General features: G+C 34.9%; 3 protein-coding genes across 3 annotated transcripts in view; all 3 read left to right on the top strand.

The window, feature by feature from the left end:
* Positions 1-13,532: 13,532 nt before the first annotated feature.
* alpha-Man-IIb (alpha-Mannosidase class II b) lies at positions 13,533-95,293 on the top strand. Its single transcript, XM_018548690.1, has 6 exons — positions 13,533-13,817; positions 59,900-59,992; positions 72,791-72,963; positions 75,851-75,984; positions 91,794-92,262; positions 92,759-95,293. The coding sequence occupies exons 1-6, from the start codon at positions 13,533-13,535 to the stop codon at positions 94,902-94,904; spliced, it is 3,300 nt and encodes a 1,099-aa protein (XP_018404192.1). The 3' UTR covers positions 94,905-95,293.
* Positions 95,294-113,596: 18,303 nt separating this feature from the next.
* SCAP (SREBP cleavage activating protein) lies at positions 113,597-119,993 on the top strand. The gene is made up of 12 exons (XM_018548711.1): positions 113,597-113,727; positions 113,834-114,067; positions 114,814-114,994; positions 115,170-115,315; positions 115,395-116,490; positions 116,569-116,839; positions 117,079-118,145; positions 118,228-118,387; positions 118,517-118,700; positions 119,292-119,431; positions 119,505-119,716; positions 119,804-119,993. Exons 1-12 carry the CDS (start codon positions 113,612-113,614, stop codon positions 119,981-119,983), a joined length of 3,987 nt encoding a protein of 1,328 aa, XP_018404213.1. The 5' UTR covers positions 113,597-113,611; the 3' UTR covers positions 119,984-119,993.
* An 8,810-nt stretch (positions 119,994-128,803) lies between these two features.
* Positions 128,804-129,192, top strand: part of LOC108780896 (facilitated trehalose transporter Tret1) — an 18,121-nt gene continuing 17,732 nt past the window's right edge. The window contains exon 1 of the mRNA XM_018548728.1: positions 128,804-128,871. The gene's annotated coding sequence lies outside the window, so the exon portion shown is untranslated. The remainder of the gene's footprint in view (positions 128,872-129,192) is intronic.

Here is a 129,192-nt window from a genome sequence, read left to right on the forward strand (position 1 = left end):
GAGAGAGAGAGAGAGAGAGAGAGAGCAGCCATCTTCCACTTTTATCTCCGTCCATTAACGGTGGTGTTGTCATCGCGTTTTCCGCGTTTTTTCGCATCCCAGCCGACGCGCCGCTGCTTTTCAGATTTTGCTTTCTTGCTCTGTGAGGGGCTTCGTCCCTCGTTTCTCTCCCCATCTCCTTGAAATTCGCAAGTCGCCACGGTAGTAAACCAGCGCACACCACTTTTCGAGAGTGGTCTATTCCCAAACTTCGAAGTGTCTCGCTCTACGAGCGTCGAATCGTGGCCGCACGAGAGAGTAACTCCGCGAACAAGTTTGATAGGTGGTTCCCCTACACGGTATCGGGATTATCCGAAGGGCCGCGTGTGCAGGTTCGTGCTTACAGCGATCGCGGAAATCGAGCGTTAATTTTGTTCGCAAACTACTTCACCTAGCGATTTCAAGCGAAAACTTCATCACAACGGCCCTTACATAGACTGTTATTAGCATATCCGTTATCATACAGTTTCATTATAGTCTCTACTAAATATTGTTTAAAATTGTGAAACTATTTGATTAACTACGATTGAAAAAAAAATAAGATTGACTTTTTATTGTATACAGAGTACGAAAAGAAATGACAGAAGAAGAAGAAATATGCTTACATGTAAAAGGATGATTTTGTTTAAGTATCTAACAATTACTATACACAAATCTAAAAATAATTTTGTCGGACCGTCAAAATAATTGTGTAGGTACGTTATTAGAATGTCAAAATTTTTTGCTGCATTGTTTGTCGAGCGTTCTATAATTATTTCGATAGTTTAAAATTATTTTCAAATCTGTGTATCACATGTTTATATACTCAGCAAAGTTCTTTCTGTATATATGATTTTGATCATTAAATTAAAATGCATTGTTGGACAATGTGCTTTTCTGATAATTCTTTAATCTTATCGTAAAAATTTTCTCAGGAAAATTGCGTTTATTCGCGCTTTCGTTAATCGTCGAAGTTCGCCCGGCAAAGCCGATTTTCTGTTTCGCCGAGGATGAAAGACAGACGATGGACGGGAACGAGGGATTTTCGCGTCAGACATCGGATATTAGCCCCGTCGTAAGCGGCGCGACGCCCTGAAAGACTCGTGGGTGGGTGGGCGCCGAAAAAAATACTCCGACGCAAATAGCGTTGGAACTTCAAACGAATTATACTCGGCCGCTCCCTCGCTCTCTGTCACCGCGCGACTGAAAACCGAATCAGGCTCCCTCTCCCGATATCGCACGGTACGTTGCTCTGAAGGGTGGAAGAGCGAGGACTGAGACGGGTGGGTTGACTGGGGTTTGAAAGATCCATATCCGTTTCCACGAACAGTTTCACATAAAGGACGATAAATTTACTGTGTTTCGAATATACATTAAATATGTCGAATATGAATTTGTAATTCTCGCTAGATTAAATATTCATTTATGCATAGATATTTTCATTTATAAAATTATTCGATAATTCTCTCACATATTTATATTAGTATAAAAATAATATGCGGTGGAACGTTGATTATTTCATATAATCAATATCTAAACATAAGTAGAAATTCTTGGAAATAAAATTCTTGAAACGTTTTGAAAGAATTTGCCATAACTTTGTTAGAAGACGATAAGAGAGAAGTTCGATAACACGAACGACTGAATGAGACTTCATACTTCAATACGCGAAATCGATCAGGTTCGATTGAGCCTGATCGTTTTTGCTCGAACAAGGCTCGCCGTCTATCTCTTTGCGAGATAACAGGTGATCCGGAACGCTGAATTTGCCATCAATTAAAGGCACGACATATCTTCCATTCGTTACTGTCGAACGTGTTCTCGAACAAGTATTACCATCGTGAGAACTTGACCTTTCTCGCGAAGTGCATAATTCACCTCGCAATTGTGTCACTATGCCGCATTGATTGTACGCGCATTTATATCGAAATGAAGATGAAAATATGATAATTTTGATTGGATATATTATCATAATTTATGTACATTATAATTATGTACATTATGCGTATTATTTGAAATAAAAAAAGACTTGAAGATGATTGAAAAAAGAGTTACGAGATTTTAAATGAAGCATCTAAGAATGCTACAATGAATTTAAAGTCTGTTCTATATTAACGAAAGCATTATCGAAGATCTTCATTTATCGCAAGTTTACTGTTAGACGCATTTAGATAATTGTTAAAATCTCTTAAATTAAATTTACGTTAGGATGAAATCCGATTAAATGGAAGTGTGATTTTATTGTCTATCTATGTTTAATTCAATTTTTTAATTTAAACTTTTAAATTTAATTTATTTCTTCAACTCAAACTTTACTTTCGATTCTATAATAAATTATTTTTTATTGTCATCATCCCTTTACTTTTAAAATAACTGTTGGTGTTTGGACTACGTTTGTTATATATCATATTTAAAAAAACTCTCAGTTATCTTATGAAATTATAACTTAATTCTTATAAGTTAAGGATTACCCTTAAGGATATCTTATGTACAGATTTATATTCTCTGATTATTCCTCGCTATATTTTCAGAATGGTTTGTTCTGTCAATAATTCGCGGTGATAGCACGATCGGAAGATACTGAAGACAGTACCGATACAAATTAAGTAATAACACTTTGAAACGACAGATTCAATGTAATTCCGCGCATAAACATCTCTCAGCCATCCAATTACTTGGAAATACAATTTCCGCAGTAGCGAAGGCAACGGCGTTCCCTTCTTCTTACTCCATCGTATTCCTTTTTCCCGCACATTTCGAACCTTTGAACCGTGCAGCTAAATCTATTAATATGATCGGATGTAAATGATTCTGCGTTTCCAGAATAATAATAAGTGAGTCCTAATATCGCAACAAATTGTGAATATTTATTTTTCCTTATTCAAATCACTTTGACATAATTAATATTGCTAACTGTAAAAATCGAAAAGAGACTTTTATCAACTTTAATACTTAAAAAAATATATATATTTATTCAAGTAATTTCTGCGATAACATTTAATTGTTATATATAATGAATTTATAATAATATAAAATTTCATTGACCGTGTCAATATCTATTTAATTAATCGTAAAATTCCTTGACGGTATCAATCTTTGTCGAAAATTCTCCCGAAATATATTACGCGACGCCTTTTTGCTTCACGGCTACGACGATGTTTGATCGAGAAAATAACAAGATTTCGAAATGTCGCTGGTAAATATTTTGATAAATGTGTTTTCGTTCATTTCTTCGACTAGTAAGAGCACCGAGGGTGTGTTCGATGAACAACTGGAGCCGGGAATCTTCGCTTCTCCGTGTACGCAGGCGACACTCGTGTTGGCCTTTCAATCAACGTAATTGCCGTTCGATCAAGTTCGAACCTGTGCCAATCCTGTCCAACGACAATGCCCTCTGCGCACTCGTGTTCCACGAGATTGAAAAGTTCCTGAGCTTATGCGCTGTAATACCGAGCTCGATCATGGAGTATTCGCCCAGAGAGGACGGACATTCGATGTTTGTAGCTTAAAATTAATTGAACTGACGTTCTCTCTTCGTGAAAAATTATTTTTCTGCGGTAAATACCTTGTCATCACATTGTCATAAAATATCCTTGTTACATGAACAAACTAACAGATTGTATTAAAAACATAATTCTCGATTATCGTTAAAGATACATACATTAGATATATATAGTTTTTGCAAAAAATGATTAAAATTAGAAGTTTATGCATTTCCGTATAAAAATAAATGTTATATGAAACGATTCATTAAGGCTAATATTTAATAATACAATTTTATAGTTTAAATGAAAATTTGCTCGTTTGATTTTAATTACCTTTTAAAAACATACTCTACTTTTCTTATTGAAATAGTTTTAGATCTAAGTTCTCTCTCTCTCTCTAAATCGTCAAACTTTTTGTATTATTTTCAAATACAATAATATAATCTGTCATTTTTCATAATTTTTTAATTTTGTTAAAAAGTATGTGTAATCGTTAATAAATATGTAGATTCTGACAATAAATATAATAGTTGTGTTTATTTTCTAAGAGATAATTGACTCTGAATTATTTTGCTCGCACATTTAATATTTATGGCTTATGTGGTTTAATGTGATATATTAATTAATAAATTGAATGTGTGGAGTTTCTTCTACCGTTTATTGTTAATTAATATTTTATGATTCGCAATACATACATTGTTTCATGTATACGTGCAACTTTTTACGACTGAAACATACGTTTAATCGTTGCTATACATAAATATTAAAATAGAGATGTGCTAATCATACAGTTTAACCGATCGTCAATGATTAGTTCTCTGATGCATTAAACACGCAGCTGCTTCCGTCAGATGTGATAGTCCTAGTATTATTCAGATTATTTCATTACCGACAACCCGAATTTAATAACATGAGTAGCTACACAAGTCACCTGCTGCATAATTATATTTTTTTTGCTTATTATGCGCACTGAGCAATCTTTTTATATTATGTGATTTTGAATATTTTTGGCAAAGTCAAATTGTTATCCAAAAATTTGTTTGTTGTAAGTTAACAACTAATTTATCCTGACACTCAAAAGCATTATATTTTACTATAACAAACACTATCAGGCAACTGAAGCATATATTTCTCAATTTATATGACGTTTATAAAAAATTCGCAGGGTCTTTTTAGTCAGAAAAGTCCTAAATTTAGAATATAAATTTTTTACTTTAAAACAACAAAAAGATTTTAGCTGCGTAACATAAAAAATTGTAATATATATTTCAGAAAAAGCTAGAAGAAAGAGAGAGAGAGAGAGAGAGAGAGAAAGAGGAAATATACAGTGAACGATTGTAAAGGAAGATTCCATGTCACTTGGAACCCTTGACCGAACATCGGTAGTCTTCGCGGTGACCCTTCTAGCCCTCCCTCGTTTCTTCTTCTTTGAGTCGAAACACCCTACGGGCGTGGAAAGTTCTCTCGGACTGCGTGTTCTCCATCTCGTCGCTTTTCACCTCCCTTCTTGCAGCCGGTTGCATGTGCAGCGACTTCAGGGTGTGTGCGTGCGTACCGTACGTAGGTATGTGTTTCGTGTGTGTGGGTGAACGTACGCCGGCACAAGCGTGGATTATATCGGCACATGCGCTCCTCGCGACTGTCGCGTCGGCGGAAAAGCGGATATAGCCGGCGGCGTGTCAAAACCATTCCGCCGCCCGTGCCGCGAGTTTAGTACGGCGTGGTTCTCGGTTGCGGTTGGACGATCCGTGCACCCCTGTCCCGTGCGTGTGCGTAGTTGATAGTACACGAGCACGAAGGGTTACGAATCGCGGGGTGTGCGCGTGTTACATTCGAGTCGCGAAAATCCACCCAGCCGTCGCGACGACAGTTTTTCACGGAGATTCGTCCGCTCTTAGCATCCAGTTTCAGTGTTACGCGCCGGTGGCGTAAGACAGGCGTGCCCGAAATTCATTTCAGTAAGAAACGATTGCAGCATTTTTCAAATCTTCAGTCCCTTTTCCGAAATCTTCAACTACATTCCTATTTTATTTAGCAGCTATTATCGTAGTAATTATTCATTCACTTCTACGTTGAAATAAAATTTGGAATTCAAATTATTATTTTTCCATTCTTTCTGCCTCCAGGCTACTTTATGATTTGTGTTTCTCGCGTTCGGGAGTGATCGAATTCGTGTCGTTCTTATAGGAACGTATGAGTTCTAATCAGTAACATGATAACGAAATATTAATCAGTTTTCCCGGGGATCTTTTAATGATAATCTTATCTAATCGAATTGGTGTACATTTCACAGATATTTGCGAAAAACGCAGTGATATCCAGCGCTCGTGATGTATACATTTCTCAGAAATGTGTTTAGAGAAGGTGACTTGGTTCTCTGTTAAGCACGACTTTGCGTCTGCGGTAGTGAAAAAGTTCTCTCGTATATTACTTCGTTCGCCCACCGAACGAATAAAGCCGGCAACGTGTCAAAACTATTTCGCTCGGGCAGTGAATTCAGCACGCCGCGATTTCTTTTCGCGGCTGGCCGTCTGCTGTCACACAGCTGAAACAAGAGCTTCGAGCACGGATCAACTTTGCATAATCGCTATCAAGGTACGAATCCGCTTTCCATTATCTCGCAGCTATAATGAAGTTATCAAGTTCAATTGATGAATAAATTACGGAATTACAAGATCGGGAAGCGAAATTAATAAATGCATTACGATGTTACAAGATGAATGAATTTTATCATGCGAAGCTTCCCTTCGTTGCACATCACTTTTTTTGAGAGAGGATTTTTCATTAATTCTCTGCAATCCGTAATTAGTACATATGCTCGGTTTTGTAGTACGCGAATAATTATAATATGCTACTTTCAATATATTGTTGTACATCTCGCTTTTTTTTAAAGGAAAAGAATTTTTCGTGAAAATACCTTTGCAATTCGTAATTAGTATTCGTATTAGGATACGTTTATTATTGTAATACGCGATTCATTGTAATATGCTACTTGCAGTATATATTTGATAAAAGAAAAGCATTTTATAGTAATATGCATACTTATAGTAGTAACTTTATCTCGTCAAAAATTGATATACGGCGTTCTTTGAGGAACGGACCGGTTTTTGCTGCGAGCCACTCGCAGACTGGAATTAAAATGGATATATTTACATGAATCAACATTGAGAAAAAGCTTTGTATAACAACTAGCCAGCATCTACAGTGCTGTTTTTTGCGCGACTTTTATTTACATGCTGACACATAGCAACGCGGCTTTTAAACACAGTCTTTTGTTTTACGCACATTTTTTGAAATTTATTTTACGTGCGTCGTGCTTTACGAAGTAAAAGTTCTTTGTAAAACACACAGCTGAATCGTATTATAAAACGCGAACAATAGTTTGAATTTCTGCCACAGCGATGTTTTGTAACCGTCCGGATTACCGTCAATTTACAACGAATGTTCGCCGCTGATTGCCGAGCCGTGGAGAAGCAACCGCGACATTCGTGCAAAATACGATAATTTTGTTTAAATCGCACCGCATATTTAATGCTAATCATTTGATTTTAATTACGTATTTACATCAATATGGACACACATGTTCAGTAAATAAAATTCAAATTCGGCAGCGGGTATTTGTAGTCTTGGCACGCCGTGTAAATTAATAATTGTGAAGTTGAATGCAGTAACAATGTGCGTTGAAAAATTGAGTTTAAAAAATTACGTCTTCATAATTTTGATAAACGCTGAAATGAATGTAATAACACGTGAATAAAAATCACATGCCGTTAAGAATATTAAAAATAAATTAGAGAGAGCATGTTTTTGCGAAATAAAATAAATAGGGAAAGGGCTAATATAGTTGAGACTAGATCTTGGGATGTCTAATAATATTTTTGAATATAAATTCTAAATATATCTTTTTTTCAGTTAAAACTACTATGTATTATATTTCCTAAGAGAATTAAAATAAAAACGTTATAGTTTTACTATATTATTTTTTATTGACGCAAGTTTAAATTTTAATTTGTTAAGTTTATTTATAGATATATTTATTTTTTATTTAATTTAATCATATAACGATTTTGATTAAGTTATTATTGAAAAAGAGTTAATTATTGCGAATAGTAATGAAGGATGAAGGAGACACGTTCGCTCTCTCTGGACATACGGAGGATCAACGGAGAACGAGTTAATACCTTATAGATAATCATAATGTACCGTCGACGGCGCGACATTTTTCTCAGCTCGCGCTCGTAACACGAGTCACGTAACACGCGCGAGAAGCGAGATAACAAACGGCGGAGGCGTAACGCGGAGCGTTGAATAATTCTCACGTTTTAAAGGGCGTCCAATTTAAAGCGCGTCCGAACATGCGAAATGCGGCACGCGACGAAAGCAAACCAGAAGAGGATCGAGAAAGAACGAGAAAACAGAGAAAGACGAAGGGTGTAAGGGAGGACTAGTAAGAGAGAGAGAGAGAGAGAGAGAGATAGAGAGAGAGAGAGAGAGAGATATATATAGACACGAGACAGATAGAAATGAGAGAGTTCGTTTCTTTCGTTGTATGTGGGTTCCGAGTGCTTTGCCACTTTTGCGCTTAGTTCGAAAAATCGGCTTTACCTCGTTCGCGATTGCTGCGAGCGTTCTCTCGTCAAAGTTTCCCTGCGTTGCAGCGTATAAAAAGCCACCCTTTCTTCGCTCGACGATTCGCGACGATCTTTATTACGATTACAGCCTCTTCCTTCTCGTATCTTCCCCAGAAAAGAAGTTCACGAACTCTTCACTACGAACACGTTTGACCGACGACTTTTTCAACTGCCGCATATCGTCTCACGTAGACAGGCTTTAATTTAACGCTTTCTTAATTCGTCTCCATGGTTCTTGACAAAAGAATCTAATCGAGTGCCACGATAACATTTTCTGGCGTCTCGAAAATTAACTTGAATATGCAATAACAAACTTTCATGTACAGAAAAATATCTTTCTACTGTTGAAAAAAGTTATTCTCATTGTCAGTTTACTTTTTTCTTCTAAATAACGGTTAGCTTTAATAAAAATATTAATATCTTGGTAATCATTTTAAAATATACTTAAAATGAATTTTTGAAAAACTCATTATTATCATGTATTTTATAAACAAGAATTTTTCTTTTGGAGAAATTTTATCGAAGAAGTGATTTAATAATCTTAATTATTAAATTAAAACAAATTTCAATTTAAGTACAATATTATAGGAATAAAGTTATTACAGGATTCATAATATACTTTGAATAAATTTATTATTTATGAAAGATTTACAGAGATATATAAGTTTTCAAATACTCTGTTAAAATAAAGTACTTAATTAGTATTTGATTAAAATATATATTTTTCTGTGTGTGTGTGTGTGTGTGTGTGTGTGTAATCCATTATTTATTTCATTTTGGTGAAGTATCAATTACAAAACTCATAATTTTTATCCTTTAGTAGTTTGAAATTTATTTTTTTCTGCAAATTAATAAAAATAAAATACTCTTAATAAAATTAGTCAACAAAATTTTACTTTTTTATGTTAAATTAATAGTATGATTTTTATAATATCTTTCACTAATTTTTAAATATGTTTGCCATTTATAAGGAGAGTTGTAATTGTCTATATTTATTGTAATGGCTACAAACAAAAAATTAATCATTTTAATTGAGAAAAAAGAGTCATACTGTTAACAAATTTATCTTTTTTTTTTGCGTTATAGCTCAGGTCTACAGTTTCTGTTTTAATGTCATGCCTTTGCATGTAATTCTAGTTGTGAAAATTCGCGTATTGACTCCGTTACACTGCAATCCGCAGTTGTTCATCGTAGGACTCTTGTTCGCTGTGACGGAATAGCCTAGAAACCAATAGTACCTACTCATTGTCAGTTGACTCGGGTCGATAGTCGTTGGCAGTAGCGACGATGTGAATTTTTAAGCTTAGTAATCATCTTAAAATTACTGTGAAAAGGCGAATTTTGTGTGGCGATTTTGTCCAAAGCCTCTTTCAAGAAAATACTTAAATTAGAGTTTGGCCAATAGCCCATTTCAAGTCAATATCAGTCTAATTAACTCGACTTGCGCCAAGAATACCTATTTGGTCATTTACCCGGAACTATTAAAACCGTAGAAATTTTTTATAATGTACGATGAGAAATACACAGTTAATGGAAATGAGCACTCGTATATCACAAAAGAAATATGTTTCGTGTAATGTAAAACCAATCGCAATAAGGAAATAGATCGCGTGCCTGAATACCGGCTGAATTTTGATTAAGATATTTTTTACACTTTTCTCAATGTGCCATTCGATCGTGAGCACATCGAACGAGTCTCGATAACGCATCCTCGACACGTTTCATCGTCCTCGTTGTGGACGGACAAAGGGATTACGTTCGGGGTGTTGGTTGAATGACTGGAGGACCGGCACCTGACGAGCATCCAGCCATGCTCGCGTCCTTCTCGTTTGTCTTCTCAATCTCCTTGCGTTTTTATTAGGGTCCTCGGGGAGAAAATTGAAGCCCGACATGGAACTTCTGGATCTTCATCACGAATGAAAGTGATGATGAGCGAGGGGACACTTATAAGCTCGTGGCGCGCTTGAGTCCGCAAACTCCGTATTCGAAAGTTGATAGCTCTACTTGCGGCTCGTATATTAATTATTACTTCGATAGTACCGAGATTGCGGCGGGAGAATATTGAATTTATGGTATTCATATCGGGTAATTGGATTTATAGTAATATGGATTGTTTCCAACAATGATGTGCGCGCGTATGTAAATCGCTTCCATCGATTCCATCGCTTTTGTGGCTCTGCAAACATTTAGAACGCTTATTAATTTGGCGGATAGCACACATCATATATATTTAGTATTTATTTTATAATTTTGTTGGTCACGAGAACAACTAATTAATTTTAATTTATTGATATGTGAACGACTCTGCTTTATTTGTTATAGATAAATACAACACGACCACTATACATATATTCCACTTTCGTAATCGGCACGGAATAATAATACAAACGATATTTCTCTTGTATATAATAAATAGAAATGTACGAATCTGCTTAGGAAAATCAGCCGTACAATTAATTTTGTGATTCTACAAAAAAAAAACTATATATTTAAAGAAATGTTTTGTGACGACATAATTATTATAAATGAGAAATGTTAATTTTTCAAACGATAATAAGAACAATCACATTTTAATTGCAATTATATAAAAAAATGAAAAATGACGGACTTACAATACGAATTATCTCTCAATTTACTGACTTGCTCTGTTATTCCGTCTCAGTCGGGTTAATTAACGGTAGATTTACTCTTGGATTTCCATCGCTTTCCGTGACTGTCCATTTTCCTACGAACCGTTTCGTTATGCCCTCATATACGCGCTTCAATAATGTTGACGTGGCTAGCTGGTTTAATCTCTCCGTGAACTTTCGGACGAACAGTTTCTATCACGTTGCGCTTGAACGAGGTCCTTGCTGTTCCTTCTCCATCGTGCGTATACATCGTCTGTCTCGTACGCGTCGAGTTAATACCGAATTAAACTCTAATCTCGCTTCCCTTTTAACTAACTCTTCACCCTCTTCGCTTTCTTCTCTCTTTATGCCATATCTATTTATCTATATATCTATCTAGCTTTCGTTCTCGCGTCTTATATTCTGGCCTCTGTCAGCATTGAGCGAGGAGTTATATGACAGAAACGATCGATTATCGCGTGAGAAGCGACCTTACGTATCGTGATGGAAGTTTTAGCGAGCGAAAGGTTCCGACGAAATATACACTGTGTCTCTGGTTCACGAGGCTTATCGTACGATGACCGAATTAAATTGCAGCACGATTACAGTAACTCGTTCTCTCTCTTTCTCTCCCTGTTGCTTTCTCGATTTTGGAAAATGTTCGTTGGTATCCACGGGAACAATCTCGATTTGCAATTCATCGGGAAATCCATCGATGTTTATGAAAGCCATCGATTAACTCTATCTCACGATGGAATACAGGTTGGTCCATTATTTGCGGTATAATCGGGACAGCGACGATTCCATCGTGATGTAAAAAAAATTCTGTAAAATCGTTCTGCATTTTAAACTATCTTTTTATAAATCGTCCGGAAATATATATATATTCGGACGATATATATATATATATATATATACCCACATATGATATGTGTATTGCTATTTGTGTCAATATCAGACTACCTAATTAACTCAATTTATTGATTATCGATTTATTTGCTGTTAAAACAAAAAGCTTTGCAATGCAGATATCCCTAAACGATCACTGTCTTTTTAATGTCAATTCAATACGTGTATGGCACTGAGAGAAACATTTTTAATATTTATAATTATAATAATATTATATATTACTGTAATTTGCTGTAATGTTAGTAATACCTACATGTATAATGTGTGAGGTCTGAGCACAAGAATTGTCGTAGCACTTACTTAAACAAGATGCAACGCACAAGCTATGACGTGTAACTTATTATCATGTCTCCAAGAAGACACGGCAATAAGTCGTATGTCGTACGACTTAAGTCTAAGTAAGTATTACATCAATTCTTGTGCTCAGACCCTTATAATAATTACATGTATAGTTCTATCAACAAATTATGTGTGACTGGCATTCAAAAATTATTATAGCTGTTATTATTAATATTATAGCAGTATTAATATGATAATAATTATAGTAATATGTAATCATATAAAGACCAAAAACTTTTCTTTCAATATATATGTGCCCTTTCTACCTGTGGGACAATAAAAGTGTGCGGAGGCTCTTTATCATGAAGATAGATGACCATTTGTCGTAAATGATGTAGAAAAGTAGAGAAGAAAATTGTTAGCAAAGAGTTGATCGATCGCGTTTCGACCGACCTTGGTTATTCGTGAGTAAAGATACATATTTCGCGTGGAAAAACACAGGTGCATGTATTATTTCGATCTTCATACAAAGCGTGTGTGTCGAGTCGTAATTCTGTATCCCGTCAGTCTGAATAAGCGATAACTGAGCCGCCATGTCGCTACGTTCGCGTGTACGACGTTAAATGTCAGCAACAAGACAGCAACGGTTCTTTAAATTCGATTCGGTTTCCGTATATATACAGGTATAGCGCAAATAATCAAGTCAGTGACAGTTTCTAATGCCCCCGCGTAATAATCTGGATGATTGCTAAACATAAAGTATTATATCATACGTATTCCCGTTTCGAATAATTAAATTAATTGAAATTAATTAATTCGATGCAAATCTCTCTTGTACTCTCATCTCGACGAGATTAAAACGTCTGCATATTTTCGATCAGTCAATGGCAAATAGCTCGGTATATATATGTATATTATAATTAATTATCATTTATGATCATAGCATACCTGCTGTACAAAATGATTTCGATTCAATGCGTTTGCGTGTTTCGACACGAAGCTTATTCTACGTATCATTGTTATAAGCTTATGAATTTATATGTTCAATCACAATTATATCGACAAAAATATATCTGCAATAATATTAATAATGTATACAAAGTTTTTAAAAATTATTGAGAATTAGGATAGTAATTATTTTATATATACATATGTATATATATATATGGTTTTACTGAAAGCATGCTGAGTGATCCTGCAAAGAGTTTTGGTACTTTATGATAGTAACCAGGTTGAGAATGTCCTACATAATTATTTTGATGTGGTGTGGTCCAAAATTATTTTCAGAACTGCATTTAGCTAAATTTTTAAATATTTTTGAAAAATTATTTTTTTCATATATATATATACTAAAGATTGTATTCAGGGCTAAGTAATTTTATTTCTAAAATATTTAGACTAAAATTTCTTTTTCCTTTTCCAGGTCGTTCTTCTGCCACGACGTTCCATGAAGTCGACGAAGGACGGAGCCGAGGCCGAAGATCGATCGTCGATCGTCGCCGTTGACTCGGAACGCTGTCGCATGATTCGCTCAATCTCTAGATGAATCACCGTGATCTACTGTGTAATCTACAAGCAACAATAGTCGCGCTGAACGAATCATGTACAAAATATTGCGTCGCGGCTCCGGCCGCGTCTTCGTCCTCTGCATCGTGGTTCTGTCGCTCCTACTATGCTTGTACTACGTCAGCCAGGTCCAGGCGCCGTCATCGGGTCACCCTGCCATTTTGAACGAGGAGCTCAGATACGACCGCAGTTTGACCTCCGCCACTCCGGATTACAGCGAGTCGCCAGATGCACAGGTGTCGCTCGCCACCTGTCCCATAATCGTACCGCGAAACACCGACATCGACGCCCAACAGGAGTTTGGCAAGTTCGACTTTCAGGTAAGTACACTGCGCATTTCCGTGACTCGAAAAGCGGTCGTGTACGAGGCAATTTCCATGGTATTTTCACTTCTCTCGTTTTCCTCTCGTGTACGTGCTACTTGTTCCAAAGTATTCCTTTTCCTCTTTCGCGTCGTGCACACTTAAGTCTCGGTTCCTATACGGTGTCCTTCTTGTGTCACAATTTTACTTTTAGAAACGTGATGAAAAACTTCTCAGACAGATATGTAGAATAATAAATTGTGTCTTCCATGTATATGCTCGCACACATGGAAAGAATTTAACGATTTTGCTGAAATATTTAAAAATCTAGGCAGATACAGCTCTGAAAATAATTTGGTCAGACCAAAATAATTATGTAGAAAATTTAAGCATGATTGAAGCAATGCTGTATAAAGTTTTGATAGCAACCAGTTTAAACGTCCTACATAATTATTTTGATAACTGAACAAAATTATTTTTAGATCTCCATTTAGCTAAATTTTTAAATACTTCAGCAAACTTTTTTTTTGTAAAAAGAGACAGAAAAATTTTATTTATCGTACAAAGAAAACCTATTTAAGAAAATTTAAGAAAATCTATTTATATTGAGACTTTATTATATCTAAGATTATATTTCTTAATTAATAAATTAAATTCTGTATGGGTTTTTATTTGATAAAAATGATATGTACGAAGGAGTATAAGTGAAAATTACGTTACGTTAAGAAGGCTAATAATGCAACAAATGAGTCCTTCGTTTCTCTTTTCGAAATTAAACAAAAGCTGAGCTTAGGAAGCTTTTCGTAGTCGTACATCTGTGATTTATAAAGTTAAGAGTAAAAGTGGATTGAGAATCAAGCGTCGCTGGTTTCTTTTATCCCCAAGATTATCTTTGGCGTACCCTTGGCACGGAGTATTTATGTTCGCCAAAGTTTCCGCGGAATATACGAGCGACTAAATTTTATATCAATACCTCATGGACGCGCTGAGTCCGGTCGTTTTAAAAGTACCGCGTCATTAGCCGCGAAAACTTTCTTCGTCCCCCTTGCGAGTGTCTGTGAACTTCACTGATTTAATGGCTAGCCATTGTAATAAGAGGATACTTCCATTTACGTACGACGTAATAAAAAAGTCATTTTCATATCGTATATTTTATCTTTAGAAATTTTTTGACGAAACAAGAAATTAATTTTCATTAAATGGAAAAATAAAAATCCGGCTCATGTTTCTCATAAAAGTATATATTCTCATGCTTTTATTTCGGACATTCAAGTCTTTGTGAGTGAAGATTTAACTACGAGTTCGCAATTTTTGGATGTAAAATATATTCAATATTCTATTCTACCGCTTTTGATAAACGCCATGTTCTCTATCGCATTATACCGTCCCTGACGCGCCTGACAAGCGGAAGCAGAGTCTACAATTCAAATCTTCTCATGTTCGCCTAATTACAAAGCAACCGACTGCTATTCTCCGGTGCTTAGCTGCTCGCAGTAGTAATTTCCGACATTGTATACTTGCAGCGGTTTATAATCAAAATGCAAAGGAGCATTGATTTTGGTACTTAGCGAGATTTGCTTCGTTAGAGAATATCACAGGAAATCTCTTTAATAGAACAACGCACAATAGTTCGTCAAGAATAATTATTTTTCCTATTTTCGCATCTCTCGGCGAGATAAAGCATATATGTATTTTTACACATGATTTAAATTAAATGTTTCAAAAATAAATCACGAGACGTTCTAATATCTAATTAATAAAAGTCAATTCAAATTTAGAATGAAATATTGTAAAATTGCTATTTTACTTGGTTAAAATAAAAAAAATATCTTGAAATACAAAAAATATGGAATTACTAAAAATTTAAATGTTATATTTTAAAAGTATATTAAATGTCTCATTTTTCCATTTAATCAACCGAGTAAGAAAAATATTTAATTTTATACGTTAATTAATTATTTCACATGAAATTACATTTTATTTTTTTAATTTTTAAATTCACTTTTTTAAAATCACCTCGCTTTGAACTTAGTTTCTATTGAACCCCGTAGCCTACATATATACAAAAAAAAAATTCAAAACCACGTATTAGTTACATGGATTTGGCGTTTATATTTATCACACAGCTCAATACGTGTATACGACAAAATGCTGCATCGAGCTCTCATCCCGTGCTAATTTAATTAACCGGCATTGCCACGCGCAGAAAAAAATTCGCGTGTTAACGTATAGCCGCAGTCGGAAATAGAATCGGGAAAAACTGCCGAATCGAAATCTTTCTGACTGTAGTGCGTTCGTTCACGATCTCGTTCATCGATTATTTATGATTTTTTGCGTGATGGATCTCCACGCCGAAATTCCTATCGAAATTTACACGCGCCGCTGCACGCGGTTTCGCGGACAGCGAGAGTTGGCCTCGCGTTTTATGAACGGACCGTCTCTCCGCGGCGCAACTTGTCACAACCAAACGGCGAATCGCCGTTTCTGATAATATGGCTGAACTTTCGCGTAACGGTAATAAAGTGTTGCGCTTAATTTTTATTTTTTTTTTTTCCATACCTTTTTTCACTCGGATGTTTTACGATCTATGTCGCACTTTCCGCTGCCGACCCGGCGTATACCCGTTGTTTTTAATTTTCTACATACAAAATGCATTAAAATTTTTTCGAGCTTATTTCCACGACATTCGTTACACCTGTGAAAAAAAGTCGAACTCGCAATTCACTGTCGCGATTTTTAATCCGACCCTCTTTCTCTTTTACATCACTCTCTTCTTCCATCGCATTTCTCTCCGTAGCACTTTTTTAAATCTGGACGCACATTTAGAAGATAATCTGTAACATTAGCTCAATCCATTGTTGCGTTTTTTCAGCCAATCCTTCATCGAGTATCGGTTGAAATATTTCACGAAGAGCGCACGCAACACAATATCAATATTTCATAACCGAGCGCACAACAACGAGGTTTAAAAAACCGTGTTGTCAGTCCGGAAAGACTAATCGAACGTAAATTAATACGTCACGCAATAATCTCGAATCGACGACCCCGATACGTCAGTTACACGCGATGAAAGGCAAATCGAGTTACGTTGCAATGAGCAGCGGCGGCAGCTAACGATGTTTCGAATTCGAGTTGCAAATCGAATTTGGCGTTATCGCGCCCGCGCTGAAAACCGTGTTCCGTACAATCCTGACGCGTACGTTTGCCTAATCTCCCGTCTCCGTCGTAGCGACGGATTAGCCGTATGCGACATAGGCCAATTGCGCTTAATTGCTAGTCAAGGACGCTCGTTAATTTGCTTTAATTCCGTACCACGGACGCCGTCGTTAAGTATGGAATTCTGATAATGCCTATTGTTCGGCGCTTCTAGAGGGAAGCAGTTACTTCCGAAGCTACGAAAACTTCCTTTAAGATGTTTCGTTGTATATTCCAACTCTGATGGATACAAAGTTGCTCATCCATCCGGGCGTTTATTACGTAAGGAAAGTGAAGTTTTCCTTTGCAGTTATGGCGGTATGTTGATTTCAATGTGTAAATAATCTAAACTATTTTAAGAGAGAGTGAGTGAAAGGAAGAGAAAGGGGGAGATGGATAAAGCAAATTTGTTAACATTCTCTAAGAACAAAGGTAAAAAGAAAAACAAGATAGAAAGCAGCAATAGTTATACTAAAAACATAAGAAAATAAAAAATATAAAGAAAATAATACATAACAAAGAAAAGAAAATATAATGTAATAAATAATATAATAAAATGAGAAAAATCGAAATAAAAGAAGAAAGAAGGAGAGAATGGAAAATTTAGTATGTACGCGAATATAAATTCTAATATAAATATCGTATATTCTATAATTTTTAGTCCTCTATTTGATTACGGTTAATATCTTTAGTCTATACACAAACCAGTTAATACCAAAGCGCCATTAGATCATAGATATGTACCATATATCCGACGAATGAATTGGTTTTCATCTCGAAAATGGTTCGCTAGCGCCATAATCAGGAGTATAACGTAATCTCGTGCGAGCGGTGCAGTTCGCAGTGAGTGAGTTGCATATTGATGATCGTATTGACGGCTGAGCACTCAAAGAGCAAAGGGTTGCATTTATGATTGCCATGCGGCTGTGTATCATGCTATAGTCAACGGCGCATGCAGAGAAATTTACATCGATTACGATGTATTTATTTCGACGCTCGTTACCCGCGAACGAGTGTATTCCGTTTATAATTCATCGCAGATCGCGAGTAACATCAAACATGAGTATCACTTTAGTAAGTTACTAGTGCATTTAGAAAATTGCATCGACGACCATGTTTTACTCGAATTCGCTGGAACAATCGTTCTGCGTAAGTGACCATTCGTTTATGAGAATAACATTATTGGCAACGAACACATATATCTCGCATATTCAGCCAGTAATTTATTTTGCGTTTGGCTTGTTTCGAACAGAGATTGCGAGTGACTTTCATCATGAAGAGGACTTTACCGAGAAGTAAATGTATATTTCTGTTAAATTTATGATGGAAGTTTCGAATCGCGTGGAAATAAATCATTGCGAGATATTAATTAAATGAAATCCCGCCTGAATACGAGCTCAAATAAATGTGAACAGTCATCCTTTTAAAGTTAGATTTTGTTTTATTACAATAGTATACGCGCAATAATAGAAAGAGTTGCTAGATTTAGAGTTGTTTTCTACAGAAGAAAATTTTCGAAGCTTGAAAAATATCCTCCGGTGGTTGGGAAGCTAATCACGATTCTGAACAAACAGCACACGTTCAACCGGACGGTAATATTTCACGCGGCCGACATTCCCGCCAAAATTCGTTTTGCTCTCGTCACCGACCGGAACTTTTCCTCTCGAGTGCGAAAGCATCGGTAAGAGAGCATGGTCCGAGTATCTGCGAAGCGAAGGTACGCAATTCAGGATCTCTCTCTCTCTCTCTCTCTCTCTCTCTGTCTATCCGTTAGCAAGCTGCATTTCGCAATTTGCTTAAGCAAACCTTTCTAGAAATTCATATCCATCCCCCCTTGCTCCGAACCTCTCTTTTCACACGAAGCGTTGTTGCAACTTCTCGGGGTGGAATAGGTGCTCTGTGCATCTGACGTTTTTAAGACATAATTCTGACGTGACGTTTTCTCTTGCGTCTTCCGAGAGCCAAATCGATTTGCGAGGAAACGAAAACAAGGTAGCTCGGAATTGAAGCGTTATTGATCTGCTTTTACAGTTCATACAAAGCATCTTGTGATACATTTTTACATTTCTAAACATTCATGTCTAAATATGTTTGCGCGATTTACAATAACACGTATATGTATTTAATGAAAGAAGTTTAAATATCGCGTTTTTACTTATGTGGTATAATTCATGAACAACACAGATTGTTATATGGAAGTTTGTTCTGAATGGCTTTTGTATACTGAAAAAATTGGTGGAATAAATTTGAAATACTATATGCTTGGAACATAAACGATCCTTTTGATTAAAATAACCAGACAAATTTGGCATATTATTTTGGTAACCAAAGTTACAAGATTTCTGGTGAAAATGATAGAATTATTAGTTGAAATAATAACTAGAAAGTCTGTTTAATTCCAATACTTCTTTAACACAAATTGCGTTAATCCAAACAGTCTTTTTTCCCTTAAAATCGTAATAATCAGATACTTCGATACTATTACTATATAACGTATGTCCTAATCAAATTCTAACCGATATTATACCTCAATATTTTGATTGCGTACCAAAATATTTGATATAATAACCAGAAATTCTATTTACTTTAATTACAATTTGCTAAATCAAATATACATTGTTAAATACATCTTGTCATTTATGATATACCAACTTGTGATATTCTTCGCAATCTTATTTTTCACAGATAGATTTATCTTTACTTCAACATTACATCGTTAAAATTTAATATATGTCTTTCAACATATTATCCAACCAACGGTTTGCAAGATACAGCAACATTTGTCAGAAAATCAACAATTTTTAGAATATATCTCGGAAACCATTGGTCCAATCGCTTTGAGCCCTGATACTTTTCGTTGGTCCAATCGTTTTTTCACCTGACAGTTTTCGATAGAACTCGTCGAGAACTATAAGAAACGCTACTCAGAACTACTCGGTACTTTCAAAAAATTATCCGACGTGGGACTTGAAAAAAATTTGAAGTCAAAATTTTTTGGGAGTACCCAGTAGTTCTGATCGGAGTTCTGCACAGTTCTCGGCGAGTTCTGTCGAAAAATATCAGGGCTCAAAGCGATTGGACCAACGGTTTCCGAGATATACTCCAAAAATTGTTGATCTTCTGACAAATGTTGCTGTATCTTGCGAACCGTTGGTCCAATCGCTTTTTCACCTTACAGTTTTCGATAGAACTCGTCGAGTACTATAAGAAACGCTACTCAGAACTACTCGGTACTCTTAAAAATATATTTTCAAAAATTTCTACTATTTTTTTAAAACTTTATTATTCTTCAAAAATGTTTTTTATGTCAAGAACTCTAAGTATTCACAAAATACTTCTGTTAAGCTGATCAGAACTATGCGACCTTGAATTTCGTTAAAAAGTTAGCACCCCATTCTTAAAAAATTATTAAAAAATGATTATTAAGCGCATATGTCATTAAAAATCATAGAGAACTCTTCGTATCGTCAAAAGAAGCAGGAATTATCATCAGAACTATTGTATCTAAAAATTAATTTTTCAAAAATTTTTAATTTTTTTTTTATTATTTGAAAATTTTTTTTACATATCAGGAACTCTAGGCAATCGCAAATTGAAGCTATTAAGCTGCTCAGAACTATTCCACCTCGAAATTCGATAAAAAGTTAGCACCTCATTTTTAAAAAATGTAAAAAAAATGTTTATTGAGCGGAACTCTTGTTATTAACTATAGGGAACTCTTCGTCTCGTCAAAAGGAAGTGGAAACTCTAATCAGAACTCCTGAGTACTATAGTTGGGGTGCTAACTTAACATACCCTATCAATTGTACGGTCTTAAAAATAATCTAGTATTTGTCATTTATGATTGTTTCCATCTACATGTATGTATATTATTTGAACAAATTTATTCTCTTTCCTTGTAACTTTAGCTATTCTTAAAGACTTAAATCCGTTTTTTAAGTTTTTGAGATTTTGTGTCAAGTAGAGAGACTTCAGATACATATATTTTATAAACTTACACGCCTTTATTCTGTTAAATGTTGGATTGTAAGCGATTAATAAATAAGTTGCGTATGAAAAAGACTTACGATCAAATTAATAAAGTATACTGCAGCGAGGCAAGTGTCGGAAATTAAATAAAATATTTTCGGTGCGATCGCCTTCTACGCTAATTACGTTTTTATGTTCTTTTATATGAGAATACCATATACCTGTAAGAAAGCTTTCGGTATACATTTTATATTCTGCGTTGGTAGCGATACATTTTTTACAAGTCTCGAAAATCCTAGCTCTTCTCAATGCAAGCTCTCTAGACAGATCGTGTCTCGTGCGCTTGACATTTTAAGACATAATTCAAACGTGATACCTTCTTCTTCGTAGGGTACGAGAGCAGACTTCAAGAGTTGAAAGTCGCGTCGAGTAGCGCGTCTCAAAAAGTCGAGACGACTTACTTCGAAATTGGGTCATGATTTCTTTTCCATCCTTGTTACTCAAGTACCTCCATGTTTCCTTTGATAGGATTAGAGCGTTAAAGCATTACTTTGAGAACTAATTATATATATTTATGTTGTTTTTCAAATAAAGTATCAGGACTTTCTTAAGTTAAGTCCGGACGCGTTGCCTAAAAATTATTTATTTTACACCGTATATAAATATTTATACGTATATTCTGTACAATTAGTAATTTTATATGTACGTGTGTTTCACGATCTCTAATGTTGCATCTCTCTCTAATGTTCAGGCAATTATTCGTAGTGTTGCTCATGTGTACAAAATTCAATACAGTCGGTTTATCGAGCACCAATATTTTCGGCATTTGTGGGCGTTATTTTTTTTTTAAGCATTTTTTTTATATAATTACGTCGCGATTTTCGTGCGACTATGCAAGCGTACGTGCTCAAAAGGACCGTACGTGCTTCACTAACAACGCGAAAAAACTCTTTTTGTTGCGTAAAGTGGCTAAGATAGACCAGGAAACACGCGTGGATCTTTCGGAGCGCGTGTGCCGTTGTAATTTTCACGGAATTTACAGACTGAGTCCCGCTTTACGAAACACACGTATTCTGCCTTACGCGAAAATCCTCATTAATAATTTAATGGCGCGCGTCGCCGCTTATAATCCTGCTTCAAACAATGTCTATTCGCTTTGTCGCGGTAGGCACCCTCCATTTAATTTAATATCACCGCCGTTTGCGTCGTCGCTACGGTGCTCGATGTTACGGAATAATTCTCAAAGAATATTATTTTCAGTAGTACCGATCACACAAGTGAGACCCTGCTGTGCGCGCGCGCGAGCGCGAGCTCCTCTTTTTCGTTCATCGGCAATCGATAAACGGCCACTTGAACCTGATGAAAACGTAATTCGCAAACCGAGACGTGAAAGGAAGGAAGATTCATCGACTGTAAGGAATAAGTAAACCCATAGCCATACGACGGTGGAGTCTCTTTTACTCGCCGTTCCATCTTCTCGCGGTTGTAACTCTCTTCTTTCCTTTTGCTACACAAAGAGCACCGAGGCGTATCCGCGTAATCCACGAAGAAACGACTTCGTTACTGGATTTTCTGTACCGTAACCAGTCGACGACGATAGCGTCGTTGACGAATGGGTGTGGTGGTCGACGTATCTGCCGTGGTTGTGGACGATAAGGCACTTTAACGCGTTTTATTGATTACAGCACTAAACAAAATAGGTATTCGCCATTTAACGCAGTTTGCTGCTATTCGTCTTTTTGATACGTTCTACGTGAAAACCTTCTACTTTTAAACAGATCTTTTTTAGCACAAATATCAAATTAATTATCGAATTAAGTAGATTTCTGCTTCAAGTAGAACAACGGATTTAAATTTGTACAATATTTTGAACGAATATATACGCTATTTCAACTATAACTTATAATTAATTTAGATTTATTATTTATAACGTCAAGGTAAAAGTTTTCGGATAAATTATACTTCCGTAAAATACATATTCGCATAAAATGTAGAGAATATTTTGTGCGTCATTATAAATGACATTTAAACTCTTTTGAAAATATTGAACGTGAAGTAAAATTTTGTTTTAAACGCTAATTATTTTATAGGTTTTGATATATGATCATTTTTTAATATCGCGTTCTCATTTATTTTATATTTTGTGAACGATACACAGATTGTTAGGCATATCAAAACTATATAGATCTATTCTGAATAGGTTTTTGCCTTATATGGATTTATATTGTATCATTCGGACAAATTTGTTCCCCTTCCTTCCTTATACTAGCTATTATTAAGGACTCTTAAATCTTCTTTTATAGTGGTATATGCGTTCAAACAGGAAATCCTGCCGCGAAATTACGATGGATCCTTCACAAAAGACCATTTCTTATTTCGAATGAGTTTGCGAGAGACAGTAAACCATACATATTCATCGCGAGGAGAAAATTAGAAAAAAAGCACGTGAGACTCGTAATTAAATAAAATTTGAAAATCAATCTCTCACGCTCCACTGCTTTATCCGCAGCCTTGTGCATTTTCATATATAACGAGTACTTTCGGAATCTCTTGACTCTGTCGAATACATCCCTCCCCCTCTTTCACCCTCCTTTTTACACGTATATCTTACACGCCCTGTTTTGCAAGTAGTATCGTGCTGTGCAAGGACCGAAGATGTTTCTCAAAGGATTTTCCCGCGTTACCATGTTTTCCTCCCGTCCCTCTACGTTTTCCCCATCTTTCTTTTTCCTGCCAGACGCGACTCGACGTCGACGACGGGATTGTACAGTCTCGAGAAGAGGAAACGTGGGGCGCGGGTACCGCGTGGAGGAGGACCAAACAAACGTGGAGGAGGTAGATGAGAAAAAAGAGATAGGAGGTAGTAGAAGGAAGCGCGGGATGGGTAGATAGGAGGGAAAGACGGTTCTTTTGAACTGATGCGCGCACCGGGCGAGCTGCTCTGATTTGCAAAGGCATTTCCGGGATTGCCCTCCTCTATGTAGAGCGTCGCATTTATTCTCTCACCCCTCGCCTCCGTCTCTCGCCCTCGTTCCGGTGACGAGGCTACTTTCGAGGGGAGCGTTTCTCTCACGTTTCGCGGGATGTTCCTTCTAATCCTTGCCGATTGTTCCGATACGGCGCCGGCGATCAATATTGTCGTAATGGCAACAATGAGTCCATTAAGTATACATTTGGATTATTTATTCAGCGAAAATGACTTAATCGAAAACCTTACCGTAAACGGGAAAATCTGTCTACTTCAAGCGATATTTATTATACCAACGTTTAATAACTTTTTACGTTAATAAAGATGGGAACTCATTAAAGTTATATCCATTTGGAAAGGATGATTTTACTGAAATATCTAAAAATTGAAGTAGAAAATAATTCTCTTTTACCATAAAAATAATTATGTAGAAAACTAAAATGTGATGAGTATGCAAAAAATTTCGATGATCTAGCAATCATTTTGTGCCTCCTGTAATTATTTTCAAATACGATATGTGTCTAGCGCAATTTTTAGAAGAAAATTTATTAAATTTTAATAAATATTTGATTATTAGTGCCAATTGAACACTTATTTGTATCACATAAATATTTACTCAATAAAAATGATTGTTAAATCAAATTAATGATTTGCTCCAGTAAATACAGTGAGTGTAAACAGTATTTGTACAAAAACATTTTTTTTTATAAAAACGCTTTATTTGAAGAAATTAAACATTAATTAAATATTAATTTTATACAATAAATAAATTCTGTTTCAACATAAACAAACTTCGTGTATATTGCTGATTTTAGAAGCTTTTCTCGACTATACGAATATTTTTTGAACGTTCGTTTCGAACAATGTTACAATTTTCTATTTTCGCTTATTTTTAAGATGACATTTTTTTTTTTATAATTAATACACATTTTGTAATATATATAATTTTAAGAAACATACAGTTTATTTTATTTTTTATAATTCGAATATCGAATTGATGTCTAAATCATTGTAACGATATCGCTTCGATGTCAATTCGATAAATCATTTCTTACTGTGGATAACGTTTACTCGTACTTTTCAATAATGTTTTTTTAAGAATATTTTCTTTGTATAAATACTCTTTGCGTTCATTGTGTATCTTTACATTTAGTAAATATTCAGTTTGTACAAACAAATGATTTATTATTTAAAACTTAGAATATTTTTTTCAGTGTAGATACTTCAGTAAAACTATTTTTTCCATACGTAATCAACTTCATTCAGAAATGAGATTTGTTTTTTTGAATATATAAATCTAGTGTCTATCAATGCGAGAATTTTTGATAGTATAAAAAATTGCTTTTAACAGGTGAACACGTGCTGTTCTCGATAATTGATCGATATAATTAATTTACGTTAATGAGACATGATTACCATCAGAACCGTATTGTTCGACGTGACGCGTCGCCGTGTATAATCGCAATTACCTCGGCGTTTTCAGAGAAACTGCAGTAATGGAAAACGTGAAAGTTGGTATCACAAAGTATCTGATTATTTTGATATTTTCGCGCTTTTATCGTTAAAATACGCCACGATGTCGACCCGTTTGCTCTAGTAAATTCGCAATAAATCAAGTTTCCTTGTTGCGAATCCCAAAACGGTGTAGCTCGTGCGATCGGCGCGATGAAGTAGCTCATGCGAGCGTCAATTTTCCGCGACGTGACAAACGTCAATTAAACGACGCCCGCGGACTCACGGTGTAAACAATACGAAATTCAATAAACTTCGCTGTTCCCGGTGCACGCGAAAGTCCAATATTTGACTCGGCCGTAGATTAAGCTCGAAAGCCTGGCGCGCGTCGAACTTTCGAGATTGCTCCTCCCGCCGCCTACGTCGTCGCCATTAATCGAATATGACAACTTTGACTACCGGATCAATGATCATTCGGAGTTTCGATTGGTTTCAGTAACTATCCGCATTTCTTTTGCTCGGCTTATTAGAATGCCAAAACGATGTAAAGGAGTTACTTTTTCAATTACTCGAAATCTGTGAGAAAATTGTATGAAAATGAAGAAACTATCGAAGAGAGCTAAGAACGTAATTTAAAATGAGAAAAAATTTTTCTGACTTGTCTCCACGGTTTATTAAAATTTAATACAGAATCAATTTTTTTCAATTGACAATATTTATCGATATTTCAAACATGGAACAACAGTTTAGTTTTAATTTTATAATAAAAAGAAATAGAAGTATATGGCAAGTATCAAAATAATTTGTTTCACTCACTCGATTTTTACTCCTCTTGTAAGCAATATATATCGTTATACTTCAAACTTCGGTTCACGGGCGGATCAAAAATAAAGTTTGCGGAAAAAAAGAAAAGTTTGGGCAGAGAAACTTTGTTGTTGGTATCCTGTCTTTTATTTTATCTTCGCAATATCCCGAAAGTCATTACGGGAAAATATTTTATTTGCGGTGCGAACGCCCAACGCCTCTGTTCTCAAGATATTCTCAGTTTCATTGTGACCAGTCGGCAGAGTCGTGTAATTACACCAGGCGATGTACTAATTCACGACGGACCGCCGGCGCCTTGGGTTTGGTTTTCGCCTCCTCTGCGCCCACGTGTAACAAGCCGAACCCTCTAATTGAACCCCCGCCGGAATGCTTCTGCAGGAGGCTCTCCATCAGAGAGGATTACAATACGCGGGTAACCGTGGACGAGCGGCGTTGGCGACAGGTAAACGCAGGCCGCATGCCTCTGGTCAGACAGGCCGGCAAATATCAATTAGCCTCACTAACGAGAAATCTCACCGGGCGTCAATGTTAGTTACAGAAGTGTGCGGCACTTATCCTTTGTGTCATTGAGTAAAAAAAAAACGGACTTACATTCTCTTGTTATTTACTTAATGTAGAGAGAGATCTAAATTTCCTTGTACAATTAAATTTTTTGACTTGTGGCAGTACAGAACAAATTATTTCTCTAAAATGTCTAAAAATTTAGCTGCATCTGAAAATAATTTTAGTCCATCTCAAAATTATTATTAAAACGTTTATGCATAGTGAACAATGTTTCTCAAAAAGTTTTGACATTTTAGCGACTAACTTGAGCGTCCTAAATACTTATTAGTCTAGCAAACTTATTTTTTCAGGTCTACACATTTAGCTCTATTTTTAGATACTTCAGCAGAACTGTTTTTGTACGTAGTAATCGATAGGTTCGAAGAAACGTTAGAGTTGAATATCTTTAACTAAAATTTTGGACTAACGCGGGATATTATTTTTAAAAATATTGAAAAAATAAGAGAAAAACGATCAATACTCGAAACATAAAGGCTTAAAAGATTAGGAATAATTAGGAAATGAGATTTTGACATATAATCTGAGACCAGTTGTCTTCTAATCGAAAAAATACACTTCGCGAAGAGAAGGACAACTTCGAATTATGTCGATGTTGAAACGTAATCTCCGCTTTCGGATCGAATAGAAATTCATTTCAAGCCAAGATATACGCGGGGCCTTCCACAAAATCTATTGCGGACAAGAAACTCCATCAGAGCCACAGCAGCAACTTCCTCTATTCAAGAATAGTCGCGTGACACCGCGACAATGAGGCAAACGCGATGCCGTTCTTTTGAGTCTGCTTGCCTGTGCACCCGGCATTGTTCTCCGACTTCGCATTGTGCTGTAAACTTTCGAGTGTAATAATAATAAGAAACGTGTATCAAAACGCACGACATTGCGCATAGAGAAAACGCGTAAAGCGCGAAAGCGTGTTGGAAATATTTCTTATTTTATACACAATCGGCGTAAATCTATTAGTTTTATTTAGCACAAAAGTCTCACATGTGTTATACTACTCGTATTTTGCTAACCCTTATTAATATTATATTAATACTATCTTCATCCCGATAAGAAAAGGAATATTAATTCTGTGAAACGAAGTATATCTACCTATCTCATAACAAAATGTTATTTTTGTCCTTTAATATCGCGCGATTGAAAAAAAATTATAATTTATTCATTTTTATGAAAGTTATAAATGATCGAATTGGATTAGGCATATCCAAGTGTGTCGTTCTCGTAGTGTGGCACTGAAGGGTTAAATTATAACTAAGCTTACTTATTCATCGATAAGTTATTGATTTTCATTATACATATAATTCATTAATGGCACTTTTTCGATCACTTATAATTCTAATTTAGATTATTTTTTAATTTGTATCCGAAGATCAATTCACAAGTTACACTGTCCGTTTTGGCTTTTAATTTACTTACCAACGACTAATACTCGATAATAATGAAAGACACGACCTTATTCGACCGTTCATCTCGTATCGCGAATAGAGTTGCCCGGTCCTTGCATCGAGTACTTGGCCAAAGTGCTGTCGCCAATGACGCTCGAGGCAAGCCGTTCGATCAGTCGCCGAGCGTTACTACTTAACTTGTTTCCCGAGCGGTTCCCGGCTAACTCGGGGTCCTGGTTTTCGAGTTTACTCCCGTCTCGGTTTTACCTTCCAGCTAGGTGCGAATGGCTCTCTCGATTTTGACGCGCGATGCACCAAATTTACCGATAACTTCGACGACTTCGACGGAGAGCTTTCGTGAAAGGCAAGCTTCGTCGCAGAACTCGTGTCTCACGATACAATCGAACTTCGATTACCCCCCTCCGAGAAGCCGTGTCTGTTCATGAACTTTGTACGTGTCGCTCCGGTCTTGGCAACCATCCTGACCTTGGACGACTTCAATATTTTAGTTTGTGAGAAGTATATACGTATACTTTTCTGTCTGGCTGAAGCAGTTGAAATAGCGATCTCTCGTAAAGCAGTTCTGAAATAACTATGAAATGAGATGATGAATCGCAGCAGGTTTTGCATGGATAAAAAAGTTCTCGAATCATTGAATGATTCCAAACAATTTTTCATTTTTGTGTATATATTTTTTATAAAATGATTTGACAAATTAATCAAATTAATTTGCAAAATTATAAAATATATTAAGATTAACAGACTGCGAAAGGATAACAATGGAATATATTTTTTCAATTTATTAATTAAATTAAAAGAGTTATATAGAAACAACGGAAATAAACATAGACATACCAGTACTAAGAAACAAAGGAGGAAAAGTAATTAATATAATAACTTCTTTCTCGGAATTTTACATTTAGTAGTTTTCTGTAGAAGCTGCTTTCGTTTGAATTTAGCACGAATAATTCACACATGCTACACAGAGGATGGTTTTGTGATGTGTGAAAGTATTTAAAAATTTAACTTAAAAATAATTTGTTGGACCATTAAAATAATTATGTAGGACGCTTAAACTGATTGCTAGAATGTCAAAATTTTTTGTAGCATTGTTCATCATGCTTGAGATTTCTACGTAATTATTTTAATGAATTCCAACAAAATTTGCAGATTTGCATTTAGCTAATATTTCTGCAAAATAGATTCCGCGCATATTTTATCTTCAAGCCTCGGTTTTATTAATTCTTTAAAGTATCACGTGATCGATTCTTAATGTTAATGGATTTACAAGATTCTAAAATCTGCGATGCCGTTTCAGTCCGCCCCTCCCTTTTTCTTTCTCTGATTCTCTGTGAACTTTTGACGACATTCTCTGCGCAAATTCAACCCTCTCTCGCTTCTTCGCCTTTACCACGCTTTTTCTTCGAGTCGAAAGTTTAAAGAAGTTTGCTTATGCCGCAATCAAGAGAAAGAATAAGAAGGATCTGTCTTATTTATCTTTCCTCTCGGCGGAAAACTTGATAGCCTGGCTTGGCTTGGCTTCGATATAATCTCTCCTTGGCGAATCGAGGAAGCGTAAAATGATAGGTAAATTTTAGACTTCGACAAAAAAAGAATAACATATACTCTGCGCCAATAATATCTCATGCATGCGAATTTTGCAAACCGTTCTTGAACATTGACGGTATAACTATAATTAGTTTTAAATTAATTCTAAAATTAGTGGCATTTCACATCAAAATGTTGAATAATATATTTTAATAAAATGATTTTATCTGTTACATTTTCGTAATGAACGACCCGTGCGTACTGAGCGTAGCCCGTGCAATCTAATTCCTAGCTTATGTATACTCGACATACCAAAGTTCGTAGATCGCAGACAGAATGACGTCATTGACTATCTTCCTTTGAATAGGAATGCAATGCGGCAGAAACGAGATCGATACTGCACGAAGAGAACTCGGGACGTTGGGTCAACACATCTATCGTTTACACAACTCTTTACGTGAGATTTACATTGAATCGTGTAATTACAAAAAATCTATCCGCAGATCGGCGTCGAAAGAGAGAGTGAGAAGGAGGAAGAAAGAGTCGCAAATGCACTTAGCATCTTTGAATGTCGCACCATTGTATGTCGCACTTTGCTCATATATATATGTATATAAGCCTGTGACAAGTATATACTGTGTTGAAAAGCATGAGGGGACTTCTTTGATTCGAGAACCACTTTTGCGAACCCTTTTTCCTTCCTTTTTTTTCTCCTCTTTTATTTTATTCCCCGCCTCATCTGTACGTCGACATCTCGTCGCTGACGTTCGCAAGTTCCCCCAACCTTCCTTTGCTTGGGGCTTCGTCTCCCCTTTTCATGACCGCAGTCAAAAGTTCGCAACAGCGCATTGTGACGGGAATTGACTGCGTTACCAGAGAGTGAGAGACAACCTTTTTTTTTTTTTTTTTTGATCGGCATTCGCATAAAACCGTACTGAACGTTGGTCGAACTCGGAGTCGATGAAAAGATATAAAAATATAAATAGACGGTGCATTTATTTCACTTATTGTTAGCGCGAAACGTTCTGAACGAATATTTAATTGGAAATACGCGTAAATTGTTTGGCGTGTATTTCTTCTTATCAAGAGCTATTATCATATTTCACAATTTATTTTGTATAACTTCTGTGCAACAAAAGGGATAGAAAAAAGAATGATATATACATACATCACAATATTACACATGCCAGAAATATTTATATATCATAAAAAGTTGAAGTTAAATGAACGGTATTGAACATGTAAAAAATGCCACTTTTACTTTTAGCAAAAGAATTATTTTCATGATTTATAATATTGCTGCAAAATAAATTAAGAAATTTTTCGTTAAATTATTACGAAAGCGAATGACGCTTCATCGAACGTGCCAGAAGAGAAGGAAGAGATTGAGCACAGCGTAACAAATTTGAATAAATTAGCACACGTTTTGCACGCAACTGACTTTAATGTTTAAAAACGTCGCGAAACGATCATGTGTTGCAAAATGTTATGCGTCTCTTTTTATATAATACTTATTAATTATTTTGACATTAGGATTTCCAAAATATAGAATAATAACAATAAAGATGTACATTTACTTATTACTTCGAGATATCACAATTAATTTTAAAAAACGTATAACATTTTAATAAATATGCATATAAATCTAAGGTTTCGATCAAATTAAATTTCAACAAACTAATAAAGAATATGAGCTATTCTATCTTCGCTAATTGTCTTTCACGATATATTAATTTATGTTAATATAATATGTATAACTAAAAACACCTTCATAAATAAATTCAAATCGACTTTTACTGCGGTTTTTTTTCAGTTTATATAACCTAATTATAATTTATATTTTATATAAATTATGACCATATTTAGTTATTTCTTTGCGTATCTCGCGAAAATATGACTTGTTGTGATTTCGTAGAGCGGGAAAATTGCTCATCTTTGATTAACGGTGTTATTTGCGACAATCCGATTATTAGGAGCGGTATTAATCGCCGCTGGAATTGAAATCTAAGGGGGCGGAATGTGCGTGCATCACGCACCGGTGCATCGTCCGTACACCATGTTAATCCTCCTATGGAATTATCTACGTACGACTGCTCGCTGATTATTCCCTGTAGACAAGCTGCCGGCTTGATTCGCGCGATACTATTAAATAATCTGTAGAAGTGAATTGGTTTGCCTGCTAAAATATTTACTCTTAATTCGTACGGTCAGATTCTCGAAAATCATGGAGTACGTACGTTGGTGTTATCTTGCTAAATCGATATTGTTTGAAAGCTCGCTTATCTATTTCGCAAATGCAATTGATAATTCAATTATTAGAATTATCTAATTGCAACTTAACGGATAACTTCTTAGACAAAGCGTGTTGAAAAATTAAGTGGAATTACTTCTTGTCTAACTTCATAAATATACATTGTGCCATTTCATGGAATAAGTAATGTAATCAGTACAAGTATCAGGAGATTAACATATTTGCTGTCTCATGAAGTTCAGCCGCTTGGCAAATCAATTTAAATAATGGCATTATTATTAGATCTTCACGTTTCTGTACGTTACCTGCTATACTATCACGATTATTTGCTTAAACTCTCTGTTCTGAATAATATAACTATCGCTCGCGACAGGCTGATCGATATTCGTGCGTTACACAATCTGCATGTTAATTTTTAATACCGTCCTTCTGGCAATATTCAGCGCTGCATATGCATATCGGTGATCTCGAAAGGAATAACTGTTTTACGGTATATCGCGCTGGCCGTGTAATTTTTCCGTTTCGTTACGCGCCGCTCGGGGAGAATCCTCTCGGCTGCGGATTGAACCCACGCGCGCGCGTGTTATGGATTTTTAGACGCGATTGCGTGCTCGTGCGCGCTCTCGCCTCGCCTCGCATGAATTTTGCAATAAAAGCCACGTCGGAGGCGCCCACTTATTTTCTCTTCCCAGCGCACTCTCAACATATTCTCTCTCCCGGCTCTCCCTTTTCAACCCTTCTTCTACCTCTCCCCCCCACCGTCCGGATCCAACCCCCTTGTCTACTCTCGTGGAATTTCCCTTCCGCATAGTTCCTCGGCACTTCTCACGTCAGCTGCGATCGCTCGTTCGTGAAATTCCACGGCGCTCGATATCGGTCTTTCTTTCCCTTTTATTATTATTTTTTTTCTTTTTCGTTCTTACTTCCTTTCTCTCCTACCTCCTCTGCCTGTCTTCCGCTCTTTTCTTCGGCCCGTGCGCGCAATGGAGCTTAGAAATAATACTCGCGTGCATGGGTTATAAAACCTTCCGGTCTTTCGTATTCCAAAATTCGCGCGAAGGCTTTGCGCGAATACCTCGCGCAAATTTCCGCTTCTGCTATACGTAAAATCTGATCTCCTTTAACTCTTCAATCTTCTCTCTCACCCTCGTGAAATCGACGTCGGGTTTTGTATCCGGGAGAAGCAATAATAGTTTTTTTTTTTTTTTTCCGGAATACGAACGTTTTCCTCTCTTGCTTTACTAATTAATTTAACGTTAATGTAATCAGGATGAGAAAATCCATTTGAATACGCATAATTTTGACTGCACGCACGCATAACTTTGATCAGTGAGTTTTCCGTAAAAATTCCAGACTCTGCAAACTTCACTAATTTACTTCGAAAAAATAACATTTTACGCTCCGCTGTAGCGCTTGAACTTCTCAATTATCTAGCGTACGTATCGCGCGCGTGCCGCAGGCGAGTTAAATCGCGATTACGCGATTAGATCTGATTGCAGCGCTAATACGTCGCTCTAGATTACCCCGCGGAGACTTACGAAACTCGGTTGCATTTTAACCCACTGAATCGTTCATACGAGAGATCGTAGTTCAAGAGGTAATCGGATAAAAGTACGATTATCCTCCTACGCAATGACCACTGGACCGTCCATTGTTCCATTAATCGCTTAATTGGATATTTATGATGACGAAAAAACGGAGAGCATAAATAATTCATCGGCCGAAAATTGGATACGCCGCCGCATCCATCCGACCTACGAAATGCAAAAACGTTGATTACGAAATATTCAATCCTACCCGGATTTGTGTATAGGTGGATTAGACGTGCGCTCGCAACTCGTTTGCCGATTTAATATGGGATTTATAGGCGAATTGAAAATAACACGCATCGAAACGTATCGGATGCGACAAAACGCTGTGTTTCCGTACGACATGATGTGGAAAGCATATATTATACGGTTACGGTAATTTTGCGGTGGATCAAAAGAGATAGTTCAGTGAAACGAGAGGATTCTCTCGACTGAAGTTTCAAAACTTATTTAATTACTTTGGTCGCGGACTGGAATCGACATATCGCGAGATTTGCGGGCAACGAAGGAAATTAATTAAGAAACGTTGGCCGGTATTTTACGGCCTCGTTCACGTCGCGGTCATCGTATGAATTTTTCTTAAACCACCTGGGCGCCCTATGTCAGACTTTTACTACTTATGTTTAAGTAGTTCCCAGTGTTTGACTGTTACTACTTATGAGTGTCTTACGAGTGTCGGACTTTTACTACTTGGAAGTACCTTAAGACTCTGACTTTTATTTGCCCTCGCGTGAGTTTTATGGTATTCTAACATGATTTATCGGTCATTACGTTTGCTTATACTATTACGTTAAGACCGAATCGATGTATAACGATTACGATGATAAATCGGTATGTTTAATTTTTGTGAAATTGATTGAAATCGTTTCATCACTGTTATTTAATCTTTTTATAGCCACTTTTTAATAATAATAAATGAGAATAATATAATTTGAGTAATAATGACAAATTTTAATTATATAGTTGAAGATGTGTAGTGTTAGAAGAAAAAGATAACAAGATATTAAATACTTATAAAATTGTTAATGTAGAATTTATTGTCTAAATAACGATTAGAATCTATAATTCATTAATTTGAAATTGTTGAAATAACAAGTCATACTAGCTATTATGTGTTTCATAAATTAAAGAATATTTAAAGATTATGAATGCTTGAGTAATTAAATAAACAATTTAGATTGACGAATAATTAATCCGAGATTTATGAAACTGATCATTTTTGTCAAATAATAATCAATATATTAGAGTTGAAATATGTATTATCACTATTAATTATCTCTCTCTTTCATAAAACATTATATTTTCTTTTCCTATCTTAATTAGCTATATCGTTGTCTTTGCAATTTGCTTTCTGCAGAAACGGTTTTATATAAATACAGACTTCAAGTTTCAAGTAGGTACTTTTTACTCACCGATGAATGCGCAAGAGTTAATTGCCTCGTACTGTTCGTCGCGCGCTTTTTACGACTTCCGGTCAGATTAACGGAAGTGCTTCAAAAGGCTTCCCCCTCGAGATCTGCCAGGCCCTCGATGAAAATTGCTGTCGTCGGCCGGATCGTCTCCCTCAGTCTTCCCGCGTGTGTATCGTGTACATGTGCGTGTATGGCAGGTTAAAAGGGGTGCCTGGAAGGATTTTGACCCGCGTTCGCGATTCATCCTGACAACAACGACACAGGCCGACGCCGTGCCGGCGGCGTTGCATTCTTGGAGGTAAAGTGAGGTCCGAGACCGCGGTAGACTGTGGTAATGGATTTCGTTCGGCGGCTCTTTGTGCTCGCGATTAATCTATCAGCCTCCGCGCATGCTGGAGTTCTTCTCCATTTGGTAGCCCTCAGCTCTCTGCCCTTGATCGCGGCAGGTTTTCCAGACGGCGACAGCGAAGTAATTATATCCTTCCCCTCTCGTTCTTCCTCGCGTGACACGCGATCGAGATATCGTTCGTCGTGCTTTCCTATTACTACTTTTATCGTTTATTTGGTGTCGTATGGGACAACTTTATATTACGTAAATTCAAAAGTTAAGCCCAAGAACGAATAATTATGAAAGATAATTACTTTCCTGATTTTTATGGTAGTCGAATTGTTAAGAAACATTTTACGTTTCATTTTATGAATGAAACGTGTAAAATATTGTAAACGAATCGTTCTCGCATGCAGTACGCACACAATTATACACCCGCATTAAAGCTGTTTCCTTTTTCACGAATGATGGTCCCGATTTTTTTTGAATCGACGAACAAGAGCACCGAAAATAAAATACGTACTCATTTATTTTAACGTTCTCTCTGACCCGCTAGTAGCTTTTTTAAAACGTTCAGGAATTGTATAGATAGTAGCGATTGAAAAATTAAACTGCTGTTTTTTTCGAAAGAAAAAATGGAAATTATTTTTTGTCTCTTTTGTATAAAAGAATCATAGATTTTATTGGTAAGTTCTCACATGCATTAAAAATAATGCTGCATTGAACAATCACATTGAATTTTAGATAAGTTGGAATGATAATTTTTGAAATATTTTATCCATGTCATGTTTCTAAATATTTTTTTAATACCCTTATGCGCAGATGTTTTATTTTGTCATTAATTAGTTTCTTGACAACATAAAACTAAGCAGAGTCCTACACAAACTTAAAAGTTCACGATATAATCCCGTAACCTACATTTCGAGTAACTGTAAGGTTCGTAAAAAATTAATTACCAAGATACTTAGACATCGAATAAAAGTTGAATAAAAAGATGTAGGATGGAGAAACTTTCGCGGTAAATGACGCCACTAATGACAACGCTCGTCACTCGATGTGGTACACGAACGTAGACGACGAATCGATTTTACGTGCCAGATGACGTTTCGCAATTCTGGAAATTTACGAGACTATTTTTTCGTCGTCGCCACATTCTGGCAAGGCAAAACCCGTGGCGTTATTAAAGAGTAGAAGTATAACGCCAGTCAGAGCAATAAATGCAATAAAACGGTGTTCTAAATTACATCAACAGTGAAATCCAGAAAAATACATACTGTATATAAGTAATTTATAATAAACACTTGTTTCATATATTTCAATGGTTTATGTATTTGCAAATCTGTCATACGTTCATCACAAGAATTTCAAACACGAAATTTTTTAAAAATATATATTTTGAATCTTCCTCTAGTATATACATTTAATACTTCAATCAAGATTATTAAATTAATACAAATTCGATTTGCTTATTATATAAAATCACTTCTTTGATCAATTTTATATTCTTTCAAAGAAAATAAATTTTTTAGTACATAATAATATGAGCTCTTCTACAATTTATAATAAGTATATTTTAAGATTATTATCAAGAAAATATTCTTTCCTAAAGATATTAAAAATCATTAAAAGAGAAGAAATATATATAGTAATCATTTTTCTTAGCAATAAATAATATTTTTCTGTGTGCTTTATACATATTTGCGGAAATATATTGACTAATTTTATATCTTAATTCCTTTATATACAATCCTAGAATAAATTACCATTAATGTTAATTACATACCGAAAGGATGGTTTTGTTGGACCGTCAAAATAATTATGTGGAACACTCAAACTGATTGTTAGAATGTTTGCGGTATTCTTTATCATACTTGAGATACCTAATTATTTGATCCAATAAAATTATTTTCAGATTTGTATCTTGCTAAATTTGTAGACAATTCAGCATAATTGTTCTTTTCGCAATATCTTAAAATAATATCTGCGATACCGAAATGTATTGAAGAAGAGCTTTCTGGAATATTCTCTGCTCTTCAGTTTGTATTAATTCCGTGATTTAATTCGAAAACTTGCGTAATTAGCAATTTTACTCGATATTCCGGTATAATGAGACACATTACTCTTTGAACGGCTTACGCGAAAATAAATATACAATCCGGGCACTTAAATAGCTGCAAGTCAAAGATTCCTAAACCAAGATCATGCTCGTCGAAACTTCGCAGCATCGCGCTTCTCTCTCGCGTCACATTTCGCGAAATTAGTTCTCCTCCGCGGAAGTACGCCATTCTCATTAATTATGTAATCGCGTTTCGTTACGCTCGCGATTCTCCCGTCCCGTTCTCTCCTCTATCTTCCTTACACGACCTTGTTGAACTCGCGTTCTTATTCTTTGGATGTCGGCGACATCTTTCAGAAGAAGTCAAATAGGCCACGGAAGTTTTTCGTTCTGCGGCGTCTTCGAGATAAAAGTACCGGATTTTTCCCACCGATTTTTCCCAACCACATCTGCATTTACACATTGAATTTCTCACAGCGGAAAAAATACGCGCGTAGTCGAAAATGTTTTCTGGCAGTCGGCTTTTTTTTTTTTTTTACAAATTTCCCCGTCAAATTTCCGGAAATCTGTACAATACGTCGAGGTTGGCATTCGTGAAAATATGCATCCGCGAAAAAACACATTCTTCGGATATTGTTTTTGTAGTTTATCCATACACGAAATTAAGAAAAAATTTGCGCGATTAATTTCAGTTATTAGTTTCATTTTTCTAAACAATTATTTCTCTATAAACGGTGCGATAAATTTATTTTTTCTTAAAAAAAGGGACAAGAAAAGAAGGGGGAGTGGCAGAGAGTAACCGACATGTAATATTCTCCAAATTTACAGATATGTTTAAAATGAATCGTTTGTCCTCGCGCATAATAACGCTCTCTATATTGGCAACGTGGATATCATGGCTATTCAGGGGAAAACGAATTTTCGTAATATCGCTTTTACGCTCGTGAGTATTACGGCTCACAATGCCGGCATTATAAGATCTCATTCTCTTTTCTCTCCATCGGAGTGGATCACTAAATAGAACGCGCTGACAGCACCACTTTTTTAATCACGGTTAAGTCCGAAAAGATTCAACTTCTTTTATCGCGCTGGATTATAATGAACTATTTTTTTAGAAATATATACTGACCGTTTTTTCTCGGCAAAAAAAACTCTTTGTCAGTCTTCACTCTTTTTAAATCATTTTGAAATTAAAAATGATAATTATTATATATTATATATGAAAATATTACAGCTGCGCGAGTGTCATTTCCATAATTAATTTTATGCATACTCTTCTAATCAAATGGTGTAAAAAGTAAAAAAAATGCTAATTTATGAGAAATTTAATATAACGCTCTACATCGAATTAGAAAAAATCAAGATATCTGAAAATATCTTACAGAAAAAATGTGTAATGCATGAATTTTTTTAGCCTTAATAAAAAATACTATTAAGGGAAAAAGAAAATACCGCGGATTTTCCAAAAATTTTTATCTTTTAATTAATCTAAGGCTTGTTTTCACAATATATGATTTCCTAAAAATAAATTAAAGATTGCCATGAGATTCATCAATGAAATTAATTGATGAATTTAACAGTCTTAAGATAATACTATGAAAACGGGTCTGATGTTTCCAAATATCAAACATTTTATGTGTGTTGGTTCAACACTCTTTAAACAAATAGATGACATGGCACATACAAGTCAATCGATATTTAATTAGACGTCTCGCACGGCAGCTTGCCTGTTCTTCGCTCGTAACGCTTATTACTGTGTACTGCTACTCGCAGTTAAGGACGAATTAATTAAGCTTGCCGTTAGACGAGCATGCACGTACGTATGTGCGCGTATTTCAATCCGTTGTTGCCGCGTCGTTTTATACCCACCGCGCCAGTCGGAAACAACAATTCGCTATTGATTTAGCCGATAAATGGAATTAAATACTCACGCGTAGCTCTAAACCAAACGGGCGGGCGGGCTGGCGCGCTTTTGTGCTTAATCGCGTTGCTGCCGCTGCATTTCCGTTTCCTGCGGCAACAAACGCCGGTCGTTTTAGCGGCGCACTAGCGCTTTTCACCGACATTACGGCTTAACACGAGTGCCTTCGATCACGATACCGTTTTAGAATCGCAACGTCATAATCATAAACCCATGCCACTAACCGTAAATCGGAGTATCGTTAAACGAAACCCCCATTTCTCGAATACAAGCATCGATTTTATTTGCCATTTATTTCGTGGTTATTTTTTTACATACGTTTGTTCCTATAATTCAAAATTTTATTTGACGGACTGAATTTTCATTAATTATATATTAATTAATCTATGACTGCAGTACAGACACGGATAAATGAACAGAATGTCTATAAACTTCATTTATCATGACAAATTGTGATAATCGATTTTATCTCGACTTGCTGTCAATGCGTTTAAAAAAGGAGATATTAAATTATTGCAACCCTCTTGTTCTCTCTCACGCTCTCTTTCTCTCGAAAAGTTCATAAGCGTGTCAGTGTTACGTCGCGTGAAAGATTATCGAGTTGATTTACCGTCCCGCACCAGCCGGTGTTTAGCCGTGGTTTCGTGTGAGTTTGAAAAATGAGGAGCTTAATTTCAATTTGCCATTGACCAGAGTGGTAAGCCTCGCGTGCTCCTCGTACGGTGCTCGCGCACCGATAGTCCTTTCTGATTATCGCAACGACGATTATCGATTAGGACGGCTCGCTTAACAAACTCTCAAGCCGTGTGATCACACTAGCGATCGTGATTAGTGTTTGGCAATTACTTTTCAACCAGTCAGAGCAAAGCAGTCACCGATTATTTCGCTCGAAATAGTTGAAAAGTAATAGTCAATCGCCAATCACAATTGCACAATCGCTGGTTCGTACGACTTAATTTCTGGTTCCCTCACGTCGCATAACTGCTTAGCTTTTTCATATTCAGTATCCATTACAACGGGTCTTCATCTGCATCGAGAATAATGCTCGCGTCGCGTCGTTTAGAAAATTCTATGTTAAAAAAAAAACACCATGTATATGTCTCGGTTTTATTACGCATAAATATTTTAACGACGCAATTGGTGCACGGGGGGGCGACGAAATGTATCGCGATAGCGTATAATCGCAGCGAAATTTTTCATTTGCTATGTGTGTACGTATGTATATAGCGATTAACGCGCACTTTACACACGAGCGAGTTTCGGTCGGAGCGATATATTCGGTGTCGATCGAACGAATTAAACGACGGCGAATCGTGGTTAATCGCACGAAAACACGAGGAAAACGGCCCTAGGGCGATAAAAAATACGCTGATACTGGTAAATGTACAAATCGAAAGGAGGGGATTAGTGCGAAATGTACGGGCACCGATTATTCGAAAGAAAATCGAAAAACAGTTTCCCAATTTTATTTTTATAAAAATTAATCCAAAAATACAATTGCTGAAAATGCATTACAGGTATAACATTTATATTTATATAAATATGTATATAATTTAATACATACAGTATATCATTATTAAATATTAAATTTAACGTTAAATAATAATTGTGCAGCTGCTCTCTTCCTGCCATAAACATTTACGCCTACATAATAATTTATAATATTTTGTTTAAATAATTTAATTTATATTTGGAAAATATAAATAATGATACATTTGATTCTTTAATTAAAACAAAAAAATAAAATAAAAATGTACCAAAATATGTTCGGAAATACAGTTTTTTACGTCATGATTTTATTTTCCACGAATACTTCTAGAGTCTTTCTATCTAATTGTAAGTAAATTGTTGAAAAATAAAATACGAAGAAGAAAATGTATTTTTTGCAGTAGATTTTAGTGGTATCTTTTCTCTGAAAATTACCAAGCGGCGGGCAGGTTAATCCACCGAGTTCCTCAGTGGGAAGTGGACTCTTGTCGGAAAAGAAACGAAGCGTTCGCCCGTGAACGCAAATCGGGAAATCGAATTCCGTGCGCCGCTTCAGGTTAGGCATTTATCGGCTTTTAATCAAGTTCGTTCCTTTTTCGTCCACTCCTTCCCTTCTCATCTTCTGACGTGCCTCTTTGCTTTTGTGAGAGCCGCTCTTCATTCGCATGCTCGAGCTGCGCTGCAGTTAGTTAATCAAAGTCTTGCTTGCGAGTTTGCACTGTTGGAGAAAGACAGAAAAACTGTTAAAAAATCTTTTTAAGAGCTCTGATATCATACTTAAAAATAAATCGAATTTTATCAGAAGATTCAACATAATATAAATTTCAAATGAAATTAATGATTTAATTTAGCGATTTGTAGTGAGTGTTAATTTAAATTAAACGTGATAATTACGCAATGCTAAAAACGACTTTGTGATAACTGAAAAAGAGAAAATAAATACTTTCTCTTCCTTTTACCGATCTTGTAATAATTTAATTTTAACTTGAAAAAATTATTACATATTCTGTATATTTTTCAGTTTTAATTATCATCTTCATAATTTTATATTAATATTACATTAACGTTCTTCTCTATTCTCATTTTAATTTCTTTTGATTCTACAACTCGTCGCTCGTTTTATGTTCGTTTCGCTCGTTCCAGTCGCGTCGACCATCAGGTAGGGGAAAAAAGCGCATCGTTCGTCCAGGGGAGACCGCTATTATTCGATGTCGCCGTATTTGCAGGCGGAAATTTGGAAACGCGCGAGTCCACCGAATAAATATCAGCGTCGCGATTCGTGCGACGTACCGACTAATGGAAATCCCAGAGCCGACTGCAACGGAAAGTTTTTGGACTCTGCCCAACCATCAATTTTCCGACCCTCTGTTGCTGCGGAATCCGCGCGCATCTCCTCCTAGTGTCACCCCCGCTTTTCCGTACCCTCTGTTGTTCCCCTTTTTTTCCGTCAGTCTTTCGCGATCGATTGACACATTTTTGCGGTTTTCGTCGTCACAAATAGAATACTCCGCGAAAACGTTCGTGTCCGGCGAAAGTTTTTACGGAGAAGGCCGTGTTGTTTTTTTAATTTTTGTATGTACTTCAAGGGAGAGGAAAATTACATACACTTTCATATATGTTTCATAAATGAAAAAAGTATCGATAATAATGTAACATCAACGGATGCCACGCAGACGCGACGACGACGTTTCCCTTCCGGCCATAATACGAATGAGAAAACTTTTTCTATTACCTTCACGAAGGAAACTTCGAAGGAAGCTATTGAGTTATTCGGAATGCGTATGGGGTACCTCCATAACGTTTTTTTACTACCCATGCTTTGCGAAACTATTTCGACTAGGAAACGGCATACAAAAGTAACGCTATATACCTATCTATGCAATGAAACAAAGTATAGAAATGTCATCACTCCAAAATTTACGAATTATCGTGAAGTAGATATCTATTTTAATTATGAAAAAATAATACTTATGTATTAGCATTTTTTGTAATAAAATATTAAACGTTTTATGTAAAGCTTTTTGTTTCTATGTTATATTATTGAATGAATTCATTTGTCTCGTTTTAATTAGAATTTTTGAGAAATGTTTTCGCGATAATGTGGAGTCAAATTTTGCCTGGCTTTGAATTTGGTAAAATTAATATTGCTGTTAAAAATATCGACGACATAATTGCGTTCGTCAAGATTTCAATTAAGGTAGGAAGGTTTAACTGTTTCTTAAGCACCGGGAAAACGTCGACAACGGCACGACACGTGTCGCCTTTACTGAAACGCCAACCGTCCTATTAAATTGTCATTAAGAACATAAGAGGAGTCATGTCCTTCTTACTGACCTATAACACAGGAAGTGAAAAGCTTCCTGTTATTCAAATCTATATGTAAGACATAACATGCTAAAATTTATAGTTGTAGTATCCTTATATATAGACATCTCTACTTATTCTTTATTTTCTCACAAGAAATATTCATGAAACTATATAAGGCCACTCGTTAATCTTCGTTCAAGCAATGAAGGCAAGTATTATGAGAACAATACTTTTCTTTTTTAATTGCTTTTTAAGGAATTTTTTATTAATAAGAAAGTATTTATTAATTTTAATTTTCTGTGAATTAATTGTACAATATATAATAGAAACATAATAAAATATTATTTTTGGAGAATACTTAAATAAGTTACATATGTAATTAAGCGGTAGAAAGAGTATTACACATTTTTGATTCAATATTATCTATTTCATTCGATATTATCACAACCATAGGTTTGTTTTTTATTCCTGCACTGGAACCTTTATTCTCGCTTTTGTCACGTATCAAATGTATATCTATTTTAGTTTTAAATTTCAAAATGTATACTACATGGAAAAAATGGTTTTGTCGAAGTGTCTAAAAATTAGCTAAATATAGAGAGAAAATAAATTTTAGATTGTCAAAATAATTATGTGGACCATTCAATCTAATTTTTAGAATATTAAAACTTTGTGTAGCATTGCTGATCATGCTTAAATTTCCTGTATACGTAATTATTTGGATAGTCCAACAAAATTATATATTTTCTGATCTTTGTTTACTTAAATTTTTAGATATTTCAACAAAACAGTTCTTTTTGTTCAGCAAAAACGGATCTGTTATCAACAAAACATTTTTCTCTGATTGAATGAATTGTTGTTCGCGCGTCCTCGTTCGCGAGCACGCTCAAAAATAGGGCCACGCATTGAACGGAAATCCGGCGCGAGTTTGGTAACTTCTGCGTTAGCCTTTGCGTTATTTCGGTCACCAAGGGTGACGTATCGAAACATGTCAGCCCTGCACGCCCTCTCTCCCCGTTTCGTTTCGCACAGCGTGATGTCGTACCTACCCTGGTTCACTGCTCGAATGAATAATGCGGCATGCGCGCACACAATCTCGCACATACGTATATACGAGGTAGACAGGTCGACTCTCAGCCCGGTCTCTCGTAACCTGCTTTAGTCGGTACGCGTGCGTATCCACTTGCCATCAATGTGAGGACTGTCGCGGTCCTGCCACACATTTTCTAGGAACACATTTCCGCTCGCTGACCCGATCCGCCCTCTTCCACTTTGCCGTTTAGACTCCGGCACCTGTAAATTCTTTCGGTGGGTTTCCATGCGACTTGATTCTGTACGCAAAATAGTGTGACTCGCTGGTTCCTTCGAAAATGTTTCGTGCAATAAATCTTGCCCCAACCGTTTCCGAAAATGTAGAAAATTTTTTGTTCAGCTAATCAATTAAGATAAATTTTAAATGTTTTTTCTTGCGCCCCACGTTGAATTATTTAAATAGAAATTTTAATAACTTATGTGCGTAATATTCTTTTTTAAATCTTATAATTCGTACGGAATACTTACTTTTGTTCTTATGTTATACAAACATATCGTACTTGGAAGAATTAAAAAGTTCTCGAGAGGACGTCTATTTTCTCATTTGTTACCGTATTTTTAATTTTCATTGAAACGTCGTCCCATTAAAACGATTTTTCTTTGCACTGTCCTTACGGTCATACATGCTTCCACATTACTCCATTTCTACATATAGGGTGATCTAAAGTTATTAGCTGTTATTTTTAATTTCTTAACTTAATATTTCTGTTATTTTCAGAATTATATATTGAAGGAGTTTTTAATTAAGGGAAGAATACTGCCGCTAGTTGCTTCATGTGTCATTGTTGACTCGACATGTTTAGTTCAATTATGTAATTGCATATACATATATAAAACTCGTAAACGAATATTATCTTACCCTATACTTAGTGCAGCGCAAATGTAAAATCGATATATACGTGACCTAATTGAAAAGTCAATACTTTAGAATTTAACAGAAGAAAACTATACTGTCTCCGTTTCCTTTCGTCCCCTCTGTTTCACCTCGTTGCTGTCATCGAACATAGATCCCGTAAAAGGTGGGTCTTCCGATCGGAGATCCTATTTCGACTTGAGTTACCATCGCCGCCGGTTGCGGTGTGCACAGTGCAGAGAAAAAAGTACGTACGTTAAAACGGACGTATGTAGCGAAACATAACGTACGTGCCGGGCTTATGGAGCGACGCATTCCAGATGATAAATAAACGGCGGAAAATGGAGGTTTATTTTTCATAATCATTCGTCTGGTTTCTAAATTCGATACTCGTTCAATGAAGATGCGTCATGTCAGTTTTCTATTAATGATGAATTGAAGCGATATATCGTAAGTTAATTTTTTTAATAAACAAATGCAGAAAATTAAAAAAGAGCCACTCATCAAATTTGAAAGTACTTAATAACCGAAACATTTTGTTCACAAATTTTGTAAAAAAAGATCTAATGATAAACAATTGCAAATGCTTTTGCTTATTTGTAAACAATTTTTCTGTATTTCTGAAATAATAGAAAATATTTTTGAAGTGTTAAGACTTGTCCTCATTAAAGCTGATCGACATACTAGCTTCTTTTTCTTTTTTTTTTTTATATAAAGAAGAGGCTTCCTTTTATAAAAAAAAGAAGAAAGAAGAAACGTCAGTATACCAATTACCATCGACACGATGGGCTTTAATAGGGACGAGGCTTTATATAAAAAAAAGAGAACTTTTGTATACAGTAATCTGTATCGATCATTTTTGTATACAATGATGCGCAATGCTGAATGTAAACCGGTATCTAAAGAATCTCGACCCTTTTACGAAATTGCACAGCAACATAAAAGACGATCAGATTTCAATCGATTATTGTTACGTTGATGGATTGCTCTTGTTTGTGTATTACTCAATAAAATCTGATTACATCGCGTACTTTGCTCCGCGCGACTCTTTGTTCATTTCGCAATTTTTCTTCCTTTTTCCGCGGATGTCGATAAAGTGTCAACGATTACGTGCCCTCTATGAATTATGAAGCGATATCTCATGGGGTAAAAACGACGGTTTTATTAAATTTGCCAATAGGAAGGCGTATTTTAACAATTACATGTCCAACGATTCAGTTCAGAATTGCAAATGCAGACTCGATATCGACCGGAAAAGCGATATATCGAATGATTAATAACTAAAATTGTATATTCCTCGAAATATTGCAATACAGACTACAATACATATTAGCTATAACTTCTATAAATAAATTGCTAATGGATTGTTTAGGAAATAATGTGGCCAATATTAGCTTGTATTGGTTCAATCGTTTACCAAATAAATGCTTCTTTGTGTTGTGGTATTCATTTTTCATAAACTTGATTTATTACAATTTTCTAAAAAATATAAACAACCAAGTAATAAAATATTAAAATCAGCTGTGACGTATTTTTCAAATAGCTATTATTATAAGTAACTATTTTAGTTATATTATTGCTACTAGAATTATAGAATTTTAGTAAAGAATTGTGATTGCTTTTCTTATGAAATATTCAGTTTACATATCGCCGATATGTTTGCGTTTATTTCATTGTTTAGCGCACTAACCCAGTTTCATATCATTGCAATATTTGTTTTATCTTTCACCCATTTTCTCTCGGGCAAATATAATGAAGCCACAAACACAGGTACTGTACAAACATACGCACTTGTAAACTTGGTAATATCGTCATTGATTTGCACGAATAAAAGTTCGTTTCCACAATTTTGCTGTTCATCCGCGCATTACATGATAATTTCACATCTATGTATCATATGTTTTTGCCACACACGAGTGATCTATTACATATTTTTCTTTAAACATTATTTTTATGAAATTCTATCATTTCATAGCAATAAATAGGTATAAAAAAATTTTTAATTTAACAAAAAATATTTAACTATTATATCTGCAGTATGAATGTTTTTTTATCTCTCTCGTTAGTCAATATAAATGTTTAGATCATCTGTGGCTAGAAAATGTTGTTAAATACTTACTAAGAAGGCTAATTGCAATTTGTCAGGATTTAGTGAAAGTGTTCACGAAAGGTTTCTAATATTATCGATCGATCCTGTTTATATGCAGTTTTAATCATTAAATTAATCTTGTGTAAGAATTCCGAACTAGAGCAAGGTAAAAATGCAAGAGGAAGACATTTAAACGCATTACGTCGCGTTGTGGACACCTTGACCGTACCTTCCTTAAGCAAAAGAACTCTTATAATATCAAGGTGAGGTCACGTTTATTCGACTATAATACAATTCTAATAGGAAAATGTTATTATATATGAAAAATGATTGTTACGAAGAGTCAAGCACATTTTTTTTCAAAATATTTTCTATATATTTTTGTAAATCTATAATATTCTCTTAATTTTACTAGAAATCGATAATATATCTGTAATATTTTATATAATTCATAATTCGTTTTTCAAAAGAAATTTTGTAAAATACAACAAATTCTTTTATGTTCTGATCTCATTAATAAAGTAAATTTAATACTTTAATTTTATACAGTCGTACAAATTTGTGATCGATGAATTATATTTATCTAGCAAACGATATATTTTCAACAAACAAAGCTAATCTAACTATATGGACGATAATCTCCAGCTGTATAATAGAAGACATGTAGACTGCAGAAGCTATGAAACATTACTGCTCGGTTGTGTGCTCAGATATTATACACTAAATTCCCTCGACCAAAATTCCGTCCTCGGTTATCGGCTATCAGGTGTTTCCTCTCCATTGATCGATTTCGGTAATGTCCTGACACGATAATGACCACGAAAGCCAAAAATGCAAATAACTAAACCTATAATCTTGCCCTCAATCAACGTTAAGTGAATTCCCATAAAAATACAAAACCTGAATATGTGGTCCCATATCAACTTATTGATAGTAAATTTTAACAGTTTAACTTATTAGTTGCAAAAATTTCATATTATCTTTTTTAATTACATTTTAAATTTACCTTTACTGAAATGGTTTTTTTTAAATAAAAATTTATAATTCTTCGTAAATTTTGTGCTAAGAATATATTACTGTGAAATTAATAGAATTATTATTCATCAATCATATAAAAGTGATTCTTTACTTTATACGTATTGGGAATAAAAAATCGTAGTGCTGCTTTATTTGTGTCACATGTCTACACGTTTTTAAAACTATTTGGCCATTATACTGTTCGATAGAGTAACGTATCAATTTAAAAAAATTGTTTTTTTTTAATTGTGCGATACGAAGATTTTTAACAAAATTATGAGCAATCCAAGTTAGAATGCTTCTTTTATTTAATCCGCGATAACTTAATAACAAAAAAACTTAAGAACATTAAAAAAAAAACGCTTTTGTAGAGAAAACTTCAAGCTTTCACGTTGGAGAGTCGATAATTTTCGCAAGTTTTTTTTGCGCACGTGACAGGATCACAAAGTGAAAAGAAAATTTGCTATTTTGTCCTGTGCTCGCAGTTTTCTATATGTAAAAATTACCAAACTCACAAAAAAGGATTTTAAGCTTTAAAACTTTTTTTTTTAATAGTTACTTGTGGTTTGAAGTTCGTAGCACTGCGAACTTTTGTTTCAAATATTATTTATTACATGCTTCTGTTCTTCCAATAAACGTTATCCTGAGAATCGCCAATAGATATAGTTAATGGACTAATACATCAATGACATGCATTTTCGAAGGTTTCTATCGCTCGCGTTATTACACACTAAACGCATTATATTGTGCATGCGTTACCGACGTACCTGCGTGCAATCTGTGCATCATATTGTTAAACAGCCTAAAGCACTATCGGAGCGACGCGTCGAATTGAACTAACTTTGTTCGATGCATTATCATCTTCATACAATATACGTGAAAATCGATAATATCTCTACATTTTTAACGTCGTAAATATATATATATATATATATATGTGTATGTATGTATATAATATACATATATTTATTTATGTAAATATCTTATGGCATTTTAATATATTTAAACTGTACAGTCATCAATCATGTCAAACCGATTGACATGTCGAGGTGCATCTGTAATATGAATTGTTATGCACTTTGGTCATTTTTAATGGGATTTTTAATATTAAGTATTTATGTCATGTATACTGTAACTAGCACACGGAATTTTATATTAATAATATAATTTCCAATAATACAACAACATTAAATTATTAAAGCACTCGGAATAATTTTAAGCCGCTACCTTGCAGCGCCTGCATTAACGCAACTGGTTTTATAAACCGATTTGTTTTAAGTAAAATTATTTGTCAAAATCCGATATTTTTATCCACGATATTTTCGGATCTTTTTTTTTCTATCACTCCGCAGGATTATTATTGAATTTGCAATCACTCTCAACGATTGTCTATCTAAACAGTATTGTCTATTCAATACATTTGTTGAATATTCTACATGCCTGATTGATTCAGCAATTTCAGTCAGTTAAAGAGTGAAATTCGGCGCGTTCGAAACAAATCCTACTCCGAATCAGATTCCAAAATCTCAGTTTAAAACAAGATTAGCACACCAATCGAATCATAGCATATCAACTAAGAATATATTCTAATTATAATCGCGAGACACTTTATTAATAATTCTTTTTTAACTTACACGTATTTACGTATCTTATTTAGATACATTTTATTAATTATATCATTATCACATTATCTATTATGTATTACAATATATGTGCATTTTTAAAAATTACAATCTTACATTAAATTCAAATCTCTCTCCGTACAGGAACAATCTACAATATTAGAGAATACAATTTTCCTATCATTCTACACTGAAAAAAAATATATCTTAATTTCAGAGAAATATTTCTTTACTCATATTTAAAAAAATTGTTTTTCTGGATCAATGAAAATTTCTTTGAAATGTTATTTTTTGGCGTGCCATTACATGGCAGAACTGTGCGATTTATTTTATGCGCGTATGTTTCTTAATTTTTTTCCAGTAGAACGTTTCGGGTATGTTAAGTTAGCACCCCAACTATAGTACTCAGGAGTTCTGATTACAGTTCCCACTTCCTTTGGAGAGACGTCCTTTGGAAGAGTTCCCTATAGTTAATAACAAGAGTTCCGCTCAATAAACATTTTTTTTTACATTTTTTAAAAATGGGGTGCTAACTTTTTAACGAAATTCAAGGTCGCATAGTTCTAATCATCTTAACAGAACTATTTTGTGAATACCTAGAGTTCTTGATACATAAAAAACATTTTTGAAATATAATAAAGTTTAAAAAAATAGTGGAAATTTTTGAAAATTTTTTTGAAAGTACCGAGTATAGTTCTGAGTAGCGTTTCTTATAGTACTCGACGAGTTCTATCAAAAACTGTAAGGTGAAAAATCGATTGGACCAACGGTTTGCAAGATACAGCGACATTTGTCGGAAGATCAACAATTTTTAGAGTGAGTTATCTCGGAAACCGTTGGTCCAATCACTTTGAGTCCTGATACTTTTCGACAGAACTCGCCGAGAACTGTCCAGAACTCCGATCAGAACTACTCGGTACTCCTAAAAAATTTTGACTTCAAATTTTTTTCTAGTCCCAAGTCGGAAAATTTTTTGAGAGTACCGAGTAGTTCTGAGTAACGTTTCTTATAGTTCTCGACGAGTTCAGGGCTCAAAGCGATTGGACCAACCGTTTCCGAGATATACTCTAAAAATTGTTGATCTTCTGACAAATGTCGCTGTATCTTGCAAATCGTTGGTCCAATCGCTTTTTCACCTTACAGTTTTCGATAGAACTCGTCGAGTACTATAAGAAACGCAACTCAGAACTACTCGGTACTCACAAAAAAATTTTCAAAGATTTCTACTATTTTTTTTTTAAAACTTTATTATTCTTCAAAAATGTTTTTTATGTATCAAAAACTCTAGGTATTCACAAAATACTTCTGTTAAGATGATCAGAACTATGCGACCTTGAATTTCGTTAAAAAGTTAGCACCCCATTTCTAAAAAATTATTAAAAAATGATTATTAAGCGCATATGTCATTAAAAATCATAGAAAACTCTTCGTATCGTCAAAAAGAAGCAGAAATTATCATCAGAACTACTGTATCTAAAAATTAATTTTTCAAAAATTTTTTATTTTTTTTTAATATTCGAAAATTTTTTTACATATCAGGAACTCTAAGCAATCGCAAATTGAAGCTATTAAGCCGCTCAGAACTATTCCACCTCGAAATTCGATAAAAAGTTAGCACCCCATTTTTAAAAAATGTAAAAAAAATGTTTATTGAGCGGAACTCTTGTTATTAACTATAGGGAACTCTTCGTCTCGTCAAAAGGAAGTGGGAACTCTAATCAGAACTCCTGAGTACTATAGTTGGGGTGCTAACTTAACATACCCGAACGTTTCGTTATTCGCATCGACATGAAACGTGACGTTCCAGTATGACTTCTCCGCACGTGCGCGTAAAAATGATCGAGGCTCGGTAGGCTGATCTTTCCGGTAAATTTCCAGGCGCCATGGTACGAACAATTAGGGCGACGCGACGCCATCGGGACGCCATCACGGCCGGACGTTTCCGGGAAATGCAATTTATCGCGGACTCGTTGAACAAAATGCATCCGATGCCGTCATCGTTACATCGCGCCGGCAACGTGTTGCGCATCGTCGACGGCGCATTACACGCATTACACGTCGTAAATTTTGTTTCGCTCGCGACCGACGCGATCGCGCGATAATGCGACGAGAGAGTAATTTTATTCGCGTCTCGTATAGAATAATTTGTCCGCGCTCCGACATTGCACTGCACGTGACAATCGCGCGCAGACACGAAAGCTCCAATCGTTATTTTAATAGATGAATTCTCCGATCTATTTTAAATTAATCTTTCTAAAATGTCCAGGTCAATAAATTTCGAGTTACAAATAATAGAGAATTGTTCGTTGCATTTCTGTGAATCAAAATTCTGACACCAAAATTTGTAACATAATTATTGACGCTGTGTCTGACAGATCTATTTAATTTATGATAATTACAGGGCATTGATTAATTTCAAGGAACCAAAATAACGCATTATAAAATGAATAGCATATGTATTACAAAGAAGATTGAATTGCTTAACATATCTGACAAAGAGATGTATAATTGAGTAAATCGAATAGTCGCCAGCTCCAGAAGGTTGCATAAAAAGTGATGCAACCCCCTACCCTTCTCCTATATAAAACAATAAATGTTAGTTCGCGAGCGACGTGAATGGAAATGACTGTGGAACATAACCCTGCGCAAATTGGCAGCGATAAACGCGCCAACGAGGTCAGGAGTGCATCTTTGCCGATGCATCGCACCACGTCGCGCCGAGTGCATCGTCCCCCGATGCGTTCGACGGTAATCTCTTCTCCCCTGCGTCGCGGAGGGAAACCGTGAACCACTCTCCGTCAATCACGTGTCGGGAACAAAGGAGCGCTTTAGTCGCTGGATGCACCCATTTGCCTTCGCTTCGTCGGCCCCATCATTGCCGTCGTTTACGTGTCTCCTTTGACGCGCTATTAGACGACGACGAGGAGGAAAATAAACCTGGGAGCGGCACCCTCGGCCCCTTCCAACTGTATCCTCCACCCTGCGCTCGATATCGAATTTCTCTCATGGAATTGTCGTTTCTCCGGGGTATTGTAAACTACCGTCGAGCAGATCTCTGTTCAAGAGAGCCCTGTTCGTCGTCAATTTATTTTTCGCGCCGAGAAGTACTTCGCCGCGTATAATTACCTCTTTTAACGTCTTTTTCGTTTGTTTGTAAAAAAAAAACGCTTTGCTTTCAATAGCGAATCAGGTTTGTTCGGCAGTATAACTGTCGCGCGCGTATTTAAGAACATTGATTTCTTTCGGGAGTTTCTTTTTTTACTAAACTTTGAAGAAAAATTAATTAATTCTTTTAATTTATTGTATTAAATCATTGGATAAGTAAATATCATACTGCGCATTATTCTGTTTTCATACGTATAATTGAATAGGTATAATTTGAATGTGGAAGAAAAATTAGAGTGGGACACGAGGTCGAATTTGTACAGCGCGTAGGAAAATACAGAATATAAATATTTGAGTTAAATTTAAAGTCTGGTCTCTCAGTGAATTAACATTTCACAGATATTCTCTTCACATTAATATCAGACGTCCCTCGGAGCAAGAGAATCGTAATAAAGATTATTATTATTATCGTTCCGCACGTCACGTATGTATGAAAATTCAATTAATAAAAGGGGAATTAAATTAGTAAAAAGTACTCTCGATTTATATCAAAATACCAGACAGCGACTTTAATGAGTCAACCTGTTTCCCTCCCTCCCTCCCTCCCCCTCATGTACAATAATTAAAGTTCGCACGTAATTCAATTTGAAGCAATTAATTTGACGTATTTCACGCGCTGTTACGTCACTTTGTTACAGTTCCATATCCAACAAGTTCGGTTTCTCTCCGCATCATTTGTGACAAATGAGAACATCTTCCTCCGTTCTCTCTCAGCTCTCCACCTTTCTCTTTTTTGTTGAAACGAGATTAAATCGCTGGTATAGTTTCATACTCGGACATTGCAGCTGAACGCAAGAATAAGTATCAATAAATGAGAAACGCATTTAATTCCGAAATTTTATATCTTGGAAATTGCTCCTTGACTATGAATATCGTGTATTATTAAAGCTCAGTGTGTATATTGGATGCGTTATCAATCTACTTATGATATATTATATTTAGTCTGATATATAAGTCATTTTATATATGTATAATTCAGTAACTAAATGTGTAAACTTTCATGTCAATTTAAAACTTTATTCTGAGTTTTAAGTTCTATTTTCTGCTCCCCTTATCTACCTTTTCCCTCCATAACAATTTTAACCTTCAGAAGACGAGGGTCTATTTTTAAAATCTTACAGCTTTTCTCTGCGTAAGATTTGGTATAATTCATTATTTTTTACTGTATTTTTTGCCTCTTCTTAATTTGCAATTAAATTTACGCGCGTTGCAGGGTCTATTTTTATCCATAGCCAGGGATCTTTCTTTAATCGAGAGTATAACTTTGAGCGCATCTTACCGCTTAAAATCACGCCGTATTTTTCGTGCCACAAATAGGATTATCGTTCGGCAACCGTGACGATGATATTCTGTGGTCAAAGCGCAAAAGGAAAGCGAGATTAATGGACGAACAGACTGGGGCTGCAGGCCGTGCAGCGTACAGTTAGTGCCGTTTTTAAGGATAGAAACGCTTTTAGCGCGTCGCGTCGGTCGTCTTTTAACTATGGCACTTGCCATAATCTACTCTTGCAAAAATGCAGTACGTCGAGGTTAAAGCTGCGTGCCAGTTATGCTCGCTTTGGCTTTACGAACGAATAACATTTTGGTGAAACGACATCGAGGTACTCTTCCATAAATTACGTGAAGAAATTCTTATACACTCATCAAAGTAGCACCAAACGCTACCAAAGTAGCACCAAATGGTGCAACGCTATTGAAGACCCGTCGGAAAGGATGTGACAGACATAAGGTGCGCAATAGGAAGACGCTATTAGCGCTATTTGTGTTGTTCTATCTTCATCGTTTATTAAACGTAAAAGAAGGTTATAATAGCATCTTCCTGAACACAGAGATTGCACACATACACACGGATTATTTCTAGAATCAATTTATTGAAATCTTTATAAGATACAAAACTAATTTGGTATCTTTTATCAGATTTTCTTTTAGTTACCCTTTAACCTTTAAACACTGAGAAAGAGAAAGAGGGTTTACATCTAAAACAAGAATTTTCCGCTTTGGAGAGTTTTAGAATCTCAGCTGACAGCATCATATGCCTATTAATCCACCGCTGCATGCATTGCACGGATCCTATCCATCGCTTCAACTTTGAGTAGACTGTCGACGATGCGCGCGGATCGATCGTCGAGTATCTGCGGGACGTCAATCTACCCGCCGTTCGCAAACTTATTCCAGGCTTCCATCCGTGGCCTGTGGAGTGCAGTAGATTTCGCGTGAAACGCGCAGATCGACGCGGCGGTATTTCGGTACGCTCGTTTGACCCGATCGATTCGACGATCCCGCCGAATCGCACATCGCCCATGCAGCTATTAACTACCGCACCACGCCGTACACGTCCACGTACACATTAGCACGTGCATCGTCGCTAATGTGGATGAAAATTAATGAAACTTCTGCAGGTACGGAACTACATATCAATGGAAACTATCAGAATAATGCTCTTCGGAAATATTTGTTATTTTTTAAACGCTATTGCTATATGTTGACAATGTCTAAGAAGAGTATTTATCATTGTAAAACGTTTATTTGATAATATTATTGCTTATGTTCGCGCGCATTATTAAAATTAGAAGATAATAAACACTCAGAAAAAACATAATGATAGCGATTATTTCTTTCTATGTCAGTTTATTACACTTCAACGCTACTATTAGGTATTATTATTATTATTATTATTATTATTATATATACGAAACGAAATTTTGTTATTATAAAATTTTTTTAAATTTGATTAGATACTGATGTAAAAATCATTTTGTTTAAATATTAAAATAATTATGTAGGACGCTCAAACTGGTTGCTAGAATGTCAGACTTTTTTACAGCATTGTTCATCATGCTTGAAATTCCTACGTAATTATTTAGATATGGGCCAACAAAATTATTTTAAAATTTGTATCTAACTAAATTTTTAAATACTTCAACAAAATTGTTCTTTCTGTGTATAACAATTTTATATGTAGAATTAATGTACATAGTTATATTTCTGATTAATTACAACGATTCTTTACAGTATTAAGTAACAAATCGGAAGTAACTTGCACTTAGGAAAGGTGAGGGGTGATTTACAAATGTTAAAAGGAGGTAATATTCTGATCTACATTTGTCTAGACTCGATATTACTCGAGGAAATTCAGGAAATGCTATTGTCGAGATTCAAATGAGTCGCGTAGAAAAAGAAAGTACCAATCGGAGCCTTCAAGGTGAATAACGAGTTTTCGCTAAAACGGTTAAAGTGGTTCTTGTAAAACCATACGCAGTTGCTTGGGAGTCTCCTGCGGGACTTGTGTCGATAAGATAGCGTTACTTCGATATCCCTTTAAGACCCGTCCGTTCGTTCTCATCCCTCGGCATCTTCCTAAGATCGCTATCCTCTGAGGAAATATCCTCTCCTTCCGGGATACCCGCTTCCGTAAAACGTTTCATCTTCATTCGCTCCCGTGTACCGGAAAAGAGTCGAACGGACGGGATAGTTAGCAATTGGAGCAAAAGAATATTTTCTCCCGCGATCGATGTCGTTGTAGTTAAAAATTGGCGTTTGAAATTAAAAGTGATCTGAAAATAACGATCTTAAAATTCTAATCTATGTAAGATTTGGTCAATTTATAAGATAATGGAGCATGAAATTTTACGCTTTAACTTAAATTGTTTGCGAAGAATTGTTTTTTTTTATAATTTATAAAAAATTTTCACAGTTATTAATCGGCATTTATTGAATTCGCAGTAAATATTGATTTATTTAGAAAAATATTATTTAATGCTTATTAAATACTTAATTTGCATTGAACAATTTTTTATCACTGATAAGTAAGAGAAAAGCATCTAATCTGAAGTAAGAAAAAGCAGATGAAGGGAGATCCGAAAATATCTTCTCTTTCTCGGCTAAATAATCCCGGGTGAAAGAAGCTACCTCGGTCGATGGATTAGGGAGCGAAGCTTTTCGATGTTTAATTAACGTCGACGGGATAAGCTCCGTTACAAGAAAGCTCGACCGATCGCCGGATAATCGGAAAGCCTCGTGGAAGAAGACCTTTCTGGGGGATATATCTCGATGGTGAGTCCGTTGGGCTCAATAGACGAGCTCTTCATTTGGGATTTAATTTTGATTCGGCTTTATCTCCGCCATCGATCCAGGATTTATGGTGATTAATTTGCTTGGCTTACTGTTGATAGAAATTAAAATAGGAAGGTCCTCAGTTGGCTGCTCTCAGTTTATATATGCAACAATTATGTCATTGCCATATTTCTTTTAGGGATTATTTTTCGAATGATAAAGACAATTCAAAAATATTGTCCACTGTTTTCGTAATAATTGGGAATTTCATCTTTCCGATTAATGTATAAACACACAATTACGTGTTATTGCATTATTAATACTCGCGATAATTCTATATCTTTTGTAAATTATATAATTTATAGAAGTGTAGTAATAAATTTCAACGTATTTCAAATAACTTGTTTTAAAATCGTTTTAAAAAATTCTGCAAGTAAATTTTTAATCAGGAGATAAAAGGATGCCATTACATGGAAAGAAATTTTGCTAAAGTATTGAAAAATTTAGCTAAATAGAAATCTGAACATACATTTGTTGAACTATCAAAAAATATTTATATGTAAGGAACTCAAGCATGATGAGCAATGCTGCAAAAAAATTTGGATGTTTTAGCCACCAGCTTGAACATCTTGTTATAATTATTTTGATAGTTTAACAAAATTATTTTCAGATTTGTATGTAGCTAAATTTTTAAATACTTCAAAACCGTTTTTTTTTCGTGTAAAATTTAATATTTTAATCGATATTTTAATTGATAAAATATAATAATAATTTAATAGTCATTTAGTAATAAATATATTCGCTTTTTTTTTTCGCGGAAAATTTCCTGTTTACTTTATCTCTTACGTTTTACAAAAATACATATTTCATGATAATGCATATTTTACAATGTAAATTGGATAATCTACAGTGAGATCTCTGTGCCTCGAACACGAGTTATATCAATTACCTTAATTTCATCGTTTAACGTAATTTGCGATATTCAGTTCGCAACAACATCAATTTATGAGTCTCGTATTTCACGTATCACAGTCGCTCTATCGAGAGAGAGAAAGAGAAAGAGAGAGAGAGAGATGCACGGATGATTAATTATCAGCGTAGGACCCGACTCCACGGTATTGCGCTCACTCGAGCGTCTGCGGTCACTTCAGCAATAGCGTTCCGGCTGTTAAAACGTTATCTTGATTGGCAGGCACGAAGTAGGGTAGCACCAATGAAATTTAATGGCCCAATGATATTATATTATATCCTTCATGCCGCTACGGTCGCTCAGGATTTTCTGCGGTTACAAGGTGCGCCGAAACTGGGGATCTTCGAATTTTGTGGTATCTATGCCGATGCGCAGCGTAGCGCGTTTGGACTTGCGTAATCGATGTTTAGAACCGCTCGGATCAGATTCCTCGCGAATTCCAATTTCGCTCTACTTCATTACTTCCCATCCTCGAGCTCATTCGCGCCATAGACGATATTCAGGTGGTATTATTGCCGCTTCTATAGTGTTCTGGAAGCCACCAAATCCGTACACATTCCGCGACAAATCAAGCTTTTCTGATGAACAATTTTCACTTATCATTACGAGTTTATACTTTTCGAGTTAGTATAAACTCGTGATGATGAGTGAAAATTGTTCGCTAAATGTATCTAAGTCCGTTAAAATCATGTAATATATTTCTTTTAAATTGAGGTTTGTACTTATTAAAATCTTTATCTTAATTCTTCAAAATATATGTTATAAACATCTGTTAAGAATGTATTACACGTATTTTTTAATAAAATTGAAAAATTATAAATATTACACGTTTTACAAATTAATATATAGATTAATTACAAATTTATATGTAGTATTTAAAAGTAATACAACAAAAAAATTTGGCAGCAATTTAAAATCTGGAATAAAATTATTTCAATAAGTTTCAAAAATACATAATTAAGATAAAATAAGAAAATTTTCATTTAAACTATAAAATTGTATTGTTAAATATATTGTTCCATATGTATAATATATAACACTCATTTTTGTATTGAAAGTATATATTTTCAATCACTTTTTGTAGAGATTATGTATTTGATATTTTTACTTATTGTATATCTCTAAAATTTTCGAAGTATCGCAATTAAAACAAACGCAATTTTTTTCATTTTATCTTTTCATATTTGTAATTGAAAAGACTTCCAAGATTTTAGCACATTTTATTACATAGCATATACAATTTTTAAACACAAAGTCGTGGCACATCGCCTTTGTTATCTACGTTATGCCACGCTTGTCGCAAGATCAGCGTGAGGGACTCTCAATGGAAAGCAAAGCTTTCGTGTAAAGTCAACGTCATCGTGATTTCATTACGTGCGTTTACCTTATCGACAAGGTATCGCGTCAAAACTGTTACCACGATAAAGCCGTTATTAACACGAGGTAATAAAAAGAAGCAATGCACGCGAAGTCACGGAAAGAAGAAAAAACTGAAGTCCTTTGAATAGATTTAAATATATTTAATTATTATGTAACTTGAAAAGAACGTTAACTTTAATAAAGTTAATGTCTGTGAAACCTGCAAAATGACAGATGTAAAAGTCAGATTGAATTTTGAAAGAGTACACATAAAATTGTGTACTCGTGAAATTAGCAGGTTTATTAAGTTTGATGAAAAATATATACACAGCAATTTTGCAGCAAACGTTCAAGCAATAAACACGAAATACAATTGAAAGCGAATGAGATCGATTAATCTTTCTTCGCGAAATTACTAACATCCGTCAAGTCTGTCCTGACTTTTCCGTATGAAAGTATAACAAAATACGTAAATTATAGTTATTGCCTCATTCTGCTGTGTGCCAGCAAGTGCGCGGATGCTCATGAAATTTACGTCTTTGCGGCGTTTTCGTTTTATTAACCACGAAGCAATATACGTTGAGCCACGAAATTTCTAACAGTTGTTTACCTTCTCTTACAGCCCTCATGGATGCGGAGTCGAGAATACTGGGACGACAGTTTCGAAGCACGTTTCGCGGAACTACGGAAAGATCCGACGAGACCACCCTTGAAGGTAAGTTAATTAATCGTTAAAATATTTACGCGGACACGTGGATGGCTCGCGTGTACGTGGTAATCCTGAAATTGGATAGTCCAATAAAGAAGACTTCATTTGACGATTACCATGTTAAAAACATGCAACCATATATATAATACACTTGTTATAAATTTTCCGAGAATGACAACGTTCGATCTATAATTACAATAAAAGTTTATGATCAATCAAAATCAATAATTACGACGCAAATCAAACATATGACGTGTAATAATGAATTAAATAATATTATTAAATTAAATTAATTAAATTTGTTAATAAAAGCTCATGATTATTTATATCGCAAAATTATTAAGATTTGACAAATATATATATTGTTACGAAGCTTTTGATTTAATTCACGTATATCATGCTATTTTTCTATTTGCATATTCTTTTAATGGCAACGTGTTTTAAATATGCCGCGGTAAAAAATTTAGGATAATATAGCGCAGCTGCAGGCGGTTGCAGGTGTTTGGGGAGTAAAGGATTAATGGATTATTGTATAAAATTATTAGGTATGAGAGAAAAGCGTAAAGCGATATAAACAGTGAAAACGTCTAGGGCGAATACGAGATATCCGCGTTCGCTCGTGCGAAAGCTCTTCTCAGTGCTTTCACGTTGCCGTTAATGCGAGAGCGAAGATTTACGACGCCGTGGGAGTGTAAAAAGCTCGTCTGACGCGCCCTGGGAGAAATCGTGAAATCGGGAAGGCTTTGTTTACGATGTTATAAAGCATTTCGATCTTCTCTCGAGTTACCCTCGCGATTTGCTTTTCTCGCGGCCTCCTGCTTGAATTTATGATATCCGCATTTCCTATCATATGGGTTTTCCACAATCTTTTTTTTTACTTACCATGACGAACGTATTTGAATATCAATTTACCAATTTATAGCGAAATTGATGATTTATCTAATTGTTTGTTCAGACACGGAAAGAATGATTTTAAAATAAGAAAAATAAAAAAGATAGATCTGAAAATAATTATTCTAAGAGACTCAAACATAATGAACAATAGTGGTCATTATTGCAAAAAGTTTTGACATTTTAGCGTTGCCGCTTGAATGTTTTATATAACTACTTTCATAGTCTAATAAAATTATTTTTCAATCTGTATCTAAGTAATAATTTGTAGATCCTTCAGTAAAACCGTTCTTTTTATATATTTATAAAAAAAAGATTGATAAATATTTAGTATAACGGATTACCCTCCAATGACTCTGACCTTGATATATGTTGTCATGACTACGAAGAGTAATGTTCTGATTACTATTGCACGTGGGTTTTGACTTTCCACGCGAAACGAGAGCTCACATCAAAAAATGGGTTGGGTTAGGTTTTTTTCAGTAGTGAAGCCCCCCCGGAGGGGGGGACAGAACTTACTGCCTCTACACATACACTTTTCAAGAGTTTGTTTAAATGGCAACGCGTTTTTTGTTAATAACTTTTTAACGAAAGACGGCCGCGGGCTAAAATCTTCTGAAGGTTACTCGGGGTCATAACCTTGACAACATATGTCAAAGTCAAGGTCATCGGAGGTCCATTATACTAAATATTTACCAAAAAATTCTTATTACAATTATATGGTATTATCAAGAAAATAATGGTATCGAATAATTACTGATAAAATCGATTTTCAATAAAATTAAATAACAAATGTACTCTTAATTAGTTTTATATTATGATGATAATAGTTAGTGTATATTATGTGGTGAAAAAGATAAAAGAGACATTTAGGAATTTTTTACGATACTTGGAGCGAAGAACGAGTACCGTGTTAGTAGTAAAAGTAAATCTCTGCTCAGGCGAACGCGATTTCCAGTAGTGAAACGAGCTCTTCCTTGGTTCTAATGTTTCTTAGAGCTGTCTTCTTTTGTTTGTAAAATTCATTGGATGAATAATTACAGTTCGTATAAAACAAAGTGCTAATTAACTTTTGGCTATAATTAAAAACAGTATTCGCAAACGTTAGTTCATCTTTCATATGAGGTCAAATGAGATAATATTGAAAACACATTGAATTATAAATGTAACGCAATAAGTTTTCTAGTGTAATAACAATGAATATTTAAAACAAAGCCGTGAATATTTAATAATCGCGGTAAAATTCGTAAACAATTGTTATCGTGCTTATACCAAAAGTTATCAATTATTAAAATATTGTGGTATATAAAATTATCATTCAATGTTGTCCTTCTATGACGTACAATAAATTATAAGTTACACATTTTTTATACTACGCATATCTGTGAAAACTTACTTAGTGTAAAAATTCATCCTATTTGCTTATTCACTGACGAGAAACGCATCGACGCGTACTCGGAAAAATGTTCTCGTATACGTTCGTACTCCCACATGTTGCGGTTTTCGGGCAAACCTTTGTACGACTCCCATTAACCATCGACCCTAGTCTCATGGCGGTTTGCTCTTGACGAGACAACTAACAGAATCGTTTGATCAAAGCTCGAAACAACTCCATTATAACCCAACGATTGCAATTTTCTACATCCGTACGCTTTCACAAATTCCGCATCGTCTGCTTCTCTGGTCATGATAATGTTTACAGTTGTTATGAAACTTATGATTATGCATTTCAACGTTTAGTTTAGTTGGTTGTTTACTGAGAGAAAAATGTTTGGTATTTGTAACACTAGTTATTACTATAAAAATGCAATTAATATAATTTAATTATAATTCATAGTCATTTTAAGTGCCAACTATGTATTGTTTGTTGATAAAACCATGTACACATATATTATTATTACTAAACATTATAAAAGTAATAATAAGTGTAAGAACTCTTGATAATTCAAAAAATAAGATGAAAATAAAGCAGGCAAATGAAAGTCAAACTCTCATTTATCCGCTTTATTTTCTTATTATAGCAAAAATAACCATAATTATGATAATATGTAATTCTAATTATAATCATAAATGCCAAAAATTTTTCTCTCAGTATAGATTGCTGACAAAAAACTAGATTACAGAACAATTTTAAAGCAATGAATAAATTATCGTAACTCTTATATCACATATAGTTTGATGAAAATAGTATTGCGAATATTTGGCATGTACATCTCCGTGTTTAAAAAATGATGAAAAGAAAACTACAATTATTAAATTTAATATTTTATCTAAAGATACGCAACATACGTAGCGTGGACCCAAGTTACTATTACACAAGCGACATTATCACAAAGCGCATTAATATTATTATGCATTTTTGTAATTTGCTTTTGATATAATCTTTTATTTTACAACTCTCCTGTCACTTCAGAGAGACGGCCGCGTGATATGATAAATTAGCGCTTCTTGCATATGCGGCTTTGTTATTTCTCCGTTGTAAAATTACGAGCGCCGCGCGTTAACGTGGCATCGCGCCAGGTAACACAGCGTGGGTAATTACGCGTAGAAAGAAGGAATTCTCCGTCGTCCGTGCGAGGTAATCGCTCGGAAAATCCGGAATATGTAAAATTTATTCACGGGAGAAGCGTTTCGCCCCCATGGCGACCCTTCGATCCGTTTCGAAGGAAATAAGACGTCCCCGCGAATGAATTCCGAATGATGCCGCGCGGTTCAAGTAGTCTCGCAGGCATTTTAAACGAAGTTCGATGCAGGATCAAAACTTGTTAATTCGCACATTTTAGTAAACAAAATTTGCGACAACGAAAAGTATCTATGTAATAAAGTTAAATAATTTTTCGAAGGAAAGTGGACGTAGACTACTATGCTTCGACGTAACTTGAAATCGTCTGTTCTCGTTTCCACGTACTCTTCTCCAGAGCGCCAGGAGTTGCAGTACGTAATTACGAGTTCTTGTTTTTCTCCAGATGTTGTCACGAGCCGCTACAATGGTTCGCGCGTTTCCTAGTAAAAGTCATTGCGCGCTGGTATAATTGCTTTCTCGCGAAGTATATACAATCTCTTTCTTTTTCTCCCCCTCCCCCCCCCCCCCCCCCCTCTCTCTCTCTCTCCCCGCTTTATTGGTAGAGATCCTTCACTCTGTGTTCCTGGGAGAAAATTGCGAAGGTATCTCATGCGTTTCTCGCGTCGTCCGTCGTTTGCAACATTCAGAGTTGCGAGCCAAGGAAATCTCGATTCTCCTTGCGTCAAGAAAATACTTGTTCGGTCTTGAGTTAATCCTTTGGGATTACGGAGTTGGATGCTGTGGATGTTAGATCCGCCGAGGCGAGTTTGTTTGGATAAACGTATGAGACTACTCGAGTCGACCCATCGTCGAAAAAAACAGAACGATTCTCGATTTTTGGATAGATGCATTGCCTCACAAACTGGAATCTCTCTCTCTCTCTCTCTCTCTCTCTCTCTCTCACTCTTTCTCGCCGCGTCGCTCCTATCCGGTGCAAACAGAGTTCGACGAGTTCGACAATACCGGCTCATCAGTCCATTGTCGTCAAGACTACAATAGCACGAGCGGTAGCGGCCCTTTGGAAAACGTACCCGACAATGGTGGGAAATGGGCGCGATTTCGGTGATCGGGATGCATCGAATGTGCCTGCAAGTCCAGGGACTTGCTATCCTCTCGGATCTGGATTCGTTCGTCCGTATTGATACGGGGATTTAGGAGGCTGTGATGTCGAGCTTCAGGAAGGAAGCGTTCTGTCAAGTCGCATAGTAATCGCTATCGGTTTATAGAAAGTCGAGTGTACTGATAACTGATATAGTAACAGGATTTATAGCAACTTTTTACTATTTTTTAAAGATATTAATAATAATGCAATGATGAATGACTGCAGCTAATAATAATAATAGAGTAATAACAAATGATGACAAGTAATTAAAATACAAATAAACAGATAGATATAATCATCTTTTTATTAATTCATGGAGAACGGTAGGGGAGAATGGGAAACTGTAAACATGGGCTAAACGTGAACGATATTATTTTCTAATTGTGTATTATATTATATGTATTAGAGTAGTGATGTATAATATATTAGAGTAGAATAAACTTTCATTTCTGACACCTATAACAATAGTTCGATTTACGCCCAGTATCACACTATAATACGTGATCGAAAGCACACACTGCTTAAGGCCGTGTTTACAATGAGATTTTAAAGGAGTAAAACTTGAACTTTAAACTGTAATCCGTAAAAAATTGACCAACCATAGTTAATGTTCTCCACACATTCGACTATGATTAATCAATTTCTTACAACTTAAGGCTTAAAACTTAAGATAAATATAACATATTTTTTATTTTTTTTTTGAAATCTTGATGAAATCTTGATTAAAAAGTTATTCGTCTTTAAATTGTAATAGTTAATATTCATATATGTGTTAGTTAAGCAAAAATCTATTCGACACATTGTCCTTGCGATAAGTATTGAATTGCAAAGGTTGTTTTGTTTTTGTTTAAAATTATAGTTTACTAATATATGATTGTATTATAATTTAAAATCAAATAACTAGATATTTTCTTTGAATAAAGTCTTCTAAAAATTGATAAATAATTGTCGGTTTTATTTGACATTTTTTATGATTCAAATAGAGTTTTAGAGTTACACAATACATATAATGTCGATTTAGATAAATTGTAAGCTATCGTGACATCTTGGATAGCATTGGTCCACAGAATTTTCAAGGCCAGGGATAAAAAGTCAGTGTCTTGCGTCAACAAACCAATTATGCTGATGTATCATCTCAGGCATTCGAAAGATTCGTTTATTAACGAGGTTTCCCTCCCGTGCGCTTTTCTCTCATAGTGCGACAGTGTTACGGTTCCTCAAAGAACGTGCACATTCCCGCTTGTACGCGCATACCACTCTTCCTCTTTGCCCTCCTTTCCTTGACATTCCTTGCAGGCGTACAAAAGGACACGACACGAGCACCTCGTGATAAATGCAAGGGTGTGTAAGATACTGCGAACTATGAATATGCGGATTTAGCATCTGATATTATTATATAATGTCGAAGCTCTTTAATCTTGCAACAGTGAGTCACGGTCTCGCAGATAGATATCAACGTCTTTCTAAACTATATTTTTCTTTAAGATTTGAGAAGAATTGAACATATTTAGAGCGTATATTTCCGATTTATATGTATCACTAGCGAATGGATAGGATTGAGAAATATTGTATTGTAATCGCATTCTCTCTTTGGATACTTTTAATTATAATCTTTTTCCAATCAGTTTATCAATGAATTCAAGAAAAATAATGATATGAAATGTAACACATGAAAAAATTGAGGGAGACTTAAATAATTCTCCTTAAACAATGCATTTTTTAAATCATGATATATTTTATTGATGTACTGTCAATATATTTAATCATGTAATTCCAGATGCTGGCATTCACATCACTATTGCGGGGTATACTTATTGTTGGTCTTTGTCTCGTAAAGAGTAAAAAGTGGAAACATACATTTTTGAAATGTTGCATCCTGTTTATTACCTACTTTACAGTGGAATACTAAGACGATGAAAACTTTAACGTGCGTTCCACTTTTGCGTATTCGTACTTGTTCCTTTGGTCGCGTTGTTTACTCCTTCGACGACACTATTTCATTCTCGGTCGATATATAAATAGCACAATTCAGAGATATATATATTCAAAGTCCTCGAACAAAGTGGCGAATCGCACCCAAGAAAATAATCGGAATTATTTGCATTCTACGGAGAAATAGGAGAGATGAGCCAATTTTATGTCACATTCCTTCTTTTCAGACCAATCAGAATTGTGGTGTGCGAATATTTATATCATCCGTTAAATAAAAGATAGGATCACAATTTGGAAAGAACTACTATTTAAACCAATCTTTTGTAATGAACATTATAATATTTCAAAAGCTCTGAAAAAAGATCTGAAAATGGTTTTATTGGATTATCAATATAATTAGGGTAGAACGATCAAGCTGATTGTTAAAACACTGAAACTTTTCTTGCAGCATTATATTTGATTTCCGAAATAATTATTGTATAATAAATAATAATCAACATTGAAAAAATGTTATTGTAAGGGTCAATAAATTATTATTTTAAATTTTGATGGTCCAACAAATTTACTTTCAAATCCATTTTTAAATATTTCAACAAAATTCTTTTCATATAATAGAACTTTACAGCAAAATTGATGATGAAGTGATTTTGAATAGACGCTTATATTATATAGGATTAAAATTTTTAACAAGAAATTGCTTCAAATAACTGTTATTATTACTTATAGGAGATAAAGTCTGCGCAAAGCGTGATTATACTTAACAATTTTTTTCATCGCGTATGTAATGTTGCGAACTTCTTAAGAGAGTTATTTATACGTTACCGCGAAACTGCATAGAAGTTGTAGTTAGTATAGCTACATATTCCCAAAGTTTAGTCTTTACCGTTGGGGGATTTGAAAAGTTCGGTGGTTTGTTACAGTGTTAATGGTCCCTTGACTAAATTTTTTAATCTTAATAATGAGATCAACGAGAAAACATATAAACCTGTGTGTTCGCGACACATTTTTTGCATCTCGTTTTACACACACGCACACGCACAGAGAGAGAGAGAGAGAGAGAGAGAGAGAGAGAGAGAGAGAATAAAACAAAAATAAAATTTTACACCAGGCTTTTTTTGATAACGTCGTGGTAAAAAAGAAGACAGAAATCGCAGAAGTAAATGAAAAATACATATTTATCTATACGTAATCATCATATATTTTAATTAGTAAAAAAATTTTCTTTTTATAACGTATTTTTTTTTTTTAGTCATATCTACTTAAAAAGTTAAGCTACACTAAAAAAAAAGTTCTGGATATCAATAAACAGAACGAATTCTGATCATATAAATCAGAATTCTAGTTATTGTGACTGAATTCTGAATTTCTGATTATCTCGATAAAAATACTTGATAGATTTAACTAAATACCCGATTTGTACATTAAAAAAAATGTATTGAATTTTTTTAAATATTTTTTTAAATAGAGTAAGTACTAACGAAATATTTGCTAAATGTAAACATATGTATAATACTTATTTAATTTAATTGTTTATTTTAAATTAAAATTTTATTTACTGTAAATGAGTATTTTGGTAGTACTCTATTCAAACAAATATTTAATAATATTCAGTAAATATTTTGTCAATATACCTTTCTGGTTGAATCCATGATTTCAATTATTGCAATAAATTTTTTTAGTGTGAATTTAATATTAACTATCAAAATAAGTCAAGTTTTTTCTTTCACGTGTTATATTTAAGAAAAGGCATTTAAATTCGTCGCAAACGTAAACGAAGACGTTAATCTTGCCTCCAAAACAAATTGTAGCTTTACTCTAACGAGATTCTTAAATTTGTATTCTCGAAGAGTACGGTGGAACGATAGGGTTTCGATTAACCTCGATCGACTCCTCGATCGAAACGTACTCTCCTGGAGGCGACCTGTAAAAAAAGTAGAACACGCGCAAACAACTCACTGACAATTTCGCGTCGTGCAAGATCATCCACGATGAGTTACCCGCAGAAGATGAGACACATCTCTCTCTTTCTCTCTCTGTTCCCGTACTTCTCTGTCTCTTTCCCTCTTTCTTTCTCTCTTGTCTCCCCTTCTTCTTGTTATCTTCCTCCTTTCCGGTTATATGACCGATGCTCGTAAAAAGCCAAAGCGAGTTGGGGAAAAATGTCACCTCTTACCATCAGTTGCCTATCCGGTCGACCCAACGATAGATACAACGTAATGAAATGAGGGTTGGTTGTCAGGATCGTACGTCAAAACTCACCCCGACCTTCTTATGATCATCTCCATTTTTTATCCGCATCACACTTTTTACGAGCATGCCTCGATCAATGCTGGAACGGGAATGAAGTAGTGCCTACGTTAGATCGACTGCGCTCCCGCGCGCGATCCACTTAAGGTGGCTTGCGTTGGATCGCGAAACTTTACGGTCCTCGTATACCTTTCGCTTATCGATATTACCTTTTCGCCATCGCGTTTACCTTTCTGGTACTCCTGTCGTGTGTGGTGGGATGAAGAAATAAATCCAGACGCTCCAGATCACGATAGCGCGATTTCCCAATTTAAAAGTCTGATCGTTCTACTCTGGGAGGATCATCCTGATCATCTGAAAAGTTCAGCCGACTTCTCTTGCACTCCTGGCTGCGGTATCGTGCTATCTCACTGCTTCGGTATTAATATTCGATGCCATTAACGGTGCGGCAATTGCTTCCACCGACCGGGACACGCTCCCTTACGCTTCAATCTGAATTCCAATTCGGTCCCCGCGTTTGGGTATTATACCAGTGGCTGTGATTGCGCGCCAAGGCGAGGGCACTCCCGGTACACGCTCCATCTTCCCGCCCGGTGTCGCGGTTAAGGACGATAATAGCGATTCGAGCAAGTAGCTAGCAAAGTTACCGGCGAGGTGACAAAGTACATGAGGGTCGTGCAGAGCGGGTAAAGGGGACGGAGGACGGCCCTATGTGGTGGACCGGTGAGAACAGGCGAGGGCAAAGGGTGAGGGAGGGTGTATTAAAGGGGCGCTATGACCCGATGCGCTTGTCTCATGCATACCAATAAGCCCTGCTGTGCGTTTCGTATGTAGCCGAGTATCCGCCTGCAGCTTGCCGACAACTTCGCTTATTTGTCCTGTGAAATAGATTCCGCGTCGCTCTTGGTCCTTGACTACGGTCGTGATCAAGATTACCGTTCGTATATACATACGATAGACATATTGCGAATATGTAGATTAAATTATGCAATCTCATTATTTGATCGTTGTTTATTAAATGCACTGAGATATACATACGTATATCTTTAAAGGTAAACGTGTATAAAAATGGGGATTTGTGTTTACAGAATTTTTAAAGTGACATAAATAATTACACGTACAGGATCGCTTCACATTAATATTGTAAATTATATCATATACAAAATTTTAAAAAGTATTAATTATAGTCTTGTGGAATTAATTTGCTAAAAATTAAAATATCATTTTATAAAAATGGGAAAAATAATGTATTTATAAAAAACGGAAATAAGTTAGGATCATAATAATCTATAATATAAATACATAATAAATTAATAAATTTAATAATTATTATGATTATTATAAAAAATAATTATATTACATCTTGCGTCTAAGTTAAATGTCAAAAATTTTGATAAATAAAATTAATTATTTAGTAAATGAAGATCATATACACAATATTGACAATATGAACAAATAATACGATAATTTGTTCTTTTCGTCCAATTTATATTACTCATTCTCCAAAAATAGTGTTAAACAATATATGAAATAAGATTTTGATTCTTATTATTTGTAAAAAAGTAGTCCTTCAAATATTTGAAAGAATAAATATTAGATAAAAAATATAATCAGCGATAAACAATACATTGAGAAATAACGTTATTCGTCATCCTGGAGGGAGGGAAAGAGATGGACGCGACAGGCGGGATACGGCCGGCGAAACGAATTTTGATTAACGAGAAAGCTTTCGCAAATTCGGGAGCGCGTTCCGCGCGAAAGAACGTTCCAATTTGTCCGCGTAGTGAGCGCGAAATGAAATTAAGGCAGACGCGAATTTGATCAGCGGCGGCGGCGGTGGCCAGAGTCCGAAATCTCGATGAAAACGCAGAGCTCGGTCGAAACGCTCGGAGGGACGACGACTAATGACAGTTACCGCTGTGAGTTGATTCCCGCTTAAAAGATTTACGCCGCCTTGTGTAGCTTTGCAAATCAAATATCCGACTGGCTTCACCAAAAGTACTTGGCGCTCGCGAACGAAAAACCGAAGCGTATCTATTTACTTTTTCGAGACCATTGAGACTGTACTTTTAAAACCTACGAAAAAAAGCGACAAAACTTTTTATATTTTTTAACTAAGAATCAGAAATACAGTATAATTATATTTGATTTATTTTAATCGTATTTTATTATGTTTTTTATAACTATCATAATTTTATTTTCTCTCAGTAGCGATGTATCAGAACGAAAGTCGTTATAATTTATCGCGTGCAATTTTTTTATATTGTGTCATAATATTTTATATTATGACATTTTTTTTCATTTACAAGAACTAAAGGTTAAGCAATACGAGTAATCGAGTGAAAATAATTCAAATAATTTATCATGCAAAAGAATACCTGTCACTTTTCCAAATTCGTACAACGAAGAAAGTGTAAACTTGGGACTTTGGAGGCATTATCGTCTACTGACGCGTCCTAAATTGCATAAATTCACCGCCGACAACATAATAAATCGCTCGTATTGTGTCGAGCGCGACGTTACATCTCACGTCATTTGAATTATTAACTCGCTATAGCGGTATGTATATCAATTACGCGATATTGACATTGTCGTTCTACTATTCCATGTCATTACAGAGAAAGAGAGGAAGGGGGGAAGAGGGAGAAGAGACAGTTATCGCAATCGGTTAACTAGAATTGATCGAACTTATCGTGTACCTATCAAAGTATTCTCTGTATGAATATACAACGAAAGACGATCGAATCGAGTATCGATTATGAATTAGTAGATTACACAATATCGTGCGGTTTTAACTGGAATATGAATTAGCCAATGTGATCACATGAGATTGTACTGCACGAAGTAATCATACCTACATGTCGCTTCTTGCGTATCTACATCAAGGTATTTTAATTTTTGCAATCAAATGAAACTATCGTTGTAATAATTATTATTCCCAACGTAAAGGGAGCAACGTATCGCAACGGCATTTCAGTTTATGCAGGCTCGCTCTCACGATTTAAAAATACGGTCGTGCTTTAATTGCATTCCAGTACGAAGTATTAGCAACAAAGTGAGCAGCAATAAAAAATCGCGCTATGGCATACGCCCGCATAGTTGAGTTGGGGAAGGGAAAAAAAGAGGAATGTCGTTCGCACTCCACTTCAAATATCGACACGTCGATACTCGAGACAGATTGAAACACTTTTTAAATGCGGCCGAGAGCACGAGCCCGGAAATAAACTAATAAATCGCGCAAATCGTCTCTGTCAGTCCATTTCTCGGCTGCGAATGTAGATTAATAATGATGAGACACGACACATAGTGTATCAATTACATTGTCGTTATCAACATCGTCAAGCCGATGTCGCACGAGCTAATTAACGAATCTCCACGTTAGCAAGCTGTTAACGTCGAAAATCGAGATCGACTGGATTGCATTACTCGGTATAATACATCACTTTTGAAAGATTCTTGATTAACGAATACGTGTATTATAGACCATCGATAAAGAATCTTGACGAGACAGCGCTGTTATTCGATTGTATCATCGATTAAAATTTTATCCGACTAATGTTGCCTTTAATAATTGGCGAATAACAAAAATTGCCTATTAACTAATAGAAAACATCAAAACCATTATAACAGTCATTTATCTTTGAAAAATTCAGCCGCTTTTAATTAATTTTTGATCAATTTAAAAAATCGTATATTTATTAGAAAACAATTTGAGATATTGTTTCTACATATAATTATGTTAATGCGATACAAAAGTCAGATTGCAATAAAGAAATTTAAAAAAAAAAAAGAAAGAATAATGTAAACATTATGCATAAATAAATTAATATAAGGTACTTTAATTTTATATTAAACATTTTTCAAATTACATTTACTCGAATATATAGGCCGCGCACATTTTACATTTATTATAATTATCGCTTTTACCATGGATCTTCAGTAATGCTTTCAGCTATACTAAATACAATATTTTATGAAAGGCAGCATTAACCTACCTGCCCCGGCACACGTATTACTATTTGTGGCACGTTTCTGATAAAACTCACGGTATCGCGTTTCTCTGTTGCAGGTTATCCTTGTGCCTCACAGTCACACCGATCCGGGATGGCTGAAGACGTTCGAGCAGTATTTCCACAGTTCCACGAGGAGCATCCTAAATAACATGGTTTCGAAACTGCAGCAGTGGCCGAACATGACCTTTATCTGGAGTGAAGTTTCATTCTTATCGCTATGGTGGGATAGGTGAGTGCATTTTATGTGCATAGGCGATCAAGTGTTTTGCAATATTTGTGAGTAAAAAGAGAGGAAATGCTTCAAATATTTCGTATCAAAAAATGCATTGAGAAATTCCTTACAATTTCGTGAGCTTTTCTTAAAATTGTAAAATGGAACTATTGAATGAAGCGTCGCATAAATAAAAATGTATAGCCTCGAGTAAATTGTACATGTTTAGTAACGTTGCGTGTCATTGTCTATTTTTGAAATTTAAACGCGCGCGATTCACACGATTGACGAGCTTTCTATCAACGATGTTCTACTCTTTTGAAAACGTTTCTATACTGACCCTGGTTTCTGTATTTCTATTCTAATTAAAGGCAAACGTTTGCCCGTGCATTCGTGTGTTAAATAAACCGCAGGCTTCTCGCACGCGTCTTTCTCGGAAATGAATTGTTGTAAAATAGGCCAGAAGGGTAAGAGCGATCGTATCGGAGACTGGATGGTGGTGATTCTCGAGTCACTTGGTGCTTGGAAAAACGGAGCGGAAAACCCGAGAACAACGGCTGGGTAGCAGTTCTCCTCTTCTTAACGAGTCGCGGAAAAACCGTGGATGAAGTAGGGATGAAGAAGACGGAGAAGTGTCACGAGTGGATTCCGAGAAAAGAGACGGAAAGAGAGGGAAAGAGAGTAGATAAAATGATAAGTTCCAGATGAGTTTCACTGGGGAGCTCGTTTTCATTACTCTCTTCCAGTTGTTAGAGACAGAATGTGGGAGCTTGCAGGTTTGCTCAAAAGTAATTTTTACTTGAGGATTTAGTTATTCCGCAAGGATCGATACGGTTTTATTGGATTATTGAAAAGAAATGGGAATGGAAATGCGAATGCTTGCGAATTGTCAAGTATAATCTCAATTGAAGAGCAATCAGTGAAGAAATAAGAAATAATTATAATATAAGAGAAAGTCGTGCAGTACCGGTTAAGTTTACAGTATACCGACCAAAGCTAATTTTTATTCATCCTATTTGATAATATTTATATTTTTGAAGTACATTACGTTTACTAAAATGAATTTATTTAGAATATCGTTCAATAACCATTTTCATTAATTATAGCTTGTTGTCATGCTTTGAATGAGACATGCCTTTTACGAGATTTTCATAAACGTAAAAATGACATCGATCGATGGATTGGCATTCCCAATCTCCGGACGCAAATCCGATTAAAAATATCTGGTCAGCGTGAAAATAAAGCTTTGAGAAACATGAATATTTATTTTAAAAGAATTATCTTGGAAGATTTGAAGGTTTTAACCCAAAACTCTATCTGAAAATCACAACAAGATATAATACTAAATAGTGATTGGATATCATACTATATATTTTAGTGTATATTAATGTACTAATAATATTTAAAATATAACTCTAATTTTTAATATATTTGTTTTTTTTTCAAAGAACTGCTGATTTTTCTCTTGTACCGACTGTAGAGAGAGAATATAAAATATAAGACATTCATACATTAAGAAAAATTTTTATAACTAGCACTGTCTCTCTCTCTCTCTCTCTCTCTCTCTATTTTTATATCTCATTGGATTTTACTTATTTATTATTAGTTTTTTATATCAAACTTAATTTTGTTAAACTTATATAAAATAATAATTAATAATTAAGATGACAGAAAATAGTTATAAAATAGAATTATCTAAACAACCTACATAATTGATAAATATATACATGCATTCTTTAAATAGACATGTTAAAAATAATTACATTCTTCTGAGATTATTGTGAATACTCGGCACATTTATTTTTTTTAAATCTTTTATCATATTTGATTTATTGTAATAAATTTTGATCAATTGCGATCTAAGTACACAGATAATTTCTTTTAATACATTTAGTAAAATATATTTTTTATTTTGAAATTAAAAACAAAAGATAGTAGTTTAGACTAATAATTTTTTATTGTGTTCTATACTTTATTTCGAAATATTTGTCGTTGAAACTTTGTATAAACCCATCAGACTGATTGCACCGCATGCACTGAAACCCTAAGAACGTAAAACGCTAGGAAATTGTATTGGCGTCTGACGCATAAAAAATTTATTACATCGGTGGCGGTGCAGTTTAAACAGATCCACGTCGAGGAAAGCTCATCTTCAAAATGTCCCAGTTTGGCCTGGGCGTAACCACCTTAGCTTTAGCGACCTTAAACCAACCTACTAGCCACCTGGGAAAACAGAGTGAGAGAGAGAGAGAGAGAGAGAGAGAGAGAGAGAAAGAGAGAGATAGCAGGTGGAATCCGTGGCGGCTTTATGGCCGACATAAACGACGTAATGTGGAAACCACCTTCGAATAGGGAAGGATATGTAGGTCGTACATAACACTCGGACGCACAAATCACGTAAATCCTAGCTGGCTGAAATGCGACGGCGGTAGCGATAAATATGATTTGCAACCGAATTGCATGATAGCTAGTATAAAACAAACGCGAGTCAGGACGAGTCACGCGAGAATGATTCAATTCGACGTTGATCCAAAGTCGAACTGGGATTAATTTATCGTAGAGAACGATTATCTGTATAAAACACAGGACACGAATTGATTTCATGTCCACATAAATTTCATATTTTTTCGTTTATCGTTGAATTAGAGTCAATTTTTTAAGCCAGAGTTTAAACACAATTAATTTTTGTACGTTTTTAAAATGTTATGTTAAATTATTAAACATTTATTAATATTATGATATATTATTTCCTTATATTCCATTATTTTCTCTAATTAATAAACTAATTAATTCTTGAAGATTTGAAAGATATTCTTTTGTCTTATCTTTGGAAAAAGTTCAATTCTATTTTTTGAAATTCGCGTTCATTTTCTCTTATCACAAGAAGTTTTATCTTCATTTTCAGTGCTCACCCGACGAAGAAGATGGTCATAAAAAGATTAGTCAAGGACGGTCGACTGGAAATGACCACCGGAGGCTGGGTCATGACTGACGAAGCGACTTCTCACATTTATGCTATGCTGGACCAACTCATTGAAGGTAAGTAAAAAAACGTATATTGTCATTTCAGAACATCAAATTAAGAATTATAAATACTTACTGTATTTATAATTCTTAAAGAATTTCAGGTATAAATTAACAGTTAAATCTATTAAAAAATTTATTTAAAAAAACTTACGATTATAAACAGAGAAAAAATGAATTGGTATAAAATTTCAAGAGTTTCTTTAGAAAATATTTTAATTTATATTAAATAATATTAATTTAATGAAAATATATTATGGTTTAATAAGTTAAAAAAATTAATGTGATAAAAGGAGGGATACGAACTAATTAATATTTGAAATATATTATTATATTTGACTCGTACTCCTCCTTTTATCATATATTAATATTAATTTATATATTAATTCACTCAATTTATTTTTCGGTGAAAAGCTCTAGCAAAAAAATCATGTAGAATGCTCTGATTACTATAGAATATCAAAACTTTTCGTCGCGTTGTTCATCGTGCTTGAGTTTCCTACATAATTGTTTTAACACTCCAACAAAATTATTTTCAAATTTGTATCTACCTAAATTTTTATTTTATCGAAATACTTCAGCGAAATCGTTCTTTTCATGTAATATTATTGTAATTTTTTTTTTAATCATGCCGAGTATATTATACAATAGAAATTATTAAATCTAATATCAGCACCTTGATATTATATATAATCTTAATATTAACGTAACATCAGAATTGCCAGAATACGAACGTAAAATGTATATAAAACTCGTTGAATTTCGAATCACGATAAAAAAAAAAAAAGGTCCATGAAAACGCGAACGGAAACGCGAAGGATCCAAGTTGATGAGAAAGGATATTCTTTTCCTTCCGACGCTGTATAAAAATCAGCCGGCGTTTTAAAACACTCTATCGACAACCAAAAGGACATCGGAATTCCGGTAACCGGTATATAGTTAGGTAGGATATCCCTGGTTGTCGTTTGCTAGCCAAGTGTCGATCGGCAGGAAGCAATAAGGATCTCCAGCGATGCACTGCTCGAAAAGAAGAAGATTCGAGTGGATGGAAAGGATTTCTCTCGTCCTGCCACGCGGCAGGACCATGAGAAGGGGGAAGGAGGAAAGAGTAATAAGGCGGTGGATGCAAGCAGGTTTCTCCACGGAAAATTGCTCTCCGCCACGTCGTCGTCGTCGTCGTCGTTGTCATCGTCTTCGTCGTCTCCTTCGTCCTCTCGGAGCCGTCTGATTACGATCTCCTCCTTCTACTCCTTCTCAACCTGCTCTTTCTCGCAATGAAGGGAAAAGGATCCTTCTCTCTCTCTCTCTCTCTCTCTCTCTCTCTCTCTCTCTCTCTCTCTTTCTCCCTCTCTCGCTCGGTTTAATGTTACCACGAAAGATTTTACCGCCCTCGTGGAAATTTTAGTCGGCGTTGATTACCTTTCCACGGGGCTCGCTCTCGCGTGCTGTATCGTCGGGATATCACGAGGCAGAATGGTTTCCCTTACACAAGGGGAAGGGATGGTAATAACTATTATCGTACGTATGTCGCATAGCTGCGGTAGGATTATTCCTAATGTTTGCTAGGTATACCACAGGCACTAGGTGTGCCCGTTCTCCGAATATAGCATAGTCGGGTCAGACGTACCATGACCTGGTGCAATATGGAATATGATGGTCGTCTTGTAGAGTATTCATGTCGGAAGCTTAATACAAGAAAAAGCTGTAAGAATATTAAGAGAAAAGAACAGCACGGATAGAATTACTTTTGTGCGATTATTAAAAAGCATGTCAAGCGTAAAAGAAGGACTTATTAATTTAATTTCATATCTCTTAATTAGAAACTACAGTAGGAATTTGACACTAGAGAGGGAATTAATTTCTCTGGAGAGAATTATGTACGGAACATAAATGTCATCTCTTGTTAACGTTATTGATTATAGAAAATATTTTCAAATAAAAAGATATTTTTTTAAATTATATTATTATTTTTCTAGAAGAGATAGCTGTTGAATTAAAAAAAAAAACAGTTATTTTGAATGTATATTATAATTTAGAATTTACATTTATATACGTATAAAGCTTACACGAAAAGGACAATTTTGTTGGAAAATTTAAAAAATTAGTTAGATCTAAAAATAATATTATGTTGGACTAGTAAAATAATTAGATAGGAATCTGTAGGTATACGCTGTACCTCAAATTGGTTGCTAGAATGTCAGAACTTTGTGAAGAATGTCAAAGCATTCTTCATCATGCTTTAAATTCTTACGTAATTATTTTGATAGTTCAACAAAATTATTTTCTGATCTAAACTTTTGGATACATCAGCGCAAAATCGTTCTTTCGTTTTGTGTAAAATATGAGTGTGAGAATAATAATTAGATATCAAAATTTTATCGATTTTTAACAATTTTAACAATTTTTAATATCTTAACTTATCGTAACTCCTTTTCTTTTTATAGTGAACCTCCTTTTTTGGAAACAATTTTAATCTTTCAAAAATAATTTCAATGGTAATAAATAAAGTTTATGATAAACATTGGAATTTTCCGAAGCGATCATCTCGGGAATGTTTAATTGTCACTCATTTCGCGTACATATTCCCAATGTTTCAGGAAACCTAATATTGTCGCCGCATATCTCTTGCCTCCGAACGATCCGGAGCCGTCGCGCGCATGCACGCGGCGTGCGAAGCGAAATTTCCGCGAGCAACGTACGATCATTAACAGCGGATGAAGGGGCGCAACAACAAAACGTACAGCATGTTATGACCTGTCGTCGCGCGGTTTCCACACGCGCATTACGCGTGTACAAGTGAGAGGAACGAGGGTCCTCGAACACGCCTGGCGCGCCTGCTCTCGCCCAAATAATACGCTCGCTCGCTCGCACGCTTGCTCTCCTGTGTCCGCGCGTCTGCACGAAATAATTGTCGCCGTGCGGATCTAACAGCTTGTTTTTGCACGGACGGCATATTCATTGCCGGCGCAAAAACCGAATCTCCTATTGTGTGCGCTACGCAACGACGGCGGTCCCCTTTTCCGCGTACGCTAATATATCCTGGCTTTATGTACATCCGTTAAATAGTCTTCCTTGTATAACGAAGAACGCGAACATTTCCTTTTATCTCTATATTAAACTCGTGGTCTAACGCGAAATTTTTCATAACAAATTGCATGCTTTTTGTGCTTGGCGAACTACAGAATGTGTTATCTTTGAGCTATTGTTCATCATTTATTCGTTCATATTTGCAAAATATCCTGCAAATATTTTACAGCACAATGAAATAGATATAATATAATAGAAAATGTTCATATATCATAGATTGTTAAATTTATTTAAAAGAATTACAGATTAACTCGTGTTTTTTTTCTTATTTTAATGCATTAGTGGAGATTCATAGTGTATGATCAATTATTGCGAAACGCGTCAACAGCATTCGAAAGTTTTTTATTATAGTGACGCGTTTGCCTTTGGACTAGTGTTTCTCTAGAGATCGATGACCCTCTTGCGGAAGATTGCACTGAAAAAATGTGTACTATATTTCAGTAAATATTTGTTTAAATACTAACTAAACGTTTATTTATAGTAAATAAATATTTACTCAATAAAAAAGATTAACTTGAATCAAATTAATAGTTCTTCTAAATATAATAAATATATATATGTTTATATTTTTAAGTAAATATGTATTTAGTACTATTCCAACAAATATTTATTTAGAATATTTTTTCAGTATTCTGCAAAATCAACGAAACTTTTATCTTTTTAGCATTAAAAAAAAAAAGATTGAATATAATCTACCGGCCGGAAATTGTTTTTCGAAATCAGAAACAAATGGATGCACACACTTAAAAAAGTTCATCAAAATTTTGAGTGGTTAACCGGAGATTTTTTCCGTCAGTCGGCCGGAGAGTCATAGATTCGTTCAAAAAATCGGAATCCCTGGTTGCAACTTGGAGAAGAGGCAATAGTGGTTACCGTTTGTGGGATTAACTAAGACCAAAGATGGTAAATGCATAGAGCACGAATTATGCAACGTTCAATGTCACGACGCGAGGGAACGCGTGTCGGTCTCTCAATGGTGATTTTGCGGGCGCGTGAACATTTGCAATTTTGCCGTGGCACCGTGGTATTAAATTGAAATAATGGCGCTCAGGTGTATTAACTCCTAATTATTAGGCCACTGAATATGTATGGCGCGACGCGCGTTCGCGCCTAGAACATTAAATTGCCAAGTTCGGCGCGGCTGCCGTTAACAACTGTCGCGCTAAACTGCTGCTGCACTGGATATCCGATATATTGGTGCACGCGTGTATTTTCAAGGGGGTGCATTACACCAATGACCGCCGCATCGACGCAAATATTTGGCGCCGATATTCGCGATTGCGTAAACGGAATCCCCCACGCTGTAAACACGAAAGTCCGGCGTACTACCGTCGATTTGCCGCGAGTGTGCATAAACCGCGCATAAATTACGTACATTAATCGTCGAAAACGCAAACAAACGACGTTCATGCGTGCGATTACGATTAACGTATTAACATTACTATCCTTTGTAAATCGCGGGTTAATGACCGCGAACGTTTCCTCGAACTTGAGAGCTTTTTCGACAATGTGTAACGTTATTTTCAGATTTTTATCTATTATTTCAACATTATATGATTACAAAACACCCTCGATTTGTAGAAATCCGAAAATCTGTTTCGGAGGTTGTTGAAAAAATAAAAAATTCATGTAAAATGTACGAATAACAACACGTGTAATAATAGCATATCGAATAACACTTTATAAAAAATATTATCTAAAATGTGAATCATCAAAGCTTTTTTTGAAAAATCAAGAATTAAAATTAGAAAACATAAACTTATTATTATAAAAACAATTTTATTTTTAAAAATATAAAATAATAAAAATTTTATTTATAAAATGAATCTATTATACTTCAAATATAAACTCATATTACAATATTCCTTATAAAATTATATTTAAATATGTACATATATTGCATACACACATTATACAAAATTACAATTTTCTGAAGATGATATAATGATTTTCTTTTTTTAAACTTGCAAAATATTCCATATACATGCATAATATATAGCATTTTTCTAAAATTATATAATTATAAGTAATTATAAAATAAATATTATAATATTTATTTTATATAAATTGCGGAATAATTGCAAAATTTTTATCGTTAAAAATAAATAATATTTATTTTAAATTATTTATATTATAAAATAATTAATTATTATAAAAGACTGTATAACACCATAACGATATTTTCTAGTTAACATGCAAATGACTGTCTCATTTCACAAAGCGTCTTTGAAGATTCGGTTCTTGTTAGGACTGGTATCATTAAATTCCATTTCTCGCCTTCTTCTCGTCTAGAAAATTAATCTCTGCGCGCAAGCATTCCGACATTTCGGAGACAGCCTACATCTTAGACGAGGTTCCTGTTTCCTCGCTTGAGTTTCACGACGCGTAAACAAAGGAATGATCTTTTAATAAACGACGACCGAATATTAGATAAATGTATAATACCATAACTTCGGCGATAATATCGAAGCGGAACGGTTGCTTTGGCCAGTTATTTTTTTAGACTGCACTGCTCTCTCGTCGACCGTCATGACGTTAATCCCCCAACATTAAAAAAAATAAAATTTATATAGCTCATTCAATTGCTCATCGTTTGCACATTTATGCAGATTTTTTAATTTCGTTTGCACACTTTTAGTTTAAAAGTTATTTAAAAAACAATTTTGGGCTAACTTCACGATGGTCTCTCATCGTCAGCACTTCTTCTGTTCTTTAGACAAGCTCTTGAAGATCCACTACAAATATCGCGCAAAATAAAAGCGTTTACGAGCCACGTCTTATCCCGAAGGCTTCATGTTTCTCCCTGGGCTCGCATTCTGTTTCGTTCCATGCCTCAAATATAGCTGTATGTAAGGTGAAATGCCATAATATAGGTCTTAATATGGAGCTACACCGAGGAAAGTGAAAGAAAAATAACAGAAAATGCCGTTTGAGCTAGTCCGCCGTAATCTTTCCGAAGACGCATTTCGAGATCAACAAACGATCATCACGACGACGAATTAATTTTGATCGTCGACAAAACGATTCTCTTCTCAATCACGAAGAACATTCTTCTAATGGCCTGGGCTTCATCGTGGATCGCCTCGGGATCTGCCCCGTATCGATGTTATTTGCATCGAAATAGCGCACAACACCACGCGCAATATCCCACGACTGTTCTGTTTTCTCGAATTCCGAAATCCACCAATTTCCGGAAATCCACCGGTGTGAGTCCTCGTACGTGATCCTACGATGTATGCGATACGTCACGTTGTGTAGTAATGCCTGAAGCGCGATTTGTTACCATGTTTTTGTGCTAATAATTAACGCATTTGTTGAAAGAAAATTATATCTTGTTGTAGACGAGAAATTTACACGTATTTTTTTTGGCAAAAAATATTTTTAATCTAGGAATAGAAAACACCTGATTTTTTTACGATCACCTAAGATATTTTTATATGTATATCAATTAAAGTCATTATTGTTAATAATATAGATTCTGTGTATATTATTGATTATATTTTTCAATTTATTAGTTATTAGTATTTCCGAAAATTATGAACATGTATTTAATCATAATTTTCTGAAAAATATAAGCAGAAACTAAACAACAAATAACGGAATAAGCACGTTAAGTAACTTATTATCACATGTTAACATTTTTACATTAATATTTGTAAAAAATATATTTTAATTGATATAATGATATTTATTGCGAGTTTTTGCATACTTAAAGGTTCGCGCGTAAAAAACACTTATAATATTAAAAAAGAAAGATAAATATCTATACAGAATAATATTGTACAATTCACATTTTTTCATCGCTGGAATATAAAAACATCCCGGATGACTATTTCGGGGTTAAACAAAGACTATCTTATACTTATATACTGTAATTTCGAATATGTTCGTCGAGACATCCTGCAAATATCTCTCTGAAGGATAGTTAAAAATTGGAAGTTTCAACAGCGCTGCGCGTGAACGTGGAAGTTATTGCGGCCGCGTCGTTGTTATTATTGTGGAACAGCTATTGTTCCACGGGGCTACAGAATAGTTACGGTTATGGCTCTCGACTAGACTGAGAGCACTTTGACCGAGAGAGCAGCTAGTTACAGGCGTTTTCGTCGCCGCGCGCTCGCCTCGCCTCGTAACCGCTCGTAGAACGATCGCGAAATTTCCGTCGTTAAAAAGATAGAGCCTTATTTCGTTGCTCGAGATGAGAAACATATAGCAATAAACGTGCCACGCGTATTTCGCAAAGATGAAAGCACAAGTTCGAAACAATATCTACTTCAATGAATATTATATAAGTACGATCGACTTTGTGCTGCAAATACTTGGAAGCATTTGCAGCACCAAGTGATTCGTAGTTTTATTTAACTAAATAGAAAAAATTATTTAATGAATTTCATAACGAATAGATTTAATTTAAACAATTGTAAGTGGAATTTGAACGATAAGATTAAATCAAATAAGAGAAAGAATTCTATTTTCATCAAAACAAATCTATTTAATAATGTTCAGATTTAATTTAGAGTAAAAAAATTTTTCTAGAATTGACTGTGTGTATAATTCTTAAAGTAAACGATTCAAACGTAAATATAAGAAATCTGAAAAGTAAATCTAGCTTAAAGAAGTACATTACTCCACTTCGCAGTTGATTTTTTTTTTTATAGTGTAAAGATACATTGAAATATCAATATTTTTTTAAATTATATTTTTGTTACGCAATATGTAAAAGGAATCATCCGAGTGAATTTACTGTTATGGTTTTGGTTTTGTATTTATAGTACGATAAAGAAACGAACACAATAGATATGACGCGAAGGAAATTTTACGTAAAAGTTATATAAAAAAAAAATCTATCTGAGAAACTGCATACAGAGGATCATTACAGTGAAGCATACATATAATATAGACGCTTTATATTCCGGATTAAAGACTTCTCGGATGTGTAAGCTTGAAGATAGCAATACTGGCAGATTTGCAAAAATATTGGAGTAAAGTATTGGAATAACACGGGAAGAGGTTTAAGAGGGAAGGAAGATCTAAGAACAAAATGATGTGGGCGCAAGTTAAAAGAGAGGAGCGATAATAGGCGGAAAATGGGCGGCGTTCAAGGGAGGGTGATTACCTAAGCGGAAAAAAGCGGAGAGACGTGCGTTACACGCGGAAAGGAAAACGACGTACGCCTGGAGGATCATAGAATAGAAAAAGAGAAAGAGAGAGATGGAGAGATAGAGGGCGAAAAGTAGGCTAACGAGATCCTGCGGTGGTCGGAAGACAATAGTATCTCCCGTTCTCTACTCCTCCCTCTTCCTTTTGCTTGTTCAACTTTTTTTCAATGCTTTCTTTGCTCTTGCCGCCCTCAGGACAGAGGGAGAGAATGAAACAAGGCGCCAAGAAAAGGGGTCGGCCAGTCGGCCGTAATTCCTCGAGTGTTGATCACAATTGCTGTGAATCCGCCGAGACGCGAATACAGAACGTTACATGGAAACGCAAAACGGACGGATGTTGCATATAAAGTGTTACCACATTTACGGTTCTAATTGTAGTCTCGCGATTCAACGTTAAACGGACTCGTTTATAATTCATCTGACAAGGAGATAAAACTTAAAACAGAATCAGTGCGCGCGCATTTGATGTTCAATGAACAGATGCTTAGGAATTTCGACATGTACGTTTCAATATATATAACTTATTTGCTACACAATATACATATAACACAACTCAAAAATTATCATTTTTTAGTTATTTGCACAAAAATAACGGAAATATAAAGAAAGAACACATTTTTTTTCCTCTATAACCAATTATTACATCAAAATTGCATTTTTAAATTAATATCACACAATTTTTATATTTTTATATTTAAAATATTTATATTTCAACTCATTTTTGTCTGGAAAACTTAGTTTTTTAAATTATAAAGGTAGAAGTAAATTAAACGATATAAAATAAAAAATTAAACTATAAAAAGAAAAGAGATCCAATAGTGCATTTATGTAAAAAAAACAGTACATCTCTGGACTTGAAATATGTATAGGGTACTGGAAGAAAGTGTACAACATATCCTTCCTCTGTTCCTGCCCGGTGCATTCCGGATTGCACTTTTCCTTCCGCTTGATTAAATCCGGTCGAGCCATCGAGCGAGATAGGCAGCGACAAGTTTGCCGTCGTGTAACAGTCGCGTGTAACACACACAAATACATACGCAACGTACACATACAGACCTATACACGCAAGGTTACAACGACGAAGAACTTTTCGAGCCATAAGTATTTCGCTCGAGAATTGCTACTGAGAAGGCCGGCGAAGTCTTATTTCGAAATCGAGAGATCCCGAGAGAGGAGCGACCAGTTGCAGTTGCACCAGGAGGGCGCGAGAGGGGTTGAACCAGAGGTTGGAAAGGGAGAAGAGACGAGACAATCCCGCGAGAGTTTGGATGACGCGTTCGATTGCTCTGAACTCTGTTCGAAACACGTGCTGTTGGAAATCTATGAGAGAGAGAGAAAGAGAGAGGAACTTTGTGCATATAGAGAATGTTTCAAAATAAGCTGGAGAACTCGGAATTTTGGTATAAGTTACTTTATATTACACATATATTTCAATTTACAAGCAAATCATTCCCGAGACGTATGTTTAGGTAATTGTTTGAGAGAAAATTTCTATTAGAAAAATAAATTATATGCAACATAAATAAAATAAATTTACTCCACGTTATATCTCATAAGATTCTAAAAATACAATTCTGATCATTACGTGTCTAATTAACGCACGAACGGAAATCAGCATGATTAAATTCTGCATATCGATCAACGGCGTTGATTTTATATTCGTTTTTATCAGACTGAACCGCAACCACGCGACATTACGAACGGATCTCCGCGTGTAGAATTATGCATTCGGCCGCAACTGCATCCCGCAACAAATCGCGTACGTCACGCATGGCGAGCGGATCGGCATAATTTACGAGGCCGGACACGAACGCATCTCATTCCGATCGCACCTGTTCGATCAGAATAGCCAACTGATATACGGCCTCGAGTCGGCCTGATTCGACGTAAGGACAATAGAGCGATCGTATCATAATAGCGGGGTGTTTGCGATGGAAATCCGTTCTCCATGAATCATAAACACGACAAATTAATTATCCGCTTGTCTGTCTCATTTCGGATCCGAGCATCACCGTCGCCGTCACTTGCCATTGTGTATATTCATTATTCTAATTTGAAGTCTATCCAACAAATATATATATTTATATTTAATCTAAATACGCATGCGCGTATGACGGAAAATGAAAACATTACAAAAAATAATATTGATAATTTTAAAAAATTTAAATTAACACAAGAACTACACTGTGAAATAAAGTAATATACTTATAGTTATTTTATGCTTATTTATCCAAATTATTATATTGTTATTATTTATTTAATATTCTCTCTATCAATTTTTTTTATGTATTGTTATTTACCTTTTAAGTTTATTATGTTTCTATTCTGTCCGTTTCATTCTTTTCACGCTTTTTACGAGTTGCAGAACCAAAAACCAATCGTGAGACTGTAGACGTTTGCATCAAAGCGGGAAATGTTTTCCCACAATCGAGAAGCGCGTATTCGATAACAAGGAAAACAATGTGATAGTCCAGATGGCCGTACTGCGATGTCGGCTGTGAATCGCAGAGATAAACGCGAGCTATTCCCTCCCGGCTCACCTGTAATACGCTGGAGGAACGATAATAACCGGAAACTCATCGAGACGAGGTCCATTACCGGGCTGTCGCAGAATCTCTCGGTAGTTTTCGTTCGCCGATACCGACGCTGGAAATTAGCCGCAATTAGCGAGGTGCAATGCACACGGGATAATCTCGTAAATACCGCTTGACAGGAAAATCCGTTAGTTTTCTCGCTTTGTGGCAAACTCGGCGTGTATTTTAAATGTAAATTATAGTGCCATATATAAAATGCTGTTACAGTCCACAAAATCTTGATGCTGATCAATACGGTATAATTTTATAATTTAAACAAATTTCGAAGCACATATACATAAGAATAAATAAATAAATATCGATGAGAATATATTCTCTCATCGGCATTTAGTTTAAAAAGTCTCACGGTCTAAATAAGATTTGATAAAAAAAATTGTATAAAAAGTATAAACATTAGTAGTTTTATAAACAATAATAAGTGAAAATCGGCCGGAAAGTATTCACTACAAATAAATGAAGAAGTAAAATAATAGTTAAGTACAAGACTCTCAATTTAAAAATAACAATTATGTAATACAAAAGGATTAGTAAGAGTCCGATAAATAGAAACACTTTCTCAAAAATTCAAATAAAAATACTGAAATACTACAAACAAAGAATAAACTTTACTTTAATTAACATTACATGTTTCAGTTGTAAAACTCAGCTTTCTTCAGATGTTTATTTAAATATTTGAGAAAGTGTTTCTGTTTATTAGACTTACTAGTTCTTTTGTATTACATAATTGTTAGTTTTAAACGAAGATTATAGAATATATAAAATCATATATGCTTAATAATATTTTTATTAATATGAATCTTGCAAGTTCCAATTTAAGTAATTATCAGGCACCAGTATTCGCTTTGGTCTTCTTCGCTTATTTGTATTATATATATATCCTATAAAATTTGATAATAAGTTATTACATCAGAAACTGTACCATAAAAATTTCCTATTAAAAAAACTAACGAAAGTATAATGTGAAAGCTAAAATGACACGATACCGTTTAACAAGATCAAATTATGAATAATAAATCCGATAAAAATGAACGTGTCAGTATCACGTGTTCCAGTTGGGATTGCTGGATCTGTCGATACTAATTAATGGCGATTAATGAGCTTGGTTCGGCGAGTTCCGCTGGGAAAAGTGTAAAGATCGTACATACCTACGTAGCGGCTTCGGTGATTAGAACTCAGAACGAGAGCAACAAGTGGCGCACGATGTCTCTCATTATCGGCCAGTTATGGATAGACTCGCCTCTTCTTTGTTTTATGTAGTGTTTGAAAATTTCACGGTGGCTTATCGCGATACGTCCGATCTGACTATTAATAATCAACAGACACGAGTGTGAAGGTCTTGCATTATTCACGCCACTACCGTCACGGTTCTTTTCCGACACTTGCATTAGATTGAAATCTCATCTAGATACTTCCAAAACTTAATCTCTATATGGTAATTTGAAATAAAAGTATTAAAATTCCGCAAAAATTTTGGGAAAAGAACGGATTTTATATATATTTTTGCATTAATGAGAAATATAAATACACATTATCTTTCTTCATATTTCCATTTTGTTCTTTGATCCAGATATTGTGGATGAAAGAATTTACAACAGAATTTAATAAGAAATAATACTGCTTCTCTCTCTTCCTTGAGCATTTCATGATAAAGTCGACATTTGAAATTCCACGGGAATCAAGCTGGAGCGAAAAAATTAGCACGTTGATTTACTCCGTGCAGCATATACCCCATATCTCACGTGGCATCTCGACTACATGCTGCACTTTCCCACTAGCACGTTCCATCTTGGAGTACCGGAACGTGACTGTAGCTTTTTCGTAAGTTCCTCCTTATTCCTCTCCTTCTTTCATTTGTAAAACGAAAGTCGAAAAAACATCTTAATAATATACTTATTTTTTTTTCTAAAATTTCATATACTATATGCATTATCTAATTTAAGCGATTATTCTTCCTCGTTGTATGATTTGATAAGCTTGTCCTCGAAATTATGTAAGTTTACTGCGTCAATGAAATTTTCTCCTCTTGTTCAAGACTCACGATTCCACCTACATATCCCAGCGAACTGCAGTTTTTTCTAAAACAGGCGAAGTTGAGTTCAGTCCTCTTAGTAGAAAGTAATCCTCCGATTATCCTACTCGGATCTCTCAGGAATGCAGCGGATTCACACGTGAAAGAGAGACACAATCTTTCAGGAAGGGTGGCAACGCGTTGTAACCCGTGATAATTCCGTTAATGCACATATGTCGTGCAGCTCTAACGAGTTATAATCAGTCGAGCACCGACTGAGTACAGTTTAATGGTTTATTCCTCGCATTAGGCACCCTTCTAGTCCCTCTTTGCCACCTTGGCTTCTATCTACGTTCTCTCCTCTCGACTGTCTCTTGCATGGCGCCCTCTCTCTCTCTCTCTCTCTCTCTCTCTCTCTCTCTCTCGGTCTCGCTCTCGCGTTCTATGTATTCCCCCCTCCCCTGTCTCTCTGCCCGGACTTCCACAATAATGCGAGCTCCATCGGCGGGATAGTACGACGAACGCGCAATTTGCGGCCGAGCTCTGGCTTTCTCGAATAATTGATGCAATTTCCGGGTTGCGAGCGAGCTGCGAATGACCCCGAGAATTTGGATTTTAGGTAGATTCACGAGATGTTCACGTCACAAAGTGAGCATTAATTTCCGCATACTCTCCATACGGTGTTAAATCATGAACGATTTTTCTAAATAGCTAGATTCCTATCTTCATACGTATGGTCGTTGAATAATTGCTAATTTTCGGAAAATCTCATTCGAATCCGATTTCATGTGAGAATTAAAGTATCAATTAACCATTTTCAGTACGGTGCATCCAAGAGCATTATTAAATCGTTAATAATGCTTCATGAGAGAGATTATAAGTACAGAATAATACGAGTCACTGGACAGTATTCATATTTTCCTTGATCAGTATATGCGAGTCTAGTATAACTAAATAATTTCTTTAACTACGTTGTGAAAAATTGTTTATAACAAATATTTTTCACAATTTTACATAATTTCAAGTTACATCTTATTCCTCGGTTTGTGATCTTCAAAAAATAAAAAAAATGTTCAATTACGCAATTTTTTAAACAATAATATACATAAATTAAAACATTGATTTATGAATAAAGTACACTGGACTCGTGAATATCAGTTAAGAAAATTAGATTTAAAACATTTTTTTTTTCGAGATAAATAATATTACATTTTTATAATAAAATACTGCTGCGTATCGCTTATAATAAGATATGACACATATCACTTTATTTAAGTGACATAATCTATTTAATTTACAGACCATGCCCTTCGCGTGCCTCGTAGATATCATTTATCGTACTTGCTCACGCACGCGTAACAATCATTCACGAGATTATGCTAAAAACACCAGTCGAATGATTGTTAACGCCGATAGCGTGCACGAAACCCAAGCGTCACAACTAAACATGAAAAAAGTAGGATACACCTCTAATTCTATAGATATACCTATCACCTAACTGTCGCTGACTTCGCGGACTAATTCTATTAGCCATCCCTTGGCGAGCCTATCCACGTTTTCCATTCGCATTCCTGTGGGATTAATTTTGCGGATTCGTTCGCCAACCACGCCGTAAGTTTCCGCGTCGTCTGGCCCTGCCCGGGCATGATCAACGACCCTCTTCCTTACCACTGCGGCATGGCGTATCGCTAACTTTTTCGACGAGCCCGATGTTTCCCATCTGCTAATGGCGTATTCCTTTAATCGCATTTATCCTAACTCGCCGACTAACTCCGGCTTACTGACTGTTTCTCTTTAACTTTGGAGACACCATTATATTTTATATCACTCGTTTATATCATTAACTAATAAAATATATCCACGTGTTTGTACATTAATTAAAAATATTTGCTGAGGGGAAACTCTGCATAAATTATAAATTTTATTGTTCTGACTGTTTAGTGTCTCAACTTTTTAACCGACATTTTAACAATGTATCACTTCATTATGTGACTTTATTATTTTGTTCATTTGTTTAATATTTTAGCGCACGGATTGTCAATAAATTTACGTTTTCAGCATGCGTTTATTATAGTTCGAAGAATTGGAATATTCAGGACACGGAAACAACGGATTAATCCGCATTATGAATATTTGATCGCATCGTGCAGAACCCGGCAGGATGAACTTTAAAAAGCTCTCACCAATGCAAATTAATGCATGCCGTAAAAAAGGCCGGCGGACGCGGCTTTTGCGATACGCGATCCATAATTAAGTTGTAGATTAGTTTTAGTAGATTGAACGAAAATAAACCAAAGCCGTATGCGAGTTATATCAAATCCTGTTACAAACTAAAATTTTTACTGTAAATGGCGAAATTATAGAAATGTAAATAATTCAAAGTAACAAATAAAAATGTTTAATTTAGCGTCTGAAAAATTATAATGTTTTTTATACGTTTTATTTGAAAATAATTTTGAAATCAGCTCTACAATAAATTTAATATCTTAATCTTTATTTTATCTATTATAAATTGCACTTTGTGTTACGAGAAATCGATATAACTGTCTAAATTGATATTACTAAATGCTTCTTTGTAAATATTTCAAGGAATTAAAAGTTTAATATCAAATAGCATAATAAGAAAGTTAAAAAAATTATAATATTATCTTGAAATTGCTCAAATTATAGCTTCATTTAATATTTTTTCTAACTTACTTCTCTCTGGCGATGTTTAGAAAGAAAATTGCAGAAAATACGGTTTTACCGTGAAGTGTCTAAAAATTTTGCTAGATACAAATCTAATTCATAAAAACAATTTTGTTAGACTATTAAAATGTATCTAAATTTTTAGACACTTCAGTAAAATCGTTCTCGCGTGTATACTGGTAATTAATAACTAGAGCAATCGCGCTTAAACTATTTATTTCCTTTCGATGTATTTTGAACACATTTCTTACTTTAGAAGCTATAAAAAACGCTTCTTTTCCTGAACTTCAGGTCACCAATGGCTGAAAACAAATCTCGACGTGGTACCCGAGTCGGGCTGGTCCGTCGACCCATTCGGCCACGGTGGTACCATACCCTACTTCCTCAAGGCCTCTGGCGCGTCTGGCACGGTGATCCAGAGGATACATTACGCATGGAAGCAGTGGTTTGCCAAGAAGCAGTACGGCGACTTCGTTTGGCGGCAGCCGTGGGACCGTGACGGCTCCGCCGACATGCTCACCCACAATCAGCCATTCGACATCTACAACATCAAGCACTCGTGCGGCCCACATCCGCACGTCTGCCTGAACTTCGACTTCCGTAAAATACGCGGCGAATACACCGAATACTCGGTCCGCGCGGTCGAAATCACGCCTAACAACGTCAAGCAGATGGCCGAGCTGTTATTGGAGCAATATGCGAGAACCGGCTCGTTATTCACTCACAACGTTGTGCTAATGCCACTCGGCGACGATTTTAGGTTTGTATAACTTGGTTTCGAAACTTTCTTCGATTTTTATCGTATTTGTGTTTGTAATTTTTTAATTTTTCCTTTTATTTTGTATTTTCCTTTATAACGCTGTTGTTTTAGTAGAGAGATGTTATCCAACAAATTTTTTTATTATTTAAATTTATAAAATATAATTAACACACATAATTTAATTATAATTTAATAAAATACTGTTAAAATTTTGTGTACTTTAAAATATATAAAATTAGTATTGGAAAATATAATTAGTTGTTTTTTATTATTTATGTAATATAATATATAACTATTATTTTTCATAACATACATATAGTACATGTATACATATACAGAGTATTCTGGAAATATTTTTTACTTCCTTTTACATGAAAAATTACCTTTTTCTCAGTTGTATCACAATTTTCGGAATACCTTGTATATATCAAGAAAAAATAATATTGCTTCTATAATTAATAAAATGTCACGTTCTCTGTTGTTGCTTATATTACAGATACGATCACGCGATCGAGTGGGATCAACAATACACCAACTATAAGATCTTGATGGACTACATAAATAGCCGGAAAGATGAGTATAATGCTGAAGTAGTGTTTGGCACACCAAAGGACTACTTCCACGAGATACAAAAGCGCGTGAACAAGTTCCCGTCGTTGACAGGTGATTTCTTCGTATACTCAGATATTTTCAGTGAAGGTAGACCGGCCTATTGGAGTGGCTACTTTACTACCAGGCCATACATGAAGATTTTGGACCGCGAACTCGAGGCGAATCTCAGATCTGCCGAGATCCTTTATACGATCACGTTAAATCTTGCCAAGCAATCTGGCAAGGATATAAAACTTTACGAAACGTATTTCGAGAAGCTGGTTAAGGCGAGACGTAATCTGGGTCTATTCCAGCATCACGACGCGATCACTGGTACCTCAAAGTCCTTCGTCATGAAGGATTACGCGCTAAAACTGTTCGAGTCAATCTCGGATACGACAAGCCTGCAAAGCTTCGCCATCCAGTCTCTTGCAGCTACCATCAGCGGCAAGTCGAATTCCGTCTACGTGTTGTCCGAATCGGATAGAGACAGTTACGAGAAGCTGCCGAAGAAGATACCAATCGGCGTGAATAGTCATGAGACTAGGAAAATCGTTCTGTTCAATCCACTGGCGCAGTCCAGGCAGGAAGTGATCAGTCTCAAAGTTACGTCGTATAAAATCAAAGTCCTGGATCCACAAAAAAACCCCATACCTTACCAGATCGCACCTGTGATGAACGCCACGAGCATTACGCATGATGTATACGTACTGCTCTTTGTGGCCGAGCTGAAGCCACTGTCGATCGCCACGTATCATCTGCGACAGGTCGATAAAGTACCGGCGGAGGCCATCTCGACGGTGTACTGTAGCCGTTGCGGCAAGGATAACGTCTTTCCTATCAAGCCTATGCAAGTAGGCGACGTGCAGCTCGAGAATCAGCGAATGAAACTGTTGTTTGACGGGCAGACGGGTTTTCTGAAGCGCGTAACGAAGAAATCCACCGGCAAGATCATGCAGTGCGCCGTGCAATTCGCTGCGTATCCTTCGGCACAATTCCACAGTGGTGCCTATCTGTTTATGCCCGATCCAAATCTCCGGGACACCGACAAGGATGTCTTGGAGGCATACACACCGCATCAGAAGATCTATATCATCAGCGGTAATCTGAGTTCTCGTCTTACTGTCGAGTACGGCAAGTTATTAACGCACCATGTGGCAATCTATCATCGCGACGGTGGCCTCGGTGAAGCCATTTATCTACGTAACATTGTGGACTTCGAGACGCCACCAAAGAATCGTGAAACAGAGATGTTTATGCGTCTGCAAACCGATATCTCGAACGGCGATCCGCCCGAATTCTATACCGATCTAAACGGCCATCAGATGATCAAACGTACCAAGATTGAGCGTATCGGCATCGAGGGCAATTACTTTCCTATCACAACCATGGCCTACATCGAGGACTCGAATCACCGGCTGACACTTTTAGTGAACCACTGCCAGGGTGCGGCCAGCTATCAGCCCGGCTGGCTCGAGGTGATGTTGGATCGTAGGACTCTATACGATGATTCGCGGGGCATGGGTGAGGGTCTGCTGGACAATCGGCGGACTGTCATCAAGCATTGGCTGCTGCTTGAAGATATCAATGGCGAAAAAGACAGATACTCTAGGCCGTCACTGTTCGCCAACCATCTGAGCAACACTCTCAACTATCCGGTGAATATCTTCGTGGTGGATGGTAACGAGCAAGAGGTCACGATGGCACCGGAAATCCGACTGCTGAGTCAAAGCTTTCCATGTGATCTTCATCTGCTCAATCTACGCACCAATCACGATCAGAAACTGCCACATTTTCCAGTGAATAGCGCGCTCATGGTGCTGCACCGGCAGGGCTATAGCTGCTCCGTGGGCATCGACGTGGCTCTGAAGCACTGTCCACTCATAGAGAGACTCGCGCAGGGCACCGCGTTCTACAAGCTCGACAAAGTCAACATCACAAAGACGTCGTTGACTGGCACGAAGTCGGGCGCTCGTTTGAAAGATGGTTTCCACGAGATTGGCCTGCAACCGATGCAAGTGGAGACATATAATGTGAACTTCGTGCAATGATCCTAAGCCATAAACCGATCGGCCGTCGATCTCGACGCGTTCACGTGGATCGGTTAGCAAAATTTCAAGAGTACACAGGCGTCTTGCCCCTTCCAAATGACACTGCCGTATATTAATCGTGTTGAATACTACCTCTGACTCTTTGTGTAACGTGCGACGTTGTTAGCGGTAAAAAACAGAACTTTGCAGAAACGACACAATAGCGAAGGTAATCAATAATTTCTCGCGGGACGAAAAAAGTGACAAATAATGTTGACTACTTTAGGACAATTGACTTATACGATTAAATTAAAATAATTTTTTTCTTTAGAGAGGAAGGATTTCAAAAATCCTTTTTAATCAATTTTTTATTCCATGGGCATGTGAAGGAGGCATTTTTATTATTTCTTTTGACGCTAATTCCGATAATGTACTCTATTGGCCTAGAAATCATATTCTCATACTATTTTCTTTTCTTCCTCTAATTTCTTTCTCTAATTTTATTTAGAAAAAAGTAGAAAAAATTTTCTAGCAGATCAAAGATTTATAAATTTTATTGTAAATTATTGAAGTGAGATCATTAATCATTAAAATCACTAATGTAAGAACTTTCTACATCACTTCTCAAATTTAGCTGAATTTCGCGAGACAATACTTCGCGTTAGTTGCATCACATTTTACGAGAAATTTTAAGAAATGGCAAATATAGGAAGAGTTCGTATGTAAATACTTTGATCGATGCAACACAATTCATTGCTAATCATGACAAACATGCGTGCGCCACTGTACATATTGTTCCTTGTACAATCCTTGCGTTTTATTAACGAAGGGAGGAGTCGAGAGGGAGAAGGAAGGGAAGAGGCGAGAGATGTATACACGCAGATATATAAATAAATTAGTAATTTACTCCAAACAGAGTCTGAGATATCTAATTAATATATGTATATTCGCTGGAACGAGATACTTGGGAACAGATTTATCTCGACCTCTATTTTACTCATTTAGATTTTGAATAATTCTTCCATTATTTAATACCTTCACCGCTGAAGTGATTTTAACTATATTTATTAAGATTTTAGACTTAGGATATTTAACAACTGTGAATTATTTTATTGTTAACTTTCTATATCGTATAAAAATTTCTATTTAAATTTTGTTATTTAATTTAAATTTTGTTATTTCTAAGATATTTATTATCGTTTTTCAAACGATAAAATAATATTTCTGAATTTCTAATTTTTGACATTTCTTTACGAATGTAAAACTTTTTTAATCGAAAAGTGAATTTACGGCGGAAATATAAAAGGGGCCAGAGAGTAAGGCCTATATAGGAACAAAAGAATTAAAATTTTATATAGTAACTTAATTTTATCTGTTTGTACGATGTTTGTCAGCGTGAATAAATAAACAGCTGACCGACAGAAGTTTCTTTTATCAAAAACGTATAGAGGTATATGTGTATATATTGTATCGTATATGTATATATTACATATCAGATTGTAATTTGCCCTAGACAATTATCGTAGATAACTTTTGTGATAGCGAAACGATGTAAAGAAAATCTTATACATCTATTTTCGTATGTCAAATATTTTGCTATCGACCCTCCTTCTCTCCCTCTCCACGAGTATTGACAGTGTCTTCTTGTAGACGAAGAGGACGCGATTCCAGGGACATCCTCTTCGCGTGTTGTTTACGCAATTCGAGAATGTAATAAAATGTAATGCGTGTAAAATGAACTTGCGTACCAGATGATGAAAAAGTTATCTCTTGGAGATAACGCGGAAAAAACGAGTCTTCATGAAGTATAAAATATAATTTATACTGAAGTGTAAATAATGAAATAATTTAACGAATTCTTGTAATTAACAATCGTCATCATTGCGGAATCTATTTCTTTTTTTTTCAACTTCCGAGATGTTTATGCCACGACGTGATAATTGTCAAAAATCAATAACTATAAATATCATACTTTCGAGATGTTCTTTGTTATAAACGAATGCACGATAAGTATTGAGATTCGTGTATGATAAATGTCGCAGAGAGATTTTACGCCATGTATCGTCGCGCGATGTTTCCAACTATCTTCCACTTCCATGGAGAAACTCGAAGTGTCCCTTTTTGTGGCTGTACCATCGATCCGATTTGTATATATTAGATTAATTAATGGAAAGTTGTGCAGCTTCCGTGTGCGAGCGAACCGTCACATTCCTCCGAAACGAGAAACGTCGGAAGAAATGGGGCGGAAATCAGTTTCTTCGAGGGTGCAAGTAATATTGTAAAACGTGGCCGCTATTTTTGCATAAAAACGGCAAAATGTTTACTGTTTCTCCGTGCACGGACTCATAATTATTATGAAGCAGCATTTTTTAATTTACACGAAAAATACATTATCTCTACGTAAATTTTCTCATTTAACATCATGTTCATAAATGCGACGCGAATTTGTATAAACTTCCCGGTAATTTTATATGTTACCTCGATATTTTATCGTACACGTGTAAACTTCTGCCCGCAATTCTTATGCTTGAACCATCAGATTGTAGAATTCATTCATTTTCATGATTAATTTATTCAGTTATTTACAATTAATCGACATGTTTTACTGTCATGCTGTCGCTAAGATATAACAGGTTGCGATTAATTACTTTTTTAGCGGTACACGATTATATTTGTCGCGCCAAATATACATATTTTCATTAAAAATATTCCCTTTTCGTTGTCAGTGTCAAATTGTTGCCGTTTGATTTTAGTTGTAAGTTCTCTATTTCTTCACGCGAATTATTTCCAAACGCACATTTGATAAAAACTTAATATCGAATGAAAACACGCAACTTTGCGTTTGTAAAGTTGAAAAAGTCAAGGCGGAAACATCCGTCATGATATGATTTGATTACCGCCGCTAATTAAACTTCGTAAAGCATTGGTTATTAAAATTTTTTCAATTGACTTATGGCTCCAATAAATTTCACGGCGCGAACGAATTTATACAAGTTTAACGATGCTGTGTAAATATAGGATCGATGAAATCGTTAAACCAATAGATCGTAAAGAGTAATGGAAAATAAAGGACGGGCGGATGGATGCGCGGGTAGAGTGTAGTAAGTTATTTCCTTCGAGCTCTTGTCACTTTTAATCATCGCCGTAACAGATTGCCACGTTCAATCTTCGGCCGGAAGAAGATTTGCAAAAATTAATTTATCCACCTATGCAATATATATATATCGGCTTAATTATCCTTATTTCGAAATATTATATAATAACTAAATCGATCTCCTATTTGTTGTGTATGTTTCCGATACGTTCGAGCCGGCGTTTAATCGAGCAAACTAATAAACGGTACTATCTTATATTTTAACATTATCTGTTTGATATTATTTATTTCGACATTATTGTTTTATTTGCACTAACGACACTGCCCACGATAACATATCCAGTCGTCCGCTCCATTTAAGCTTACACGTAACAAATCAAAAAAAGAGCCACAAGCAAAGAAATCTTGCCGTACAGTTCTGTGGGGTATGAATTCAATTCGTGATTCGCGAATGTTTTCCATATCGTGAAATAGCACTCCGTTCAGAAGCACCGTCAGATCTCTACGTCGAGATTTCTGCAAATGTCGAAATTTCTGCAATTCGACAAAATGCCCGAAATCGCTGGGCGACAAAATCGCTTGGTGCCACAATGACTGTCCTTGTAACGATACTGTAACATACTGTATGTTTTGTGCCGTCGTTAGAGAGAAAGAAGTGTTCTATATCACAAAGAATAAAGTTATATTACATGTTCACACGCTGTCGCTCGGACGATTCACAAACGGCTCGCCATTTGGAATCGCGCGAGCGCGGGACGCGTAAATGGCGATGATTACATACGATATTCCTTATGTTACAATGTAATATTATATTTATTAAATAAAATTAGTAACTGACATATTTTGATCAGCCGCGTTGTTCTTTATACCGAGTGGCCCTCCTTTGATAAAAGTAGAGTAAAGTAATCGTAGAAACTATCGAAAGATTCAATTAAATTTAATCTTTCATTATCATATAGTCACGTTTTTTTCGTAGCTGTAATGAGGAATTTAAAAGCATCTCAATTATTCTTTTTTTTTTAAATATATAATATAGACTATTTAACCTCTTCTCATTTATATAGCTATATACGGTCTTTGATAAGAATATTTAAATTTTACAAAATGTCATGTCATGAATATTTTTATTTCCTTAATTAATTCATGCAGATATGCACATTAGTCGATTAATGACGCAAACGCAAACGCATAAATATCGACCGTTGTTCTTTTTCTGCACGTTTTTTCAGACAGTATTAATAAAGAGGTGAGTATATGTATAATTGCGAAACCGGAGAGAGCATCTGGACTAAACGTTAATCGATACCGTTCCTTGGCGCATAACTTTCATTAATGGCGATTATACGATATTTCTTGCAGCGATAAGTGCTTTGCCTATGCTGATGTCTCTCATACTGACCGTGTAATTGAATCCATAATAAAACGAGAATTGCGGACGCGGAATCAAGAAAATTGCGAGCTCCCATCGCGAAGTAAATTAATTTATATATTCCATCATCGATGACATTAGAGGTTCTCCTTAAGTCTGACATTCTTTATATATTACCGATTCAAATAAAACTGTAAGGCCTAAATAGTTAATCAGATTATAAAATCATAAAGATGATTTTGCAATTACTATTTATAAAAAAGATGCAGAGATTGCGTATTTTTCTTCAGTGCAATTACGTTTACCCTGACAACTTTATATATTTTAATCTTTGTGTTGTAGTAACAAGTTCAATTAATTTTACTTAAGGCTCCTGTTCACTCACCACTACCTACTATCTTAGATTATGATATCAAGCGAGAGAACTCAACAAAAATTCTTGTAAAATTACATTCGAATAAAAATATTTTTCAATAAAACGACATTTACGATCCAAAAAATAGAGTTAAAAAACATACATTTTTATATTTTGCAAGAATTTTTATTTTGTATTTTCTATCTTCTGATGTCACAATTTGATATAGTAGTAGTGAGTAACGGGAGCACAACCTATTTATTCTTCATACAAAATGAGAATAACGAGAAGGAATATTCACTCCGTACTTGTATTCAGCTTCAACTACGTTTTAAAAGATTGCATTTTGGAAAAATTGGAGAGAAACCATTGAGATACAGTTTCATATCTCGGGTTTTCGGGGGAAAAAAATCAAAAGTGCTAATTTATAAAACACACGATGGATTTTAGTACCTCACACGATAATTCAGCTCGTAGGCAGAAAAATGGGATTTCCGTTGTCCAGGTCCCGACAGTTGGAATGAACATCGAGCGCTCGCGCGTACCTTCGTTATACAAGTTTTAATTACAATCGATTCAATTTCCTTTTACGCCGAGGACGGAGTTTTCATTCACCCACCCATCGGGATACTTCGTCAGCTCGTTCATGAACCTGACACTCGTAATACTCCGTTTACCGTCTCCGTAAGATGGGAGCGCCTGGACTTTTCGCTGTTTCGATGGCTCGTTGATGCCTGAAATGCGCGGTTAAAAAGTCTGCTTCACTCTTCTTACTAATTCTTTCCTCTTTTACGGAAATTGTCGCTCATCGTGAGATAGAATAAATCGCAAAAAGATTTCCTTGTAAGGCATCATTTAATCACAAAAAATTCCATTAATTTCCTTTTGCATAACGGCAAAAATGTACCAAGTTCTGTTTCATAAAAATTAAATTAAAAAATCAGAAGAGCATTATTATATTTCCCATTATTTTATTTTCTATTGAAAATGTGTAATAACTGTATTGGTTTGAAAAAAAAATAAGATAGCATTTTATTTTGCAGTAGTAAAGACTTTTCTTTTCTAAAAAAAAATGATTCGACGATACTCATGCGCCTCTAAAAGTTAATGAATAATTTGCATTTTTTTTTTGCAGCAAAATTATACGCGTACTATAGCTGATATTGTACTACAGTGCGAATCGGGAAAGATCGCGGAATTTATTCAAAGATATTCAAAGGAAAATGCCAGTGATTTTCTTCGCCGAGATTGACTGTGGCAAGAAAAGCTCGGCGGAACGAGCGTCGCTTAGCTGCCGGTGATGAATATTTATAAATCTTAACTCGCTGTTACATAAGTCTTGCGAATCGATCGAAATCTTTTCAGAAGATTGCTTTCTCAATAAAGCAGTATTTCTCGTATAAATAATCATAATAACTGTGGCTTTTTTTATTAATCAAAATTGAATAACAGAAGCTATTATATATTTGTACCTAAAAAGAAGAGTGTATAAGTAGAAAAGAGTCTAGGTACACAAGAAAAGATTTCAAAATTAAATTGTGAAATCATTTTTTTACGACAAAAGTTAAACGCTCATTGGTCAATGCATGGCTCGCATATTGTTCCTTATCACGTGTAGGAACAATTAGAAGATTGACTTTAATATAAATGTTTTAATAAGTTTTATGGAAGATATAAATCCCTATCCACGCACTGAAATCTCAGATACGCTCACATAAAAGTAAAAATTTAAGATCGCAAAAATAAATTATTCGGAAATAAGATTGCTGAAAGGTCACTTCTATGAAAAAGTTATCTGAGTCTCGATTAAAGCCGTTCATTCTTTCATGGAAAGAATGATTTTACTAAAGTATTTAAAATTTTAACTAGACACACACACACACACACACATTTGAAAATAATTTTGTTGAAATTTATCAAAATAATTACGTACTCTTTAAGTTCTTTGAAGTGGTATCTCACTCTAAAGAGTGATAAATGAGCTAATCTTGAAAAAAGAGTAGCTCAATTTTCAATCTTCAAGAGTGAGACTTCACTCTTCAAAGTGAAATTTAATCTAAAAAAATTTAAGAACTAGAAATATTAAGTAGAATGAACAATGCTATAAACAAATTTAACGTTCTAGCGACCAATTTGAGTTCTATACATAATTATTTTAATGTTTCAATAAATTATTATATTATATTTTCAGATCTGTATCTAACTAAATTTTTAGATATTTCAGCAAAACCATTCTTTCCATATTCTTATCCATTACAGTCTGTGAATAGCTGCTGTTCCAGAACGATATCACTAAGAGGAGCCGCAAGTCGATGAAATATATGAAATTCACGCGGATTGCGATTGCCATGTGCTAAATACGTGTACGCTGCGCGATATTCGCCATCTCTTCTTGCTACGTTGACGTCTTAACGTCGGGTAATTAGCGCGGAGACAATCCCGGGACGCACGCCGTAGATAATCGAGGATCTCGTTAGGAACCGCGAAGAAGCGAAGGCGCTTTCCAACGGCATCCATAAACGTCGCGCCTGATGGGCGCAGATAGGTAACTGAAACTTGAAATGAAAGCAGCCCTTTCTGTATCGCGTCGTGGCTGATACCACGAGTATAAGACCGCCCCGGGATTCCGTTAGTCGTCGTCCGTGTGGTGTTCTGTTAATTTATATGGAAATATAAGCAGCCCCGCGGATTATAAGCAGGCTGCTCCTTACCGCGCGACGTCTTGCAGCAAATTATTCCAACCGTCGTCATCATCGTCGTCGTCGTCGTCGTCGGGAGACAACGGGGGCGAGCCCAGATTATTCGCCGCCACTTTCGTTGTAATATCATTAATAATTAGCGGCACTGCGAGCCATTTAAATGATTAGCCAACATCACTTTACACCATTTTATTTTAGTGGCATTTTAAAATGTTAAATCAAATCACAGTAGTTTCGAAAACCGACACCAACGGAAAGAAAATATTATTATAGATTGTCCGAAACATTCCGCGGTATTTTGTAAGCTAAAAATTATATGCAGAATATATTCGCTGTGAAATTTTCGACTATCCAATGTGAAAACTAAGTTTTCCCTAAAAATTTATTTCTAGAAAAACGTTCGATTAAAAAAATGTTACTGAGTTACTCGCGGCATTAAATGAAAAATCACGTTCGAACTTCGATTGCTCACAACTCCGTCAAAAATCATCGTATCGCAATTAAAGAAACAGATGGTGGTAGGTCAATTTCAGTTGTTATATATGAGTACTTAAATCTTTTTCAGTGTAGCTAATTTTAATTAGCTGTAGAATTGCAAGAATTATAAAAATTTAATTATTTTGGTAGTAGAGAAAGAATTTACATAACAACAATGGCAAATTTTTTAGCTGTAGCAGCAAATATACTTTCAGTGCTAAACTATGATTAGCGCTGAAAATTTTATTTTTCATGTAGCATTTCTAGTTATTTTTGTCAAAAAGGACTTGTTCTTTTTAGTTGAATTTCGTGCACGGTTTATCTTTCCTCTTTTCCTTTTACCGTTGAAGAGAAAAACAGAAAAGATAAACGTGCAAGAAGTTGAACTAAAAAGAACAGATCAAAGATTTTGATCTCGCAATTGCGTTGCCATTGCAAGACGTAAGTCTGGTTTTCTTAGCTAAATTTTTTGCACGATTCGTCTCCCTCTTCCATTTTTTCTGCACGTTGAAAAAAAAAAAGAAAATATAAACCGTACAAGAAATTCAGCTGAAAAGGACAGGCCAGTGTTAGTTTGCTAAATGTGCCGAATGGTGTTACGAAAATTAATTACCATGCGCTGTCACGTTTGTCAAAGTTGCGAGATCCCTGCGTGCTACAAAAGCGAGTATTTGACTCGACATCAAAGCTTAGAGATAGCGTTAACACCAGTCGGTTACCGCGTACACAGTGCAAGAGGAGAGTAGAAATAGTTTTAATAAATGCTCATCTCGAGAGAAACTTTTCTCGTTGGTCGTCTTTCACGCGCGCAAAGAGGGATATCGCTTTTCTTCTCCTCGCTAGATGAAAATCCGTCTCTCTGCTCCAGAGCAGCACGGCGACGACTCGGGTTTCATCAATTACGACGGACGACGAAGTAGACGACGCGTGTGCTTTTAAGCGTCCGTGTGAACGTCTATCTATAGGATATATAGCATTGCCGAGACGTCTCTGCTGGGAAAATTTTTTCAGGAAAATAATAGCTTCAAGAGCTCGCGAATTTTCAAGAGAGAGAGAGAGAGAGAGAGATAAATAGAACTCGATATATTAATTACAATTTTAATTAATTTCAAGCAACATTGAGCAATTCAGGAAAATCCGTTCGAAAAGAATAATATTACTAAAGTATCTAAAAATTTTAATTAGATCTGAAAATAATTTTATTAAAATAATTATGTAAGACTCACGAACTAGTTGTTAGAATGTCAAAATTTCTTTCTCCAACATTGTCCATTATACTTGAACATTCTTTATAATTATTTTGATAGTTCTCAACAGAATTATTTTTAGATCTGTATCTATTATAGTTAAGCGCTCATGTATATAAAAAATTAAGTTCCTACGAAATGAGTTGTCACATATAATAACGTGGTGAACAAAAGATAGACATAAGACTCAATAATAGTTTTCGAATTAATGCATGTATTAAAGGTATTAAACTTGTGCTCACAGACCAAAATTTGATTATTATAACTCGATAACTATCCAGTATTGAGTTTTATGTCTATATGATATATTTGTTCATCATATTATAAACTACATTATATATGAAAACTAACTCATTTCACTCCAATTTTCCATATAATTAGAGTGAAGTCCTTTTTAGATACTTCAGTAAAATCTTTCCAGATACAAAACTCTTAAGATACAAAACAGACGTTTAAAAGATGCAAAAAGTTCTTTATATTTTTCTGTACAATATACGACAAAAAGATAGTCTTTTACTTTCTGTAGGCGTAAACTTAAACTTAAATACAACGAATCGGCTGTTTCGCTAACTACGAAGCGACAAAGTCTAAGCACAAACGAGAAAGTTATATTGAAAAAGTTCACCGTTGGCGTTCGTTCAAGTATTCCGCTGAAGAAGCGAAGATTATTTCGCGCCTAAAGCAACGTTAATGAAATCGATAACACTGAATCAGAATTAATCTCTTATTCACAAACAGAATAATGCAAAACTTCGGAAACTACCCTTCGTGTAATATTCAGATATTGAAATTCAATACTTTTATTCAGCTTCAAGTAAACAAGCTTTATATTTGCAAAATGTGATCTCAAATTTAATTCTAATTAGAGTCGCGCGCAGACAAAACGCTTCATTGGAGTTCGGATTATATCTGTAATTTATATTAATCCGCAGTTTACGAGTCGACTGATCGCCGACTCCAATTTGAGAAATTAATTAATAATTAATTAAGTAGTTTATACATGTATTGGGGCTAAATTACATAGCACATTTATTAATGGCGCGGACGACTTGATGCAGGATATTTCGTGATATTCAGTCTAATCGGTGCTCCGAGTTTAATCTCGATGTTTCCAAATACGAATGGATGTTCGTCGGACAGTGAAACGGCCGGGGCAAAGAAAAACGCGAAGCGAGAACAGGCTCGGTGGGGTGGAGATAGAGACGGAAAGGGGGAGAGAAGCGAGCTTGTTTACCAATAATAAGGTTCAAGCCGGCGCGAAGGAAGACGAAGCGTCTTTTCTCGCGGGTTGGATGGATGGAAACTCGAGAAACGCGAACTCCGTGCCGTCCGTATACAAGACATATTGCCCCGGGATGATCGCGCAGCAGGGGTGGATGTGAGCGAATGAAGTGAGGGTACGAAACAGCCGGCTATTCTCGAAGCCCACGGCATTTCGCAAAGCGAATACATGGCGCATACTGTCGTTTTCTCCCCGGGGAAGAGCGTCTGCTTTTCCTTTGAAAACGTCACTGTCTCTTCGATTCCTCTGACGTCTTTGTATATCAACAGAATATTCACTGCATAAATCTAATTTTAATTACTATTTGTTATTTTAACTATTTGTTATCGGATTTAGATTTTTCGTGGAAGCGTTATCGTTGTTGCTTTTTAATTAATAGCTATTCTAAAGGAATCTACGGAATCTAATTCTAAAGAGTGACAAAGAATGACAATTGAGTTAGTGTGAAAGACAGTAGCTTAATTATCAATTTTTAAGAATAAAATTTTACTCTTTAGATTTCATTCCAAAGGTTTAAGGATGTATTGGAAGTCATTTTTTCCAAATGTGTTAATATTTATATTTTAAACAAAATATGTATATATAAAAGTTATGTTCATAACATTCTGTTTTTATATTCTGTTTTGAAACAACACACTTTCATAGTTTATTTGTGTTTATAGATATTATTGCAATTAGATTATGCGAAAATTTATTGCTAGGAAAATTGAAGTAAATTAATGTCCCAATTTCACTTTCCTTTCTGTCGGATTAAGTAAAAGTTGCTGACACGGACGCATGTCGTGAGAATTCTGCGTGAAATATTCTCCTCCGTCTCTGATGTTAAAGATCCAGGATACACGAGTCTTTAAGATATCTTAAGAAATTGAGAATATACTTTAAACGTCACAACTCAAGAAAAGCTTGCGGACTCTTTTAATATACGAGAAATTGAAAATATACTTTAACACGACGTCATTTACATGAAGATGGCAGATTTTCCACCTTCCCTCTCTCTCTCCCCCTTTCTGTCGCGTCCCGTAGAATTCCGAAGAAGATCTTCGTGAGGAGGCAGCGTCATTTATATCCGAGGGACTGGTACCTTTGGTCCGTCTTGCCAGTAAGATAAATTGCCATTCAGGCCGCACGATAAACGAACCACCATCCACCCACACTCTCACCTATCCTCTCACTTCCGTTTCTGTCCCGAGAAGCGAATAGAGACATACGCGCTGTTTCGTTTGGCGGATCGTTTCCCCGTGCAAAACGCCGAAGACGTATAAGTCCACTCCATCAAGCGTCGAGCTCTGGAGCTTATCAAACTTCTGAAGGTGGTTTCGTAATATCGCGTCCCACCTCCCTGCGCCGCATCGATCTTCCACAGAGCTGATTCACGAGCCGGAAATTAAGCTCGCCACGAGGTATTTTTTTAGACGAAGTTCGCGTAGCATTTATCAGCGAGAAAGGTATTTTCACAACCCACCACGTAAATAGTTAGTTGCGGCGAAAAGTCTGAGGTTTAACTGGTTTTCTGCCTCCTTCTAAACTAGAAAATGTTGTTAACGGAATGCCGAGAATATCGTAGCTCACGTATATATGCTTTTACCCTTCTCGATCTCGGAACTTTAGAAAGTATCTAAAAATTTAAAAACTCTCTCCCTTTCTCTCCTTCTATATACATGAAAGTCCATTTAACTCAAACTGAAACTTCTTTCAAAGCCAGAAAAATAATTTGCAAGGACGTCCAGCTCCTCGAATCACCCGTTGTTCGCCGATAAGCCATCCATCATCTTTCAGAGACGCCGTTGCATCAATTTCGATTAGGAAGACACGCGAGTCGAACGTACACAAGCTGAGAGAAAAGGTTTCAGGCAAAAGTCGGAGGAAATCATGGAGAAGACAGATGCGCCTGCGTCTAGAAAAGAAATTTCCTGGGTACGCAGAGGGACCCCATTTTTAAATTAATATAAAATTAATATCTCTATAAGGTACTCGCCGGAACAACCTTATACTCGATATTAAATTTAATACTAGAACTTTTACTCTGTAGATTCTTTTTTAATAAAAATTTTTCCAATGCTGTCGTTACTTATTACTCTTTGATATTTAATATTCATTGGATGTTGTTACTTTTATAAAAAAAGAAGGTTAAAATTTTTTTTCATATAATTAAGAACAAATTGAGAATCAATAATTCTTCAAATAATCTTCACAGAATGTCAAAGGCAATTAGATATTCATAGAATCAATTGAAATAAAATCAACAACTAATGAAATAAAAATAAAGGAACGTAAATATTATAAATTATCTATTTCTGTAGATTTTCCTGCTAAAATTGTTGTATTTTAATCGATCTTCGAATACTATTGATTTAATATCATTGAAATCCGAAAATATATTGTATATTCACAGAAAAATGACGTTATTTTTATTTCAGTAGAACGTTTCATGTACATGTACATATTACATCGAAAATTTATTGTAAAGGAAGTACCTGCGACGCAGATTTATTGAGTAATATGTCATATTTAAATAAGAAAAAAGATGACCAGAGTTTTGGACATTTTTTGTGAAAACACACACACAGGTAGAATCTATTAGATTAGATTCTTGAGAAACTTCACAGTGAAGGATTAAATCTAGGTTCCGAGCTAACTGAGGACCTCGAATATCGATTTCATCCTCGGAGCGGATGAGAGAAGCCATCGAGCTAACTAACGGCAGCCGGTGCAACGTTACCGATATCATTAATATTTATCGAAGCGATTTTATTATAAGCCCCATTTGCCTATATTGCCTAAGAACCTGTACCTTGAGCCGCGGATATCGTCCCCGTTATCTAAAGACGAGGCTTCGCTCGTAGCATAAAATTTTACCAGTCTGCTGCTATAATGAAAACCGCCGACGAGACGAGATCCCACGAGAACTTGAGTGATAAACGTAATGTTATAACAACGTTACAGCCCTGTGCAATAATTAATAAAATATATATATATATATATATAATATATGCTTCAACTCTTTCAAAAGAAACTTTTATTAAAAAGATTTAAATTTTTCTCGAATTACTTTTTCACGTTAAATTGGACGACGTCTCTCACGGATTTAAATTTTCGCAAGTACAAAATATCGTAATATCTCACGTTAGAATTCAGTTGATGTAAAATGTACGGAGAATTAAATTCGGAACAAAATTTTAATTATTAATTTGTCCTGCTCCTATAAGGTATGTATAATTAAAAATTAGAGTTACGATATTAAATAACTTACAATATGTCAAATAAATGTCTAATTAAATCGCTGCCTCAAGTTTAAAAAGTCATTTTTTAATTTAATAAAGAATAATGCTTTATTATTATTTAACTATAAAATTTAACTATAAAAATTTACTGAAACATTTTGTATAGAACGCCCGAACAACGGCAACATGTGCACCCAATAGCGACCGTCCAATACATGTGTGCATAATGTGAGAACTATTAATTTCAATAATTATACTTCAATAACTATTTAATAATTACTGGAAATAAATTGTATATTAGCAATACACTTTTTATATTTACATTCATGTATATACGCATATTTTATGTCTAAATTTTAAAAATATGGAAATTATCGGTATTTCTCTATCTTCACCTAAAACATCTGTTTGTATTATCATCTTTCATTTATTTTTATTCATTTTCGAATGGCAAAGATAAATATCATCCAAGATTAAGAAAAAAGATTTATTGCATAATACTGTGATAAGGAAAGATTGAGAAATTTTCTGCGATTGTATTTGTACACACTATAGTTAGTACAACTTAGAATTCAATGGTCAAGGCCTTATGAATCTCATTCAATAGTACTTTTTATTACTATGTTAAAAATATTCAAACCTAACACCTAATACTCATCGTTTTTTTAACGTCTACGACAACTTTTATGTTTATTATTCAAATATATACGGAATGGTATGTACTTTTTGCGTATTTTAGCGTTATAAATAAGTCGACTCGACTATTAAAAGTCAATGAAATCACTGCAAATCGAGTGTATGATAGATATGGAAACAGATAACATACGTGTCCTTGTAGGAAAATCTTTAATACTGTATCAAAAAATGTCTAAAAGACGTTCTCAACATTTTCTGAAAAAATACTTATCTAAATTATCTTTTATAAGATACTTCTTAGAACAAGTATAACTATTTATATTACTAACAACATTTATATCAATTAAAATTTAAATAAAAAGATGAAAGCTCATTTGTTTGTGATCTATTTAGTAGAAATATTTAAAATTAAAAATAGTATATTAATAGGTATTTCGGAATTTTTCAAAAGATCTTAATATCGCAAAAAAAACGTTCTTTACATCTGCACGAAACATATCCGCCATTGTTCGCACATGAATTCTACTTATTTGACAATGAAAAATAAAAAGACTAAAAGTTCAACAGCGAAGAAGAGAAAGAAAAAGAGAATCGAAAAAATAGTACACGCTGAACAGAGAAAAAGCAAATGGGACAGAATCACGGTCGTCTTGCCAATTAATAACAACACCGAGCTCACGTTAAAACTAAAAAAAAAAGAAAAAAAAAATTGCGACATAACAATACGAAATGCGAATTTTTTTCTGAAACTCAACGATTCGTTCACAGAGCGCGTCTCACGTGCATTGCCGCAAGTCCGCACGTTTGCAGACGATTGACCCCTGAGCGATACTGACCATTTGCAGCAGCCTAATTTCCATTTATTACGCAATTGATGCAATTAAACATGTCAATCGCGGGATAATAGGCGCACAGAACGGTCGACCGCGAGCCGCACGAAGTGGAGCTCACTAAAGCCAATCGAACGAGAAGATATATATGGAACGAGCCGAATTATTAACGACGCGCGGTGTTAACTACGTATTAAAATGACCTCGCGCGTTCTTCGTGACCGCCACATATGTAGATAATTAATCGAAACGACAAAAAGACTAGAAAAAAATGTGTCCGGTCTTCATTGATAACTACGACGTTAACGAATCTCTGAATTTATTTTTTCAATTGTCAAAGACAGGAAGAGATAATTTTATAAATAGAAAATACCGAGCAGTCATTATTGACTGTTTCTATTTTCTAAGTATTTTATTTTTTAGATTTCTATTTTCTTTACTATCAGATTTCTTATGTGAAAGATAAAATTCTAAATTTTTTCGAATTATCAATAATTATATTTTTTATACTTATAAAATATTTTATTTTTTATTACCTTCTTTATTTTTATTTCAATTTATTCGTTTGGTTTTTTTTTAGTGTAAAATGAAAAACGTCAGTACTTCTAGTGAGAAGTAAAATTAAAAAACGATTTAATTTATGAACTGTAGTATAAATAAATAATATAAACGAATATGTAAGTGAATGTAATATAAATGTGTATCACATATTTTTTAAATACATATATTTTTAAATACATGATACTTGTGATGTTTTTCTCGTTAAACATTAACTCTAATATTTAGCTTATACAAGTTTCTTTTGCAGCTTGATCTTTCTACAACTCAAAATTTCTTTATAATTTGAAAATTGAAATCTGTTTGTGAAGCTTTTCCATCCTTGAAAAATGATGTTTTATTCGTAGTATTTAAACAGTTAGTTATGCATGCAATGAAGTCTCATGAATAGATAGGACGATAGCAAAGAATAGAATTTAACAATTCTAAAAAGAAAAATCGCGGACTCCGATTTTGCACTATTTTATAGTCATTAGAAGCTACATCCAAAAGATCTTATTGTAATTTAAATATTACTTAACTCTCATTAATTATCGTTGTCAACTCACAAAAGTGTTTCGTGATTTAACTCCTTTAATGCCTCTACAGCATTCTGAGTTTCACTAAGATATTTTCGATTTTCACGAATGTCATCGAAATTCATACAAGAGTTTCATCATACTTTTTGAATTTCTGTTATTAGAATTCTTTTTCTCTCTCTCATTCTATAGCAATTCTTTTTACTTAATCTTCAAAGAAAGAAGTCTCGCCTCTTCCCATTCTCTCTCTCTCTCTCTCTCTCTCTCTCTCTCTCTCTCTATTTATCTGTCTGTAACTCTTTTCTACCAATGTAGATTAACTTTAATCTCGATCTAATTTACTTCTTATTTATCTTTTTTTTCTTAAACTAGATTACTAGAAAAAGAGAAAACATAACGTAAGACTTAAGAGCTACACACAATAAAAAAAAAATATTAGAAACAGAAATAGATTAAATATTAGAAAAATAAAAAAAATAGAAATAAAAATTAAACGTAATATATAATAGATACAAATGAGATATGACATATAATATGTTTTATATTTTATTTATATCTATTTATGTGTTACGTTTAATTCCTTTAATTCTAATTTTTGTATTCCTCTAATATTTAATATCTATTCCTATTCCTAATATTTTTTTCCTTCATTGTACACAGGGCCCTAAATTAAGATGAAAATTAATCTATTATATACAATGACATCGGCATACCGGGATTTCAGTCGAAGAGGAAAAAGATTACCGAACTTTCTTATCTTACGAATAACATGTGAACCACAAATTGAATGATAAACATTTAATTTTTTTATCATAAAAATGATCGTCATAATTTAATTATCTCTCCAAAATTTGGAGGAGGAAAAAGGGCGAGCGACTTGCCTACGTCAAAATATACATTGGTAACAATAATGGACATATCTGTGTCAAATTTCTAAACTCTCCGCTCCTCCTCTGCATTATGCAGACGCGTAAACTTTTCCCCCCTTTTTTTTTTAAGTACTCCCGTGGACTCTGTGAAGGCCTTCGTTTATGCACGCGATCGAATCATGGATTAGAGTTAACTGCGCGGCTTACGTACACAATCCAGGCATTCCAAGCGCGCAGAGAGACGCACGGTCAGTTACGCTACGGACATCGTCTGGCGAGCGTTACCTTCTCTTTTCGAGCGCGTCACACACACACACAGAGCTTGCTTTCTCTCTTCCCTTTCCACCCTTTCGCGGCCACGTGTGTATTCGGCGACGCACCTGGCGATTGGCCGCACGGCGGAGGCTCGACCAGACTCGAGTTGGGCCCCCCTCGGTTTAAAAATAAACGCTCTCGCTTTCGCGTAATCGTGTGCACTTGCATGCACTTGGCCAGTACACTCCGGGATCATTCTCGATCGTTCAAAGCGATTGAAAGCCGGGAGGGGAGGGTCTGTGTAAAGAATAGATACGCGGCTTATCGCGCGCGAGGCAATGTAGAGGAACGTCGTGAGGTTCCTCGGCATTGAACATCGTCATCGTCGTCGCACGTTGCAATCACGTAGGCGGCGTGCGTTCCTTCTCGCCGGAATTTTTGCCGCACGCTCTGATCGCTCGCTCGAGCGAGTTACGCGAGCGATGACGTGACGCGCGCATCCACGGCACGTGCGGGCGCAGTAATCGCGACGTGAAATCGATTCCCAAGAAGCAAACGCTTCCCCCCGCCGCCACCGTGGCTTCTAATGCGCCGCAAAAACTAACGACGAACATAACCTCTAAATCGATCGCGGCCCGCGTGCACTGTACACGCGCAGCAGCATAGTCATTTTCTTTTTATTCTATCGCTTCGTCTTGCCTTTTTTTTTTTTTTATCGCTCCGTTAACCACTCTACTCGTCACTCCTCCTCGTCGTTCCGCTCCAGTCAGCTCCGGTCTCGTCCGCGGGAATCAAAAGGGGGACCAAATTGCGCACCGTTGTCGAGGACGACGTGGAGCGTTCCTATAAGAGATCGATAGAGATCAATCGTCATCGAGTTTCTGGACGGACCGTCGCATCACGTGGAACGTCGGTGATGAAGCGGAATGATTAAAGGATGCTGTAAGTCGAGAACTGAGTGTAAGGAAACGTGACGATTTGGAGAACGCCTCGTTGAAGAACGATGAACGTTCGCTCGATCAAGCTTCGTTATCGCTATTCAAAACGGCACTGCGTGCTTGTATTTATCAGCCAGCGATACACGCGTGCACGCACACGTATGTCCCGATTGCGTAATGACGGTGATAATCGAATGAAAAACACGCGGTGCCTTTTTGTTCTTTCTAACCTATCTCTCCGCGATGCTTTTGTATGGTATCATGTGTCACGTTTTGCACATCGATACTATTGAATGGCTATTGGGTGTTGCTAGGTCAGTTACAGGCGACACGGCGGCCTGCAATCCAGGGATGTCGCACGGACCGCACACGTAGGTGAAATGTCTCGCAGTCTGCCGGACAGAGTGGCTGGGCTTTATTATGCCCACGGCCTATTCTGTTCCTCTCATCCCGTCATCGTACTCTCTCTCGCGATATCGGTTCTCTTATTATGCTGGTGAGTCATTCCTCTTCTCCCTAATTGGGTTGCATTGTTTATCAATATTTAAACGATTACAATCTTGGAAGAGATTTGCATCGAAGTATTTGTTTGGTTGTTCCAGCTATCCACTTGTCAATCTGCCTATGCCGGGCAATGCCCCGAACATTCTAATCAACGATACTGTCCTACCAGCAAACAACACGGAGACTTCGGTATTGTATGTCCAACAAGTGGTACTAAGAATCGGAGTGATGCCATGGAGCGAAGATCTGACGCTGATGGATGCCTTCAGAGGACCCCTGTACGAAGTGTTCAATCTCTTGGAGATCATACGGAACTACGAGCATCCAGAAACGTGAGTGCTATATATCTAATAATTATTCTAATTGATATTGACAGTTCATATGTGGTAAGAAGTAAGATATTCCTTAAAAGATGCTTTCCAACAAGAAAACAAAACATCTTTTTTATTCCTGCACTAGATTGTAAAAAAATTTTCTTTTTGCTATTGCCAAATACTAAATATATATCTTTTACTTTAAGTTCCACACTAATTCAATTACAGAAAACAAACCAAAAAGATATATATGATCATGAAATTTTTTGTATATATTATGAGTGATTTTATGCAGGTCTTTACGCTATTTAATTATTTCATGTGATAACAGTTTTTGTTATTGGCAGGTTACGACAGTAGTTTTATTGGTGTCTTGCCATTTGTGTGTGCCATAATATGTTTCTTTTGTCTAATAACACTGTACTTTGTTATTTGATGGATTGCAATAAAGATAAAGGTTATACAATATAATACAGTGAACAATTTCTTTATTTATAACATTGACAAACAGCAAGGAATAATTCACTAAGTTACACTGTGTTATCTGTACTTTTTTAAATCTGAAAAGCACCCATGACGTACTTGTGACATTTGAAAATAAATTACGTGTCCAATTTCTTTCTTAAGATATTCAAAGATTGTTTTATATAGCTCAAGACATATAAAAGATATAAAAAAAACACTTTTTTTAAGTTAAGAAATTATTAATATTGAAAGGTATGTTTCTTTGTTAGAATAAGGATCTGATCTGATTTGATTTTTAGATTAAAAACACTTGGCCAAGTATGCTTGCACATTGAAGCAGTAAAAAAAAGAAATGGCAAAAAGGCTGAAGTTTTACCAGAATACAACTGTCTTGTTCTATCGCCCGCAAATCTCTGGCAACAAAGTATAGAGCTATTTTCTCAAGACACAAATCTTATTAACACTATATTTTCGTATCAGGTAAATATGCATTCATGAAATTATAATTGTATGAAATAGTAATATAAGTCTCATACATAATTATTAATTATCATTTATCGCAAATAGATAAAGCTCTTTTTTATTTGGAATGTTAATTTAGTTTTTATCTTTATTATGAAAAAAAAATGCTTAACTTCTAAAATTGGCATTACAGAATCTTCAAAGAGGTAAGATAAGTCTCGCAGAAGTGATGTTTGGAATGAGTTTGAAGGAAACAGGAGTGAAACGATATCCTGCTCGGGTTCGCCAAAGAATCCTTCAATACGCCGTGACCATTTATTTAAAGAAATATGATCAGGAGTGAGTATTTATATAAATAGTTTTTTAATTTGTTATTAATACAATTATATTTTTTAACATAGACTTTATTTTTTTATAGATTCATAAAAGGATTACAGCACCGACTGCGAACCTATTATCAGCTGCATCAAACTATTGACAATAGCACGGACGTTAATATACGCAATGAAATATTAAATATTTTTTATCCTGGCGAATTTAATTACAGTGAATTCTTCCCGTTGATAATGACTTCCCTAGCCTTATTTTGCTACGAATACTTCCAAGTGCGGAAAATAGAACTGGTAAAGTCTAAAATTGGCATTGCGTTTAGTGCCAGTGTGACAGTTATGGGCTCGCTATCAATGACTGTGGGTGTGTGCTTTTTCTTCGGTCTAACACTGAGCATGAGTGCCAAAGAAGTGTTTCCGTACTTGGTAATTATCTTCGGCCTTGAGAACATTCAAGTATTGACTAAGAGTGTCGTCAGTACACCAGCCCAACTGGACGTAAAGATACGTGTCGCTCAGGCTTTATCTAAGGAAGGATGGTCCATTACGAAAAATCTGCTCACAGAAGTAACGATCTTAACTATTGGTTTATTTACTTTCGTTCCTGCTATCCAGGAATTTTGTATATTCGCAATAGTTGGATTATTGAATGATTTTTTCCTACAAATGGTATTCTTCTCTACGATCCTGGCGATCGATATCAGACGAACAGAATTATCTAGCGAGAATTCCAAATTTCACTTGTCGCACATACAAACATCACGCAGACAACAATTTACCACTACTATTACTAATAGGAAACCTCATATATTCCGCTCTAAGTCTCATCCGAGATTGAACGGCCTGTCTACCGGCCCAACAAACGTTATTGCTCCGAATACACAAAATACTCACACACTGGCCAAGATCCCCAAGCGTTTGAGATTGGTTCATTTCTGGGCGCGAACACGAATCTTTCAGCGTGCATTTATGGTAGGAATGGTTGTGTGGATTAGCATGACTATTAACAATTCTGGTATTATTGAGCACATAATACATCTTAGCGAGACGCTAAAGCCAGAAACTGATATTGATGGATATACGGTAGATAAACCACCAACATTAAACGATTATGTTAAGCTAAATACGGTAACACCTATTTCTATATCGCCCGCAACTATAGCCCCGAATAATTTAAACGAACAGGTGAATTTTTATTTCAAATAGACAACATTCTTGTACTTTTTTAATCCATATATTTAAGAAAAAATGTATTTTTTTTAGGATTTACCTAATAATACGACAGAGGAATTAAATAAGCTAAGACCTATGGATTTTCCGCCTTGGAATAGTTTGTCACTGTATCATTGGTCCTCGATTCTTTCAATGTACAATGTGTCGATTGCCGGTGGACGAGTGACTATACTACCGACTATAAAATTATCGCACGCGGTGAGCCCACAATTAGCAAAACAAATTAGCAATCCAAATGATGTTCAACACTTCCAGTGGCAGAGTCTTGCTACCGCTGCGCTTGATCCTTTAGATTTTTCAGGTTTGAGTTTTTCATTGAAAAGTTAGAAAAAGTTAATCTATGGCTACATTCAGCAAAAAAAGCAGTTTTATAACTGTTGCAAAACTTATTAATATGATTGATCTTGCTCTTGGTTCCTCACTGAATCTAAATGTATAAACCAATCATATTCAAGAATTTTACAATAGTTGCAAAGCTGCTTTTTTACTGAACGCAGCTATTTACTCTTCAACAGCTTTTTACACTTTTTTAATTTTTAGATATGGAAGTACCATCGAGATCAGAAGGACGTGTATTTAATACGGACACGCCTTTTGTACCGTCAAGTCCAATGGAGATATTTCTAGCTGCTCTGCTGTGTCTCATTAGCGTAATCGTGGTTGCTTATACAATGGTTGTGCTATATCGATGTATTTGTACGAGAAATTACGCGGAGTGGCGAGCCAGCTGGCACCAGCAAGAAAAAACGCACGATTACGTTACTCAGTTAGTGCTGGAAGCTGTGCCTCTGGTCTTAGAAGGCCATACTCAGGAAGTAGAATGCATCGCGACAGATGGTAACACCGTTGCTAGCACATGTTTAGCGGGACATATCAGAATATGGGACACGACGTCCGGCGAGCAATTGGCGCATATCGATAGACGACAATTTTTTAGCGGTCCGCAGAAAACGCTGAGTCAAGCGTCGCCGGATGCCGACGAGCTGATGTCAGATTACGAAAGCGGTTCGCCACCTTCCCGAGGTGAAATGGAAGTGGCGCAGTCGATGGGACTTTATTCACCGGCCTCGACAATGTATCCGGGAAAGTTATCTCCCGCTTATAATATGCGAAGAGTTAATAGTAACAATAACAATGACCATAAAAGACGATCTATAGGAAACATGTTAGATTACGATTATCAAATCAATGAATTCAGTAGCGACAATAAGCAGAAGCTGTTACGTCGAAGTTTAGGCAGTGCCTACGATCTTCCCGATCTAAAACCTGCGATTAATATCAAATTCTCAAATATAAAATATACACCCTCGCAAAAAAATTATGATCAAGGCTATGATTTCGGGGAGCGATATAAAATCTTATTCGATGAACACAATAAGTCAATCGAGGAGATGCAGAAATCTAAAACCAGGGAACAATTGGGTGTTCTTCCCATAAGATCGAACAATTTAGTTGGTAGCACATCCTCCATAAATACCGACCGCACAATACAATCGTCACATGTTATAGCGGCGATTTGGTGTATGGATTATCAGGAAAATCTTATAGTAGTAGGGTGCGCGAATGGCAGTCTAGAATTCTGGGAGGGTACGACTGGTAGATTCAAGGTAGATACGAATAATTTGTGCGAATATATTACTCTGACACACAAATGTAATTTTATTAATTCAATAATTCTATTCTTTCTAGTGTCTGTTCGATGATGGATCAGGACTTGGAATCTCTGCCGTTAGACTCGTTGGTAGCAGAGTAGTGGCAGCTAAATTGAATGGAGCTGTCGACTTTCTGCAACTTGAGAGCTACAGTGAAGGCCAGCAAATTGATTGGGGCTTCACATCTTACAGAAGAAGTAAATGATCTGTCAAATAATATCAGAATTTATTTCTACATTAAATTATGTGATATTGTGATGTATTATATGAATGATACATTTATTTCTTTATTGAGAAATCTATATTTAATTCATCTGCTATTTTAGCGCATGTGCGGACGGGAAGTGCTGGTTCGCCTATGGATCTAAATAATTACATGCAAACAGAGGAAGATTTGCGCTGCATGAAAATTGGCTCTCATAGAGCACATCAACAAACGATCACTGTTTTAGATAGCGAAGGTGGACGTGTATTAACAGGCAGCCAGGATCACACCTTGAAAGTATTCAGGTATATATACAATCTAATACAATCCAGTTTATCTTTTCTAAAAATTATTTTCCTGTATCTGTATATTTTTCTTAATTAATACGAGGTGAAGGACAATGAGAGTCAATTCGTAAGTAAACAAGAAAGCGATTATAACATAAAAATTATAATATGAATTTGATTTTGTTCTCATGCCAAGTTACAGATACATTGTTTCAATACGACTTTGCCATCTTGTATTGTCAATGTTGTGTAACGAAGAGGGAAATTGTGGAGTTAGTGAGAAATGTGTTGTCTCAATTATATTGGATTAAGGAATTTTTGTTGAACGTCTGAAGAGGACTCAAACCAAGAGTCGAAACTTGTTACGACATTTTACATCGAGCGATTTTTTATACTATTATATATTGACCGATATTCTAATTTTTAATTGTGTCTGAAGCGGCTAAGTATTTTTATTCTTTGAAAATTCATATTATAATTTTTATGTTATAATCGCTTTCTTGTTTACTTACGAATTGACTCTCATTGTCCTTCACCTCGTATTAATTATTATTTTCATATAAAGAGTCCTTCAACTTTAATTTTATTTATATTTTTCTTATTACCTAGGTTAGAGGATCAGTTGCCTCTGTATACACTTCATGGGCATTGCGGTCCGATATCGTGCCTCTTTATCGATAGAATAAGTCCCATGACATCCGGTAGTGGGTCTCAAGATGGGTTACTGTGTGTGTGGGATCTTTTAACAGGTAACATTTTGATCTCAATGAATATGTAATGGTTATCTCTTCTAATCTAATGTTTTATGTAATATTTTTGCAGGAGCATGTATGTATAGTATTCAAGCCCACGATGGTGCTGTAGCTGCTATCACATGTTCAGTGTCCTATGTGATAAGTATTGGAACAGATGAAAGACTGTGTGTCTGGGAACGCTTTCAAGGACACTTATTACACACTTTGCCGGCACATAAAGCAGCTTACAGCTTACAATTGGTGATGTTGACGCATCATCTTCTCATAACTAGCAATCAGGTATGTGTAATCAATATACACAGTTGTATTTTGAATCTTTATCAACATAACGAAAATAAATCTCAAAATTGAATATTAATATTTCAGGGATCATTAGTGGTCTGGGATGTAAGAACGGGAGAGCCAGTGCGAGAAGTGAGATTAGGTCATAAAGACAGCTGCATTTTCGTAAAACAAATGATAGCATTGAGGGACAGCGTCGTCTGCGACTACGGTCGGCAATTGAGAATAGTCAGATTTCCATTGGTCTCTGATAAGCTGGATTAAATTCTTTGTATCCGCGTGTATATAGCTGTTTTTTTCTTTATCTATTATTTCAAGTATCTTTTATGTTATTAAACTAGATCTTAAAAACTATAGATTTTTATACAATATAATATTGCGTGTATATTCTAAAGAGTGATGTATATTTTCGATGTAAGTTTATATATATATGTTACGTAATAATACACGTCTTCACGGGAATATATTTTTTATCTGATGGAACATCATATACACAAATAGTCACGTCTTTAATTTTTAAATTAATATTAATGGCATTAAACACCAATTAAAAAATTTGAAGTAATAAAGATTGTAGAGAAAGAGAGAGAGAGAGAGAGAGAGAGAGAGAGAGAGAGAGAGAGAGAGAGAGAGAGAGAGAGAGAGAGATACAATAATACGTTCTATTCAGAATTTTTTAAAAGGTAATATAATTTTTTAAAGATTTAGAATTTTCTCAACTAATCTTCTAATTACGACGTTAAATCATTTTAACATGCGTTTATTTAATATTTTATAACATGCATAGTGGCTGTGCTTTATTTTGAAACGTCTATTAGCTTTTGTAATATAAAACCGCTTAATGTTTTATTTAAATATTTTTAATCTTTTTACTGTAAGTAAAAGCATGATAACATGCGTGCATTTGTAAAACTGATATTGTTCTTTAACACAAAAACGAAAGACAGTTATGACCCACAAAGAGTTTAGTAGCAATTACGGTAATGACGTAATAAAAAAGATAATATTGCGTCTGCTACAAAACACTGTAATATTTGAATATTTTCCTTAATAGATGAATACCAGTTACAAAATTATGAAAAATTGTTTAAAAATTATTCCAATTTTTGAAATTATTAAATATAAAGAGAGAGTTAATTTACTGATTGAAATTGTAATATTTTCAAAATTATTACCTATGAATTTTTATGTAAATTTATATACAGGGTGAGGCATTTAAAACAGGTCACCTGAATAACTCACTTGTTTTTAACAGTAGAAGGAAAAGTGTCCCACAAAAGTTGCTTGGTTTCGAGAGGCACGTAATTGTGATGTCAATTATTGTTTTGTAGGTGAAGGAGACGTAAAGAATAGGCAAAGATCAAATCTGTTTTTTTTAATAAAATGATACATTTTTTACATTGTGATTTTTTATTTACATTCTGATGAAGCATTTTAAGACGAATACAGTGACCTATAATTAAAAGTAATTCAAGGTTACGTAAGGTCAATAATGGAAAATAACTGACTGGAAAATAAATTGCTTCAAGGCAATGTTCAGATAATTTCGTGTCTTCTCTGTTTGTTGGTAACCGGTAATCGTTCAAGTATATCACGGTATGTAAATAAAAAACGTTCCATTTAAAAAAACAGATTTGACTTTTGCCTATCTTTTATGCCTCCACCTACAAAACAATTATTGACATTATATTATGTGCCCCTCCAAACCAAGCAACTTTTGTGGGACACTTTTCCTTCTATTGTTAAAAACAAGCGAGTTATTCAGGTAATCTGTTTTAAATACCTCACCCTGTATATACATGTGAAAAAATGTATTTACATTGTCTATATCAGGTTCAAAAGTGCCTTTATCGTATCCGTCATTTTCATATCGAAAAAAAGAGCGAAATGGAAATGTAGATAAATACGACGAAAAAAAAATTTTTGTTCCTTATTACAAATATATATAACAAGTAAAATATAGTTGAAAATAATTTAATTTCTATTAGAACATTGCAATACATGTCTTATTTATCTAATACCATAGCATAACAATTACTTCAAATACTGTATTTATCACTACAATTATTTAATTAATTAAAAAAAATTTGATGCGTGTAGATAACTATAAAAATTTAGAGAGATTCTAGCTCTGATGATATATTTAGATACCTATTGTTATCATGATTTAGAATTAATTTATTCCAGATGGTTAAAGTTGAATATAGAATAATTCTTAATTATATGTGTCATACTCTATTTAATTTTATATATTATTGAAATAATTCATATTCGTGATATTTTTTCTTTTATTTTAAATTCTGAAATCACTTCTTGGAATATTGATATACAATTAAACGCATTATTTTGCATATACTGATTATGTTTATTATTTATAAACATATTTCGCCAATCTGATTAGTTCAATTAATTGATGTCCACTTATAACCATCGTACTAAATAATATTTCTATTTACTTAATTTTAAAAGCAATATTTTACAAAACGAACATTTCTTTGAACAAAGTGACGTGTGCTTTTATGCAGACTACATTTACACTGTAATAAAGTTATATTTAAATCAATGACACAATATAAGGAGGATGCTTCTTTACTTGCTTTTTACTTAATATGATGACAGCTGCACTGATGTTTTTTTAAGTGCACATTACATAAAGGGGCATAGTTCTTTGGGAAGAAAGTACTATGTATATTGTTTCAATTTGTTAGTCGTTATTTTATTTTTCGTGAATGAGCGAACCTACTGATGATTTTGAAGAATGCAATGAATTCTTGCTTAAAACGTGAAGTAAAAATCAACTTATTAAATAAGTCAAATGTCGCAAATAATAAAAATTGAATCACGAATTTTGGCGTGTAAAAATAGTAAAAATACTAATACATCATGTAAAACCATTTCTCTCGATTGCGATTTCTCCCAAATATTTTTTTCTTAATCGAATTATTTAGTATATAATAGTAAGTACAATTTGTTAATATTAGAAATACATAAAGTTCTTGTATTTAAAATAGCAATGCAAAAATTATAAAAAATTAATTAACAAAAAAGTAATTAAAAAGTCTAATAATTCTTTACTTTTTAAGTAACTGTAACTATAATGTGGCACACAAGAAACGTAAATAGTACAAATATGAGTAAACGAATCGATTAACGAAAATTAAGTTAAGACAGTAAAGATACGAAGCAATTGTAATAATCGAAGTAACAAATCGAAAATAATAATTAGCTTATTGCTTCGCGTCTTATTGCTTAAGTTTTTTGTATGTCATATGTATTAGTTTTTATATTTTCCAAAATTAATAACGTATAACTTTCTATTAAGAAAAAAACTAATTAAAATTAGTTATTTTTAGAAAGTAATTTTTCTAATCCTTACAAACTGTATGCGCAATAACGTTATCACTTCTAAAATAAGTCGGACTATATTTACGCGCAACTTCTAAAATAAGTCGGACTATTTTCGCAAATTAATTATTTTATTCTGAATGTACTCAATTACGCTTTTTTTACGCCATTATTTTTTTGATGAAAAATATTATCAAATTTGCGACCATTAATAATCAAGCCATCAAAAAGAGAGAAAGATAGCGAATACATATATTTTTCCTACGCAATTTTTTATGTCACAAAACATCGAATGTAATAGAAAATAAAATAAAAAAAGAGAGTGATTTGTATATCTGATAAATTTTGTGACATAACCGGAGAGAAAATAAAAATATATGATTAATTTAATTAATTGATTGCATAACTATTGAAAAAATATAGATAAGAATACTTGACTATAATATTCTGATTATAATGTTGATTAAGGATCAAGCTTTTAAGACTTTATCGTCATTGAAACATTATCACAATTTTCTAGCAATTTGTTGGGCATTCTGTATAATAACAAAATGAACTCGCAATGAAATAGTTGGCTCACTAGCGAATAATTAAATATATGTGTTAGAAGAAGAAAGCCATTTACGGTCAAAGCTGGATCACAGTGCTTATTATAATTGTGTGAATTTTATATACTGCGTATGTAGTCCCCCCATAAATCGCGACGCTGATAGTTTTTCAGCATTGACGCATACATACTTACTACCGCAGTAATATCACTTGGTTAAATTGACGAGCAATCTAACAATTTTTGATGCTTATAGCATCTTGTTGGATCTTAATAATATGTTGAAAGACATACATTAAATTTTAACGATGTAACGTTGCCATCAGAGGTCTATAGATGTTCGCAACAATTTCTCGCAAGTGCTGAGATACGCGTATATCTGTATATATAGAATCTAGATTAATATCTTAAACAGGCGTCTAAGATAGGTTTCCATTACAATACCTTACTGATGAGTCCAGTAGTGAAAACCGGGACGAAACGCCAACTCGTGATATTCTTCGCAATCTTATTTTTCACAGATTTAGATTTAGATTTATCTTTACTTCAACGTTACATCGTTAAAATTTAATATATGTCTTTCAACATATTATTAAGATCCAACAAGATGCTATAAGCATAAAAAATTGTTAGATTGCTCGTCAATTTAACTAAGTAATATTACTGCGGTAGTAAGTATGTATGCGTCAATGCTGAAAAACTATCAGCGTCGCGATTTATGGGGGGACTACATACGCAGTATATAAAATTCACACAATTATAATAAGCACTGTGATACAGCTTTGACCGTAAATGGCTTTCTTCTTCCAATTTATTATTGTTTATCAATTGTACGGTCTTAAAAAATATTCTAGTTTGTTAAATATATGTGACTTTTCTATTTATTTGATTAATTAATTATTAATACGATTACGCCGAGATTGTATATGCACAGTACAGAGCAGAATATATTGTTCTTAATAAAATGTTGTATTTAATACCAATCCATTTTATCTCATTTTATATTTACACCTCATCATATTTATTATTATTATTATTATTATTATTATTATTATTACTATCTTTACCGAAATGATCAATCGGCACGAAATAATTAGAAATTTTTTGACTATCTTCCCGGTATCACGCACTATAAATTATGTAAAAGGAAAAGGAACGTAATACAATGAATTGTGCAAACTTATACTCGCTTAAGATCTTTTAATGCAAACTTTCCTCTTTCGATTAGTTGCACCCTCTAATTGGATAATTATATTTTGAAACAGTCGCTAACAGATTTCTCAGTATCATTACGCTTTAGATGCAATAAATTTTCTAAGTATTTTCATTGTAATGACAAGTACTGTCCTACTTTGTCGACTGCAATAGTGATTGCAGTCTCCTTAATTGTATTTATTGTAGATGAATTATTTATATATTTAAATAAAGAAAATCATATACGCCGAGATTGCAAAGTATATGTAAATGTATACGACATTAAGAGCGTATGTTGAAAATTAATTGTCGTAGCACTCAGTTTAATTAGCTAACATAATAACCTAAAGATATTATCTAAAAATGTCATAAATAATATATCACTAGAAGTTCAGTTTTAACTGTTACATAAATAACACATAAACATTAATATTTACAATATATAGCATATTGTAAAGTAATATAATATACATATGTATAATATTTATATTTATAATAGCTATACGTATAACTTGTTAAACACAAGAAAAACAATGCGAACAAATTGCATTTTTATGCTGTGCAAATGTATTAAGTGCATGTACAAATTTCACGTTATCTTTATGTCAATTAATAACGTCGCTACTTTGCATAGTATAAAACAATCATATTAATCGCATTACTACGAACAAATAAGAGTTAAAAGAAGAAGGAGGATCATCTATGACAGCCAGCAGCTGTAATCTACGATTAAATACGGTAATAACCGGCGATTAACATAATCTTTGACATTTGATTTCTTATTTTGTTAGAACATATGTTAGAACGTACATTCGCGGGAAATGGTTTTAGAGCATTAATTAAGTAAACTTCTGTAAAATAATTCTTTTCTCATGTATTCTCAAAAAAATATATTGTGTTGTTTGTGACAGTATTGTAAACGGATATTCGGACAGAAGCAATTTCGCCGAGTTCACATTTCGATAGTTATAATACATTGAAAAGTGATTCTATCAATAAATTGGAGCACATTCAAAAATTGATTTCACTAAAATAAATTCCTTTGTATATATATATATTTATATTTATGTGCACGTGCACTCTTTGTGATAGATACAAATAATAAATTCGAACACTGAAGAATATGAGATAACGATCATACACTGCGCAACAAAATTAACGCAACACTGTTTCACTATGCAAAAATAGGCAAACTTCAAGATAGCATAACTTCGTCAAAAATCATTGTATCGAGATGTTTAAAAAAGCATTTTACAGCTTGAAACCTCTACTTTTCAGATCATTACTTGAAAAAGTGGTCTCACGGAGATTTTATGAAGTTACACAAACATAAATGAAGATATATCAGATCTCAAAATTTTTTATGAAATTTGAATGTTCCACGGGGCGGACTAAAAATTATACGCTAATGCGATTTACATCATTCGAAAGAGCGAATCTTTACCTTTAATTTGTTTTTTTACGAAGCTTCGTATGTACGATTTTTTTTCACCAAGTTATTCAACGTTGAAGCAAAAATGATTCTTTTGCGGTGAAAAAAAATCGTACGAAGCTATAAAATCTCCGTGAGACCACTTTTTCAAGTAACGATCTGAAAAGTAGAGGTCTCAAGCTGTAAAATGTTTTTTTAAACATCTCGATACGATAATTTTTGACGAAGTTATGCTATCTTGAAGTTTACCTATTTTTGCATAGTGAAACAGTGTTGCGTTAATTTTGTTGAGCAGTGTATATAAGATTATAATGTAAAGAGAGAGAGATAAAAAAAGCAATAAGATAAGAAGTAGTGGAGTTATAAAAATAGTCAATGAAATTCGTCTGCGATCGATTTTTTCATTGGCATTATTAAAAATAATGCAAAAGTATTTTCTAAAATAGATTTCAATTTACAGAGAACAGCACAATACCTACGTCACATGCAGCGGCACATTATCATTTCGCATCAGTATATCAGTATTATAGTCATATAATCCATCAATCTTAAACCCATAGTAATTAGGAATACGTACATGCGATAGTGTGTTTTAGGAAAATAATTAATCATTCAGCTTAGTTATGATGGTTTTAAAATAATAATCACTTAAAGAAACTATTCTTGTATTTTCTTTCACGTCATATCTCCATTTTGAATATTAATGCCGTAAGGCGTAAAAGATAATCAGCCAAGGTGATTTCAACAAGAATTTTATAGAAAAGAAATTGTATATTTATCGATGTTATCAAAAGCAGATAGGTAATGTATTTTAATTGTTAGAAAAGCAAATATTATAATTCCTATGATAAAAAAGTGTTTGATGTCTTCTATGATAATATAGTTGTATTGTTATTGAAACTATTAATTCTTTTATTGATGAATTTCACTTATAAATTAAAGCACTAGAATATAACAATATAACGTGCCATTTTCAACAAATTGTTAAAAAAATGTGATAATTTTTCTTTAAAAAAAAATGTATATCTTATAAGAAAAAACACATTATTCTATATCAGTATTAAAAATTGAATCTTTTTTAATAATATCCCGATAGAAATTATATTTAAGAATTCCAACAAAATATTATGTCTTGTACAAACACTACTTATAATTTAAAAAAACTCGACAAAAAATTATTTTATCTTTTAGTATCCTCAAAATGAAGAATTAAGAAGATGAATGAAAACAAAGAAATCCTCTTCAAAATAAAGAAGAATCAGAAGTATAGAATTTTAATTTTAAAATGCTAACGTCACACACATCAATTTAACATTCTTAATTTCAACAATCACTTGGTCCCGCTGTCTCTCTGTTCTCCATCGCACTGGCGACTCTTAGTTGTCTGTACTGCGGGTGTAATCAGTCAAATGACCGAGGCAAGAGAAGGGAGGAAGAGAGGCCACACGTACGAGAGCGAATGTATACCTATTCGTCTACAACTTCTGTTAGGAGGAAGGCAGGTGTCGAAGGAGGGAGCTCAAAATCGAAAGTGCAGCTAGCTCACGGCTTTCGTGCTGCGCGACGTTTAGTCTGTCGCGGAGACCCGATCTAATGTAAATCGGTAATCTTTTTCCCGCTCTCTCTAAAGCTTTTACTTCGCGATTTCACCTCGACTCTCCCAGATTTTGTCGGGACAGAAGTACAAATTAAATCTCTCGGTAACGAAATTCTCGTGAATGGTATTTTTCTGTTTTCTTCTTTCTTCTTTGAGATCCAGGATTACAGCTAAGATAATATAAGAGAGACTTACTCTAATATTAAAAAAGAAAGGAGATAATGGTAAATACTTTTACAGTTCGCCATTATTGTATTTTGTTTAAAAATTTAAATCGATCAATGAACAAATGTGTGTGAGAAAAGAAAAAAGTGTGACACTCGATTGGAAAACGTTTTACATAAATTCGTAAGAGACATAAAGAGATGCTTCGTTGATGGCAAACGCAACCAAAATAAGTATAAACTGATTTTATAACAGAAGTCTCATTTATAATTCCCTTGACATTATTATCTTTTTAATCGTACTTACATAAAATTTATCATTGAGTTAAAATAGTTGACATTAAGAAAAAAACTAAAAATAGTAATTTTCTATTCGACTGATTTTATGATATCACAAGAATAATTTACAAGGATTTCTAATAAAAATTATAAAGTTTCTTTTCAAGGAAAAAGCAAAATAAAATGACTGAGAAGAAACAAACATAAATATATTAGAAAATATCAAATTTATGTAGACAATGAAGAGCAATGGCAAACATCATATGCATGCAAGGGCATTCAATTTACGTTTAACTATATGTTACTTGCGTAACAGGAAAAATTCATGCAATTAAGCTTTTCCATCTGATAAGTAAAGAATAAACAAGAAACCGTTATATGTAAATCGGATTGTATGACGATTCGAATACGATAATTCTTTGAACTTGAATTCTTTAAACTGAATCCACGGAACGCTTTATTTCGACGAAGAAGTCGCTCAATCAAGAAGGAGCTGTTTCCATTTTAATTAACACAAAGCTCATTAAAATTTTTCTAGTAATAGACGAAACGACGGAAGGATTGTTGATCGCTTCTGACTACATCCTCGATCAGGTGAATATAATAATATTAATTTTTAATATAAGGATTTTCTTTACGTACTTGAATTGAAATTGATAAAGAGAAATTCGTTCTTCTAAGATCATATGCTTAATACATCAATGTAAAAAAAATTTCTGCATTTATTAATTACATAAAGTGTTAAGAACCAACAAACTTCATTTGCGAACTTTTTACAATTTGTAATTAATTTTTCTTCGGCAGAACTTTAATTGGATTCTACCTTTTTTTAAAACTTTGAAATTTTTAACTTATAATTAAATCTTTAATTAAAGTACCTTAAAGTAATATATATATATATATATATATATATAT

The sequence above is a fragment of the Cyphomyrmex costatus genome, unplaced genomic scaffold, assembly GCF_001594065.2.
Source record: "Cyphomyrmex costatus isolate MS0001 unplaced genomic scaffold, Ccosl1.0 scaffold75, whole genome shotgun sequence".
NCBI classification, from domain to species: Eukaryota; Metazoa; Arthropoda; class Insecta; order Hymenoptera; family Formicidae; genus Cyphomyrmex; species Cyphomyrmex costatus.

Excerpts from the sequence above, each read along its gene's own strand:
- alpha-Man-IIb (XM_018548690.1), top strand. The coding sequence starts at position 13,533 with ATGTACAAAATATTGCGTCGCGGCTCCGGCCGCGTCTTCGTCCTCTGC. Across the intron at positions 13,818-59,899 it reads TTGGCAAGTTCGACTTTCAG|CCCTCATGGATGCGGAGTCG; the intron begins GTAAGTACACTG and ends CTTCTCTTACAG. Across the intron at positions 92,263-92,758 it reads CCACTCGGCGACGATTTTAG|ATACGATCACGCGATCGAGT; the intron begins GTTTGTATAACT and ends CTTATATTACAG.
- SCAP (XM_018548711.1), top strand. The coding sequence starts at position 113,612 with ATGTCTCGCAGTCTGCCGGACAGAGTGGCTGGGCTTTATTATGCCCAC. Across the intron at positions 116,491-116,568 it reads CGAATAATTTAAACGAACAG|GATTTACCTAATAATACGAC; the intron begins GTGAATTTTTAT and ends TATTTTTTTTAG. Across the intron at positions 118,701-119,291 it reads CACACCTTGAAAGTATTCAG|GTTAGAGGATCAGTTGCCTC; the intron begins GTATATATACAA and ends CTTATTACCTAG.